The sequence below is a fragment of the Microcaecilia unicolor genome, chromosome 2 (assembly GCF_901765095.1).
Source record: "Microcaecilia unicolor chromosome 2, aMicUni1.1, whole genome shotgun sequence".
NCBI lineage: Eukaryota > Metazoa > Chordata > Amphibia > Gymnophiona > Siphonopidae > Microcaecilia > Microcaecilia unicolor.
The window spans coordinates 179,783,713-179,927,891 of NC_044032.1; positions in this window are offsets into that span (position 1 = coordinate 179,783,713).

A 144,179-nucleotide genomic window follows, 5' to 3' on the forward strand; every position below is an offset into this window, starting at 1 on the left:
ACTATACCAATTCAGATTGTTAATTCAAGCTTTGTAGTTTTCATCACTGGACTACTGCTTTATTGTTTATCTAGGTTGCTCTAATCAATCACTGAAAAAAATTAAAATCTATTCAAAATACAGCTGTTTGACTAATTTTCTCCTTGAAAAATACTATTGTATTTCTCAATTTTATGTCTGTGCACTGGCTCCCTATAGAAGCCAGAATTCAATTTAAATTCTTTCATATTTTGTATAAAATACTGTTTGGGCTAGCTCCTCTCTATCTGTATGAGCATTTCAATTCTACTGCCTCCATCAGGTCATGTAGAGAAAGTGTTTGTAACCCATTTTTGAGTGGAGGAGTGCAGTGTACTTTGATTTTGGGGAACTGAGTTCCATTCCCACTGCAGCTCCTTGTGACTCTGGGCAAGTCACTTAACCCTCCATTGCCCCTGGTACAAAATAAGTACCTGAATATATGTAAACCCCTTTGAATGTAGTTGCAAAAACCTCAGAGAGGCGGTATATCAAGTCCCATTTCCCTTTCCCTCTGTTTACTAAGCCACACTAAGGCAGCTTAGTAAACAAGGGGGTTAGTTTCCCTACTATTAAAGACAAAAACAGGCTGAAAATCTACTTGCCTTTCAAGATGCCAGACTAGAAAGAGAAACATAAGGTTTTAAGGATTTCTCACAGTTATTGTTAGGTTCTAGGAGGAAAATTAAAACTATTCTTTTTCATAGAGATGGGTTAAATAAAATTAGTGGTTATGAATATTTTTTATAATTTCTAAAATTATGCTTCAAGGAATACTGGCATAAATGTTTTTAATACTCATTAACTGTGTGATTTCCAGTAACTGTGCTGGTTTCTTTTTGATTAGTAATCTGCTTGGAACTGCAAAGGTATTAGTGGAATATAAATCTTGATATTATTTTATGTTATTAGTACAAATTGATCTGATTTCATTTCTAAGCTGTATAAGTTTAAATTTCAGTCTAACACATTAAGTCAATGGCAAATCAGGAGGTTTCTGCAAGCCATGCCAATACTATTCAAGGTGTAATAAGGCTGGTGGTCTATTAACTCATTTTTTGAAGGCCAAATACAGAGACAGTGGGATCCATGCCATTCACGAGAATTCAAAGTTGCTGTGTAATACAAAGATACCATCTTCCTTTTTGCTGTTTTCTCAATATATAGCTCTGAGTGTCATCTTTGCTTACCCTGCAGAAAACTTGTCTTGTCCATTTGATGTAGGAGAGATCATTTCTGGGGTCGCATGATAACAAATTGCTGAATGGATTCCAGGGAGGTGAGCTCCAGGTAGGTACTCCAAAATTTGCTAATAAAATATCAGATTAGTAGACCCAATGTCAGAGAACAGGGTGACAGAAACCAAATGCCATTCTTGGGTGGGTATGTCGACTTGATAGCAGAAAAGCATCAAGAGAAAAATGCAAACAAGCAGAGTGAAAGATGGACGCAAAGCCTTTGCTGCTTGTGATCACACTGCAGGTAGAAGCAGTTAGGCAGATCTGATAGAAAATCTTACTGCAGTGCTGGATGATAAGCTCTCCAAGATTCAAGCATCCAGGATCGGATTAAGGCATAGGAAAATTAGGCACGTGCCTACTCAGGTAAAGTTATTAGATTTTTGTTTGCAAATCTGGGACACCTGGGCAAGGTGGGGTAGGGACTCTCCCAGTGCATTATTCTATCATAAAAATTAATAACTTACTAAAAATGAATATGCTGATACTTTACATCTTAGAAGTACATTTTTTTAAGTTCCTTAATGGAAAATATTTAGGGTCAAGTGCTATACATTTCACTCATATCTCCAGAACTTAGACACCTGCAGTTATATGAGCTCTATTAAATGCTCGAACCTAAGTTACTGGAATATATCTTGCCTGTTATATTAGTATTCTAAAAGAAAGTAGGTGCCTACTTTCCTTTATAGAATAAGCTTTTATCAGGTGCCACCAGGTTGCTTATTTATAGGAATCTAATTATACGATCCCCCCCCCCCCACCTTCACCCTAAAGCACTGTAGGCCATCTGTTCAGGTTCTGAAACTTTGAGCTGGATCCTAAGATATTTTACATTGATAATAAAAATATTCAACCTTTGTTATGTTGTGTTATGCACTGCTTATATCCCGCAAATACCACGAATGGTTTGATGCAGATCACAATAAAAAACAATATATATATCTGGTTACAAGTCAGTATACAAAGTCTGAGATTACAATCAACTCATATTAAATTCCATAAATAAAAATGTCTTAAGAACTTTCCTAAAAGCATAATTGGTCAAGACTCGAAATCGTAGCAGTAATGAGTCCCATATGGAAGCAACTTGAAAATGAAAGAGAGGAATTAAATGTGGTAACATGTCTGACAGAAGGCAAAGCTAACAACATTAGGTTCCTAATTCTGGATCCGGTTTCTGACTTGGTTTTATTCTTCAGGTAACAAAAGAGAGGGTTCAAAAGTACACAAACATGAAGAGGAAAAGAAAAAAAGTATAACAGGGCCTTCAAGACTGGAACAATCGAGAGCCCCTTATTCATAATGGCCCAACACGGGCCGTGTTTCAGCGTAACAATGTCTGCCTCAGGGGTCCAATAATCCAGATGCTCTCAAGAGTAAAGGCAAAAAAAGAACAAACAGCTCCCTTCAGCAATTCTACATACAGACCGTCTTCAACAATGACAAGTTCAACATAAACACTAAAATTACATCATTTGTTAATAAAAGATTTTTAAGAGACCTTTCTGACTACACACTGGTCCTTAGTCATCTCCACTGTTTTGCAGCTGCAGGAGTATCCAAGCATGGATGATCATTTCCTAAGATGAGAATCCAGTCATGAAAGTGGACAGATGCAGCTGGCTTGCAGAAAAACGAAAGAGGGAGCTGGGTGTTATGGTGGCAAGAGACTATTAGGAAGTCTTTTACAATGATGCACTAGCATGCTAACCATGTAGACACCTATAATATTCCTATGGGCATCTACACGGTTAGCGTACGCTAATTTTTAGCACACTCTAAAAGTGCTAGCGCACCTTTGCAAAAGAGGTACTTAGGGGATTATTTTTGGAGGACAGGAAGAATTGATAATCAGAGGAAATTATTATCAGCAGCTTAAGGATTGCTATAAATTTAATAGGATATGCTGGCAAGCTTAAGAGCTTGAGGATCTGGACACAGCACACCTCCCAGAATGCAACCAGTGGTGTAGCTAGGTGGGGCCACACGGGAGCCTGGGCCCCCACAAATTTCATCTGGGCCCCTGGTTTTGCTGACAGGGGTCCCCAACCCCCACCAGCCGAAGTTTTCTTCAGCGCCGGTCTCCAGCGCGCCACGTTCCCTGCCCTGTGCTCTTTATTCCTCCTGATGTCCTGCACGTTCCTTTAAGTAAAGCTGAGCATGCTCAATTTCACATAAAGGAGCGTGCACAGGACATCAGCAAGAAGAAAGAGAAGGGCAGCAAACATGGCTACGCCGAAGGCTTCGGCTGGTGGGGTTTGGGGACCCCCTCCAGCAAAGGGATTTGCTTTTGCAGGGGGAGTGACGAGGCAGTGAGGGGAAGTGGCAAGGAGGTGAGGGGGAGCGATGAGGTGAGGGGGAGCGACGAGGAGGTGAGGAGGAGCGTTGAGGTGGCAGGGGGCGAGGCGGTGGGGCGGCAGACTAAAATGTGCCCCCCCCACTTCGGGCTCTGGCCCCCTTCCACCATGAGGTCTGGCCGCTAAGTCAATGGATGGCGGTAATGTCTCAGGCCGAAAATGGATGCACACATCCACAAAAAAAGGGCTTTTTTCTATTCGTGCTAAAAAATGGACCTCCAAGCGTCCAAAACAGGCACCTACACCAGCGCAAGCCATTTTTCAGCTCGCCTTAGTAAACGGGGCCCCCAGGTTCTTTACTTGAGCCACCCTACAGTAGTTCTCATCTTGTCTAGTATACAAGACTTGAGCATCCTTGTCTAGTAGCTGCCCATACTTTGGCTAGAAAGTTTATGAAAGAATGAACACACAAAAACAAAGAAGGTTTCTTCAAAGCAACTTAAAGTACATTTTTTTTTAAACAAAATTTATTAACAAACAATCCTCAAAGGATACTAAAAAATTCACATTGACATAACCCCCCCTCAAGACTTCAGTATACTCAAAATGTATATATTCAAGAACAAACAATGCTTTTTAACAAGAATGAAAGTTCCTAAGTTTGAAGCAATGTTCTAAGCTTTCTCAGCAAAAAGATTGTTGAAAAGCAGCAAGAGAATTTATCAGGCATTGGAGCTTAACAAAGTTTTTTTTTTTTGTTATCACTGTTTAAAGCCAGAACCAACAAAGGAATTCATCCAGCATTGACATTCATAGTGCCTTGACTGCTGCCACAAACATGCTACTATTAAAGCAATCAGCTGAGCACTACACTCCCCTGCCCATGGGACACGTTTCACTTGTTCTTTTTCTCGTGCTGCTTTTGAACAACGTTAAAGAATTCTGCACAAATCTTTTTGCTGAGAAAGCTTAGAATATTGCTTCAAACTTATGAACTTTCATTCTTGTTAGAAAGCATTGTTCTTGAATATATATATATATATATTGAGTATGTTACACTGAAGTCTTGGGGGGTTTATGTCAATGTGAATTTTTGAGTATCCTTTGGGAATTGTTTGTTAATAAATTGTGTTTAAAGAAACTTACTTTAAGTTACTTTGGAATGATCTTTTTGTTTTTGTGTGTTCATTTTTGTGATCTCTCCTGTTTTCCTGCTTTGCTGGTATTTCTATGACAGAATGAACCAACCCAAATAAAGATACTGATAAACTGACATCAGTCTCCTAAATAAAATAAAATCTGATAGAAAGATAGCTAAATTTGAGTGTGAACTGCAGCTTCAGCAGAGCTGCTAAGTTGCCCAGGTTCTGGAGGAAGACTTTTTGATCTGAACTGGGTTTCTGATAAACCTATCACGATGCATTATAGGACCTATAGCATGGATTTCAAAGGTTCAGAATCAGGGGCGTAGCTACGGGTGGGCCTGGATGGGCCCAGGCCCACCCAATTTAGCCTCAGGCCCACCCGCCCACCCACCCAGAGTCCGAGTCCATCCCCGTCCGTCTGTCTGTCCGTATCTTCGAATCCTCGCCCGCAGCGGTGAACTGGCGGGCAGGCGCTATGCTCAAGTAGTAAAAGCAGCAAGCCGGCAGGTTTGAGTTCGTCCTTCGCTTCCCTGCCTTCTCTGCATCCCGCCCGCCTGAAAGGAAATGACATCACAGGAAGGCGGGACGCAGAGAAGGCAGGGAAGCGAAGGACAAACTCAAACCTGCCGGCTTGCTGCTTTTACTACTTGAGCATAGCGCCTGCCCGCCAGTTCACCGCTGCAACCTCAGGAGTGGAGTGCAAGTGAGCCAGCCCACGGAAGCCATTTGGTAAATTTCTGTTTCCACTCCCCTGCGCAGCCATCGCGTCGCCGTTCATTCAAAACACAGCAAGCAAACCTGTGAGCTGCTGCATCCACATTGTTGTTCTTTGCCAAGAGATGAGAGATGCTGCGAAGGGGGAGAGAGGGGGGTGGAAAGAAACAGGATGGATGGGGGAAATTCTGGCCACAGGAGAGGGGGGCAAGACAAAAGAGAGAAGTGACAGGAAGATGTTGGAAGAGGGTGAAGGGTGGGGAGAAGAGAGGGAGCATATGCTGGGCTAGAAGGGTGGAGGGAGAGAGACATTGGGAAATGTGGAACCATGTGGGAGAGGCCAAGGGGGTGGCAAGGAAATGAACGCGTGGAGGATGGTGATTACAGGGGAAAGAAATATGGTAAGGGGGAATAGATTGAAGATGGAAGGGAATGGATGGCTGGGGAAGTAGAGAGATGGGGAATAGGAGAACTAACTAGTGGGTGAAAAGGAATCTGAGCGGTAACTGAAAAGTAAAACAAAGGAAAAGGGGTTAGACAGGATAAAATTTGGGTGGACAGAGCAGAAAAGAAAAAAAAAAAGAGAGGAAAGAGCTAAAGTGGAAAGGTCAATATGTCAGAGGCAAGTGAAGTGAAGGAATGGAACAAGAGAGGAGAAAAAGACAAATGGACAGCAGCTGCTTGAAGGAGAAATAGCAGAAAGATTGGAAAGTTCAAAAGAGAAACTGGATCAACATGATGGAAAAAGAAAATGACCAGACAACAAAGGTAGAAAAGGCATTTTATTTTGAATCTTAAATGAAATATGATAGCTTGAGAAATGTGCATAGTGGATGTCACTTTCCTCATGAGCTAAAGTGTTTCTGTTTCTATTTTGAGTTGGGAGGTGCTGGGGGAGAGGTGGAGAATAGGGGGAGGAAGGGGGCGGGGCAGAGAAAATTTTGTGCCCACCCACTTAGGGCTCTGGCCCACCCAAAATTGGCTGTCTGGCTACGCCACTGTTCAGAATCAAGGGCTATAAATGCCATACTGCTTTGGGGTATAAGGAAAAAATCAGGATTGGCCTGAGTAACTTGGCAGTTCTGCATTAGAGAGGTTCCTTCTGAAGTATTTCCAGCAGTTCTTGGTACGCCCACAGTAGGTTCTTACAGAGAAGGACCAGGAGAGCTTCATTTAATTACTCCTCAAGGGGAAAAATACATAGAGGATGAGAACAGCCCAGTTCTCTGCAAATTGAAAGAGGGCCCTCGGGTTTGCAGTGTCTTCACTTGCTCCAAAGATTCCTAAATATGGGGCCCTTTGACTAAGTTGCAAACGCCAATCTGGAGCTACCGCCAGCCCAGCGTGGGTACCAGTGATAGTTTGACTTCCAGCGCTAGCAGAAATATTCAAAAGATATTTCTGCAGGCACTAACCTGGTGAGTTAGCGTGGGTGGCGGTAAGTGCTCCCCCCCCCATATGGCCACGCACTAAGTGAAATCTTACCACATGACCATTTCTTTTTTTTTTTTTGGCCTTTTTACTTCCTGCTGTAAAAAGGGCCTCAGCGCGTGGCAAAAAGAGCCCCTGCCGTTAGCACAGTGTCCTTTTTACTACAACTTAGTAAAAGGGCCGCTATCTGGTTTAAGACACCTATTAACACCCAGTTGCAGCAGTTTTTAAAGGTTAGGCACTATTTTGAGTTCATAAAAATTAGAATTCTAAAAGATTGCAGAAAACATAGCTAGATGGTATAGAATTGGGAGGGAACTTCTTAATGGCAACTACTCAACAGCCCTTGCAGATATCTTGGCTAAAGATATGGGAAGATATTTAGTACCATTAAAAGCTAGGGATATTGTTGGATGAGGTAACACAACATAGTAACCGTGGGGCATAATCGAAAGGTGCCGGCCATCTATGTGGCCGGCGCCGCAAACAGCAGTCCCGAACCGTATTATCGAAAAAGATGGCCGGCCATCTTTCATTTCGATAATACGGTTGGGGCCGGCCAAATGTTAGAGATCGCTGGGTTTGAGATGGCCGGCATCAGTTTTCGCCGATAATGGAAGCTAATGCCGGTGATCTCAAACCCAGCCAAATCCAAGGCATTTGGTCGTGGGAGGAGCCAGCATTTGTAGTGCACTGGTTCCCCTGACATGCCAGGACACCAACCGGGCACCCTAGGGGGCACTGCAGTGGACTTCAAAAATAGCTCCCAGGTGCATAGCTCCCTTACCTTGGGTGCTGAACCCCCCAAATCCCCCCCCAAACCCACTAACAACTGTACACCACTACTATAGCCCTTAGGGATGAAGGGGGGCACCTACATGTGGGTACAGTGGGTTTTGGGGAGGTTTGGAAGGCTTAACATTTACCACCACAAGTGTAGAGGGGAGATGGGCCTGGGTCCACCTGCCTGAAGTGCACTGCACCCACTAAATACTGCTCCAGGGACCTGCATACTGCTGTCAGGGAGCTGGGTATGACATTTTAGGCTGGCATAGAGGCTGGCAAAAAATATATTTTTTTTTAGGGTGGGAGGGGGTTGGTGACCACTGGGGGAGTAAGGGGAGGTAAATCCCCGATTCCCTCCGGTGGCCATTTGGTCAGTTAGTGCACCTTTTTAAAGCTTGGTCTGAAAAAAAAGGGACAAAGTGAAGCCGGCGAAATGCTCGTCAGGGCCGGCTTTCTTTTTTCCAATATTGGACAAAGCCGGCCATCTCGTGAGCATGCCCCCGTCCTGCCTTTGCTACCCTACCGACACGCCCTCTTGAAGTTTGGCCGGCATTGCGACGGAAAGCAGTTGGCGCCAGCCAAAATCGGCTTTCAATTATACTGATTTGGCTGGGTTCACCATCTCCCGATTTGTGTTGGAAGATGGCCGGCAATCTCCTTCGAAAATAAGTTGGATAGTAACATAGTAGATGATGGCAGAGAAAGACCTGAATGGTCCCATCCAGTCTGTCCAACAAGATAAACTCATATGTGCTACTTTGTGTATACCTGACCTTGATTTGTATCTGCCATTTTCAGGGCACAGACCGTAGAAGTCTGCCCAGCACTAGCCCCACCTCCCAACCACTAGCCCTGCCTCCCACTGCCGGCTCTGCTAATCTCCGCTAAGCTTCTGAAGATTCATTCCTTCTGAACAGGATTCCTTTATGTTTATCCCACGCATTTTTGAATTCCGTTACCGTTTTCATCTCCACCAACTCCCACGGGAGGGCATTCCAAGTCAGTGTGTAGCTAGACACTGAAGGAGAAGGACATACTACAGGAGGCTCTGTGGTTGGAGGAAGGGAGGGGAGCAAGGCCTAGCTCCCTTCCCAGCCATGAGGCAGGGCTCTGGGGAGTGCTCCTCAGGGCAGGGCCCGGCTCGGGAAACGGCCGGGCCCAGCTACCAGGAGAGACGGAGAAGCAGCTCTCAGCCGAGCCTGGCCCCTGGGAGAAGAGAGCGGAGTCCCCTGGACCGTGGAGCCTCGAGGTCCAGGGGGGACAGTGGACCCAGCACCCCTCCCATGACCCAGCGGTTACCGGGTAAGGAGCACGAAGAGCATGGGAGGGGGAGGCAGAGGGTGAGAGTCCCGCAGGCCCAGAAAGTGGCAGAACAGAGGATGGAAGAGGGTCAGCAGCTTCAGCCGGTGCTGGACCCGTTGTACAGTGAGGATGAGTGGTCTGAGGAAGAGGAGGAGGAGGGGGTAGGGCAGCTGGGAAGCAGCAGCCCTGATTCTTCAGCCAGAGGTATCGTGGACAGGGTGAGGAGGATTGAAGCTCTGGGGAAGGAGGTGGAAGTGCTGGGGAAAAAACTAAACAGGGCTAGAACCCTGCAGAAGTTGGCCCCAGCAGCACAGAAGAGTCTGTATGGAAAGGAAGAAGCTCGTTTGAGAAAGCAGCTTTGCCTGAAAAGAAAGGTGTTGGACTCCCTGAAGAAGGGCTCTGATAACCCTTTAAGGGAACTCTATATTACCAGGGAAAGATTTCAACCCAGGATAGTGCCAAACCAGAATCAGCCAGAGGAAACAGGAGAGTTGGTATCTAAGGATTGTTTTACAAAACACCAGGTTGCAGTAGATAATGTGGTGGGGACAAGCAGTCAAGACACTTTACAATTTATGAAGAATCTAGCAACTCAGAACCCTGCAAACCTTACCTTAGAGGCAGCTGCCAGGGAAGAGAGGGAAGGAGTTGAAGAGACCTCAGGTGGTGCTGCAGAGACTATGGCTGAAAACACAATGGAGTTGGAACTCAGTCAGCCTACACATTCTGCTGTCTTTGAAACTGAGGACGGTGACTTGGGGTTTTGTGTTATTTCACAAAAAGTGCCTGCACTACCCAACACTGATGCAGGCAACAGTTTGACAGGGAAGGTGAACACTGGAAAGCAAGCTGGAAAGCATACTGACATTGGGAGTGTGGACACTAATGAACAGCAGGTCTTAGGGCTGCAGACACAGGTGAGCTTAGTTAGCTCCCTGATTGAGGCACCAGGTTTACAGCCACAAGTGGTGGATTCAGCAGTACAACCAGGCTCAGGGAATCCCCAGCACAGAAGGGAAGATGAGATGAACTCTGGCTCTGTAAAAACTGTAAGCAGCCTCACGCGGGACCTGCTGGTGCAGGGAGAACAGAGCTCTCCTCAGAGTGTATCAGCAGTCTCTCTGACAGAAGATATTGCTGGGGGATCTGCAACCCAGGCAGAGGGAGCTCACTCCCAGGGAAGCATTGTGAAAGCTAAGGACTGTTCAGAACTGGTTATAGATTCCAGGGGGCTCAGTTCTCTGGGCACTGACTGTGGGCAGGGGGGAGGGGGAGGGGATGATGTTCAGGATATGTTGATTTGTGATGTGAGGGAGGGGGGTAAGGGGGAAGGGGCAGAGGGTTTGGGGAACTGTTCTGTTGGTGAAAAGGTTGGTGAACGGGTTGCTGTTCCAGTTTGTGGAAGGGGGGAGGGGGTTGATGGGGAGATGGTAAGGGAAGGTAAAGGGGGTGGGCAGGATCAGCAGGTGGGGGGGAAGGGATCTTCAGGCAAGGAAGGGATAAGCTCAGGGAGGAGGGGAAGTCAGTGGAGGCAGGGTCAGCCCTCCTTTGCAGATGTGGTTAATAGGGAAGGAGGAAGAGGGAAGGGGCAGTTTTCCTTTAGTAATGACACAGATGCTGGGTTCAGGGGAGGTAGGGGTTATGGGCAACCGCCCAAGAGAAGGAATGTGGTCCAAATCAAGTGGGTGGGGGAGGGGGGTATGCCTTCACGTGATACAGTGTTGAAACTAGTTTTGGGGTTAGGGTTTGTCCCAGAAGACCTCTATGCCTGTATTCATCCAGTTAATCTCCCAGAATACGATGTCAGTTTTCTGACCCAGAGAGGCATGGAGGTCTTCTGGGAAAAGTATGAGGGGGTAAGAGGAAGGGGGGATTGGAAATATTATAGGGTAGTTCCCATCAGTCGGCCAGATCTGGTGCAGGTGACTCTGCTAGTCCGTAACGAGTCCATCTCAGGGGCAGACTTGGCCTTTTGGCTGCACAGGTATGCCGAGTTGAGGACTCCATTGACCAAGCTCCCAGATCCCAGTAGAGTCTGGGCGGGGGGGTGGGGGGCTTTGGTTAAACTTCACCAGGTAGGGCAGGTAGTACAACACATTCCTTCAGCGGCTTTTATTGGAAGGGACAGAATCCTGTGTTTTTACAAGGGACAGCCAAGACAATGTTTTCGGTGTGGGTCTTTCCGCCATTTTAGCATGTCCTGCCCAGTACAGCAATGTGCTAAGTGCGGATCGAAAGATCATCCCACCGAAGAGTGTTCTTCGATCAGGTGCAATCTTTGTGATGGTCTGGGGCATGCCTTCCGGGACTGCCCTAGGGCGTCGCATAATGAGGGGAGGGAAGAGGAGGTGCAGGAGGAGGGGGTGGGGGGAGGGGGGGTTCAGGGTCGGGATCAGGGGCAAGGGGAGCACAGAGGGAGGTTGTGGAGGTGGGGGTTCCAGAGGCAGCAGCACAGGTGAGGAAACAGGGGCAAGGGCTGGAAGGGGTAGATGAATGGGCCCAGGTCCCCAAGAAGCAGAAGGGGGTGAAGGGGAAGGGTAGAGGGATTTCAGGGGGGTCAGGAGAGGGGGCTCGGCAAGAGAGGGAGACAGGAAACCGGTTTCAGGTTTTGGCAGAGGAAGAGGAGGTGGTGGAAGAAGAAGGGGAAGGGGTCGGTGGGGTTGTGGGGGGAGGGGAGGAAGGAAAGAGGAAATTAGAGGGGGTGGAGGGAGAGGGGGTAAGCGTAAGAAGAAGGGGGGGAAGGTTAGGAGGATGGAAATTAGTGTGGAGGGTGGGGGCGGGTTGGACGGGGAGGGGGGAAGAGGGGGGGCAGGAGAGGGGGAGAAGCTTATGAGGCGATCGGATAGAATTCGAGCTCTACAGGGGAAGGATCACGGGAGTGAGAGGGGGAAGGTTCAGGGGGTGGGAGGGGATCAGAGGGGGGAGGGGGGGCAAATAGAGGAAGGAGGGCGGGGGGGTTTGTCTTTGTCTGAAGAGGAGGGGGGGGTTGGATGAGTCTAAGAAGAAGAAGGGAAGGAAGAAGGGCGGGAAGGAGGGAGGTTTTGAAGCCGGGGTTAGGGATTGGGCGGAGGAAGAAGTGGTTGAAGAAGGGGTCTGGGCTCTAGGTAGGGGTGATGTGAAGGAAGCAGTTCAGCAGGAAGAGGTTGGGAGACAGTCATCTTTCCCTACATAATGGCAGGTATTATATTATTATTTGCCACTCTGAATGTGGCGAGTGTGGCCTCCCAGAGGGCGCAATGTTTGGCCTTTGAGGGCCTCTCCACGATCCAGGCAGACTGTTTCCTAATCCAGGAGACACGCTTGCAAACTATGGAGGCAATCAGGCGTGCGAGGAGGGCCTGGAGATGGGGGCCTTCGGTTTGGGGCTTGGCAGGGGACAGGTATGGGGGGGTAGGGATATTATTTAAAACACATAAGGTACAGATTCAAAGGGTGATGGAATTAGGAGTAGGGAGGTGTTTGGTGGTGGATGTTTTGTGGCACGGGGTGGCTTCCCGGATTATTAATGTTTATGGGCCACAAAGTAAGAGGGAACGTTCACGGTTATTTGGTAAAATTAAACCTTATTTATACACGGCACGTCAGGTGGTTTGGGGGGGGGGATTTTAACACCATTTTGAGGAAACAGGATAGTGGAGGAAGGGCAACGCAGGTGAGGTATGATGGGATACGGCTAGCTGGGATAATGAAAGGGGCAGGGTTGGTAGATGTGCACCTTGAATTTTCACCAGAGGTGGAGGGTTTCACATTTGCACGAGGACAGTGTAGGAGCAGGATAGACAGATTTTTGGTCCGGGAAGGGGCATGCGTTCGGGGGCCCAGGTTGGTGGACGTGGACTTCTCGGACCATAAACTGGTGTTGGTGGAGGTGGGGGGTTGGGCGGGGCATAGGCCGGGGAGGGGGTTATGGCGGCTTAACCTTAAATGGGTTACCGATGAGAAGGTCAAGGAGGAATATCGGGCCTTTTTGAGTGACCAGCTTTCGATCCAGGGTATTTTTCCTCCATTGGAGAGTGGTGGGAGTTAGTGAAGAGGCGGACGAGGTTTTTTTTTCACCCGTCAAGCTCGGAGAGAAGGAAGGGAGAGAACTCGGCTGGGGACTGCCATTAAGAACGAAGGGACTATCTACTCTCCAATGGAGGGAGAAAGGAGGATATTCTGGATTTGCAGGAGCAACTTGAAAAGGTCCAGTATGATCGATATGCCTCCTTGGTCTATGAACGGGACTTTGGGAAATTGGTCAGCCCAGACCCATTTATGTGTTGCAAGGAGCGGAGGGAGCATAGGATTGTGGGGGGTTTAAGGGACATGGGAGGGGTAGTTCAGGTGTCGAAGGAGGGGATTCTAAAGGTGGTGGAAGAGCACTTTGCACGATTTTTTTCAGATAAGCAAGTGGATAAGGAAGTGATGGGTCACTATATTGCGGGGACACCGGGGGTGGGAAGGGGGGGCCCGTCTCTTCAGGCCCTGTTGCGCCCCTGGTCGCTGGGGGAGGTAGAAGAGGCCATTGGGGCCTTAAGGAGGAAGACAGCACCAGGGCCAGATGGACTCACAACAGAGTACTATCAGGCATTTAAGCACCTTCTGGCCCCAATCCTGCTGCAAGTCTGGGAGGCTGCACGTCAGCAGGGGGTTTTACCCCAATCCCTGACCGAGGCAGCGTTGATTCTTCTGAGTAAGGGAAAAGATCCAGAGTCCTTGGCCAACTGGCGTCCGATTGCCCTGCTCAATGGTGATCGGAAGATATTCGCGCATATGCTTCTGAATAGGATGAAGGAGGTGGTGGGGGGGGGGGGTGTTGGCAAGTTCACAGGCCTGTGGGATTAAGGGGAGGGGGGTTCTGGAGGCAGCAGCTTGGGTAAGGGAAGGGGTGGAACATAGTCGGGGGGAAGGAAGACTAATGGTGGCATTAGATCAGGATAAGGCTTTTGACAGGGTACAGTGGGCGTTTCTTTGGCAGGTTTTAGAGCACTATGGGTTTCCTAGGGAATGGGTGGCTCAATTACGTTTATTGTACACGAGGGCACGGTGTTTTCCCCTGGTGAACGGTTGGAAAGGGAATAGGTTCGGGGTGACAGCAGGGGTGCGGCAGGGATGTCCTTTAAGCCCGGTACTTTATGCTTTTGCAATTGATCCCTTTGTTAGGCGGTTAGAGCAGGGAGGGAAGGAGGGACTTCGGGGGGTGGAGGTGTGTACAGGGTCTCAATTAAGGGTGGTGGCTTACGCTGATGATGTCACGGTGTGGGTGGCGGACACAACAGAGGGGGAGAAATTGAAAGGGGTCATTTCTGGGTACTCACAGGCTACAGGGGCTTTGATAAACTTCCAGAAAAGTCAGAGTCTGTGGGTGGGTCCTCCAGGGGGCTCTTTTGATTTGGGAGGGGAGTTTCCGGAGGCCATTAGCAGACTGCGGGTATTAGGGGTATATTTTGAACAGGGGGATTATGCAACCTTTAATTGGCAGCGGTGCATACAGGGAGCTAAGGAAAAGGTTGACAGATGGAAAGGGTGGAGGATGTCCATGACTGACCGGGTTCAGCTGATTAAATCTCACCTGGTGCCTATGTTTTTGTTTATCAGTTATATTTGTTTGTTGCCAGTGCATTGTTATACCACCCTATATAGTGTTTTTTTTCAGATGTTGTGGGGGAATCGGCTGAACCCGGTCAAGCGTAACATCACATACTTGGCCCGGGAAGAGGGGGGAGTAGGGATGGTAAACCCTGTACTTTTCTTTAGCTCCCTGTTTATTCAGTTTAACCTGGGATGGGCACTGGACAGAGATCCGCCAGGATGGGCAGGTAGCGTTCTGTCTTGGTGGGAGAGATTCTGGCTCCCGTGGAAGTTGGGAAGGAGGGTGCGGGTGGTAAGGAAGGGGGCTCCGGACCAGGTTGGGTACTATAGGCCCTTAGTTCAGCTGGTACGAGTTTGGGGAATTTTGGCAGAGGAAATAAAGACAGGGAGGAGGGAGGTATGGGTGGAACGGGTGAGGTCCCAAACATTCTCATCGCCCCTGGTACTGAAGGATGCACCTGGTCCAGTGCTGAGGCAGGGCTTGCGGTTGGTGGCCTCACGGAGGATCCCGCCGAAATACAGAGATATTGCTTGGCTGTCTTTTCACGGGAAATTGTATGTCAGAGGGAATATTAACTACAGGAATGTGCAGGAACGGGATTGCCCAAGGGGGGAGTGCGTGGGGAGGGAGGAAACGATGGAACATTTTTTACGGGAATGCCCTTTTACACGAATGGTATGTGGCAGGGTAGCAGCATTATTACACATCCCGAGTTTTAACTCATATTCATATGCAGATTGGGTTTACGGGCGGCAGGGGGGAGGTGGGTGGTTAGATCCGGTGACTGAGTTCCTCATCTCGGTGATACTCCGGTTTAGCCTCTGGATGGCTCGGTGTGGGGTCTCCTTGCACCAGGACTACCGATCAGCCGACAGCGTTAGTTGGGAGGTGGTTCGGGCGGTCCAGGGGGTAGCCCAGTGGGAACGGGTGGCGGAGGGGATAGCAAGAACCAATGTTTGGTGGAGGCATGTGCACTTGAAACCTCCATAGAGGGGTTGGACAGTTTATTTTGAATTGGCTTCGAGTTTTATTTGAATTTTATGTTCATTTAATTTCATTTTAGGATGGGTGGGGGTTGACAGTGTATATAGGTAGATAGGTGGATTTAAGGTGGGGGACTTGTTTGTATATATTTGGTTTGGGGTTATATGTATCTGTATGGCTTTGCGTTTCTTTTTTAATAAAAGAGTTCTCCAAGTATCCACCACTCTCTCCGTGAAAAAATAGTTCCTGACATTTTTCTTGAGTCTGCCCCCCTTCAATCTCACTTCATGTCCTCTCGTTCTACCGCCTTCCCATCTACGGAAAAAGTTTGTTTGCAGATTAATACCTTTCAAATATTTGAACATCTGTATCATATCACCCTTGTTTCTCCTTTCCTCCAGGGTATACACGTTCAGGTCAGCAAGTCTCTCCTCATACGTCTTGTAACACAAATCCCATACCATTTTTGTAGCTTTTCTTTGCACCACTTCGATTCTTTTTACATCCTTAGCAAGATACGGCCTGCAAAACTGAACACAATACTCCAGGTGGGGCCTCACCAACAACTTATACAGGGGCATCAACACCTTTCTTCTGCTGGTCACACCTCTCTCTATATAGCCTAGCAACCTTCTACCTATGGCCACACTGTTTCATCACCTTCAGATGCTCAGATACTATCACCCCAAGATCCCTCTCCCTGTCTGTACATATCAGACTCTCACCACCTAACACATATGTCTCCTGTAGATTTCTACTTCCTGAGTGCATCACTTTGCATTTCTTCGCATTGAATTTTAATTGCCAAACCTTAGTCCATTCTTCTAGCTTCTGCAGATCCTTTTTCATGTTTTCTACTCCCTCCTGGGTGTCCACTCTGTTACAAATCTTACTATCATCCGCAAAAAGGCAAACTTTACCTTCTAACCCTTCGACAATGTCACTCACAAATATATTGAACAGAATTGGCCCCAGCACCGATCCCTGAGGCACTCCACTACTCACCTTTCCCTCATCTGAGCGAATTCCATTAACCACCACCCTCTGGCTTCTGTCCGTCAACCAGTTCCTAATCCAGTTCACCAAGTCGGGTCCTATCTTCAGCCTGTCAAGTTTATTCAAGAGCTTCCTGTGGGGAACCGTGTCAAAAGCTTTGCTGAAATCTAAGTAGACTACGTCTATAGCACGTCCCTGATTCAATTCTCCGGTCACCCAGTCAAAGAATTCAATGAGATTCATTTGGCATGATTTACCTTTGGTAAAACCATGTTGTCTCGTAGGTGGACTGCTGGAGAGGCTGGACTGCAACAGATGCAATACAAGATACTATACAGACCTGCAAGTAACTCAATTAATCTATGAAAATGTTACCCAGATTTTGACTAGGATTGACCTCCTCAAACCCTCAAGAGTTTCTATCCATTAACACTACGGGGGCTTTTTTCTATAACATGTTAAGAGCTAATGTGTGCTTAAAGGGAAAGTAAAAGGGGATGGGACTTGATATACTGCCTCTCTGTGGTTACAATCAAAGTAGTTTACATATTATATACAGGTACTTATTTTGTATCTGGGGCAAGGGATACTAACGGGCTCATTTTCAAAAGAGAAGGACGCCCATCTTTCACATAAATCGGAAGATGGACGTCCTTCTCCCAGGGTCGTCCAAATCGATATAATCGAAAGCTGATTTTGGACGTCCTAAACTGCTTTCTGTTGGAGGGATGGTCAAAGTTCAAAGGGGTGTGTCAGAGGCATAGCGAAGGCGGGACTTGAGTGTGCCTAACACTTGGACGTCCTTGACCCATAATTGAAAGAAACAAGGACGTCCCTGACGAACACTTGGACGACTTTACCTGGTTGTGTTTTTCTTATGACCAAGGAACACAAAAAGGTGCCCAAAATGACCAGATGACCACCAGAGAGAATCGGAGATGACCTCCCGTTACTCCCCCAGTGGTCACTAGCCCCCTCCCACCCTCAAAAAATATCTTTAATAATATTTTGTGCCAGCCTCAGATGTCATACTCAGGTCCATGACAGCAGTATGCAGGTCCCTAGAGCAGTTTTAGTGGGTGCAGTGCACTTCAGGCAGGACGTTAATAGTTTTGCAGGTCTTGCATATGAATGGAAAAATTTGTGCCACACCTGGTAAAAAAAAAGTCCTATTTTTAGGCCACATGATCAGTGGGCTTGGCTCACAAGAAAGCCCCGCATTAATACATGCTAAGTCCATTTCATAATGTATCTTAGTAAAATGGCTTCTAAGCTCTAAACAAGATTAAATTGTCTTTATAAATCAAAGGCAGGTGAAAGGTAATTCTATAACTAGGTGCCTGAGGTCAGGCACCCCTTTATGCACTTATATGTACCAAAAAGTAGCCCTTACATACATAAGCATCCTAAGTGCTAGTCTATAAGGGCCTAAATAAGTATGATAGTATGCAATTGCAAGGGGGAATATCTCTAGCACCAGACAAGTAGAATTCCACATGGCACCAACATTCTGAATTAGGTGCACAGGTGCCCTACTGTTTCCTGCTTCTCATGCAACTCATGCCCATCCTTCACACTTCAGTGGAAATACACAGCTATTTTTGGCACTTCTTGATCAATAGCTTCAGAACAGAGCTGCTGCTTTCCTTGCTCCATTGGACTAAGAAGTCTCTTACCATCAAATGCTGCAAATGTGCAAGTGTCTGATACTAAGAAAAGCCCTTCTCTCACTGCCTTAATTATTTTCATTCCACCATCTGTAAAATAGCCAGGAACCACAGTTCTCTCCCTCTGGCTTAGTTGCCGACCCTGCAACATGCCCCCTATTTTTGCTTAGATATGGGTCAAGGTAGGGCTATCATCCATTATCTAGTATAGACCACTTGTAACTTCTTCCTGATACACTTCCTTTATACCTAGAGACTATCACTGAAATAAATATTCAACAAGTATAAACAAAAGTCATTACACCAGTACAATACATCTATCACAATACATTTTTTATTTGCATTTTAAAGATACAGATCCATATTAATACAGAAATAGTACAGAAATGGATTTACAAGAAATAAAGGATTAAACGCTAGAAAATTAGGTAAACCAACTAGCCCACATCACGAGAGGTAGACATTACAGCTTTCCTGAAATAGATAAAGAAATGCAAATAGGCTATTAAACCTAAGTAACCTAAAAGTAAATTAACTATATAATCTCACAATCCTAATGGTTAGTGCAGTAAGCTGAGTACCTGAGGAACTGGGTTCAATTCCCACTGCAGCTCCTTGTGACTTTGGGAAAGTCACTTAACCCTCCATTATCACAGGTACAAAAACTTTAGACTGTGAGCCCACTACGGACAATGACCCTGCATATACCCTCTAATTCTATAAAAGCCATCTAAAATTGCATGCACAAATTTGGATGAATGCTCAATTTACGTATACAATTTAATGGGTTAATGAGCTAATTAGCACCAAGAATTGGCTTTTTAATAAGCAATTATTGGCACTAATTAGATTTAATTGGCATTTACTTGTATAGTTCACATACAACCTGAAAAGTGCGCACAGAAATGGGTGAGTTATGTGTATAATGGGGCATTTCTAAAATTTACGGACATTATAGAATAACGGGGTAATTAGGTGCACCTAATTTAGATGCATACATTTGTACCCCGTTTCAGTTAGTGAAAATGGCAGCATGTAAAGTAAGCATGATTCCCAGGTGTAAGTGCTATGCTATAAACCACTCCAAACTTTAAGTGTGGCTTATAGAATAGCACTTTTTTTGCTGATGATTTTTTAGGCACCATAAATATAATATCTATAATTTGTACAGTGCTGTGTATGTTGAGTAGCACTATAAAAATGATAAATAGTAGTAGTAGTACAATCTAAAGTGCTATTTCTCCTTACCCTTAAGAAACTGCTGTAAGTGCACTGGGTCCCCAAAAATATAATCTTTACCCTGAAAAGTAAGCAAACACTTAGAAAGATAAATAAGAGAAAAAGTAGCATCCAAGGCTAGTACTCTAGATTTCAAAGCTAAAAAAGCTTTTCATCTGAGTTGCATAGTCTTGGCAACATCTGGAAATACTCACTTGCTAGATGGAGCAGCTACCACTTAAATAATTCAAATAATACTATCATTACTACTAATAATATTATACCATGTAAAATCAAATGCTACATAAAATATATGAATTGTGAAAATATATGCTCAGTGAAAGCACTTACAGCGAACACAATATGATGCTAAATGCAGAGAACCATCATTGCTTCAAAAGAGGCAACACAGTGGCTCATGAGATGTTATACAGCAGAAACAAACAGGAGACAGTCTACTGCAGAAGCAGAACAGACAACCAAACAGAGCAGTGATTCAAGGAAGGACAAACACAGCAAGAGTTTATCCAAATGTCAACATTAAAGGAAACAGGACCCAACCTGGCCAAGTTTCGGAAAAACCTCCATCAGGGGTCACATAACTTTTCATAAATACATTCACAGATTCAATGCAATACCTGCATAGAAAAAGCTCTGGTTCAATTCCAAAAGTCAGTAACCACCAAGTCACCAGCCCAAATTCAAAAAGCACAGTTAAAGGTGAGTGTATTGTGGGAAACCTATTGGGCTCATTTTCGAAAGAGAAGGGCGGCCATCTTTCGACACAAATCGGGAGATGGACGTCCTTCTCACAGGGTCGCCCAAATCAGCATAATCGAAAGCCGATTTTGGGCGCCCTCAACTGCTTTCCGTCGTGGGGATGACCAAAGTTCACGGGGGCGTGTCGGAAGCATAGCGAAGGCTGGTCTGTGGCGTGCTTAACACATGGGCGTCCTCGGCCAATAATGGAAAAAAGAAGGGCGTCCCTGACAAACACTTGGCCGACTTTACTTGGTTCTTTTTTTTAACAACCAAGCCACAAATATGTGCCCTAAATGACGAGATGACCACCGGAGGGAATCGGGGATGACCTCCCCCTACTCCCCCAGTGGTCACTATCCCTCTCCCACCCTAAAAAAAATGTTAAAATATTTTTTCCAGCCTCTATTGCAGTCTCAAATATCATACCCAGCTCCATGACAGCAGTATGTAGGTCTCTGGAGCAGTTTTAGTGGGTACTGCAGTGCACTTCGGGCAGGTAGACCCAGGCTCACCCCCCCTACCTGTTAAACTTGTGGTGGTAAATGTGAGCCCTCCAAAACCCACCAGAAACCCACTGTACCCACATCTAGGTGCCCCCCTTCATCCCTAAGGGCTATGGTAGTGGTGTACAGTTGTGGGGAGTGGGTTTTAGGGGGCTCAGCACACAAGGTAAGGAAGCTATGCTCCTGGGAGCTTTTTCTGAAGTCCACTGCAGTGCCCCCTAGGGTGCCCGGTTGGTGTCCTGGCATGTCAGAGGGACCAGTGCACTACGAATGCAGGCTCCTCCCATGACCAAAGGGCTTGGATTTGGTCGTTTCTGAGATGGGCGTCCCCGGGTTCCATTATTGCCAAAAATCAGGGACGACCATCTCTAAGGTTGACCTAATTGTGGAGATTTGGGCGTCCCTGACCGTATTATCGAAACGAAAGATGGCTGCCCATCTTGTTTCGATAATACGGGTTTCCCTGCCCCTTCGCGGGGACGTCCTATGAGGACGCCCTCAGGAAAACTTGGGCACCCCATTCAATTATGCCCCTTACATGATCCCTGACCATGATTTGCTCTTTTAAAAATTTGTGGGGATAACATTGAAAGGATACACTATAATCCCAAGTTAATTTATGTTACACATATGAAATTGCTCAAAAACCCCAAGTTTGTTAAGAAATTGAAAGTGAGTAGGAGGAATATATTTCATTTAGGGCATATTTTACAAAGATGCACTAGTGATTCCTGCATGGCTAATAAGAGGAAGCCCATAGGAAGAGAATGGGCTTCCTCTCATTTGCCACGCAGGAATCGCTAGCATGGCTTTGTAAAAGAAGCTCTTAATTAGTCCCACAAAACTTCTCTTTTTGCCTTGTGGGATACTGCAAAAGTTCACATTATTTCTCTGACATCCAAGTTCAAGAAGCAAAAACAAGCTAAGGAGCAGGAGTCACTAAAAATATAACTAGGTTGGAAGAACTTCGTAAAAGGACTCAAGGAGACAGCAATCTCAAAGCACTGTTGTAGGTAAAAGGTGAATTGAAATCTCTATCAATAGAAACCGTTGCTTATTCAATGTAACTCTCTGGGCATAATTTTTATGAGAATGGAATTAAAGCCAGTAAGTTACTGTGGTGTTAACTTCAAAAACATAGGGCCCCTTTTACTAAGTCACGTGGAGGGGCATAATCGAACGGCACCGCCCATCTAGATAGCCGCTCATCTAGAAGGCCGGCGCTGTAAAAAGCGGTCCCCAACTGTATTATCGAAAAAGATGGCCGGCCATCTTTCATTTCGATAATATGGTTGGGGCCGGTCAAATGTCAAAGATGGCCAGGTTTGAGATGGCCGGCATCGGTTTTCGCCCATAATGGAAACTAATGCCGGCCATCTCAAACCCAGCCAAATTCAAAGCATTTGGTCGTGTGAGGAGCCAGCATTTGTAGTGCACTGGTTCCCCTGACATGCCAGTACACCAACCAGGCACACTAGGGGTACTTCTAAAAATTAAAAAAAAAATAGCTCCCAGGTGCATAGCTCTCTTACCTTGGGTGCTGAGCCCCCCCAAATCCCCCCCAAACCCACTCCCTACAACTCTACACCATTACCATAGCCCTTATGGGTGAAGGGGGGCACCTAGATGTAGGTACAGTGGGTTTTGGGGGGGTGTTTGGAGGGCTCCCATTTACCACCACAAGTGTAACAGGTAGGGGGGGATAGGCCTGGGTCCACCTGCCTGAAGTGCACTGCACCCACTAAAAACTGCTCCAGGGACTTGCATACTGCTGTCAGGGAGCTAGGTATGACATTTCAGGCTAGCATAGAGGCTGGCAAAAAAGTTTTATTTTTGTTTTTCTTTTGGGTGGGAGGGGGTTGGTGACCACTGGGGGAGAAAGGGGAGGTCATCCCCGATTCCCTCCGGTGGTCATCTGGTCAATTGGGGCACTTTTTTGAGACTTGGTCCTGAAAATAAATGAACCAAGTGAAGCCGGCGAAATGCTCGTCAGAGCCGACCATCTTTTTTCCATTATCAGCTGAAGCCGGCCATCTCGTAACCATGCCCCATCCCCATCCCGCCTTCGCTACCCTGTCGAAATGGCCCCTTGAAGTTTGCCGGCTCTGCAAAGGAAAGCAGTTGGAGCCGGCCAAAATCGGCTTTCCATTACACCGATTTGGCCGGCTTCAGGAGATGGCTGGCCATCTCCCGATTTGTGTTGGAAGATAGCCGACGATCTCTTTTGAAAATAAGCTGGATAGGTGCTTATGTGCACCCAATGTGCGCCTAATTAGAGTTACCGCTCTGTTATCCTGTGGCCCTTGCGGTAATTCAATTTTGGTGCATGTCCGCTATGCGCATCTGAAAAATATTTTTTTATTTTCTGGCGCACGTAGTGGACGTGCGCCCAGTGGCATCTGACGCGAGTAGGTCATTACTGTCCAAATTTATTACCACTAGGTCTATAGCTGGTGGTAAAGTCTCAGACCCAAAATGGACACGTGGCAATTTTGATTTTGCCACATGTCCATTTTCGGCAAAAAAGGGCCTTTTTTACAGGTGCACTGAAAAATGATTCTGTGCGCACTCAAAACCTGCACCTACACAACCACAGGCTATTTCTCAGCGTGCCTTTGTAAAAGGACCCCATAGAATACAAAGGAGGATAGGTCCTATAATATACAGGAATTACTACAATTAAGAATCTATGGTGCTGATTTTCAAAAAAGAAAAATATCTGAAAATGTCATAAAGTGGCAGAAGGATGTTTTTAAGTTGTGATTGTCAAAACCCTGATTTGAGTTGTTTTTCTCTGTAGTCCAATCAAATTTCAAGGAGACTTGTTGGGGGGCATGTTTTGGATGGGACTTGGGCATTCCCAAAAGGTACATTTTTCTGCCATAATGGAACCAACCCAAAATGTCTGGGGCAAAAATTGAGATGGTTTTGTCTAGACCTGTTTGAAACATGACTAAGTTACAAATAGGTGCCCTAAATGACCACTGGAATGATTAAGGCACGACTCCCCTTAATTCCCTCAGTGGTAACTGACCCCCTCCCACCCCCCAAAGATAAAACAGCTTCAGATATGATGGCCATTCTTATTAGAGCAGCAAGCAGGTCCCAGCAGTAGGCTAGTGGTCAGTACTGTGGATTACAGAGAAGGGGATCCAGTGCCGTATCCCATTCGAACTGGTACACTTGTGGTGGAAAGTCTTAGCTCTCCAAAAACTACTATATAACTCCTATACCTACATATAGGTGACAACTACAGGCTTGAGGGATATTGTAGTGCACAGTGAAGAATAACTCCCCTAGGCTGCCCCAGTGCTCTGCTGGAATGTCTATTTGGCCAGTCTATTTGGCCCCCAGACATCCGAATAACTTGTTTTTATGCATTTTTCCATAGGAAGTTTTTTTTTCCAAAAATGGTACCTAAAGAGAAAGAGAGATGTACTAAGCATAAAAAGTCTAGAAAATGGACATTTTCTAAACAAAAAATTGACATTTTGCAGGTTTGAAAATCACTCTATTCATCACTCGATTTTTTTTTACATTTTCTGCAAAACCTCCCAAACCAGACTTAGACATCATATCAAAAATGCCCCTCTATGTCTACCTGTTTTATAGAATACTATAGGCTGTTATATATGTCCAAACTTCTGAACCCCCTCCCAAAGGAGGTAAAGAGATGGATTGGCACAAGACAGTTATCAAGGCTAGACCTTCTGTCAGCAGAGGGGCTTCAGGGGCCTTTTGTAGAGCTTAAAAGTAGAGCTAAAGCCAGTATAAAAAATAATAAATCTGCAAGTGTTGCTAGTCTCTCCATATAATTTTATAAAACATTACAAGAGAAGATCATACACTTTTTGTAAGAGTTTTTATCATATCAATCCTTGCCACAATTATTAAATTCTAAGAGAAGGGAAGGATCCCTTGTGAAGAAACAGTGGGGCCCTTATACTAAGCCATGCAAGTGTCTACGCATGCCCAACGCACGCCAAAATGGACTTACTGCCTGACTACCATGTGGCTCTTGTAGTAATTTCATTTTTGGCGTGTGTCCAATACGTGCATCTGAAAAATACTTTTTATTTTCGGGCACGCGTAACAGCCATGCATCAAGTGGCATTTGATGTGCGTAAGTCATTACCACTCAGATTCTTTACCGCTAGGTCAATGGCTGGTGGTAAGGTGTTAGACCCAAAATGGACGCGTAGCAATTTTGATTTTGCCACATGTCCATTTTTGACAAAAAAGGCCTTTATTTATAGACGCATTAAAAAATTGATCGGTGTGTATCCAAAACCCGAGCCTACAGTACTGCAAGCCATTTTTCAGCACGCCTTTGTAAAAGGACCCCAGTGTGTTTTAAGCCTGTAAAATGTATTGGATATTTTCCTGTCTTAAAAATGTCTGAAGTGTATTTCTCCTGTTTGGCCAGTAGATGGTGCATGTTTATACTTAAAGCTGTTACAGAGGATTGATTTCTCTTTCTTTTATTTGGCACACAGATAATAGGAAGTGCCTGTAGTGATGTAACCAGTTTTTATTTGAAACTTGACTGTTCTGGGCTCTGATTGGTCTGGAGTTTGAAATTGCCCAGCAGATGCTGGCTGTTGCTTCAGTTTCAGCCCGGGAGGAGAGAGAGAGAGAGAGAGAGAGAGAGCTCTTTGCTGAAGCCCTGTAAAAAAGTTATATTTGACAACCAGTAAACAGCTATATATGTCCTGATCTCCCCAGATATTTTCTAGGAAGTATGCAAATGTTTAGTTAGTTTTCAAATTGATCCATTTTCAGTTACTTGTTTCTGTTTGCTAATTGCACATTTTTTTGTCCACTGTTCCAAGTTCTGAGAATAAACACATTTGTTTGCTCGTTCTGCCTGTCTGGACTGAAAGAATCCTAGTGGTTTGTGTGTTGGGTCTGTGAGTGCTTTCTGGGAACTGTGGGACCACTGGGAGTGTGGCTCCAGTAACCTAGAAATCACTGGGGATAATTTTAGAGCGAAAGAGTCACCTAGAGGCAGTTGTGACCTAGTCAGTGGGAGGAGGGTGCTAGTGTAGAGCACGAGCGGCAGGTGCAGGTGGACCTGAGCTGTGCTTGGAATAGACCTTCTAAGTGGCCGCAAGGTAATCTCAGACAGGTGGCTAGGCATTTTATGACATCCCTTATATTGTGGGAATTATAGACCTACCTATTAAATATTTATGCTAAAATTTTTATTATGTTGAGTTCACATCTTGAAATGCTGCTGCAACAGTTAATCCACCTTGACCAGACTGGATTTATTATGGGCAAATGTGAATCAGGGTATATTAGGCATCTGGTTAACACTTTACTTTCATGGGGGATGGGGGAGGGAGGGATTGGACCACCATGAGGTGCTTTCTCTTGATGCAGAGAAAGTTTTTCATTAAAAAAAAACATAAGAATAGCCATAATGGGTCAAACAATGCTCCATCTACCCCAGTACCCTGCTTCCAACACACAAGTACCTGGCAGAAATCCATTTAGTAGTAACATTCCATGCTACCAATCCCAGGGCAAGCAGTGACTTCCCCCATGTCTATCTCAATAACAGACTAAGGATTTTTCCTACAGGAAATTGTCCAAACCTTTTTTTTTTAACTCAGATATGCTAACCGCCATTACCACATCCTCTGGCAATGAATTCCAGAGTTTAACTATTCTTGGAGTGAAAAAATATTTTCTCCTATTTGTTCTAAAAGTATTTCCCCCTGATCTTTCTACATTTTGAAATAGTGAAAAATCAATTCACTTTTACCTGTTCTACACCACTCAGGATTTTGTAGATCTCAATTATACCCCCCACCCCCTTAGCCATCTCTTTTCCAAGCTGAAGAGCCCTAACCTATTTAGCCTTTCCTCATATGAAGGAGTTCCATCCCCTTTAGCATTTTGGTCGCTCTTCTTTGAAACTTTTCTAATTCCGCTTTATCTTTTTTGAGATACGGCGACCAGACCTGAACGCAATACTCAAGGTGTGGATGTACCACGGAGCATTATAAAGGCATTATAGTATTTTCGGTCTTATTTACCATCCCTTTCGTAAAAGTTCCTAGTACAATGGCCAGAAGATTTGGCATATTGTCTACAGTGACACCTAAATCTTTTTCTTGGGTGTTGACTCCATAAGGTTGACCCTAGCATCAGGTTACAATGATTCAGATTATTCTTCCCAATATGTATCACTTTGCATTTCTCCACATTAATTTTCATCTGCTATTTGGATGCCCAGGTGGAATGGTCCTGCTTGCATGCAGTGCTATGAAAATTTGGGTTTGGCTCTAGCTTCTAAGGCTGCAGAGTTACCATATGCACATCCTACAATGTTGGTGCTAGTGAACAGATATAGCTAAGCTCTTTTCCATGGCCAACAAAAACCTTAGAATTGCTATGACTTCAAACTAACTATATTATTAGCCTTCCTCTTTGAATTTCTACTATTAAAATGAGGTGAAAAACTGACAAAAAGTTCCTAAAATTATTTTCTATAAAGCAAGCACATAAACATTTATTTGTTTGTTTGTTATCACAACTTCTATACCACTCTATCTAAAATGCTAGGTGATTTACAAATTGACATACATAATGAAAAAAAAATTAAACACATTAAACAGTACAAAAATAATATCTACAGTTCTCCCGTATATTGCTGAAAATATGAACATATTAAAAACAATTTTATAAAATAAAAACAATTCCAGGCCAACCCAGATACAGTGGTGGAAATAAGTATTTGATCCCTTGCTGATTTTGTAAGTTTGCCCACTGACAAAGACATGAGCAGCCCATAATTGAAGGGTAGGTTATTGGTAACAGTGAGAGATAGCACATCACAAATTAAATCCGGAAAATCACATTGTGGAAAGTATATGAATTTATTTGCATTCTGCAGAGGGAAATAAGTATTTAATCCCTCTGGCAAACAAGACCTAATACTTGGTGGCAAAACCCTTGTTGGCAAGCACAGCGGTCAGACGTCTTCTGTAGTTGATGATGAGGTTTGCACACATGTCAGGAGGAATTTTGGTCCACTCCTCTTTGCAGATCATCTCTAAATCATTAAGAGTTCTGGGCTGTCGCTTGGCAACTCGCAGCTTCAGCTCCCTCCATAAGTTTTCAATGGGATTAAGGTCTGGTGACTGGCTAGGCCACTCCATGACCCTAATGTGCTTCTTCCTGAGCCACTCCTTTGTTGCCTTGGCTGTATGTTTTGGGTCATTGTCGTGCTGGAAGACCCAGCCACGACCCATTTTTAAGGCCCTGGCAGAGGGAAGGAGGTTGTCACTCAGAATTGTACGGTACATGGCCCCATCCATTCTCCCATTGATGCGGTGAAGTAGTCCTGTGCCCTTAGCAGAGAAACACCCCCAAAACATAACATTTCCACCTCCATGCTTGACAGTGGGGACGGTGTTCTTTGGGTCATAGGCAGCATTTCTCTTCCTCCAAACACGGCGAGTTGAGTTCATGCCAAAGAGCTCAATTTTTGTCTCATCTGACCACAGCACCTTCTCCCAATCACTCTCGGCATCATCCAGGTGTTCACTGGCAAACTTCAGACGGGCCGTCACATGTGCCTTCCGGAGCAGGGGGACCTTGCGGGCACTGCAGGATTGCAATCCGTTATGTCGTAATGTGTTACCAATGGTTTTCGTGGTGACAGTGGTCCCAGCTGCCTTGAGATCATTGACAAGTTCCCCCCTTGTAGTTGTAGGCTGATTTCTAACCTTCCTCATGATCAAGGATACCCCACGAGGTGAGATTTTGCGTGGAGCCCCAGATCTTTGTCGATTGACAGTCATTTTGTACTTCTTCCATTTTCTTACTATGGCACCAACAGTTGTCTCCTTCTCGCCCAGCGTCTTACTGATGGTTTTGTAGCCCATTCCAGCCTTGTGCAGGTGTATGATCTTGTCCCTGACATCCTTAGACAGCTCCTTGCTCTTGGCCATTTTGTAGAGGTTAGAGTCTGACTGATTCACTGAGTCTGTGGACAGGTGTCTTTCATACAGGTGACCATTGCCGACAGCTGTCTGTCATGCAGGTAACGAGTTGATTTGGAGCATCTACCTGGTCTGTAGGGGCCAGATCTCTTACTGGTTGGTGGGGGATCAAATACTTATTTCCCTCTGCAGAATGCAAATAAATTCATATACTTTCCACAATGTGATTTTCCGGATTTAATTTGTGATGTGCTATCTCTCACTGTTACCAATAACCTACCCTTCAATTATGGGCTGCTCATGTCTTTGTCAGTGGGCAAACTTACAAAATCAGCAAGGGATCAAATACTTATTTCCACCACTGTATATCTAAACCACCAAATATTAGACATATATATACTACAGATTTCAGGAAAGCTGTATAATATGTGGAAGTGCATAATCAAAAAGGGGGGCTCAAGTTTTCCTGAGGACGTCCTCGCAGGACTTCCCGGCGAAGGGGCGGGGAAACCTGTATTATCGAAATAAGATGGGCGTCCATCTTTCATTTTGATAATACAGTCGGGGACGCCTAAATCACAAAATTTAGGTTGACCTTAGAGATGGTCGTCCCCAATTTTCGGCGATAATAAAAACCGAGGATGCACATCTCAGAAACAACCAAATCCAAGCCATTTGGTCATGGGAGGAGCCAGCATTCGTAGTGCACTGGTCCCCCCTGACATGCCAGGACACCAACCGGGCACCCTAGGGGGCACTGCAGTGGACTTCAGAAATTGCTCCCAGGTGCATAGCTCCCTTACCTTGTGTGCTGAACCCCCCAACCCCACTCCCCACAACTGTACACCACTATCATAGCCCTAAGGGGAGAAGGGGCGCACCTACATGTGGGTACAGTGGGTTTCTGGTGGGTTTTGGAGGGCTCACATTTACCACCACAAGTGTAACAGGTAGGGGGGGGATGGGCCTGGGTCCGCCTGCCTGAAGTGCATTGCACCCACTAAAACTACTCCAGGGACCTGCATACTGCTGTGATAGAGCTGGGTATGACATTTGAGGCTGGCAAAAATATTTAAAAGTTTTTTTTTATGGTGGGAGGGGGTTAGTGACCACTGGGGGAGTAAGGGAAGGTCATCCCCGATTCCTTCCGGTGGTCATCTGGTCAGTTCGGACACCTTTTTGGGGCTTGGTCATAAAAAAAAATGGACCAAGTAAAGTCGCCCAAGTGCTCGTCAGGGACGCCCTTCTTTTTTCCATTATTGGTCGAGGATGCCCATATGTTAGGCATGCCTCAGTCCCACCTTCGCTATGCTTCCGACACGCCTCCGTGAACTTTGATCGTCCCCGCGATAGAAAGCAGTTGAGGATGCTCAAAATTGGCTTTCGATTATGCCGATTTGGGCGACCCTGTGAGAAGGACGCCCATCTCTCGATTTGTGTCGAAAGATGGGCGCCCTTCTCTTTCAAAAATAAGCCTGTAACCCAGACACATATATATGTAACAGAAAATGAACATGCAAATACTTTGACTTCTCAACCATTGCTGACCTCAACAAGCCACTCAAAATCCCCATGTGCAAACTACCTAACTCAGACACAAATTCAAACTCAAATTGTATCTACAAGCAGAACCAAGTGCCATCTTTATTTACAACCAGCTACCCAATACTGCATTCATCAAAGATGAGAAGGCAGTAGAACTAGAGGACATGAATGAAGGTTGAAAGGGGGCCAACTCAGGAATAATGTCAGGAAGTATTTTTTTCACCAAGAGGGTGGTAGATACCTGAAATGCCCTCCTGCAGGAGGTGGTGGAGATGCAAATGGTAATGGAATTCAAAAATGTGTGGGATAAACAGAAAGGAATCCTGTTTAGAGGGAATGGATCCAACGAAGCTTATTAAAGATTAGATAACAACATGGGTTATTGGGTAGACTTCTACAGTTTGTGCCCTGATCATGGCTGAACAGACTTTGATGGGCTGGAATGGAGCTTTTCAGGGCTTCAATGACAACATCAGAAATTTTAGAACACGGACAGTGCTGGACAGACTTCTGCGGTCTATGCTGTGAAATGGCAAGGACAAATCAAGATCAGGTATATGTATGAAGTATCACATACCATATCTAATGAGCTTATCTTGTTGGGCAGACTGGATGGACCATACAGGTCTTTATCTGCTGTCATATACTATGTTCCTGTTACTATGATCATCTAATCAAGAAATCCTACATATAATTTACCCCCTCAATTATACTACATTCATGAATAAATATCATTAACTCCTGAATGAGTCATAATTATGTTCTGGAGAACTGAAAGCAACAAAACATCTACACAGCATCCAAATACCCAAATTATATATATGAATGCATCATTTACATATCCTCAACCTTGTCACATCAAAATCATAAAAATAGACCTCTATAGCATCCCAAATGGGTCAATAAAATATGTAGGTCTTAGAGAAAATGATATTTAAAAGATTATGCTTCTAACTGCTAGGGTTGGGCAGGTTTAGGTTATGGAAAATCTCAACTGATTTTCAGCATTAGGCTCATAAATTAGGCTAGTGAAACTAGGCAAATGAATATCAGGCTTAAATTTACAATCATAAGTTTTATTCTCCTAAATTAAAATGAATTTTCACCTGGAAACTTTGAGCGGCATTAGGTTGTCCAAATCGGAATTTAGATGTCCAAGTAAAGACATCTGAAGTTCCGCTAGAATCTTAGAACAGGATCTGCTGACGTAGGGCAAGTTCTAAACTATATGATGAAATGGATGAACATCAATTTCAGAAAAGATGTTAAAATATTATCATGGCAGCAGAGGAGCTTAAATACCTCTGTACCAGCATATGAATATCTATGTTATGAAATGGCAAGATGGATGTTTATATGTTGGAACATAAATGGTTAAAATCACCATTTTAGAAACATAGATGTTTATTTCTCCTGAAGCTGACACAAATCCCAGTATCCTTTGTCATTTTCACTTGGAGCATTAACCACTGGAGGATAAAGGAAGTGACCTCCTCTCTTAATCCCTCCAATATAGCACTGCTCAATAGGAGCACTTTTCTGAATCCTGGATGTCCCAGGTAGCGAGTCTAAATCCCGATGTCCATCTTTTTGGACACAGACATTCATTCTCTTTCTGAAATACGGAATAAAGGTCTATTTTTTAGGCTTAACTTAGTTCTACATATAACAAACCCAGACCATGCTTCTTGCCATTAGGGAAGCTCTTCAGTTTTAGATGCTCATTTTCCAGTTTTGCAAAGTCAGAACTCAGATATTTATGCATGAGACACCTAAGTGCTGGTTTATGGATGTCCAAAACATGAACTGAGTTTCTAAAATAAGCACTTTAATTCCTAATGGGCCCTTTTACAAAGGCACGCCAAAAAGTGGCCTGTGGTAGTGTGGGCGCTTGTATTGGATGCTCGCTGGACCATTTCTCTACTACGTCTGGAAAAAAAGGGGGGTTTTGAGTTCCAGAAAATGGACGTGTGGCAAAATTAAAACTAGCACGCATCTAATGCCACCAATTGACTAAGCAGTAGGGGCTCACACATTACCCATCTGTTAATCATCCAGCATGCACCAACTGCTGATTACCGCCTGGAACGCCCCATGATAGAAAATAGAAAATTATTTTCTACTGTGGGTTTTCAGCATGTGCCAAATTCAGAATTACCACCAGGCGCATGCACTAGCCAGGCAGTAATTCCGATTTGACACTCGCTGCACGCACCTTTGTAAATGGGCCCCTAAGTTTGGCTGAAAATAGGCACTAGTTTAGAAACCTAACTTAGGGCCTTTTTTAAAAAGCCACGCTAGCGATTCCTGCATGGCAAACGAGTGGAAGTCCATAGGGATTGAATGGGTTTGCTATCATTTGCCGCGCAGGAATCGCTAGTGCAACTTTGTGAAAGAAGCCCTTGGAAGCCTAAATTTAGGAGCTCAGCTTTTGTTGAATATTCGGCTCATGGTTTTCAATATATGTTTTGTAAATATTTGATGCATCAAACATTTTTGTTATTAATGATTTTCTGTGATGTTACCCATGGTTTTCAGGTACGAATCAAGCTCTTAGAAAATAAAGGAATTATAACTTGCCTTTCAAATGCTCAGCAATCTACAGTGCATTATTCATGGACACCCCACAGTGTTTTCCCTTGAACTAAGGTCTATAAGTGCAGTGGCTCATAAGAACTGTGCTGACGTCCATCAATTACTGCCTGTATTTTGACAGCGAGAAAAGAGGCATGTCTGGATTTCTGAGTGGCCCTCAATCATTGTGCTTATCAGCTATGCTTTGTTCTTAAGGACAAACAAGAAGGAGAGATACTATAGCTTTTTCTTAGATGTGCCTATTGTATATAAATGTTGCTGTCAATGTTGTTATTTTAATAGATTTGAAATATTTGCATTTGTAGCAATTATTGGAAAAATCTGCCTAGCTGCAGTAGTTTCTCCATATCACTCAAGCCAGTATGTTTCATTTTGTCTTTCCTGGTTTATGAATGTGAATGAAAACAGTATTTAGTCTCTGAAATGGAAATGTTGTATTTTTTTCAGGAATGAACTAGGAGAAGATTTAATTGAACTAACTCAAAACTAATTGCCTTTGAGGCAAACATATGATTATCCTGATGTCTGTCTAATGTCAAAATATTAATAATAATAACAATTTTTGAGTCAGCCTACTTTTTTCTTAGGGCTAGTTAATGTGATTTGTGTTATGTAAAACACTGTCCCCTCGATTCTATATAGTGTGCTAAAATCAGAGTGGCTCCTATAACACTGCATGCAACTTAATTGGCTTAATAAGCTAATAAGTGCTGATAACAGAACTTAACAAAGAATAATTAGCACTAATTGGCATTGATTAGATTTAGGCGCACAACTCGCTAAGTGTATTCTATAACAATGTGTGCCACACTTCTAATGTGCACAGGGGCATAGCCAGACCTCGGCGGGAGAGGTGTCCAGAGCCCAAAGTCTGGGGGGGCACATTTTAGCCTGCCTCCCCCACCGCTTCTGACACCCCCCCCCCCACCGCCACAGATGACTTCTCCCACCGTAGCCAATTCCCCCATGCTGCCACTGCAGGTTCCCTCCCCATCGCCGCTGATTCCCCCTCCTGCTGCTGTCGCCGCCGCAAAATGCCTTTGCTGGTGGGGGTCCCCAACCCCCACTGGCTGAAGCGTTTATCTGTCCCTTGCTGGTCTCGTACTTGCTTCCTCTCCTGTTTTCAGAATTCCGTGCACTACGTGCTCATTTTAATGAACCTGAGCAAGAACATGCACAGTGAAGAGTTATGCTAGCCCTTGCTCTCAGTAAAATACAGGCCAATGGCTCATAATAAGAGCTAAGCTTCTTAAAATCAGAATCATCTCTGATACAAAAGAGAGCTAGCTTGTAAAAATCAGAGATCACCTTTGACACAGTTACATTTCACTGTGGCAAGTGCTTCTAACTTTTCAAGTAGGAAGTACTCCTGTAGCCAGGACCTGCCCACCAGGTGATGTATTATCCTTTCGCACCGAGGATATATCTCCAAATGTTGCCCGGGAGGGAAAGGTTAGGACAGCTGTTGTACTTGGTGATTCGATCATTAGGCATATAGATAGCTGGGTGGCTGGTGGACGTGAGGATCGCCTGGTGACTTGCCTGCCTGGTGCGAAGGTGGCGGACCTCACGCGTCACCTAGATAGGATTTTATATAGTGCTGGGGAGGAGACGGCTGTCTTGGTACATGTGGGTACTAATGACATAGGAAAATGTGGGAGAGAGGTTCTGGAAGCAAAATTTAGGCTCTTAGGTAGAAAGCTGAAATCCAGATCCTCCAGGGTAGCATTTTCTGAAATGCTACCTGTGCCACGCGCAGGGCCCAAGAGACAGGCAGAGCTCCAGAGTCTCAATGCGTGGATGAGACGATGGTGCAGGGAGGAGGGCTTTAGATTTGTTAGGAACTGGGCAACATTCTGGTTAAGGGGGAGCCTATTCCGAAAGGATGGGCTCCATCTTAACCAGAGTGGGACCAGGCTGCTGGCAATCGGCGTTTAAGAAGGAGATAGAGCAGCTTTTAAACTAGAAATGGGGGGAAGGCCGACAGTCGCTCAAAAGAGCATGGTTCGGGATAAGGTATCTTTCAAAGATATCACCATAACAGGGAAGATAGAGTATCCTGATAGTGAGGTTGCAAAAGAGATTGTAGTAGGTCGGGTATCTTTAAATAACAATAAAAATCAGACAAAAGATTGCCAATTAATACTGTCAAGTACTAAGCATGATGTACTTAGGAACAACGAACATAGTTTGAAATGTCTATATGCGAATGCCAGGAGCCTAAGAAATAAGATGGGGGAGTTGGAATATATTGCACTAAATGAAAATTAGATATAATAGGCATCTCTGAGACCTGGTGGAAGGAGGATAACCAGTGGGACACTGTCATACCGGGGTACAAATTATATCGTAGTGATAGGGTGAATCGGATTGGTGGAGGGGTAGCATTGTATATTAACGAGAGCCTTGAATCAAATAGATTGAAAATTCTGCAGGAAACAAAACACTCCTTGGAATCACTGTGGATTGAAATTCCATGTGCAAAGGGGAAAAGGATAGTGATAGGAGTGTACTACCGTCCGCCTGGCCAGGACGAACAGACGGATGCGGAAATGTTAAAGGAAATCAGGGACGCAAACAAACTGGGCAACACAATAATAATGGGGGATTTCAATTACCCGCATATAGACTGGGTTAATGTAACATCTGTACACGCAAGGGACATAAGATTTCTTGATGAAATCAAGGACAGCTTCATGGAACAGCTAGTTCAGGAGCCGACAAGAGAAGGAAAAATACTAGACTTAGTCCTTAGTGGTGCTCATGATCTAGTGCAGGGGGTAACGATACGAGGGCCGCTTGATAACAGTGATCATAATATGATCGGTTTTGATATTGGCATTGAAGGAAGTGAAACTAGGAAATCAAGTACGCTAGCGTTTAACTATAGAAAAGGTGATTACGACAAAATGAGAAAAATGGTGAAAAAAAGACTGAAAGGAGCAGCTCGCAGAGTAAAAAACTTGCATCAGGCGTGGATGCTGTTTAAAAACACCATCCTGGAGGTTCAGGACAAATATATTCCACGTATTAGAAAAAAGGGAAAAAAGACTAAACGTCAGCCGGCGTGGCTAAACAGTAAGATAAAGGAAATCATTAGAGTCAAAAAACAATCCTTCAGAAAGTGGAGAAGAGAACCAACTGAAAGTAACAGGATAGATCATAAGGAATGCCAAGCCAAATGCAAAGCGGAGATAAGGAGGGCAAAAAAGGACTTTGAGAAGAAATTAGCGTTGGAAGCAAAAATACATAGTAAAAATTTTTTTAGATACATTAAAAGCAGGAAACCGGCCAAAGAGTCGGTTGGGCCGCTGGACGAAAATGGTGTTAAAGGGGCGATCAAGGAGGACAAAGCCGTAGCGGAGAAATTAAATGAATTCTTTGCTTCGGTCTTCACCGAGGAGGATTTGGGGGGGACACCGGTGCCGGAAAGAATATTTGAAGCGGGGGAGTCGGAGAAACTAAACAAATTCTCTGTAACCTTGGAGGATGTAATGGGTCAGTTCAGCAAGCTGAAGAGTAGTAAATCACCGGGACCTGATGGTATTCATCCCAGAGTATTAATAGAACTAAAAAATGAACTTGCGGAACTACTGTTAGAAATATGCAATCTGTCCCTAAAATCGAGTGTAGTACCGGAAGACTGGAGGGTAGCCAATGTTACTACTCCGATTTTTAAGAAGGGTTCCAGAGGAGATCCGGGAAATTATAGACCGGTGAGTCTGACGTCGGTGCTGGGCAAGATGGTGGAGGCTATTATTAAGAATAAAATTGCAGAGCATATACAAAAACATGGACTGATGAGACAAAGTCAGCACGGATTTAGTGAAGGGAAGTCTTGCCTCACCAATCTAATGCATTTTTTGAGGGGGTAAGCAAACATGTGGACAATGGGGAGCCGGTTGATATTGTATATCTGGATTTTCAGAAGGCGTTTGACAAAGTGCCGCACGAAAGACTCCTGAAGAAATTGCAGAGTCATGGAATCGGAAGTAGGGTATTATTATGGATTAAGAACTGGTTGAAAGATAGGAAGCAGAGAGTAGGATTGCGTGGCCAGTATTCTCAGTGGAGGAGGGTAGTTAGTGGGGTCCCGCAGGGGTCTGTGCTGGGTCCGTTGCTTTTTAATGTATTTATAAATGACCTAGAAATGGGAATAACTAGTGAGGTAATTAAATTCGCCGATGACACAAAATTATTCAGGGTCGTCAAGTCGCAGGAGGAATGTGAACGATTACAGGAGGACCTTGCGAGACTGGGAGAATGGGCGTGCAAGTGGCAGATGAAGTTCAATGTTGACAAGTGCAAAGTGATGCATGTGGGTAAGAGGAACCCGAATTATAGCTACGTCTTGCAAGGTTCCGCGTTAGGAGTTACGGATCAAGAAAGGGATCTGGGTGTCGTCGTCGATGATACGCTGAAACCTTCTGCTCAGTGTGCTGCTGCGGCTAGGAAAGCGAATAGAATGTTGGGTGTTATTAGGAAGGGTATGGAGTCCAGGTGTGCGGATGTTATAATGCCGTTGTATCGCTCCATGGTGCGACCGCACCTGGAGTATTGTGTTCAGTACTGGTCTCCGTATCTCAAAAAAGATATAGTAGAATTGGAAAAGGTACAGCGAAGGGCGACGAAAATGATAGTGGGGATGGGACGACTTTCCTACGAAGAGAGGCTGAGAAGGCTAGGGCTTTTCAGCTTGGAGAAGAGACGGCTGAGGGGAGATATGATAGAAGTGTATAAAATAATGAGTGGAATGGATCGGGTGGATGTGAAGCGACTGTTCACGCTATCCAAAAATACTAGGACTAGAGGGCATGAGTTGAAGCTACAGTGTGGTAAATTTAAAACGAATCGGAGAAAATTTTTCTTCACCCAACGTGTAATTAGACTCTGGAATTCGTTGCCGGAGAACGTGGTACGGGCGGTTAGCTTGACGGAGTTTAAAAAGGGGTTAGATAGATTCCTAAAGGACAAGTCCATAGACCGCTATTAAATGGACTTGGAAAAATTCCGCATTTTTAGGTATAACTTGTCTGGAATGTTTTTACGTTTGGGGAGCGTGCCAGGTGCCCTTGACCTGGATTGGCCACTGTCGGTGACAGGATGCTGGGCTAGATGGACCTTTGGTCTTTCCCAGTATAGCACTACTTATGTACTTATGCTCATTTTAATGAACCTGAGCATGCCTGAGATGGTGTGGTCTAATATTAAGGTAAGTGTGGAGAGGGTTCATTCAAAAGTGCAGGTTTTAGACTTTAAAAAAAACTAACTTTGTTCAGATGGGGGATTACCTCAATGAATTGCGCATCTGGAAAAAGCTGGAAAGCAGTGGGAAAAACTGAAAAGAGCTATTGTAAGGGCAACAAACCTTTTTGTAAGGAAAGTAAATACAAGTAAGAGGAAAAGGAGGCTGCTTTGGTTCTCAAAAGTAGTAGCCGAAAAGGTAAGGAAAAAAGAGATTAGCCTTTATGAACTACAAGAGATCACAGAATGAGGTGACAATATCAGGAAAAGCTAAGAGAAACTGGTGGAGTAGTCAGGAAAGTAATGATGCAAATGGAAGAAAAAAAAAATAACCAATACAGTAAATTGGGGGGGGGGGGGGGGGGGGGAAGAACACATTTTTTACATATGTTAGTAGGAGGAGGAAGTGTAAAAGTGGCATTGTCAGACTCAAAGGTGAAGGGGAGGAATATGCAGAAGCTGATAAAGATAAAGAGGAATTGCTTAACAAATATTTCAGTTCTGTGTTCACAGCTGAAGGGCTAGGATCAAAAATGCAGAAGGAAAATACAAGGGTTGGTAATCCCGGAATGTTTTTCAGAGGACTGTATTCCTGAGGAGCTGGCTAAACTAAAGGTGGGCAAAGCCATGGGACTGGATGGCATACATCTCAGGGCAATGAAGGGACTTAGAGAAGTTCTAGCTCCAGTAGCTGATCTTTTCAACGCTTTTCTAGAGTTCAGAGTGGTCCTAGAGAACTGGGGAAGAGCAGACATGTTCCCTCTCCACAAAAGCATTAATAAAGAAGAGGTTGAGAACTACAGGCTGGCAAGTCTGACTTCTGTGGTAAGTAAATTAATGGAAACAATTTTAAAACAGAGAATAGCAAAGTTTTTAGAATCTAATGGATTACAGGACCCGAGGCAACATGGTTTCATTAGAGATAGGTCTTATCAGACAAATCTGATTAATTTCTTTGACTGAGTGACCAGACAGCTGGATCGAGGGAGAGAGCTAGATGTGGTATATTTAGATTTTAGCAAAGCGTTTGACACAGTTCCATATAGACAACTAATAAATAAACTGAGTGCCCTCACTATGGGCCCTAAAGTGACTGGGTTAGGAATTGGTTTATTGAAAGGCGACAGAAGGTACATAAGAACATAAGCTTGCCATAATGTGATAGACCAAAGGTCCATCAAGTCCAGTATCCTGTTTCCAACAGTGGCCAATTGAGGTCACAAGTAGCCTGGCAAGATACCAGAACAGTAAAACAAATTTTATGCTTCTTATCCTAGAAATAAGCAGTGGATTTTCCCAAGTCCATCTTAATAATGGCTTATGGACTTTTCATTAAGAAAATTATCCAAACCTTTTTTTAAACCCTGCTAATCTAACTGCTTTCACCACATTCTCTGGCTACAACACTCCAGAGTTAATTACACATTGAGTGAAGAAATATTTTCTCTGGTTTGTTTTAAATTTACTATTTAGTAACTTAATTGTGGGCCCCCTAGTCCTAGTAATTTTGAAGTTAACAAGCGATACACATGTAGCCATTCCACTCCACTCAGTATTTTATAGACTTCTTTCATATCTCTCGTCAGTCATTTTTTCTTCAAGCTGAAGAGCCCTAGCCACTTTAGCCTTTCCTTATAGGAAAGTAGTCCCATCTCCTTTATCATTTTTGTTGCCCTTCTCAGTACCTTTTCTAATTTTGCTATATCTTTTTTGAGATGCACTAACCAGAACTGCATACAGTATTCAAGGTGTGGTCACACCATGAAACAATACAAAGGCATTATAATATTCTCATTTTTGTTTAAAATTTCTTTCCTAATAGTTCCTAACATTCTATTTGCTTTCTTAGCCGCTGTTGAACACTGAGCAGAGGGTTTCAACGTATCATGATGACACCTAGATCCTTATCCTGGGTGGTGACTTCTTGCATCCGGTAGCTATAGTTTAGGTTCCTCTTTCCCACATGCATCACTTTGCACTTGCTCATATTAAATGTCATCTGCCATTGGGATGCCCAGTCTCAAAGTCTTGTTAGGGTATCTTGCAATTTTTCACAATCCTTTTGCGATTTAATAACTTTGAATAACTTTGTGTCATCAGCAAATTTGATTATCTCACTAGTTATTCCCATCTCTAGAATTTGATTATCTCACTAGTTATTCCCATCTCTAGATCATTTATAAATATGTTAAAAAGCAGTGGTCCCAGCATAGACTCCTGGGGAATCCTACTATCTACCTTTCTCTATTGAAAATACTGACCATTTGACGCTACTCTCTCTGTTGTCTATCTTTTAACCAGTTTTTAATTCACAATTGGACATTACCTCCTATCCTATGACTTTCTAATTTCCTCAGGACTCTTTCATGAGATACTTTGTCAAATGCCTTTAGAAAATCCATCTACACAATATTGACCGGCTCACCTTAATCCACAAGTTTATTCACCCTTTCAAAGAAAGTAGAAGATTGATGAGGCAAGATTTCCCTTGACTAAATCCTTCTTGCCTTTATCCCATTAATCTATGCTAATGTATATGCTCTGTAATTTTGTTCTTTATAATAGTCTCTACTATTTTGACCAGCACTGATGTCAGGCTCACTGGTCTATAATTTCCTGGATCACCTCTGGAACCCTTTTAAAAAATTGGTGTTATATTGGCCATCTTACATTCTTCTGGTACCATTCTTGATTTTAAAGATAAATGACATATTACTAACAATAGCTCTGCAAGTTCATTTTTCAGTTCTCATTATTTCCATTTCCGGAACATTTATAAAAATGTTAAAAAGCAGTGGTCCCTGCGTAGATCCTGGGGAACCTCATTATTTACCCTTCTCTAAGAATATTGACCATTCAACCCTACTCTCTCTTAACTATCTTTTAATCAGTTCTTAACCACAGTAGGACACTGCCTCTTATTTCCTGAGTAGTTGTTCATGAGACACTTTGTCAGACGCTTTCAGAAAATCCAAATATCAATCAGCCCACCTATACCCACGTGATTATTCACCCCTTCATGGAAATACTTGTAAAACAAATAGGAGGAAATATTTTTTCACTTGTTAAACTCTTGAACTCTATGCCAGAGGATGTGGTAACAGCGATTAGTGTATCTGCATGGTACTGGAATTCATTGGTGGAGGATGTGGTAATAGCGGTTAGTGTATCTGGTTTTAAAAAAGGTTTGGACAAATTCCTGGAGGAAAAGTCATGGGGAAGAAACTGCTTGCCCCAGGATTGGTAGCATGGAATGTTGTTACTAGTTGGGTTTCTTGTGACCTGGCTTGGCCACTATTTGGAAAACAGGATACTGGGCTAGATGGACCATTGGTCAGAACAAGTATGGCTACTCATATGCTCATATATGTAACCTCTCTCCCACATTTTCCTATGTCATTGGTGCCCACATGTACTAAGACAGCAGTCTCCTCCCCAGCACTGTCTAAAATCATATCTAAATGTCACGTGAGGTCCACTACCTTTGCACCAGGAAGGCAAGTCACCAAGTGAGCCTCATGTCCACCAGCCATCCAGGTATCTGCGTGCCTAATGATCAAATCTTTAAATGCAATGGCCTTCCTTTCTCTTTCCTCTTGGGCAGAAGCCCCTGGAGGCGCATGCTTGGTGCGATAGGATATTGCATCCCCTGGAGGGCAGGTCCTAGCTATAAGATCACTTCCTGCTTCTCCATTGTGATACTCTCAGGATACTTTTCTCCTCCATGACAGCACAGAGGTTGTCAAACTGGAGGTGGGACTTCTTTACTATGACCCTTTAGGCCTCCATTATAAATGTGTCTGTCTGCCTCAGCTCCTCCAATTTCTTATTCTAGCCTCTAGAGATTGGACCATTTCCCTGAGTGCTTAAAGCTCTTTGTACTGAGTACACACATATGGCTTCTCACCAACTTGGAGATAATCAAACTTGTGACAGTGCAAAAGACTGGATAGCCCCCATTTCATTGCTGGACTGCTGGTAAATGGAACTCATTCTGAGAAAAAGGATTTTACCCATGGTGTGCTGCAAGGTTCTGCTCTTGGGAAGGTTCTTAACATTTTTGTAAGCGATATTGCTGAAGGGCTGCCTGGTAAGGTTTGCCTCTTTGCGGATGATACCAAAATCTGCAATAGGGTAGACACCCCAGAGGGCAGCTACTAAAATGGTTAGTGGTCTTCATAATAAAATGTATGGGGACAGACTTAAAGATCTCAATATGTATGCTTTGGAAGAAAGGCGGGAGAGGGCAGATATGATAGAAACATTTCAATACCCATGCAGCATAAATGCACAGGAAGCAAGTCTCTTTCAATTGAATGAGGGGGCATAGGATGACGATAAAAGGGAATAGACTCAGAGGTAACCTGAGGAAATGCTTCTTCATGGAAAGGGTGGTAAATTCGTGGCATGACCTCCTGTTAGAAGTGGTAGAGATGAAATCAATATCTGAATTCAAGGGAGCTTGGGACAAGTACATAGGATCTGTAAGGGAGTGACAGGGAGAGTAAATGGCATGGATGGGCAAACTGGATAGACCATCTTGTCTTTTCTCTGCCTTCATTTTTCTCTGTTTCTATGCTAGAAAATGTTCAGCCTTGGGGAGAAATGCATCATACTGATGTTTTATCAATGAGATTTCCCATTTATTTTCTTGATTCCTTAAAGGGTAAAGAACAACCAAGCAAAGAAAATAAGAATTAATTTCCATTGGCAGTTTAGGCTGATATCATAAAACATGTAAGATGGAATTTCTGTCCTAATTTCTCAACCAGAATGATTGAGGATATATTCAATGGAATACATAGGTAGGAAAAGACATCCTAAAATATATGCAGTACAAATGATCTTTGTGATTAAGATGTATGATACTCAATACCTTGAGATCAGAGATGATCATTTATAACCTTATGAACAACATTTAAATCTATGAGTCAAATCTTGGAACAGCTTACTGTTCAGATGAGAATATAGTATACAAAAAGGAGGGTCTATAAATAAAGTTTCTCGCTTTGGTACAAACTCCACAAATACCTTTTACCTATTGGGTTGCATCAGTAACCAAAGAAAAATCATACAAGTTGTTTTGCTTTTATTATCTAATATAATAATTTGCTCCTGCAACGTTCCAATGTCTCTGCCTGCGTTTGTAACCATCTCCTGACGTCACTCTCCCACAGTAGAATCCTGCTTGCCTGACGTCTACCTGCCACCACTACCTTCGTTTGCCTGTGCTGCCCAGCGATTCTCCTCTCTCCCCTGCCCTCCCTCCAGCCACCCAGTGATTCTCCTCTCTCCCCTGCCCCCCGCTCCAGCCACCCAGTGATTCTCCTCTCTCCCCTGATTACCTCCGTTGAAGCGGCCGTGTCATTGAAAGCCTTGCCAATCTCTAGCCTTCCCTTCAAGTTTGTTCCCTCAGAGTCTTGCCTTCTGATGTCATTTCCTATTTCCGCGAGGGTGGGACTCTGAGGGAACGAACTTGAAGGGAAGGCTAGAGACGGGCAGGGCTTTCAATAACACGGCTGCTTCGACGGAGGTAATCAGGAGAGAGAGGAGAATTGCTGGGTGGCTGGGGGGCAGGGGAGAGAGGAGAATCGCTGGGTGGCTGGAGGGGGGCAGGGGAGAGAGGAGAATCACTGGGTGGCTGGAGGGGGGCAGGGGAGAGAGGAAAATCGCTGGGTGGCTGGAGGGGGCAGGGGAGAGAAGAGAATCGCTGGGTATGGGTGGCTGGAGGGGGGCAGGAGAGAGAAGAGAATCGCTGGGTATGGGTGGATGGAGGGGAGGGCAGGGCCGGGGAGAGGAGGGTTGCTGGACATGGGTGGATGGAGAAAACAATTTCCTGTGAAATTGGCTTTTGCAATGACAATTAATAAGTCACAAGGACAAGCATTTGAAAAAGTTGGCATTTTCCTACCAGAACCAGTGTTTACACATGGACAACTGGATGTTGCATTTACACGAGTTCGTAAGTCTTCTGATGCAATTGTTAAAGTTATAGATGGTCCTGAACAAGGAAAGCTTTTCCCTCATTGTGACAAAGTTTATACAAAAAATATTGTTTATAAAGAAATTTTAAAAATCTAAACCAGCATTATGTTTGCAATTAAAGTTATTTACATTCTGCTTACTCTCTATTTTTTAAAATACTATACATACAAATTTCTAAAAAACACAATATTACTCATTATATACCCTGATTTTTGGTAATGGTTCCCTTAACAACATAATTGCAATTAGATCATCATGTTCCTAGCGCCCGTTTCATTTCTTTCAGAAACTGGCCTTTTTTACTAGTTGCTAAATAAAAAGGTGCTTGCAGACATTTATATCTGAGGGTAGTTTTACAGCAAAAACAGTGCATGAAACTTTCAAAAACTAAACCTGTACATATTGAAGGGAATTTTTTAGCTGGGTGCCTCTATTTACAGTTCCCCTTCAATGTATAAATGTATAAAATACACGGTGCACAAATTGTACACTTACCTGTGAAATTATCCTCAAACACTAAGAACCATACCTGTTATCATGAAATGAAATAATTATGTCATTACCATACTCTGTAAGCCACATTGAGCCTGCAAATAGGTGGGATAATGTGGGATACAAATGCAATAAATAATAATTTGCACGTTTTTATTTTTATTTATTGTATTTGTACCCCACATTTTCCCACCTTTTTGCAGGCTCAATGTGGCTTACAGAGTATGGAAATGAGAACGTCATTACATGATTTAAGAAAACAGTCCTCACAAAAAAAGTCTCACAAAAACGTCCAAATCAGTATTTTTGAAACTTATTTTTAGTTGCTTTTCTACGAACTCTGTCAGAAGTACTTCCAAATCTCAAGGGGGCATTTCAGGGGTTTGTTCAGGGTGGGACTTGGGAGTTCCTAAGACATAGACATTTTTCAGCCATAATGGAACAAAACAAAAACGTCCAGGACTAAAACTTAGACATTTTGAGCTAGACCTGTTTTTATTATGAATAAGGCACAAAAAGGTGCCCTAAATGACCAGATGACCACTGCAGGGAATCAGGGATGACCTTCCCTTACTCCCCCAGTGGTCACTTACCCCCTCCCACTCCCAAACAATTTGATTAAAAACACTGCTGGCACTTTTTTCTCATGTGTTTGACTGTTTCCGTAGGTATGTACCAGTTCTGTCTTGCACTGTCTTTCTTCTAACATAGTAGATGATGGCAGAAAAAGACCTGCACGGTCCATCCAGTCTGCCCAAGAAGATAAATTCATATGTGCTACTTTTTTATTTGTACTGTCCTCTTCAGGGCACAGACTGTATAAGTCTGTCCAGCCCTATCCCCGCCTCCCAACTACCAACCCCGCCTCCCACCACCAGCTCTGGCACAGACCGTATAAGTCTGCCCAGCACTATCCCTTCTGTCATATTAGCCCCCCCTTTTTTTTGCCTTTTTACACACACACTTATCTTTAGCACTTGTTTGTTTATCATTTACCTCCCGTTCCTTTTGCTCTGTCACTTCACATTCATTCCCTGGGTCTCCCTTTATTCATATGGCACTTCTCACTCTCAGTCACACTCTTCTCCCCCCTTCTTTTTTTAGCAGCCTTGCTATATTGCTCCATTGTTTTCACATTTCACCACACTGCTTCCCAGCACCAGTTCTTCTGCACTGGTGTTTTTGTCAGTTTAATACCACCTTTCAGTACCAGTTTCTCGATACATCTTCCAGCTTTTTCAGCAGCCTGCCATATTATTCAGTTTTCCTATCCTCACCTTCTCTCACAGAATATTGTTTCTCAGCACCTAGTTCTCTGTACTTGTGCTATCATCACCTCAATACCTTTATTCGGCACTAGTTTCTTCATGCCTATGTCATTGTCTTCTTATCACTACTCCTTACCCCCATTTTCGTGTCCATTTTTGTATTATTTTTTTACCTTTTTATCAGTATCATACCTTTTCCCATACAACTCACAGCACTGTTGCTACATCCATTTATGTATCCTCTTATTGGCTTTTGCATTAAATGTTTATTCACCCTCTAGAATACATTCCATATAATATTCATTCTTCTTGGATGATTATATTACATTTTATCCCTTTTTTAAAATATGTTTCATATGTATGTAATCTTTTAATTTAATGATGAGCAGATGTTTGGGGGACCGGTCTACTAAAAATACTGGCTCCTTCTACATCTCAATGACTTGCTTTTGTGCGTTGAATACTTGGACCTTTTTTTCAAAAATGGACCAAAAAATAAAACGTCGAAAAAGCAAAACATCCAAATCATTTTCGAAGCAAAAAAAATAGACTTTTTCCTTTTCGAAAATGACAGTTTTTCCTATTCAGATTTTGGACGTTTTAACGTCTGACTTAGACGTCATATCGAAAATGCCCCTCATAGGCAAATGTTTACTAAGGTATGCTAAGCAGTTAGCACGGGTTTTAGCATGCCTTAATTATTAGTGCCAGTGCACGTTAAAACAGCCAGTGCAGTTAACCCCAGATTCTATATATGGAGTCCAAAATTGAGTGCCAAAATCTGATGCATCAGGCATATTCTATAAATGTACATTTAACATAACTGACCATTGAGCAGTTAATTGGCAATAATTGGGCACTAATTGTTGCTAATTGAATTTATGTGCACATCTTTGTAGTCAGTATTCTATGAAGATGTGCACGTAAATTCATACATATGGATGAAAGGGACGTGGCCATGGGAGGGGCATGGGCAGGTCAGGAGCAGGCATAGAATTTGCAGGCATCATTACAGAATAGGGCAGATCTGTGCCTAATTTAGTTATGAGGATTTACACCAGATTTCAGTTGGGATAAATTCTCGCACCCCAAATTTGGTGTGGATCCCAGCACTAAGCGCTATGTTATAAACGGCACCCGACTCAGAGCATCATTTATAGAACAGTGCTTAGTGCTTATTTTTTTGGGCACCCAAATTTGGGTGCCATTTACAGACTCTAGTCCTAAAGTCCAGTGCTAACTGCTTAATACAGGAAGGGGCAGAGACTGTAGAGTATGAGCAGAGAATGGGCGTGGACTGCACATTGCAGTCAGCATATAGTAGGTATCAGCAATAGGTGGCATTAGGTGTATCTGCACACAAATCCCCAGATTATATATATATATATATATATATATATATAGCCAAGGCTGCCGAGAGACTAGGCTGGGTCCGGGGCAAGGCCACCTCACCTCCGCCCCCCATGCTGCTACCGCCCCCCGTCGCTGCCACCCCTCGCTTCAGTCCCCGGTCTCACTTGCCTGCCTCCACGGCTCCGGGCCCCTGCATTCAAAGCGGCAGTCGCAGATCGCCTCTCTTCTGGCCTTCCCTCCCTTTGACCCACCCTTGTCTGATGTAACTTCTGGTTTCCGTGAGGGCAGGACACAGGGCGGGAAAGCCTGAAGGGAGGCGATCTGTGAGTGCCGCTTCAAACGCAGGGGGCCCGGAGCCGAGGAGGCAGGCAGGTGAGACCGGGGACTACAACGCCGGCGGCCTAGGCCCAGGCCCGGAGAATTTTGTCCCCCCTGCCCCCCTCTCGGCGCCCCTGTGTATAGCCCAGAATTCTATATAGCGTGACTTTATTTATTTATTTACTATCTTTTTGAAGGAATTCACGCAAAGCAGTGTACAGTAAGTTAAATTGTGCATTCAAATCCAGTTGTATTTTGGATTTCCACGTGCAACTTAGTTAAACCAATCAGCACTGATAATTGCCAATTAACAAGCCATTATTGACACTAATTGGCAGATTATTTAATAAGATTTGATTGTCTACATTCTTACAATTTGGTATTATACCATACCACTCAACAGAATCTGTCCTGTTTTGCTATTGTTTCTGAGATAAAATCTTTATTTTCTTATGGTAAAATCCAGCTATTTTATTACAATTTGACTTTAGTGCCGTGTTTGATACAGTTGTTTATGACATATCATTGTATAAATTGAGTTCACTGGGAATCTTTGGTAAAGTTTTATTTTGGATAGGAGAATTTCTTTCATGAGTTAAAATGGCCGATCAAGTTTCCACCAGCTGGACTCCACCTTGTGGAGTACCTCAAGGATCATCATTGTCTCTCATATTATTGAACATATATATGATGTCTTTCTGCTTTTGGGGCTAAATTCTTTTCATATGCTGATGATATGCTCCTGATGGTACCTGTTCATGTCTTAGCACAGTTGCCCTTACTGCAGGGGAAATGCTGGACATGCCCCCACCAGTTACTGCAGAGTCTTTGCACTTCAAGCATGTTGTTTTTATCTGTTAACCTGCATCAAGCAATAAAACCCTAATGCTCTTTATTAAATATGCCCCATACTGCATAAATGGACAGATCATGGGCAAGGACATAGGTTATGCATATTTATGTGGCTTCAGTTACTTCAGGTCTATTACTGACATAACTGCAGACAGGGAAATACAAGGCATGCATCAGGGCATCTAAACGGAGGCATCCACTTATAGATTTGCCTCCATAGTTACCTCCTCCCACCCCCCCATCCCCCAAAATAAAAACCAAAGAACAATTCTACATGTGAAGCTCAGCTTAAAACCAAAGAACATGGAACTCAATTCACTTATAGAAAAATTGCAAAAACAATAATCCAGTGGCATAGAAAGGGGGGTGCAGGAGGGGCGGAGCGCCCCAGGTGCACTCCGCTGGGGGGGTGTCGGCTCCGCTAGTTCCCTGCTCCCTCTGCCCCGGAACAGGTTACTTCCTGTTCCAGGCAGAGAGAGCAGGGAACCAGCAGAACCGACGCAGCTCCCAGCAGGTAAGAATGCACTCGGGGGGGGGGGGGGGTTTAATGCGTCGAGGGGGGGTGTCATGCTGCACCCAGGGGGGTATCGATGCACTGAAGGGGGGGGTGTCGTGTTGCCCCTGGGGGGGGGGTGCTCAACGATGAACCGCCCTGGGTGGCAGCCGCCTTTGCAATGCCACTGCAATAATCAGTTCTTTCTTTTTAACATTCTAATGCTGGATTTTTAAATTTATCAATATATATACTATCCGGAGGAAAAAAAGCCTCAGCAGTCACAAGCTTATGCTGTGGAAATCAGACGTTATCGAATCAGCTCCGTCACTAAGACAAGAGTACCACAGCAGCACATTGACTAAGACCAATCATCGGCAAAAACCTCCCAAAACATTTTTTATGAAATTTCAATGCTTGTAGCAAAACACTTTCAATACGTGTAACAAAATACTTGCAGCAAAAGTAACCAAAATCCTGTGCATAATCGTCAATGTACAATAGCATAATATGACAGCACTTATCTTCAAGTGTGCTCCATCTCAGACCTGATTATGCACAGGATTTTGGTTACCACTCAATACATTTTACAGTAAATCAGATTGCATAATCAAATATATTCCAAATATATATTTATATGCTCATTCAAATGTAAAATGCGTTAAGTGATGGTTAAAATATTCACCCTCTAGAATATAAGTACATGCCAATACATATATAATAATTATTAATAAACACACGAGGCCCGATATTCAGCTGGAAGTGGGCAGCGCGTTTGCTGCCCGCTGCTGGCATTAAACCCAGATATTCAATGCCAGGCAGTATCCAGCAACCAGCATTGAATATCTGGGTTTCTTTGGGCTGCTAAAAAGTTAATCAGCTATGCTGATACTCAGCGCTAACCCCCGGATTCTATACAGTGTATAGAATTTGTGTACACAATTTAGGGGTCCTTTTACAAAGGCACACTGAAAAATGGCTTGCAGTAGTGTAGGTGCGGGTTTTGGGTGCATGCCGATCATTTTTTAGTGCGCCTGTAAAAAAAGGCCTTTTTTTGCCAAAAACGGATGTGCGACAAAATCAAAATTGTCGCGCATCCATTTTGGGTCCGAGACCTTACCGCCAGACATTGACCTAGTGGTAAAGACTCTGGGCAGTAATGACCTACATGCGTCAAATGCCACTTTGCTCGTGTTTGTTATGCGCGCCCGAAAATAAAAAATGACGCGCGTCTGGAATGAAATTACCACAAGAGCCGCGTGGTAGTCGGGCAGTAACTCCATTTTGGTGCATGTTGGGTGCGCGTAGATGCTTATGAGGCTTAGTAAAAGGGCCCCTTAATTTGTTAACAAGACAATCAGTGCTGATAATTGCCAATTAACAAGCAATTATTGACAACAATTGGCATTAATTAGAATTTATGCGCAGAACTGTCTTATCGTATTCTTTAATGTGCTGCCTGTAAATTCTAAGTTGCATAGGTAAAAGGGGGCGTGGCCATGGGCACGTTATTATAGAATACTCCTGGTCCATGCGTAATTTAGGCACAGGCATTTACACAAAATTTAACTTGGCTTAACTGCCCATAACTAAATTTAGTCATGTGGATGGGCACTAGGCGTATGCTATGAACCGTGCCTAAATTTTGGCATAGGTTATAGAATATGCCTAAGAGTATTTTTTTCAGCGCCATTTTTTTAGGTGTGACATATAAAATCTAGCCCTAAGTGGTGGTGGTGGTTGTGTGTGTGTGTGTGTGTGTGTGTGTGTGTGCAGGGGGGGGGGGGGGGGGGGACAGAAACCATGTGGGGCATGGAGGGGAATAGACATAGCTATGCATGCCAATGTGCATGCCCCTGTGTTATTTGCAGAGAATATTCTGGGCACACCTTCATCAAATAGAAGTACAGCCTTTGTAGCTACATACACTAATTTTTGCTATTAAGGCTTATTAAGTGCCTAAACTTAACAGGTTTAATAAAAGACCTCAAAATCTCATTGTTTTGGAGCAATAGCCTATATTTCTTTTATGACCTAGTTAAAATGATGCAAATGAAATGAAAAAAAAAAGTTTAATTTTTGAGGAAGTCAGTAGGGACACCGGTAAGGCAGAAATTTTGCAATCTCTCATCCAGCAAGACTTCAAGTAGTAGTAAATAATTTAAAGGATTTCTTATATATATATATATATATATATATATATATATATATATATATATATATATATATATATATATAATTATGATAACACAAAGTATTTCTTGTATCAGGAATTGCAAAAAGAAATAAAAAAACCCTCTTTGATATGGACCCTTCTTCTGTTACCTTATAAATAATGCATTCGGCTGTTATGTATTAGGGACTGAAATTATTGAACTAGTGAAAATGAAATTTTACTGGTTGGTTTCTAATGCATTTACAGATATTTATTTGATATATTTTCTCATAAGATGCCTATGCATATAACAGTAGTGTAGCCAGATATTCAGTCTGGATGGGGGCCTAAGCCCAAAGTTGAGTGGCACAAAATATTGCCTACCTCCACTCTCTGCCCCCTCCTTGTTCTTCATACCCCCTCCCTATGACCCCGAAATACCTAAGCTGGCGAAGATCCTTAAGTCCTGCCAGCTGACGAGGTCCTCCTCCTGTGGCCAGAAGCTCTCCAATGCAGGAAATCAACAGCATTTTCCATGTGTGGCCATAGTGCCGCCCCTCCCCCCAACATGCTGTGTTTTCATTGGAGAGTTTTTGGCCACCAGAGGAGGACCTCTTCTGCGCCAGGGCCTGGCGATCACCGCCAATTATAGCAACTGGCAATACAAAAATTTTGAGTGAACCTGAGCCCAAAGTAGAGGGGCCCAAGTGCCCCAGATACCCCCCGTAGCTACACCACTGTATATAAAATATCAGGTTGGCAATGTCTGTGGTGGGATAATACAGCCTTTGTTAACTGAGTGGCTTAATCAGGAAGGAAAGTTTTGGTTTGTGTGCAAAGACATTTTTTCCCTCTCAAGAGGATTTTCTTCAAATTAATGGAAAGATCTTTGATGTTATGTATTCTGCTATTGATCATATATTTACTATACTATCTTGTTTAAATGTTTTTATTTTATAAGTTTTATATATCATCACTCAAACGCAAAAGTGTTGTATGTGTGCTTGATGCAAGACAGAGAAAACGAGAAGTGAAGTTTAAGGTACTTATTATAAATCACCAATAATTTGTCACATTTTAATTTTTTACTTCATATACATCCTTTCAGAAGTTACAACAGTTTGGCAAAGATCAGAGTACTGAAATATATCTATCTTATGTAATGCAAAAATTGCACATATGATAGTTTTGCATATTCACCCTGGATTCATCCATGGGGCTCCTCAACATTGCTGAGCCGCCACCTACACCCTAATGTGGGCTTTAATGTGGGAGAGGGGTGGTAACATAGTAACATAGTAACATAGTAGATGACGGCAGAAAAAGACCTGCATGGTCCATCCAGTCTGCCCAAGACAAACTCATATGTGTATACCTTACCTTGAATTTGTACCTGTCCTTTTCAGGGCACAGACCATATAAGTCTGCCCAGCAGTATTTCCCGCCTCCCAACCACCAGTCCCGCCTCCCATCAGCGGCTCTGGTACAGACCGTATAAGTCTGCCCTCCCCTATCCTCGCCTCCCAACCACCAACCCCTCTTCCCCCCACCTGCTCCGCCACCCAATTTCAGCTAAGCTTCTGAGGATCCATTCCTTCTGCACAGGATTCCTCTATGCATATCCCACGCATGTTTGAACTCCGTTACCGTTTTCATCTCCACCACCTCCTGCGGGAGGGCATTACAAGCGTCCACCACCCTCTCCGTGAAAAAATACTTCCTGACATCTTTCCTGAGTCTGCCCCCCTTCAATCTCATTTCATGTCCTCTCATTCTACCGCCTTCCCATCTCCGGTAAGCTGTGATGGCTCAGCAACAGAAAGCTGTGACAGCAGTATGAGCTCTGGACAGATTTTGGCAGGTAGTTTTTTGTGCAGCCAATCAATTCAGAGCTGAGAGCAGTCAGACAAGTGGGGAAGTGTCCTTGGAGTCATTTTTTAGAGCCCAGGCTCGAGTGAAGTGTTGATTTTGTTCCTTATCTGAGTGCTGTTGGTGGCTGATGGGGTTGGTTGTTTCAGGTGGTCAGAAGCAAGGTCGGCACCCCTGAACAGGCTTCGAGTGCTGGCTCCGATACATTTCCTTTTCCCTGGTTCCTCTCCAGGTTCAGGTGTCAGGTGTGTGTGTGGCAGCACTGCCAGTGCCCTACGACAGTGTTGTCACTGGCCCCCTGCAAGTCCTAGTGTCTGCCGGTTTTAGAGAGGAGATCTATTGTTCTGTTTAGCAGGGTTTGGAGTAGAGTTGGCTGGTAGGAAAGGGGTGGTCTGTAGATTGACTTGTGAGTGAGTGAGTGGAGTATTTTAAGGGGTTTTAGGCATTCAGACAAAGTCTTGGGGGGGGGGAGGGGGTTATCAGACTGGGTACTTTGGGTTTATTTTTTGCTAAAGGGTATGGTTCCTAAAAAGCAAGGGAAGAGTGTGAAGAGAAGGGGAGGGGCTGAGGGCAGGACAGTAGATAAGAAAGTATCAAAGAAGCCTGAGCATGATGCTGAAAGATGCGCGCAAAGGTGTTCACAGATGGGCCCACATCACAACAGTAACACAAAAAAATAGTGTCTCAATGTTTCAAACAAATTGTATTAAATTTTATACATGTTAAATCGCTGAATTCAATGGAACACTTATGGTTAATGGGGAAGGTTGGGGAGGGAATGTGCCTGACACATGCACACACTGTCCCTGAGAAGCGTCAGCGCCAGGAAGACTGTTCTCCCTCCATACAGGAGGTGACGATGCATGGGTTTGCATGCGGCCAGGAAGAGGAACCTATCTTGGCCCCAGCAGTTCAACACTCTTTCTCTGAACTGGCACCCCAGCCATTCCCGATGGCCTCTCTCGATAACCACATCTAGTCCATGCTCCCTGAGCTCTTGATAAGGTTTTTATAGCAGTGTGCATCGGCATCTGGGGTGCTTGCACCAGCAGTGCCACCTCCTGCTGACCTGCAAGGCCCTTAGCCTGTGGTGAAGTCTCCGATGCCGGTGTCATGTGCAGCATCGGTATCGACAGATGCCCATGTGGGCACCCCCTCGACATCAGTGGAGGAAGCTTCGCCAGAGTCATGGTTGGAACCCACTTCTTGACATCCTTCTCAAGGACATAGCTCCTCTGTTTCAAAGCAGACTTGGTCTCACCCTTTCCATTAGTTTTTCACCGACACCGATGAGGAGAGCTCATGGGAGTCTGATGAGGATGCACGATATTTCTCGTCAGAAGAGTCCTATGGCATCCCATATGGCCCCTCCCCTCTAGAGGAAAGGAAGAAGTCTCCATCTGAGTGCCTTTCCTTCTCAGCTTTTGTGTGGGAAATGGCAGCTGCCATTCTCATTTGTTTGGAGACATAGGATGAACCCAAGGCTGAGTTATTCAGGGTCCTGGTCTATAAATCTCCTCCTAGAGAGGCCACAACAGTCCCTCTTCATTGGATCCTGAAAGATGTTCAGGTGAAGAACTGGGAGTCCCCTCTGTCAGTCCCTGTCCTGCCCAAGAAAATAGACACCATGTATCGGATCCAGAGCTCCACAGGGTTTGAGAAGCCTCAGTTGCCTCATCATTCCCTGGTGGTGGAATCAATGCTCAAAAGAGTTCTACAGACTTTGCTTCAGCACCCCCAGGCAGAAAAGCTAGAACTCTGGATTCTTTGGGCGAAAAATGTATCAGGCTTCTATGCTCTTCTCCCATATTTAATCTTATTAGCCCTACATGAGACTGTACTTGCGGAACTGGTGCGCAGTATGTCTGATATGGTGGATTCTCTCCCACAGAAGCAGGACGAATCACTTCGCCAGTTGGTCAAGCAGCAGAAGACATGTAGAAAGTTATTGGCCAGGGGTGCATATGACACCTTTGATGTAGCATCCAGGATCTCTGCCCAGATTATAGCAATGTGCAAACTCTCATGACTGTGTATCTCTGACTTGGACCCTGCTGTGCAGCAGAGATTGGTGGATGCCAAGGGCTAGAAAGATAAGAGACAAAGAGGGGCATAATTGAATGAAAACGTCTATCTCCATGGGCGTTTATCTCCGAGAATGGGTCCGTGAAGGGGCGGACCGAACCGTATTTTCGAAAAAAATAAATGTCCATGTTTTAGTCGACAATTTGTGAGCTGGGCGTTTTTGTTTTTCAGTGATAATGGAAAATGAAAGCGCCCAGCTCAAAAACGAATAAATCCAAGGCATTTGTTCGTGGGAGGGGCCAGGAGTCGTAGTGCACTGGTCCCCCTCACATGCCAGGACACCAACCGGGCACCCTAGGGGGCACTTTTATAAAAACAAAAAAAGGTAAAAGAGCTCCCAGGTGCATAGCACCCTTCCCTTGTGTGTTGAGCCCCCCAAATCCCCCTCAAAACCCACTGCCCACAAGTCTACACCATTACTATAGCCCTAAGGGGTGAAGGGGGGCACCTACATTTGGGTACAGTGGGTTTGGGGGGGTTGGACGACTAAGCATTAAGCAGCACAATTGTAACAGGTAGGGGGAGATGGGCCTGGGTCCACCTGCCTGAAGTCCACTGCACCCCCTAACAACTGCTCCAGGGACCTGCATACTGCTGCCAGGGAGGTGGGTATGACATTTGAGTGTGAAAATAAAAAGTTGTGAAACATCATTTTTTGTGGTGGGAGGGGCTTAGTGACCACTGGGGGAGTCAGGGGAGGTCATCCCCGATTCCCTCTGGTGGTAATCTGGTCATTTAGGGCACTTTTTGGGGCCTTATTCGTGAAAAAACAGGGTCCAGGAAAAGTGCCCTAAATTCTAGTTACAAACGCATACTTTTTTCCATTATTGGCGAAAGGCGCCCATCTCTCCTCGGCCGATAACCATGCCCCAGTTCCACCTTCGCCACGCCTCCGACACGCCCCCGTCAACTTTGTACGCTTCCGCGATGGAGTGCAGTTGAAAACGTCCAAAATCGGCTTTCCATTATACCGATTTATTCGTTTTTGTGAGATAAACGCCTATCTCCCGATTTGGGTCGAAATCTAGGCATTTTTCTCTTTCAATTATAAGGTGGAAAGTGGAGGAGGTCACGGACCTCATCAAGAAACACACTGACACCATTGACACTCTCTCCCACCAGATGTCTTCTGCACCTTCCTCCTCATCCAGGACGCTTTTGGGCAAGTTGAAGAAGGGTCCCTACTGCTCTCAGGATACAGGTATGCTCCTTCTTCTTGCCAGCCTCAGCAGGCTCAGTCCTAGTGTGCTCATTACCAACAGTGTGCACCCAAGGCCCAGCCAGCTCCCCATTCAAAGATGGGGATGAGCTTTTGACTGGCTCCAGCAAACCATAGCTGCAGTAAAGGTAATCATCCTGGACGACCTGTTGGTTGAGGGGAGACTGAATATTTTCCAAGAAAGGTGGCCTATTTTAACCTCCAACCTGTGGGTTCTCCAAATTGTCCATCTCGGTTATGCCCTGCATTGGCATCAATGTCCACCAAATTGCCCAACAAGTGCATCCCACTTCAGCTCTCAGCACAAGCAGGTACTTGCAGAGGAACTCTCCGCCCTTCTAAAGGCCAATCATCGCACAGATCAAGGGGTCTCTTCTACATCCCAGCCTCCGGTCTCTAGCCCTCACAGCCTGGATATTGATAGCTTAGAATTTGCTTCCTTGCATCTTCCTGAGGATGTCTCCAGAGTCTTGCTGGCTTCTAGGTAAGATTCCACTAAGCGGTGTTACTCTTTCAAATGGGTGAAGTTTGCCATCGGTATTTCCAAATAGTCTGTTGAATCTTGGTCAATTCCATATTAAATTGTATGGTATTGTTTTGACACCTATTTAAAAAAGTTTTTTAAACTGGACCCAAGTCTGCCTTCCAATTATCGACTAGTGGCCACCTTTCCTCTATTAATTAAACTGTCAGATGTGATAGTAACCCATCTTCTTTTTTTTTTTTTTAATTCTTTATTTATAAATTTTCACATTTACATCTCATGACATAAACCAGGAAATATCAGAAATACAACTTAACAAGCAAAACGAAATTACTTATTACCAAATTTGGTTCCAAGTAAAGAATATCAGATTATTATTAGTCCCCAATAAATTGAGACAAGATACTAGGAAATTGAAAGGAAAAACCATGCCTATAAAAATAAGCCAATTATTTATAACGGTAGGGACATAGCTGATTTCTACAGCCAACGTAACAACGCTTTAATTAGGGAGGCAACACATTAGGTACTTGAACATTTTCCTTAGATGAAATGAATTGTAATAGTTTTTGAGGGGTAAAAATGTGTAATTATTTAAACCAAACATTATATGACATTTGCATGGGAACTTCAGCAAAAAAGTAGAACCCAATTTTAAAGCTCTAGGTTTGTAAAGTAAAAATTCCTTTCTTTTCTTTTGCGTGTTCCTTGCTAAGTCGGGGAAAATCTGTATTTTTTGCCCCAAAAATAAATCATTTAAATGGCGAAAATATAGTCTTAGAATCAGTGGCGTAGCCAGACAGCCAATTTTGGGTGGGCCTGAACCCAAAGTGGGCGGGCACAAAATTTTCTCTCTAACCCCCTCCCCCAGCATTTCCCAACTCAAAAGATAAATACTTTAGCTGATGAAGATCCCCAAGCTCTGTCACCTGAAAACTTCCACCAAAAATGGCCAGAATTTACTTTTACCAAGCTTGGTCGGAAGCAACAACTCCTTGAGCCAACGATAGTGGCACCCCATGCATGCTTAGTAGTCAGTGGCTCAAGGATGCTGCCCCCATCTGCCAAGCTCAGCAGAAGGGATTTCTGGCCACCTTCAGTGGAGGTCCTCAGCTAGCAGGGCTTGGGGATCCCCACCAGCTACAGCAAGGGTCAGGGCTGCTGTTAGCCATGCTGGGGCCCAGGGCAGAAAATAAAGAAGCCCTCTCCTCTTTAATCTCCCCATCTGCCCTTACAGTCTCACACTGACAGACCATCACCAAATACAGAACAAGGGATTACAAATTAGAAATAAAAATATGTAGACAAAAATTGAACTGAGAACCTCAACATTTAGTGCAACACTGGAGAAATAAAAACAAAAATGCATTTCCTTTTCTACTGAACACAATAAAACTGAACATATTCCATTTAAAACATTCAAAATAAAATTATTTTTCTACCTTTTGTTGTCTGGACATTTTATTTTTCTATCATGTTGGTTTCAGTTTCTCCTTCCCACTTTCCCATCGTCTTCTGCTAATTCTTCAAGCAACTGTTGTCCATTTGTCTTTTCTCTCCTTTCGTTCCATTTCCTCACTACAACTGCTTCTGAAATATTGATCTTTCCATTTTAGCTCTTTCCTTTCTGTTTTTTTCTGCCTCTCTCCACTCAAAATTAACCCTCTTTCTAAACTTTTTCCTCCTTTTTACTTTTCAGATATCTATCAAATTTTCATCTCCTTTCACCCACTAGCTCACCCATATCCAAACTCATTCCTTCCCAGCCTTCCCTTCCCTTCCATCTTCAATCTACGCACCATTACTATTTCTACCACCTGTAATCACTATCCTCTCATTCATTTCATTACCATCTCCCCTCTCTCTTTATTCTCTCTTCACTCTCATAGCCTGACATCTCCCTTTTACCCCCTCCCTCCATTGTCCTGCATTTATATATCTTACCCATTGTCCAGCATATCTCCCTTCTGCCCCTGGATCCAATATCTCCCTCTTCCCCCTCTCTTGTGCAGCATCTCTCCTTCCCTTTGCTCCACCTCTATGTCCAACATCTCTCCCATATTGTCCACTATCTCTTTCTTTCTCTCTCTCTCTCTCTCTCTCTCTCTCTCTCTCTCTCTCTCCCTGCCTTGAGCCCCTGGTCTAACATCTTTTTCTCTCCCCTCCAGCCATGTTCAATATTTCCATCTCTCATCTCTCACTCCCTTCCCTCCACTGTCATGTCCAACACTTTTTTCCTCTATCGTCCTTTGCCACTCCTCTGCAGCCTTTCCTTTCCTCTCTCCACCATAGCCATATCAAACAATTCTCCCTCTCTTTTCCTCCTGCATCTCTCCCTCCCCCATGTCAAACAATTATTTCTCCACCCCACCGTTTCACTCACTCACTCGCTCTCTCCACCCCACCCCGGCCCAGGGCAAGGACACTGATGTCCAACCACTAGTTTCTCCTCCTGGTCACTGCTGTAGTGTGGCGGCCATGAGGAATTGCTGTAAGGCAGCTTTCATGCCCTTCCCTACCTCTCTCTCCACCCCTGCGTCCCACCGTGCCTGCAACGAAAATGGTTGTCCTCCCCGCCGGCGCTGCCTCGGCCCCTGCACGCTACCCTGCCTCTGTCCCTGCCTGCATTCTTTTTTTCGATCGTCGCATCGCCGGCAGCGCTGCCATTCGCTCAGGCAGCTCCGCTCCCCTCTGCCTCGTCCATCTGGCCCTACGTAAACAGGAAGTGCATCAGAAAGAGCCGGATGGACGCGGCAGAGGGGAGCGGAGCTGCCTGAGTGAATGGCAGCGCTGCCGGCGACGCGAAGATTGAAGAAGAGAATGCAGGCAGGGACAGAGGCAGGGTAGCATGCAGGGGCCGAGGCAGCACCGGCGGGGAGGACAACCATTTTCGTTGCAGCGCGCCACATGGGAGGGATGTTGGGTGGGCCTGGAGGGAAAGTGGGTGGACCTGGGCCCGTCCAGGCCCACCCGTGGCTACGCCCCTGCTTAGAATATTATGTCTATCTAGTTCAAGAACAAAAGTCACAAGCAATGTTGTTCTCTCTGTAATACATTCCAGAGAGTTTTCAAGAAATTCAGTCAAGTTCAAACTTGAAGTGGCCTGGGATTGTTCCTTCGATGGTTTCACAGTTCCAGTAATATACTGGAGCCGTGTTATAGGGGGAAACCCCTCCTTCGGAATCCCCCAATACCTCACCAAGATATTTTTTAAGCATTTCACCTGCTGGTATTAAAGGAGATTTGGGGAAATTCAACAGCCTCAGGTTATTCTTTCAAATGTTATTTTCCAAATATTCTAACTTTCTTTCCTGAATTTCTTTTTCCTTAACCAAAGTTACAGTTAAATTCTTTAGTTGTTTAACCTCATTTTCCATCTCAGAAATCTTTTCCTTATGTTCTTGAACATTTAAAGATAGATCTTGAGTAGTCTGTTTCAGTTCAACTATTTCGCCCTTGATAGAAGCATTCATCTGCAGTAAGATTCCATTTACCTCCTGTATTGCATCCCACAAACTATTCATAGTCACCGATACTGGTCTTTTTCTTCCTCCACTGCTCTCGGAAGTCGGACCTCGGGTAACAGGGGCGAAGACCTGCATTTGCCCCTGCTTTGCTGTTTCCAAACTTGAGGTTAATCCAGCGGTGGGTCCTCCTACCAAAGGCAACAGAGCACACGCTTCCAGCTGCAGTGACCCCACCGCTAGCAATTCACTTCCGGGTTGTGGAGGTGCGGTGAGAACGGGAGGACTCAACGTCACTCCCTCAGCGCTGCACTCATCTCCCGGGGGGGTTGAGACCGTCGAAGTAGAAGTCAGCTCGCCAAGGATCCCGATACCAAAGTTGCCACGGAGGTAGGTACGAGCGTTTTTGCCTTTCTTTTCCCCATCTAGGCAGTCGGGGAAAGAAATTCTTGAGGTCGTACAGAGAAGATTCTGAGGAACTCCGGGATCACACAACCGTTATCGCCGCCATCTTGTCCCTCCCATTAATCGTAACCCATCTTCTAACTGAATATTTAGATCAATGTAATTGTCTCAGCACCTTTCAGTTTGGATTTAGAGCTTATCATAACACTGAAGCTGTACTACTTTTGGTGGTCTTAGATGCTACATTGGCCCTATCCAATGTTGTCTTTACTGCTGCAACAATTTTATCTTATATCAGCCTTTGACATAGTAGACCATGGTATTCATTTGTTTAAGCTGAGCTTTCTTGGTATTAAGGGTATTGTATTGTCTTGGTTTAGTGATGAATGTTGTGTTATCAGATAGCTGGTTGCCCCCTATGTGGGACTCCACAGGGTTCTCCACTTTCACCTATTTTATTTAAAGTGTGTTTCTTTGATATTGGTTTTTCTTCCTTGGATGTAAATTTTAATTAATATGCTGATGATATGCTTCTTTTAATACCTGTATGTAAGGACCTATTAACTACCTCAGCTAGAGTTTCATCTTGCATTTCTATTATTTATTTATTGAGAATTATAGTACGATCCATGGTTTTAAGCTGAACAAGAATAAAACTAAATTGCTATGGCTAGATGTGGAGTTGAACGGGTAGATGTGAAGCGTCTGTTTACGCTTTCCAAAAATACTAGGACTAGGGGGCAATTTACAATGTAGTAAATTTAAAACGAATCTGAGAAAAATTTTCTTCACTCAACGTGCAATTAAACTCTGGAATTCATTGCCAGAGAATGTGGTAAAGGCGGTTAACTTAGCGGAGTTTAAAAAAAGGTTTGGACTGCTTCCTAACGGAAAAGTCTATAGACCATTATTAAATGTGACTTGGGGAAAATCCACTATTTCTGGGATAAGCAGTATAAAATGTTTTGTTCTTTTTTTTGGATCTTGCCAGTTATTTGTGACCTGGATTGGCCACTGTTGGAAACAGGATGCTGGGCTTGATGGACCTTTGGTCTTTTCCAGTATGGCAATACTTATGTAGAATGATCCATTACTACTATTCCCTGAGAAGATTTTGTTACCAGATGGGTTGTCATTGAAAGTAGAACATTCATCCAAGGTTCTAGATTTTATTTTGGATACTACTTTATCCCTGGAACTTCAAGTTAATCAGGTTTTTTCAGACTTTCTTTTTTAAGCTTTGCCAGCTTTGTGCCATTCATCATTTGCTTGAGAAGAAACATTTCTCAGTCTTAGTTCTGCAATAGCCTGTTCAGTTCTCTCATAGCCAAACTAAATTATAAGCATCAGAAGCTCCAAAATATGGCTGTTAAACTGATTTTTTGATTGAAGAAGTGATAGAGCTTTACCATCTTTGATTACATATCAGTGGCTGCCTGTACATATGCATATTGGGCTACATTCTATATATGGTGCCAAAAACATCAGCGCTGAAAAAAAAACGCTATTCTATAAGCTGCACTTAAAGTTAGGCACGGTTTATAGAATAGTGCCTAGAAATCACACCTAACTTTAGGCGTGGCGATTTGCACCAACTGAAACTTGGTACAAATATGTATGCCTACATTAGTCACATATCCACATTATTCTATAACAACAAGCGTAATTTTAGAATGCTCCCTTTCTGTCCATGACCATCTCATTTCCATGCTCCCTTTTTCTGATCATGCATAAAGTTCAATTAAATTTAATTAGTGCCAATAATTGTCTGTTAAAAAGCCAATTATTGGTGCTAATTAGTTTGTTATTTAAATCGTGTGCACAAATTGGGTGCATGCCCAAATTGGCATTCACAGTTTTTGGCGACTTTTGCAGAGTTAGGGGGATTTTGTTTAAATTAGCTTGTTTAATATTTAAACTTTTTCATGGATCCAGTCCAGAGTGTTTATTTGGTCTTGGTCTTTACACCTTCCCGCCTAACTCTATAAATTCCAGACCATTAAAGTCACATTTGCTTTATTTCCCTTCTTTTTCTGGGATTCAGTATAAGGAACTATTAGAAAGCTCAGTATGTTATCAAGCTGTTCAACTTTGGCATGCTTTGCCAGAAGACTTAAGAAGTACAGGTTCTTAGTTTCCTTTCCAGAAAAAGTTGAAGACTTATCTATTTAGGAAGCTTTTGTTATGATCTTTCTTCCTACTTTTGTTATCCGCTTTGAACTTTTTATTGGGAGTTGGCAGAATACAAGAACTATATTACATAGCATTACATCTTGGTTTGGCACCTCTGAATGTGGAGATTCAATGGTATGGTTTCCATGCTATGTTGTGGGAACAATTGCTGCCATTGTTCCTTCAAACAAGTTGATTTTCAACCCCTGCTATTATTATGATCCATTTGGAAGGAAATTACATTTGTTATATTAAAGGTGTGATTCTTACTTGACAAATGAAGAGATCTTTTTTGGTGGTTAGGTTTTATTTTCGTGAGGCTTATCTAATTTGGTCCCAGATTATAAAGAGGAAGTTTTCTTCCTGTATAACACTGTATGGTAACCTGACTGGGGGAAGATTGGGCCGATGTGGATCATGGCCTCAAGGATGGTTCAGTGCTAGATTTGGCATTACTGCAATACATGCAGGTTTGAATTACACTTAAGGGGACTTTGGCTTCATCACCTTGGTTAATAATTTTATTTGTGACATTTGTACCCCACATTATCCCAAGCAAGCTCCAGTTCAATGTGGCTCACAGTAAAGTAGAAAAATTGCCAACAAGTCCAAGTTACATTAGATATACTGTCAGAAACTTATGAGAACGCAATAATTAACAAGGATAGAATGCATTAGAATCAACAAGAATAGTACATCTTACAGTGAATCAGTTGCTTTCTTCAGTGTCTCATTGAAGGTGTCGAGGGATGAATGAATGTTATTGAAACTGTACTTGCCAAAGAAGGGATGGTAATATGTCAGTTTCTGGTTAAACGTTTTCAGTCCTGTTAATAAAGTTGCAGCCAGTTTTATGCCACACATTTCTTTGTCTTGGTGCCTAATTTCTGGGTTTGTGAACAACGAACTGCATGCAAGTACCAATGTTATGCTTTCAGGTAACAATTATAAGAACAAAGACACACATAATACTAGCATACTGAACAGGACTTTTTATATAATATGTATAGTGGCATGAAAAATACAATTATTAGGTGGTATACACAGCAGGAGCAGCCATTTTACAAAAAAATCAAGTTAACAGAGCACAGTGGCATAGCCAAGGGTGGGCCTGGGTGGGCCAGGCCCATCCACTTGGGCTCAGGCCCACCCAGTAGCAGCACACCTATGCTGATTCCCTAGCCCTACCAGCTGAAAACTCCCAACTACTGTCCCTCCTGCATACCTTGTAAATAGCAGATGGCATGCAGGTGAGACAAGGAGAGACCAAATCACCTGTGGGACAGGGAGGGGTTCTTCTGCCCACCCATCTTGAGTCCAGGCCCACCCAAAGTTGGGTATCTGGCTACACCCCTGACAGAGCAGCATCATTTAGGGGCCCTTTCGCGTATGTGCCTATGAGCATACCATGTGTACCATGTGTGTCAAATTAGAACTATCACCTGGCTACCGCATGCCCCGGGAAGTAATTCTAATTTTTACGCATGTCCGATATGCGCAGAAGAAAATCTTTTTATTTTCTACTGCGTGGCGCTAACAAGGTGGTAATCGGCAGTGTACACAGGCTGACAATTACCGGCCAGTTAACGTGTGAGACCTTACCGCTAAGTCAATGGGTGGCAGTAAGGGCTCAGGCCCAAAATGGACATGTGCCAATTTTTTATTTTGCCACACGTCTATTTTCAGTCCCCATAAAAGGGCCTTTTTTGTAGGCACGCTGAAAAGTGGACCTGCACGCACCAATTACATGCACCTACAACAGCGCAGGCCATTTTTCGGTGCACCTTAGTAATAGGATCCCTTAGAAACTTACAGATTCATGTAATGCTACATATACATCTAAGTGGCTGAGAGACATCAATGTGAAATGTCCAATAAGGCACCTGGTTTAAGTCTATTTGTGTCTTTAACCAGCCTCAGTAATCCTCACACTCAAATTTAAATCTCCCCCAAAGATAGCATAAATATGAGCGTGTTTTCTATGCATATACACATGTATTTTTATAACATATATCACCACTCTGGTCCCACTCACCTATTTGTATACAGAACAGTGATCCAGATGTTAGGTGGTCACAAACACAAATGGGTGGCAGCAGTGGCATACCAAGGGGGGGGGGGCGGTCCGCCCCGGGTGCACGCCGCTGGGGGGGGGGTGCCGCGCGCCGGTCAGCTTCGTTCGTTTTCATGCTCCCTCTGCCCCGGAACAGGAAGTAACCTGTTCCGGGGCAGAGGGAGCATGGAAACGAACGAAGCTGACTGGTGCGCGGCACCCCCCCCCCAACGGTGTGCACCTGGGGGGGTTCTTTTGCCGGGGTTGGGGGTGTCCTTTTGCCGGGGGTGTCGCGCTGCCCCAGGAGAGGCGCTGCACCCGGGGGGTGGGGCAAATCGGCGATCTGCCCCAGGTGTCAGCCCCCCTAGGAACGCCACTGGGTGGCAGCCCAGCATGGCCAGCAAAGGTCGGCTTGGGGGGAGATGGAGGAGTGTGACTTATGCATGTTAAGTGCACTATGCGCCATTCTCTAAGGATGCACGTAAGTGCTATGCCCCTAGATTCTATATAGCGTGCCTAGAGATTTGTTCCAGAATCCAGGTGTATTCTATAACAGCGCATGTAACTTAATTGGGTTAACGAAATGATCTGCATTGATAACATCACTTAACAAGCAATTATAAGCACTAATTGGTAATAATTAGAATTTATGTGCACAACTTACTAAGCATATTCTGTAATGAACTGTGACTAAATTACAATGCGTGTAGTTCAAAAGGGGCGTAATGTTTACCACACAGATTTTTAAGCGCCTTATATAGAATCTGGCCATAGCGCTTAACTACAAGGGGTGTAAAAATGTAGTTGAGCATGAGGAGGGAGGCATGGGAGAGGCTACCACTTACATGTGCAACTTGCAGAATACTATAAGTTAAGTGCACCCATTTAAGCCTGCTATTGGTTTGGTGTAAATGGGTGAAGGCGCGTCATTGCGGGTTTACACTTGTACTGTATAACGGAATCCAGGAGCCCAGGTGGCATTATAGAATAAATGCTCCTTGTGCAGCATCACCATGCAGTTATATAATTACCCCAAGGAGTGTACATATTTGACTACAAAGAAGCATTAAAAAGCAGGGAAAGAAATGTGACCTTTCATCTAACTCTTTTGGTATTAGATATTTTTTTTCACAGAGTACCAATGCTAGTTTTCTTAAAAAAAAAAAAAAAAAGAGGCACCACATTGGCAACCTGGCAGAAAATCACAACTGTAAAAGAACCCAAATTCTTGGACACAACTCAATTTTCCTTCTCTTTTACTATACTGATTTTCATTTTCCATTTGCCCACATACATAGCATCACAGCTGTGACTTATTATTTAACTGGTAGGAATAAGATATTTGACTGACTGCCAACATTCTGCTGCTATCCACACTTAACAAATGCCTAGATGCACCTGTGGACTGTTTGTTTTGTAAATCTCACCAAAGAGAGAAACTTTATATGCCATGTTCCAAACTGGTTCCCCTAAGATGTAAATCAAGTGCATCATTAAAGATCTCTGCTGAATGGGTCACATACTTCACTAACACTTCTGGTTCTCTATTGCCAGATGTGAAAGATTTTCTTGGGAAGTAATACTACAGAATAACTGGTAAGGTCTTACAGGATAATTGATCTCTGAGACAATCTGACATCCTCCTGGGTGTTCATCTAACCTAGAATTAATCTGGCATGTCATCTATCACCTCGTTCCCGGAAAGGTTGTCAATCCCCCTAAGACTGCATTTAAATTTTAATGTTCTGCTTGTTTGTTTTCTATTTATCGGTCCACAGGTGATTTTCATCCATGTCCAATTTTATTTACTTATGTATTTATTTGTTTTGGTCCATTAGCTTTCTTCTGCTCCTTTGGGATTCTAGTTCAGTCAGAGCTAGCCCCAGCAATGTCTGTCTGGCCATGAGCTTTTTTTCAGTGATTTGGAGATAATAATGGGTCCCACATTATTATCCTCTCACCCTTCTCTTTCAATAATCCAATCACTGTAGCAATAGCCCTTGATAGAGGGTCACAGGTTGCCTCTCTCTCTTTACACTCTAATACATGTGCTTCCTAACACCCATCCATAGGAGTTGACATTATATAAGTCATAGGGGTCCTGGTTTTGCCCTTTGTTGTTCTGATTTCCCCAGATCATACTAATACATATCAGATCTACATGTCCATGTATGTAATGGGAACAAATCCAGGACCTGATCAACCATCTGGTAAACATAAGGAATTGAAACTGCAGCTAAGAAGATAGCAGTACGCCATTTTTCAGCTGGGTCTGGGGATGGGTAAACATATTACTGCAAATAAAATATTGATCTAATCTACCAAGCAAATGGTAATGGCTAATATAAGGAGCAAGACTCACATGTTTTGTACCTGAACTCAAAGCAAGTTGTAAGTTACCTTCAGTAGTATTGAGAAGGTGGACTGAAAATAATAATTTAAAACATGTTGGCTTGGGGTGAGGGCATGATCTGTTTTTTGATTTTTCTGATTTTTGATTATTGCCCACAGGTAAAAACATATGCAATCGATCATAATGCACGGAGTTATTCGAGGGGTTTAAGAGGTGTTAGAGAGTGGATTAGGTTTGAGGTGGCAACTATGTAATATAGTAATGAATAATGAAAACTAGGAATGGGCTGTCATTTAAATCGAATGCTGTCTGCTGATAAGAGTTCATATTCCACCTAATTCTATATATGGCACCTTGAGTTACATGTGCAAATCAGCACCCATTGACAATTTGCGCATGTAAGTTAATTTAATAATGACCCAATCAGTGCCAATAATTGGATGGTAACAAGCAGCTATCATTACTAATTGTCTATAATTAGAATTTATGTACACACTCACTAAGCATCCTATATAATAAAAAGCGCCTCCAACATTCTGAAGCCAGCAGCCTTGCAGTGAAGCCTGAAGCCTGAGGTGTTCGTAGGCATCATAATAGCTCCACCCACATTCTCAGCTGATTCCATAAAAAGCACCTCAAACGTTCTGAAGCCAGCAGCCTTGCAGTGAAGCCTGAGGTGTTCGTAGGCATCATAATAGCTCCGCCCACATTCTCAGCTGATTCCAAGGCAAGGGGAGGAGTAGGGAAACACGCGTGTTTCCCTACTCATCCCCCTGCCTGGGAAACAGCTGTCACTGCGCCGCTCCCTGCCACTTCAGAGCAAGTGGCAGGGAGTGGTGCAACAACCTCCCCCCCCCCCCCTCTCGGCGCATCAACAAAGCCGTCGCGTACCTCTGCTGAGCTGACGGATCCGAAGTTCTGTTCTCGGCTGAGGGGCGTGGCTTCATGATTGAGCATCAGTGGAATTTTCTGTGCGTGCGTCTGATGTACCTGAATTCTAGTTGTGTGGACAGATTTAGGCCTAACTTTAGACTCGGTTTACAGAATATGCCTAAGCATGTTTTCCTTTGGTGCCAATTTTTTAAAGGAACATATGTAGAATCTGGCCCATTGTGTGCATGTAGGACTAATTCTATAAATGGCGCTCAAATTTGGGCACTGATAAAAATTAGCATTGTGTTATTCTATAAATGGTACTTAGAGTTGGGCACCATTTATAGAACAGTGTTTGGTGCTGGGATCTGTGCCCAATTTTTGGCACTAGGATTTACACCAAATGAAACCTGGTGTAAATTGTCACGCCTAAATTAGGCACGGCTCTCCCTTATTCTGTGCAAATTCCAGGAATGACGCTGATCCACCCATACCCCTCCCATGGCCATGCACCTTATTCTGATTTGCATATAAGTTTTGCATGCAGATTCTTGTGCCTAAAGATGCACATGTAAATTTAAATTAATGCCAATTAGTGCCAATAGTCAATTAACATCTAATTATCTACACTAATTGGTTTATTTGTCAATTAAATTGTGCACACAAATTGAATGCATGCTCAAACTTGCATGTGCAAATTGAGCACCATATTTAGAATTAGGATGATAGTGTGAGCTGTCCTTAAGAGAGTATGCTATTTGCATAAAGTGCACTATCTTTCTTGCTAGCTCACACTCAAGGAGAGCATGCATTACACACCTAATTCTATAAACTTGCATGCATAATTTTACACTTAGGAGGAGATTCTATATATGGTGCCTAAAAAAAATTGGTGCTAAAATCAGTGCCGACTAATTGTATTCTATAATCGGTGCGATTATAGAATATGCTTAGTTCATATTTCTGCGCCTAAATCTACGTGTATCCATTTACACCAATAAAAACTGTGTAAATCCCTGCACATAGATTTAGGCACACTAAGTCATATTCTATAACCAGGTGTATAAATTTTAGAATGCCAATGAAATGCCCATTTCCCTGCCCATAACCACACCCCTTTTTGCCTGCGTCCATTAGAAGTTCAGCACACTTCATTACAGAATACACTTAGTGAGTTGTGTGCCTGAATTCTAATGTGCCAATTAGTGCTCATTATTACGTGTTAAGTGCTGTTATCAGTGCTCATTAGCTTGTTAAGCTTGTTAAATTATGCACATTGTTAAAGAATCTGCACTGATTTCAGCGCCGATCTTTAGGCATACTATTTAGAATCCAGGGATTAGTGTGCAAAGTTGCATGCAGAAGTTGGACAATCGCGGCAACATTCCATGCTATGAATCCCAAGGCAAGCAGTGACTTCCCCATGTCTGTCTCAATAGACTATGGACTTTTCCTCCAGGAATTTGTCCAAACCTTTTTAAAACCCAGATACACTAACCACTGTTACCATATCTTCCAGCGAAGAGTTCCAGAGCTTGACTATTCATTGAGTGAAAAAATATTTCCTCGTATTTGTTTTAAATGTATTTCCACGTAACTTCCTCGAGTGCCCCCTCTTTAGAATAAGGGGATACGTGCCCAATTTAACTTTAAGCATAGCATATAGAATAGCGCTTTTTTCAGTGCCATATAAAGTATTCACCCCTAAGTGCTTCCACACATTAACCGGAATCAGGTGCTGCATGGTAATCTGAATGTTAATGCACAGCCCGCAGTAGAATATAATGGGAATGCCCCCAAATAGCTGACTCATTAAGAGATGCAGCTACTGCACAGTCAAATCCTGCATTAATCCAAGGTAGTTTACCAGGCTTAAAAGGGTCCCAAAGTGTTTTGAGGCTAACACAGCATTAATGTACGCTAAAGCTTGAATTATTGCATGTTATTCCTGATTATATGCATTAATGTTGCATTAGCTTATAGTTACAATGATTATTTTTAAATGTGTTCTTAACCACTTTTGTCATGAAACAAAGTAATAAAAAATAAATCTAAGCATAAAAAATAAAATAAGAAGATACCTTTTTTATTAGACTAGATACATATTTTGATTAGCTTTCAGAGATAACCCTTCTTCTTCAGATCGGAAATGAGCAAATCTTGACAAATATCAGAATATATAAGTGAAACACAAAAGCATTCCAATGACAGTTTCACAGGAAGAGGGAGGGGTAGGTTAAGTTAGGTGAGAAACAAAGGGAGCTGGGTGGATGAGAGTCAGGGAGAGATGGATGGCTGATAAGAAGGTGACAAAGCAGTAGAATTTTATGGTTTATAATGGGGTGGGAACAACACACATTTAAGGCAAGGTATCCTATATAATAATTCTCACCACCAACATTCTAATGTCTTGCCTGTGTCCCTGTGGTTCCTTCGGCGTTGCTGAGCTAGGCTCCGTAGCCAGGCTGACATTACTCACAGCTGATCCCCCCCACACACACACACACACACACTGCCACACACAAATCTGGCATCAAACAACACAGCAAAAATAAAAAACAGCCTTGCAATGATCAGCTGTCGCACTCCCTAACTGTCAGAGATTTGCGCGCTACAAAACGAAGACCCAGAGAGCAGGATGAGCTGGCGCTGATCCTCCACCACTGCCGGATCGCTGTTCAAAATGTCTGCCAACACTTACAAGGGCGGCCTCAAAGACTATAGCAGAAGTCTCGTGAGTCCGCTATTGGAAGTCTCGCCGGCCATTTTGAACAGCGATCCGGCAGCGGGGGAGGGACAGCGCCAGCAGCGGGCAGGCAGGACCAGGGATCTTTCCTGCCTACCCTGAAGAATTCGCTACACAACCTGGATGGCTGGAAGGGAGGCAGGTGAGAGAGCAGGGTCGTTGGACATGGGTGGCTTGAGGGTGGGCAGGGGGAGAGCAGGGTCGTTGGACATGGGTGGCTGCAGGGGGGGGCAGGGGAGAAAGGAGGGTCACTGGACATGGGTGGCTGCAGGGGGAGAGGAGGGTCGCTGGACATGGGTGGCTGGAGGGGGGGCAGGGGAGAGGGAGGGGGTGAGGGTGGTCCTGAGACCAGAGAGGTGGGGGTGGAAGGGGGTCCTCAGACCATAAAGGGGGGGAGGGGGCTCCTGAGAGAGGGGGGTGGGGGCACACACTCACTCTGTCTCTCACATACACTCTCTCTGACACACTCTGTCACACTCTGTCTCTCTGTCACACACACACAGTCTCACACACACAGACACTCTGTCTCTCACACACACACACACACACACACACACACACACACACACACTCACATACTCTGTCTCTCTCTCTTTCTCTCTCTGACACACACATAGGGTTACCATACGTCCGGATTTCCCCGGACATGTCCTCTTTTTGAGGGCATGTCCGGGGCGTCCGGCGGATTTTGCCCCCGCCCACGTTTGTCCGGATTTCTGGACAAACGTGGGCGCGGGTGCGGGCAGGCGCGTGCGTGCGGTGGGCGTGTGGGCGGGCGATCGGCGCGTGGTCTCCCGTCCCCTCCCCTCCCCTTCCTTACCATGTTCCCTGGTGGTCTAGTGACGTCTTCGGGGCAGGAAAGAGCCCCCTCTTTCCTGCCCGGAGCGCTGCCTCCCCTGTCTATCATCCTTCTCGGTCTGGCTGGGGATTCAAAATGGCCGCCGAGAGTTGAACTCTCGCGAGGCCGCTTCAACTCTCGGTGGCCATTTTGAATCCCCAGCCATACCGAGGAGGATGCAGCAGGCAAGGGCAGGCAGCGCTCCGGGCAGGAAAGAGGGGGCTCTTTCCTGCCCCGAAGAGAAGACGCTACTAGACCACCAGGGCTAGACAGTAAGTGAGGGGGGGGTATGTGATGGGGGGGAGGGGACTATGTGACGGGGGGGGGGGATAGGGGCGGAACCCGGACCTGAAGGGGGCGTGGCAGGGGCGTGGCATGAGGCGGGGCGGGGGCGGGGTAGGGGGGCGTGACATGTGTCCTCTTTTTCAGAGGACACAAAATGGTAACCCTACACACACACTCCATCTCTCATACACACTCTCTCTCAAATATGCACTCCGAGGAAAACCTTGCTAGCTCCCGTTTCATTTCTGACAGAAACGGGCCTTTTTTACTAGTTTTATAATAAAATGATTCATCAAGCAAAATCCTCCTCCAGCCTATGCACATCTCAGTCTTTTGTTGTCCCTTGTATCTAAAATGTGTAAATTAAGATTGTCTACTTTGCCTAGGGGAAGTGCACAATTTGAGCCCATTGATTCACATTTTCACTGAAGGGTTATGTTCTTACACAGTAGAAAACATACTAATTGCTGACACATTTATGAATATGCAACAAATGAACCAGGGGCAATGCAAACTTATATATAAATCCAGGCTCCTCAATATTTAAATACACTGAGATCTTATCAATGTGAAAAAGGCAAAAGCCCATATTAACTCAGACAGCACTGTCATATATTATGCATTATTTTGACTGAGTAAAGTGAAAAACAATTTATCACTGAATTCCCCTACGGAAGAGGCTTGCAGTGGGAAATTGGCATTGAATAGGAATAAACTAGTCACAAAGCAGTTTGGCCCTGGACCAGCAGTAAATTCAGGCCAAAAACATTATTTTTTTGATATTGTGCTTGCTGATTGCACTATAAATGTTGACAAGTGTCTGAACTTAAATTTGATAATCTGTTCTTTTGCTTTCACAGTCAATCAAAACCATTTAAGACATAAATTAAAGTAGCAGGTATTCAAAGCATCACTAACAAAACCTTGTCTATACAAATGGAAGTTAAAACAAGAAAATCATTGGCATCTGAGAGGTCCATGTTAAGCAAAATGACAGACGGCACATTTATCCAGATAAAGGTACCCAGATAACTTTATCCAGATATTCACAAAAATTACCCAGATATGGGGGTCTTTTTACTAAGGTGCACTAAAAATGTCCTGCAATAATGTAGGTGCAGGTTTTGGGCGCACAGAGAATCATTGTTCAGCGTACCTGTAAAAAAGGCCTTTTAAAATTTTTTGCCAAAATAGACGTGCAGCAAAATGAAAATTGTCTGGCGTCCATTTTGGGTCTGAGACCTTACCACCAGCCATTAACCTAGCAGTAAAGTCTCACGCGGTAACCGGGCGGTAATGACCTACATGCACCAAATGCCACTTGGCGCGCGTCCAATACGAGCGGCAGAAAATAAAAATGATTTTTCGGATGTGCAGCAAAAATGAAATTACTGCAAGAGCCACATGATAGCGTGTGGTAACTCCATTTTGGTGCGTGTTGGGTGCGCATAGACACATGGCTTAGTAAAAGGGTCCCTAAGTTTTCTTCTGAATATACCCAAATACTGTTATCCACATAACTTTAGCCTGCTATTTGCATAGCTTGTCTTATCCAGGTAACTTTGTCCAGGCAGAGCTGAATGCCAGTGCAACCCAGTAAAATCACAACCCAGGAATGTCCCTAGTGCCGTGTTTTGTTATCCGGCTACATTTTTGTGTGAGCAATGAGTTGGTGGGGAATTGGAGGAAATATTCAGACCCTTTGAGTATTGTCCCCTAGTGCTTGATTGTTATTTCCATGTCAAGATTTTTTAAGTTTTCTTTTTGGCCCCTCTCCTGTTATGAGGTCAAATCATTTGGGACAGAAAACAATGCAAATATCATAAGGAAAGTAGATGTATGAAAATGTTACCACAGTCCACTTTGACACATTACCTGTGCACCCTATCAGATCCAGAAGGATGCACTCTTTGATGGCTAGCACTAATTTGTGTTTTGTGTTGGTTTTTTTAAATTTATAAACATATACATAAATTCACAGCCAACTTAATGAAGACAATGACGTATACAATTGAAATCCATAAGGGAACACTTATCCCTTATCTTATAGTCCAATAATAAGATAAGGCTCTCGCAGTCTCTCTGATGCTCAGCGAGTGAAAAATTGCAAATGATTGAGTAATATGTGGATGCTTGACTAGATCCACTAGATTTGTTCAGGAAATCAAGAAACAAGGAGTTTTAAATTTTGGATAAAAAACCTTTTGATAAATAGTATAAAAGAAAAAGAAAAAAAGTTTATATATCTGATACGGAGGTTTTTTGGAGCCAATGATGAATGCAGCTGAGCTAAGAACGCTTAATCAGGCAGTTCTTATGAACATTGTTTTGGTTTCAGCAACAACTGAGGCTCTTTTTCCTTCCATTACTGGATATGAACAGCTAAATATGATGAATAATTAAGAATTGTTTATATAGATTCCCTGAACAGACTAGTAAGCTAGGATTGATCACTATCTGTTGATTTTGAGTGGAAACCTTTTGGCAGTGATCATTTTCTTCATTTGATATTATTATCAGTGAGCATCAGGGCTTGTATTCTCTGTAGGCCAACAACAAAAGAAGGCATGAGGGGAGTGGGACCATCCAGGAACTAGCATAAGTGGCTGAAAATGCACCTGTATTCAAGGTACAAGTACTTACACAAGACCACGTGCGGATTATAAGATTTTATAATCAACACATATAAATATATGCCCGGCCCTTGCTCTACTCAACTCCACCCATGTAAATGCCCTCTTACAAAGTACACATTATTCCATCTAGCCATGTAGTTACAGAATCTGCTAATTCAGAAACTGCTAATTCACACGTGTATGTTCACATTTATGGATATATTTGCTACCCATAACTAGGTGGCCCCTTATAGAATTACCCCTTAAGGACTAGATTCTATATATCACGCCCAAAAATTCAGCGCCAAAATTAAATTCACCTAAGCGCATTCTATAAAGTATGCCTTAATTTAGGCATGCTTTATTGAATAAGCCTACATTTCCATGTGGTATATAGATTACACTGAGAGGTCATTTATGCAAAGTTAAACTTGGTGGAAATACTGGCACCAAAGCTAGGCACAGAACAGGTGTATTCTATAACCCTGCGCATATTTTTCCAGAATGCCCATGACGTGCCTATTCCACACCCATAGCCACGCCCCCTTTTTGTCAGTTCACATTAGGTTTTATGAGCACCGATTTGCAGAATACATCTAGTGGGTTGTGTGTGTAAATTCTAATTAATACCAATTAGTGCTGATAATTGCTTATTAACATCCAAAGTAGATATGAACAAAAACTTCCACACATTTGTGGTAAACGCCATCAGTTTGGAAACCGCCAAATCGACGGCATTTACCACGAATGTGGGAAAGTTTTACATAGCAAGGAGCCTGTTTTCACAGCATTCCTTCTTCTGAGCAAATTTGACCCCTGAGGCAGGCATTTCCATGCCGAAACACCGCCCGTGTCGGATCTTTTTCAGAAATAATGGACTTCTGTTGTCTCAGTCTTGAAGGCTGTGCTTTTTTCTTTGGTTACTTTTTTTTATTGGGGCAGGAAAAGGGCATGCGATAAAACTGAAACTGGCATGTCCAAAACCTGCCTGAGCCCTTAATGCCACCCATTGATCTAGCGGTAAGGGCTCATATGGTGCACATGCAGTGACCAGTCGGTGCGCACCAACTGCCAGTTACTGCCAGAAACAAAGCGCATGGGAGGACATAAATAAATAAATCATCCAGGTGTTATGGGCATGCGCCAAATCTAAAATTACTGCCGGGGGGCATGGTAGCCTGATGGTAGTCCCATTTAGGTGCGTGCTGCACATCCGTAGCACCTAAAGTACCTTTTTAAAAGGGCTTCTAAGTGCCTTAGAATATCAGCCCCAGTGTAACTAATTTATTATTGTTACATTTGTACCCCGTGCTTTCCCACACATGGCAGGCTCAATGTGGCTTACATGGGGCAATGGAGGGTTAAGTGACTTGCCCAGAGTCACAAGGAGCTGCCTGTGCCAGGAATTGAACTCAGTTCCTCAGGACCAAAGTCCACCACCCTAACCACTAGGCCACTCCTCCACTCCACTCCACTTTTACTTTGATCACATTTTTTTTTTGCTCCTTGTTGTTTGAGCATCTTGCATCTCTTTTGTTTTTTTGCGGAAAAGCAGGTTAAAGTATGTGCTGATAGAAACATGGTTATTTGAGTTTGTTTTGTTCTGACTGCAGCTGCTACCCTCTAAGAATCTGTTGCCCTAGGCAGCTGACCAGTCTTGCCTAATGGTTGGGGCAGCCCTGGCCCCACTGATATTTTGGATGCTGAGGGGGGGGGGGGGGGCAGGGATGCCAGCTCATTCCTTGCCCCAGGCAGCAGATTGCCTTGAGCCTTCCCTGGCGAACACATTTGCCTGTTAATTCTTTCAGAAGAAAAACTACTCATCCTTCCCAATTTGAGATGAGCGCTGCAATATAATTATTGTAATGTACATTGATTAAAGAGATATGCATCATTTGCTTCTTGGAATAACTCTGAATTATGGTCAGTCAGATAACCAATGTATAGTTGGGTCCATTATTTGCAGCAAGAAACATGTCCGCACCTCATTCCGAAGTCTCTATGAAACATCATTTCAATTTGCATGAGGAATTAGTCTGAGTTTCGCTATCTTTGCATGTGCAATAACACTTCTTAGTATCAGTTCTCAAAACTTTATGTGGACATTTATCTCAATATCTGTCTTTGTGCTAGAACACAGAGTCCTTACAAAGTGTACTGTACTTTGAGATCCTCAAATGTTTTTCAGGCCATTTTTTTTCTCTAATAATGGTCAATAAAACATTGGTCAAAGCAATCTTCTTTTTACAGTATGGAATTTAATTTAAGCACTTGTTAGGTTTCAGAAAATAAACCAGCAGGTCAATGTTATAAACAATATGACAGTGGTGGCCTGGTGGCTAAAGCACTGGTCTTGCAATCCAGAGGTGGCCGGTTCAAATCCCACTGCTGCTCCTTGTGATCTTGGGCAAATCACTTAACCTTCCATTGCCTCAGGTACAAATTTAGATTATGAGCCCTCCTGGGACAGAGAAATATCCAGTGTACTCAAAGCAACTACTGAAAAAGGTGTGAGCAAAATGGAAATAAATAAATCAGATTTTCAGTGACACATAACTAGACAGTACTGCTGAAAATCCAAGTAGACTACTATGGCATTATGAAGGAAAATTAAACAACAAAAAAAAAAGGTTTGAAATACCCACTCAAAAACCCCTACACATACTTTATGCACAAAGTCCAAACTATATCATTATGTATTAGGGGGCCCTTCTACTAAGCTGCGTATGCATCTACGTATGCCCAACGTGCGCCAAAATGGAGTTACCGCCTGACTACCGTGTGGCTCTTGCAGTAATGTCATTTTTGGCACGCAAACAATTCGCACACCTGAAAAATATTGTTTGTTTTCGGGAGCATGTGACGGACGCGCCAAGTGGCATTTAGCACGTGTAGGTCATTGCCACCCAGATTCTTTACTGCTAGGTCAATGGCTGGCTGTCAAGGTCTCAGACTCAAAATGGACGTGCGGCAATTTTCATTTTCCACTTGTCCGTTTTTGGCAAAAAAAAAAATGACATTTTTTGTAGGTGTGCTGAAAAATAATTCTGCGTGCGCCCATAAACACACGTCTACACTACCGCAGGCCATTTTTCAGTGCATCTTAGTAAAAGGACCCCTATGTGTTTTAATATATATATTATTTTCTTTTTAAATTTGAAAAGAATGGAGGCAAAAAGGCCTCAGCAGTCAAGGTTTAAAGCCAAGTGGGAAGATATTTGGGGGGCATTTATGAATCACTGCTCGTTTTGAGGGGTTATTTGTTTTTTTTTGGGGGGGGGACAGAAGGGGGGTGTTTTCAGACAAAAAAAACCCCATAAAATATAAAATAAGAAGTGATTTCATAATGCCATGAGATGTATTTTATCTAGTTTTGTTTATTCTTGCTATATTGTATCTTAGTATGATGGATTATCTGTTATTTTTGTTTCTCAATAAACACTTCTTTGAAATTAAAAAAAAAAAAACTGCATGCAATTGTTTCACCATTCATTCGGAATACTGCAGTACATTGAAACTCAGACCAATCGTCGGCCAAAAACCTCCCAATTTTTAAACAGTGTATTTTCAAAACTGCCTCTTTCCAAAATAGCCACTTATATTTTCAAAATGGTCCTTTATCACAATAGCTACTTGTAAATGCCTTCTTTAAAATTTTCACGAAGCGAGGAAACACAAGCATTTGATTTCACTTAGCTTTACAAAAGATCCCGAGGGGGATCAGTTTCACCATACTGAAGGCTTCATCAGGAGAATGACTTACAATCCAATATGTCTGCTTCTTAGAGTAACTCACATCACTGTTCTTTTTAGTTTATAAGCATTGAACATTATGGAGGAAAATCAATAAACAGTGCTGAATTGTATGCACTGAAAAATTCAGTTCTAAGCGCTATTCTATAATGGGTGGGCAGCTTATATAGAACAGCATTTAATGGAGATCCCACGCCTAACTTTTGGGTGCCGGACTCACACCTGCTAAAACCTGGTATAAATGCTGGTGCACAAGTTAGACACGATTAGGCAGTATCCTGTAATTCTGTACACAGCTTTTTGGAATGCCCCCAACATGCCTATGGCCTGATCCCCTTTTAAGATACATGCCATTAGTGCCATATATATATAGCCAGATCCCCTGGATTATATATATATATATATATATATATATATATATATATATATATATATATATATATATGCCTTTTAGAACCTTGGTCTTCATTTCTAGTCCTTGAGGGCCGTCACTGAGATCAGATAAACATATGACTCTACAGTTGAGTAAAGAAAGACAATTTAACAAAAAAAACATAAAGCATGATGGAGTGAATTCTATAAATAGTAATGAAAAAATTGGCACCAAAAAAAAGCACTATTCTATAAGCTGTGTGTAAGGGAGTGAGTAGTGTAGGGGCAGGAAACGCTCCCTCACTGATGCAGTTCAGCCCCCTTCGGCAGATGGCGCTAGTCTGCCAAGGCAGAAGCTGAGGCTGGCTCAGTTCAGCCACCTAACAGCAGGTGACAAGGCAGAAGCTGAGGCTGACTCAGGCCCAGATGCACTGAACCTTAACGACCCTTTAACGAAGAAATTTTCAACCTTAGCATGCATTAAAGGCCATTTTCTGATGATGCTAGCAGCTAACGAAAACGGAATGCAAACGAGTAACTACCATTGAAATGTGGACAATTCGGGATGCACTAACCATACCGACGATTGCAACGAATCATTTACAGTGATAAATTTAACGTGAGGTCAGACCTGTCGTTAAGGCCTGAGCTGTCATCTCCCCGCTTCCCCCTGCAGCATAAAAATCCAAGCTGGCATGTTTAAAAACAAAAGTGAGATAAACACGAACACGCTTTCCCCTGCATAAAATTGAAAATCAAAACAAACATCAAAAAAGGATCAGGAGGGGGCAAAAGTGCTCATCAGGAGTGTCCTGTATGGACGGCTTTGCCCCCCCCCCGCCCCCACTCCCACCCAAGGTCACCTCTGCACCCCACTTCTCCCTGTATTAAATAAAACCACAAAATAAAAATCAAAACTTTTGCAGGCCGGGTCCCCCTCCCTTCCTGTCTCTCTCTTTCTCCTTCTCCCACCACTGCTCCGCCTCCCGCCATCCTCCGCCCTGTGCCCTGCCCCCCTGAGTTCGTCATCGCCGCTCCCCCCTCCACCGGGCCCCCCCTCCACCTTACCGGGCACGCGCAGTGCCTCTCACCTCTGTGTGAAGGCGCTGCACAGGCAAGAAGAACAACAGCTGATCGACGCGAGTCTTCAGGACGTCTCTCCTTCCCTGACCTGGGCACGCCCCTGTCTGATGTAAGGCGGAGGGGGGGGCGGTGGAGGGGGAAGCGGTGGCGACGACCTCAGGGGGGCGGGGCAGTGGTGGGAGAAGGAGAAAGAGAGAGACAGGAAGGGAGGGGGGCCCGGCCCTGCAAAAGTTTTGATTTTTATTTTGAGTTTTTATGTAATACAAGGAGAAGCGGGGAGCAGCGGCGACCTCGGGTGGGGGGGGGGCAAGTCCATCCATACAGGACGCTCCTGATGAGTGCCTTTGCCCCCTCCCGATCCTTTTTTGATGTTTGTTTAGATTTTATATTTTATGCAGGGGAAAGCGGGGAGCAACGTGTTTGTGTTGGGGTTTTTTTTGTTTGTTTTGACGTTTGTTTTGACGTTTGTTTTGACGTTTGTGGCATGCTCTGCATATGCTTTAGGGGCTGATTACCAACGGGGATTACACCAATTTAACGAATCTTTAATGCATTGTACTTTACAATACCATAGCAAACATTAAAGACTTGTTTTTTTTTGGTGCATTCTTCATTTTAAAAAATTTAAGGACTTTTACGTTTTACATTTTTTTTTACATTTGGTTGATGCATCTGGGCCTCAGTTCAGCCACCTAACAGCAGGTGGTCATAGAGGCTGATCCTGAGTCAGAGGGGTGGGGCTCAGGTCAGGAGGGAGCTAAAAGCTCTCCACCAATACAGATCATGGAGACTCCAAGGAGAGAGAGCAAGCAGGAGGCCCTGAAACAGAGGCCCAGGGAAGAGGTTATGAAGGCCCTGATACAGAGGCCCACAGAGAAGAAGGAGCTGATGCCCCAGGATATGCTTAAGAATTGTGACCTGGGTGAGGTAAGTCGCTTTTGTTTCTTGTTTGGAACTGACAAGCCTTGCTCTGAGATCTGACTGGAGCCAGATCCTAGTGGTTGGAGAAGAATTAAGAAAGACTGCTTATTGAACTGCAAGATGTGTTTTTACTGTGTTCCGGGCCCTGTTAACAGGCCTCAGGATTCAAGTAAATAAACACTTGTTTCAGTTATATCCCCTTTTTTGGCTGTATTTTATGAGGGCCTCCTGCCCAACTTGGTACACATTATCACACCACATTTAAAGTTAGGCGCAGTTTATAGAATAGCGCTTATACCTGGGACTTAAACTTAACTTTAGGCATTGCCATTTGAAACAGCTGAAACATGGTTTAAATGTACATGCCTAAATTGAGTGTGTATCCCCCATATTCTATAACTATGTGTGTAAACACTAGGAATTCCCCCATTCCATCCATGACCCTCCCATTTCTGTGCCCCTTTTTATTACTCATGTGTTATATTTAGACACAGATCCCACACTTAAATTTACACATGTAAAATCCAATTAAATCTAATTAGTGCCAATAATTGCTTCTAAAAATCCAATTATCACTTTATTCCTCATGTTGAAATGAACTTTCTATAGTTGATTATCCAATTATGTTATAACTCACAATATCACTCAGGAACCTCTTTGCAATACCATAATGTACTCTATTGTACCATGTATGTATGTGCCTTAATATAATACCATCTGTAATCCTCAACCCGGAAATGGCGATCGCTATTACGGCATAATGTAAGCCACATTGAGCCTGCAAATTGGTGGGGAAATGTGGGATACAAATGCTACAAATAAATAAATTATTGGCACTAATCAGCTCATTATTCAATTGCAAACACACATTCTACATGCACCCAAATTTGCATGCAAAATGTTTGGTGATTTTCATAAATATGGGTTATCAATAGAAATCAAACAAAATAAAACATGGAAAAGAAAATAAGATGATACCTTTTTTATTGGACATAACTTAATACATTTCTTGATTAGCTTTCGAAGGTTGCCCTTCTTCGTCAGATCGGAAATAAGCAAATGTGCTAGCTGACAGTGTATATAAGTGAAAACATTCAAGCATTACTATGACAGTCTGACAGGGTGGGAGGATGGGGGTGGGTAGGAGGTATGCATGGGGACATCAAAGCATATCATTGATATTCTAACAGGATAGGTGTGGATAGGTGAGGGGAGGGTGATCAACAGAGAAATACAGCTTTATGGTTTATAATGGGCTAGGAACCCCAGATCCTTGTTATGATATGCTTTGATGTCCCCCATGCATACCTCCTACCCACCCCCATCCTCCCACCGTGTCAGACTGTCATAGTAATGCTTGAATGTTTTCACTTATATACACTGTCAACTAGCACATTTGCTTATTTCCAATCTGACGAAGAAGGGCAACCTTCGAAAGCTAATCAAGAAATGTATTAAGTTATGTCCAATAAAAAAGGTATCATCTTATTTTCTTTTCCATGTTTTATTTTGTTTGATTTCTATTGATAACCTTAAGAGTGGACTAACACGGCTACCTCACTCCTCTACATAAATATGGGGAAATAGGGTTAATTCAACAAATAGATAACATTGTGGGGTAGAGGTGGCTAGGGTTCACATTGGTCATGCTGTGCAGAGTTACTATTACTATTAAAGTTCTTATTATTACTATAGTTACTAGCATTATTACTGATATTACTGAATACTACTGAATTATCATTGAGTTAGTGTTGAGTTTTATTATTCATTTGTTTTCCATTCCTTTCCCGTAATTTGGATGACATTCCTTTCTGTTCACTTTATTGATATAATTTGGAAAGACAGCACATCAAACAAAATAGCCATAAAGCAGATGCAATTCTATAATCGGGCACCTCTAATTAATTGAAGTAGGAGCCTATTCTATAACAAAACATGGCCACCTAGTTTTCATTATAGAATACTAGAGTACCCAGGTATTGACGTGCCTAACATAGAAACAGAGAAAAATGAAGACAGATATAGACCATATGTCTGTCCAATCATGCCATTGACTATCCCTTCCTCTACCTTAGAAATCCTATGTAGTTGTCCCAAGTGGAGTGGAGGAGTAGGCCAATGGTTATTGCAGCAGCCAGGAAACTGGGTTTGATTCCCACTGCAGCTCCTTGTGACTCCACTGCCCCAGGTACAAAATCAGTACCTGTATATAATATGTAAACTGCATTGATTGTAACCACAGAAAAGTGGTATATCAAAACCCATCCTCTTTTCCAAGCTTTCTAGAATTCAGATACAGTTTTTTTCTCCATTGGGAGGCTGTTCCATGAATTCACCACCCTTTCCATGAAGAAGTATTTCCTCAAGTTAATTCTGAGTCTAACCCCATTCATCTTCATCCTATGCCACTTTTCAATGGAAAGACACACCCCCTGTATATTTAAATGTCTCTCTCCCATCTCCTGCCTTTCTTCCAAAGTATACATTTTAAAATCTTGAAGTCTGTTACCAAACGCATTATGATGAAGCCCATTGACCATTTTATTAGCCACCGTCTTGACCAACTCCATCCTATTTATATCTTTTAGAAGGTACAGTCTCCAGAATTGTACACAATATTCTAAGTGAGGTGTCACCAGTGTCTTATATAGGTGCATCATCACCTCTTTTCTTACTGGTCATTTCTCTCCGTATGCATTCAAACATATGTCTAGCTTTCTTCATTGACTTTTCTACCTGTTTGTCCACCTTAAGATCATCACATATGATCACCTCAAGTCCCTACTCTTTGATGCACAAATGTTTTTCACCCCTTAAACTGAACCGTTTCCTCTGGTTTTTGCAGCCCAAACACATGACCCTGTACTTTTTTGGCATTAAATCTTAGCTGCCAAATTCTGAACCATTCTTTAAGGTTTTCTAGGTCCTTTCTTATGTTATTTATGCCATTAGGGGTGTCTACCCTACTGCAGATTTTGACATCATTCGCAAAGAAGCAAACCTGACCATCTGGCCCATTTTGAGATATAAGTGAATGGTAGTGCATATATATCTATGCAAGAAAGAGAGACAGAGAGAGAATGCATATGTAAGTATGTATGTATGCATGTATGTATGTATGTATGTATGTGTGAGTGACATATGGGCTTATTTTCAAAAGAAAAGAACGTCTATCTTTCGACATAAATCAGAAGATGGACGTCCTTCTCCCAGAGAAGTCCAAATCGGTATAATTGAAGCTCGATTTAGGACGTCTCCAACTGCACTCCATCGCAAGGATGGCCAAAGTTCAAGGGGGCGTGTCGGAAGTGTAGCAAAGGTGGGAATTGGGCATGCCTAACACTTGGACGTCCTTGACCCATAATCTAAAAAAACAAGGATGTCCCTGACGAACACTTGGACGTTTTCAACCGGACCTGTTTTTCTTACGACTAAGGCACAAAAAGGTGCCTGAAATGACCAGATGACCACAGGAGGGAATCGGGGATGACCTCCCGTTACTCCCCCAGTGGTCACTAACCCCCTCCCACCCTCAAAAAACACCTTTCAAAATATGTCGTGCCAGCCTCTATGCCAGCCTCAGATGTCATACTCAGGTCCATGACAGAGCATGCAGGTCCCTGGAGCAGTTTTAGTGGGTACTGCAGTGCAATTCAGATAGGCGGACCCAGGCCCATAACCCCCATACCTGTTACATTTGTGGAGGGAACAGCGAGCTCTCCAAAACCCACCACATACCCAATGTACCCACATCTAGGTGCCCCCCCTTTACCCGAAAGGGCTATGGTGGTGGTGTAGAGTTGTGGGTAGTGGGTTTTGGGGTGCTCAGCACACAAGGTAAGGGAGCTATGTACCTGGGAGAAATTTATGAAGTCCACTGCAGTGCCCCTTAGGGTGCCAGTCGGTGTCCTGGCAGTACAAATGCTGGCTCCTCCCACGACCAAATGGCTTGCATTTGGCCATTTTTGACATGATGTCTTTGGTTTCGAAACTCGCCGAAAGTCAGAAACGTCCATGTCTAGGGACGTTCAAATCTAGGGACAGCGAAATTTAAGGATTTGGACATCCCCGACGGTATTTTCAAAATGAAAGATGGACGCCCATCTAGTTTCGAAAATACAGGTTTCCCCGCCCCTGGATTGGGACATTTTGCAAGGACGTCCAAATCGCTACTTGGACATCCCTTTTGAAAATGCCCCTCTTTGTAAGTATGGAGACAGTGGATTTGAAAGTGTTTTTAGTTCCAACACTAACCAGTTGCTTCAATTATTTTCCCTGTCCCTATTTACTTGTGTTGCCAGGGGTGCTTTAAGAATGGATGGTAGGGAACTTTCTACAGCTTCTAATAGTTTCCCATTAAAGGGAGTTCTTTTTGGAGATCCAGTTCACAGAAAATATTGATGCAATATTTCTGTTTTTGGAACATAGATATGCACATTTTCTTCCTAAATGCCAAATTTGGAGAACTTCTATCCCAGATTTTTCTACAGTTATTGTGCCTATGAACCCACAGATGGACTGATGGTCAGCCAATTCCAAATTAGTCCTATTTGCATACAATAATTCTATCCAACATTCCATTTATTATAAAGCATGAAAAATAATCAGACTGCCTGTCTGTAGGCAAAATAATTATCCATAAAAAGATGGAAGCTCACCATATTTGGTGTACAAGAAGAAAATGTGAATATCTTGGATGGATTCAAAAACAGAAACTTTAGATCATTAACTTCAGAGAACCAAGCCTTCAAAAAAAAAAAAAGTCACCACAGCTTTTTTTTTTATGGAAAACTGTTTGACGCTGTTAGAAAGCTGACAAAAACTCCCATCTTAAACTGGTTCCTATCATCACTCTTCTATCATTTTGGCACCAGAGTGAAACAGGCAGACAGGCAAGAAAATAAAAACTGTACCGAATGGCAAAGGAGGGCAACTAATAACACCTTCAAAGTCACAATTCCAATGTATACCACCTCTCATGCTCCACATACACCCACACCCATGTAGTCTTCATACATGCAACCACTATCGTACCCCCCCACACACACTTACACCCACACTTTCCACATATTCACTACGCCTATTTCCTCCTCACCTCTCACACAGCACATTGACTACATCTACCCATACCTTCACACATAAGTACACCCCACCCACACACTTACACCCACACTTTCCACATATTCACTACGCCTATTTCCTCCTCACCTCTCACACAGCATATTGACTACATCTACCTATACCTTCACACATAAGTACACCCCATATCCCCCCCACATATGTACTTCCTGACACACAGACCATTATCACACTACTACACCCTTTCTTAACCTCCATCCCACAGGCACACATCTTCCCATTACACAACCACACAAACACATACCTCCTATAGAAACAGGAAGTATAACTGATACAGCTTATTAATTCTCACACCTCAGACTCACAGCCTCATATACATACATACCCCACACATACCTGTTCTAACCTAATCTCTATGCCTCAGCTACACTGCCTACCTGCACCACAGGCATACCGCAAAACACACACACACCCCACAACTTCCGTTATACACATAAATCTGCCATAAATTACTCCCCACAGCGAACCCCCATCCATAACTCAGCAACCTAATCTCATCCATCCCTCCCTCCAATATACACACCTATGCCTACACACTCCCATTTAATGCAGAATTTGCACAGAATTCTGAAATGGTTGTGTAGAAATTTGCACAGAGAGCAGGAAGTAGAAGCAGCAGTGTTAGAAATGGTGGCACCCCTGGATTCCCTTCCCCACCCCCAATATCTGCACATCCTTCTCTTCTGCAATCCTAGGAATGACTGCTGATTTGAACTATCCAAGACTTTACAGCTGTGTGATTCAAATCAGCAGTAAGAAGTTATGTCTTATAGCATTGTTGTTAAAACAAATGTGAAAAGACAAACTAAAAATGTCTGAAAACTGGAAAAAAGGGGCCAAACTGAAAATGAACTAAACTTTTTTGCCCCTAATCAAGATATAAAAGGGAATGCTGATAACCATTCTGGTTAAAGGTGTGCAGAAAGCTGGGTTGCACAATACTTATCAGATTACTTAGAAAAGCATAGAGCGCATTTTCAAAAAAAGTGTCCAAGTCAGCACTGGGACATTTAGCTCATTACATCCAAAGAAAACTCCATCCATCTTAGAGCCATTGTCAAAAAGAAAAATGTATGTGTTTTCCTTTTGAAAAATGTCTCTAATGATGGACATATTTACACAGAAGATGTCTACAAACAAGAGCCATTTTCTAAAGTGACATGCCCAAATTATAAACGCAAAAAAAACCAAACAAACAAACAAAAGCAAAAACAAAACCAGGCACTAGAACATCTATGTGGCATCATTATGAGAGAAATGTCCACACAGACCTGCAGATCAGAGGTGCAGTCTAATGGTCAGTGCAGTGGACTTTAAACAATGGCACCCAGGTACAATTTTGACCATAATTCCTTTATTGTGTGTTGTAAGCAGAGCCGTAGCGAGGGGAGCTGACACCAGGGGCGGGTCGCCGCTGCGCACCCCCCCACCCAGGGTGCAGCACGGCGCACCCTCCTCCCGCTGGAGCGCACCCCCCCCCCCCCAGAGTGCATACCTCCCCCCCCACTGGAGCGCATACCTGCGGCGAGGGACGGGCGGGAGGGCCGATCCGCCCCGACTGCATGTTGCTGGGGTGTGTCGTCTCCGCGCTGGTTCACTGCTCTCTCTGTCCCGGAACAGGAAGTAACCTGTTCCGGGGCAGAGAGGGCAGTACACCAGCGCGGAGCCAACACCCCCCAGTGGCATGCATCCGGGGTGGACCGCCCCCCCACCCCCCTTCCTACGCCACTGGATGTAAGCCCTCCAGGAACAGAATAAAGCCTACTGTACCTAACTGTACACCATGACAATCACCTTCCACCCTGCAGGTGTTTCCTACATTTAGGTGCAGTAGGTAATTTGGTAGGCTCACAATTTCTATCAGTGGCATAGCCAAGGGTGGGCCCAGGCCCATCCAGTAGCAGCACACCTATGATGTGGCTGGCAGGGATCCCCAAGCCCCACCAACCAAAAACTCCCAACAACTGTCCCTCCTGCATACCTTGTAAATAGCAGATCTTCGCCTGCAGCAAGCAGTGACCGATACATACTTCTCGCACCTAGGGCTACCATATTTTGTCCTATTGTAACCCTTAAGGGGTTAAAGATTTTACCTGGGGTGCGCGGGAGCATTGGATCCCAGCTGCTCGTCGGGTCTGCAGATGCAGGGGCAAATATTTTTGGCGCGCCGGCGCTATAGCGCGATCGCGTCGGGAAACGAAGAAGGGGAAAGCTTGGGGAGTATTCTGGGCTCTGATTGGCCCTGCGTCGGCGTCTGACGTCGACGTAATGACGTCAGATGCACGTTTTTGACGCAGGGCCAGAGATTCTATAGGCTTAAAGGGAACCGGCTCTTTTAAAAGTGCAGAGCCGGTTCCGAAGAGAATAATGAGCCAGCGTGGGTCCGGAGGAGGTGAGGAGAAGTGCTCCGGTGCACTCCCTCAGCAGTTTTATTTGTTTTTTAAAAAAAAATAATAATCGGTCAGCCGTGATGTTAGCGCTGCACGCGCTGAATAGGAAGGAGAGACGGGTGCAGAGGTTGGCACGAGCTGAATGCTGGCTCGTGGACGGAGCTGAGCAGGAGGCTCGTGCCAGAAGAGAAAAAGGAGATTTGGGGCTTTCAGGGACAATCAGGTACCAATATTTTCATTTATTTGTACCACTACTCATATGTACATGTGTAGAGTTGTTAATTTAATTTAAAAAAAAAAACTGTATTTGCATGCTGGGGAGTTTGGAATGTGGTAGGCTCGTGCCAGTGGTGTGAGCTGGGGAGAAGATTCTAAACGGGGCAGTTGGCAGTTGGGAGGTAGGTGCAAAGCTGACCAGACCTGTAGTATAGGTCTCTGGTCAGTGGATAGTGAAAACATTATAAAACCTGACAAATTAGAGTTTTGGGAAACATGTGTGTCTAGAGAGTGATTTAATATGATTGATTAATTTGTCTAAAGCCTGCCGCGTCTTTAAAGGCTTTTTAAAGTTGTGGTTGGGAACTGTGTGAGCTGGCTGAAGTGTTTAGGATAACATAAATTAATACAGTCAGCAAGACTTAACTGTTTAATAAGCTGGTAAAGCTTGTTCAATGAACTACTTGTCTTGTGAAATGTACAGGACTAAGGTGACAGTTTAAATGTTCATTTCTTACTGTCAGATTAAGCAGGGGTTTTGTGGATAATTTATAAGGAGGAAAGAAAATCCCTGCAGATTTCAAAATTAATTGCTTTTATGGTTTTAACATTTTAAAGTTAAAGTGCATACAGTGCTACTATGTGAGACTTTCTGACTCAGAAGAGTTCAAACTCTCCGTTTTCCTTTGATGATCTCAGTGAGTCTGGTCATAAAGGATTAATTATTCTGAGAAACATTATTTGAAGGGTGGGATTAGATTAGGGTCAAACAATTATATATTTCTTTTATGGGGGAAGCTAGTTAGGGAAATATTTTTAAGTTCATCTAAAAAAAAGGCTATTTCTTTACAGAAGGAGGTAGGGTCTAGGGTTTTTCTTTATTGCTTTTTAAAGCTCAGGTTAGTAGGTACCCCGAACCACGTTCCTGCCTCTAGCTGACTGTAAAGATACGGTACCCAACGTTAAAGAAAGAAGAAGAACAGAAGATATACAAGAAAGCGGGAAGAAAGATAAGTGACTGAGGTTAACATACAAACAGCACAAAGACTGTATAAGAAAAGGCTAACCTAAGAACAGGAAAAGAAAGAAAAAACCACAAACTATACTTACCTGCTTGTTGAATGAGAAACCTGAAAAAGAGAAAAAAATCAAAGAATCAATTCTTATAGAATAGGGGAATGTTTAGACAAAATTTTAAGATTAGATACATAGTTAGTTTATGAATTTTGCTAAAGTCAAATGATACTTATCTGATGAAATGTTGAAGTTGATCTGTTGAGTTGATATTGTACTGAAAAAAAATATATATTGAATTTGTTAAAACGAATCGGAACTTGACACATATCCTTAACATAAATAAAAAGAATAATTTATTGAATTATCTATGTAAAAGTCATTTGTTCTCCTGGGTTATAACGAAATATAATAACAAATTTAGTTTTATTTCCTCTTCCCATTTTAGAAATGGGAAGACGGGGCTAGTTTTAATGTCTGTACTTCAACCCTGTCCGATACATGATATTTTGCCCGAGGTATTCTAAGGGTATTGTAGGGTAAAATATCGTGCCCAGGGTGAGGTCACAGGTACACTATTAAAAAGAGGACACATGTCACGCCCCTGTCCTGCCCACACCCCGCCCCTTTTGCATCATCGCCCTGCCCCCTGTCAGATATCCCCTTCCCCCGGGGTCACATATTCTCCTCCCCTGCCCCGTCACCTCCCCTCCCCCTTGTCACATATTCACCTCCCCTCCCCTTACTTACTATCTACTGCCCTGGTGGTCTAGTGACCTCTTCGGGGCAGGAAATAGCCCCCCTCTTTCCTGCCCGGAGCGCTGCCTTGCCCTGCATCCTTCTCGGTCTCGGCTCAGGATTCAAAATTGCTGCCGAGAGTTGAAGTCTCGCAAGGCCGCTTCAACTCTCGGCGGCCATTTTGAATCCAGTGAGACTGAGAAGTATGCAGGGCAAGGGCAGGCAGTGCTCCGGGCAGGAAAGAGGGGGCTCTTTCCTGCCCCAAAGAGGTCACTAGAAAACCAGGGCAGATAGTAAGACCCACGGCGCCGCTCACCTGCCCGCCAGCCCGTTTGTCCAGAGATCCAGACAAACAGGCGGGTGAGCAAAACCCTCCCAGACGCCCCAAACATGTCCTCAAAAAGAGGACATTCCGGGGAAATCCAGACATATGGTAACCCTACTCGCTCCGGCCCTACAGCCTTCCCTCTGACGTGTTCCAGCCTATGCAAAAACAGGAAGTTGCATATGGGAAGGCTGTGTGGCCAACATGAGCAGCGTATATAAGTTTCTGCTCACTACTGGCGGAAATCTGCTATTGAAAAGGTATGCAGGAGAGGGGGGATGTTTAAGAGACCGTATAGCATGCAGGTGAGAGAAGGAGAGACCAAATTACCTGTAGGACAGGGTGGGGCTCTTCTGCCCATCCATCTTGGGCCCAGGCCCACCTAAAATTGTGTGTCTGGCTACGCCCCTGATATCTACTACAAATGTACTAGGGGGAGTGAGATTTGGACCCGGATCCCCTTGTTCACAGTCCACTGCGCTGACCACTAGAATACTCAGGGGAACTGCTTGCTTCTTTATTGGGTATACCCATAATACCTGATGCTGTCATAGAGCCTAGTATCCCTTTTCAGTTTCAGTTCTGGGGGGGGGGGGGGAGAGGACATCATCAACTGAAGGTTCAAGGAGAGGTCAAGTCCTTAATCCATCCGGTGGTCAACTGGTCATTCAGAGAACCTTTTAAAAACTTGAACAAGATTGAAACAGGTCTAGATAAAAGCATACACTGTTTTAGACTTGGAGACATGTCTTCCTGTTCCATTATTGCTGAAAGATGTCCTAATTTTGGGACCACCCTAGTTCCACCCAAAACATGCCCACAACACACCCCCTTACTATTTGGACAAACTCAGTAGAAAACGTCCAAATTCTGCCTGTTTGAAAATTGCAATTTAGATGTTTTCAGCAGATGGGTGTGTTTTTGGCCATTTTGAAACATCTATCTGCTTTGAAAATGAGTGCCACAGAGGGGCATTTTTGATGTGACATCAAAGTTGGACTTTGGACGTTTTGCGCTAAATGTCCAAAATCTGAATAGAGACCATGACAATTTTTGAAACCACCATTTTCGTTAATTCACTAACAACAGTCAGACTAACTGGGATTGTAGTTCCCAACCTCCTTCTTCCAGTTTTGTGGAGAGGGACCATATTCACCATTGTTCAGTCTTCTGGAACCACTCCCAATTCGAGAGAAGCATTAAAAAAAGCCAGATTGTGGAGCCGCCAGAACTTCCCTAACTTTCTTCAGTACCCTGTGACATATGCCCCATCACTTTATCTACCTTTAGTTTAGCTAGCTCCTCATGAACACAGTCCTCTAAAAATTATTCAAGGTCTACCAAATTTGTGTTTGTCTTCTGCAGTAATACTCCTGGCCCTTCATCTGTGAACACAAACAGAAGTATTTGTTAAGCAATTCCATGTTATCCTTATTCTGTGTTATCCTTATTAGCTACATATTCCTCCCCTTCAAACTTGAGTCTCACAATGCCACTTTTATACTTCCTCGCCTCCCTAATTTATCTAAAAAATGTCTTGTCCCCTCCATTTTACTGTATTGGCTATTTTTTCTTCCATTTGCATCTTTGCTTTCCTGACTACTCTACCATCTTTTTTTTTTTTTTTAGCTTTTCCAGATATTGTTGCCCATATTTCTATTTCTGTAGTCTCTTATATTTTATGAAGGCTAACCTCTTTTCCTAACCTTTTCAGCTACTACTTTTGAGAACCAAAGCAGCCTTCTTTTTCTCTTTTTTTTATTCACTTTCCTTGAGAAAAGGTTTGTTGCCCTTACAATAACTCCTTTCAGTTTTGCCCACTGCTCTCCTACTTCTCCCAGATTTTCCCATCCTGACAACAATTCTTTAAGGTAATCCCCCATCCGAAAAAAAAAATTACGTCTACATCCTTCAATTGTGAATGAATCCTCTCTATGCCTATCCTAATACTGAGACAAAGTAGGGGTGGGCCCAGTGGCGTAGCAAGGGGGGGGCGGTCCGCCCCGGGTGTCAGCTCGGGGGGGGGGGGTGCTCCCTGCCAGCCCCCCCCCTCGGCGAATCGACACCCCCCACCTTTAAAAAGAATATCGGGAGTCGCGCCTGCCCATGCACGTACAAAAAATGTGGACCATTGGGTCTTCCCTCGCTCTGTCTGTCCCGTCCTCTGCTGATGCAACTTCCTATTTCCGCAAGGGCGGGACAGACAGAGCGAGAGAAGACCCGGTCCACATTTCTTGTATGTGCAGGGCAGGCGCGACTCCCGATATTCTTTTTAAAGGTAGGGTGCGGGAGCTGGTCGTCGGGGGGGGGGGGGGGGTGTCATCGTGCTGCACCCGGGGGGGTGCAACGGCGAACCGCCCCGCCCTGGGTGGCAGCCCCCCCTGCTATGCCACTGGGTGGGCCAAGGGACTTCCAGCACAACAGGTATAAAAATACACTTTTATTGACAAAGCACCAACAGTAAAAAGGCCCAACATGGGGCCTTGTTTCGGAGGAGAGCTGCCTGCCTTAATCTTTGATGCCAGCAGTGATCATTTATTTTGTGCTTTATTGCTGATGCTGGATTTGGACATAATTCAATAACATCTTCATTCCTGAAAATACATTTGACAGAACACTTGTGACCCCTGAGGCAGGCGCCTCTTTGCTGAAACACGGCCCCATGTCAGGTCTTTTAATGTCAGTGCTTTGTAAATAAAAAGAGTGTTTTTATACCTGTTGTGCTGGATGTTCCTTGGCCCACCGGTACTTTGTCTTTTGTTTTTGACATTTTTTACATGGGGGTTTCTTCTCTCCTTTTTTGGTTGACTTTTGTCTTAATATTAAGCCACACCATCCAGTGATCACTGGATGCCAGATGATCACCCACTATAAACACTCTCTTCATACATAAGCACTAAGTCCAGTGTGGCCTCATCCCATATGGGTTCCATTACCAATTACTGACATAATCCTCTCGATAAAGAATCAAGGATCTCCCTACTTCTAGATGACCCAGCAAAATGGATGCCCCAATCAACATTAAGCATATTAAAATCACCTATTAGTAGTACTTCTTTTATAGCTATAATGGTGGATTTGTATCCAATACATAGTCCCTTCTATCTGGAATATACAACTTACTTAGTAACATAGTAAATGACGGCAGATATAGGCCTGAACCGTCCACCCAGTCTTCCCAACAGTCACACATTATCAAGTCATGATTAAATCAACAAAGAATACGATATAAAATACTTGATCATTGCCTTTCTTTGGTATTTTTGGGACATAGACTGTAGAAGTCCACCTGACCCTGTCCTTAGGTTCCAACTACTGAAGTTGCCGTTGAAACCCAACAGCCTATCCAAATCCGTCTTGTCATTTGCGGGACACAGACTAAAAATGTACCTAGCTCTGCCCTCACATTCCAAATTACTGGAGTTTCCTTGAAGCCCTTTCCAGCCCAACCTAAACAGGATTGTCATATATAGGACTCAGACCGCACAAGGTTGTCCAGCATTGGTTTTAGTTCTTCACAGATGGAGTCACCATCTAAGTGCCACTCAACATGCAAACACAAATGCAACCATTTAAGTTTTGTTTTTTATATCATTCATTTTCTAATTAGAGATCATCTGTCGTCATCCCATGCCTTTTTGAATTCCATCACTATTTTTTTCTCTACCACTTCCCTCAGGAGGGCATTCCAGGCATCAACCACCCTCTCCATGAAAAACTAATTTCCTGACACTACTCCTATGTCCACTACCCTGCAACCTCAATTCATGCTCTCTACTTTTACCGTTTTCCCTTCTCTGGAAAATATTAATTTCTATTTTAATACCTTTCAAGCATTTAAACATCTGCATTATATCTCCCCTGTCTCTTTTCTCCTCTAGGGTATAAATATTCATGTCTTCCAGTCTCCTCTCATATGTCTTTTGTCACAAGCCCCATACCATTGTTGTTGCCTTCCTCTGGACCTCTTCAACTCGTTTTACATCCTTAGCAAGATACAGCCTCCAAAACTGAACACAATACTCCAAATGGGGCCTCACCAACGACTTGTACAGGGGCATCAACACCACCTTTCTTCTGCTGGTTACACCTCTCTCTATACAGCCCCTTCTGGCTATGGCCACTGCCTTGTCACACTGTTTTGTTGCCTTCATATCCTCAGATACTATCACCCCAAGGTCCCTCTCCTTGTCTGTGCACATCAGACTCTCACCGCCTAGTACTTATGACTCCCATGGATTTCTAGTCCCTAATTGCATCACTCTGCATTGAATTTCAATTTCCAAATATTAGACCATTCTTCTAACGTTTGCAGATCCTTTTTCATGTTCTCCACTCTCTCAGGGGTGTCCGCTCTGTTACAGATTTTGGTATCATCAACAAAAAGGCAAACCATACCATATAACCTTTGGCAATGTTGCTCACAAATATATTGAACAGAATCGGCCCCAACACCGATCCTTGAGGATCTCCAATACTCACCTTTCCTTCCTCTGAGTGGTTTCCATTAATCACCACCCTCTGGTGTTTATCTGTCAACCAGTTCCTAATCCAGTTCACCACTTTGGGTCCTAACGTCAACCTATCAAGTTTATTCAAGAGCCTCCTTTGAGGAACCGTGTCAAAGGCTTTACTAAAATCTAAGTAGATTAGGGGTTTAATGGGATAGAGTCAGCATAGGTTCAGCCAAGGGAAGTCTTGCCTCACCAATTTGTTTCATTTCTTTGAAGGCGTGAATAAACATGTGGATAAAGGTGAGTCAGTTAATGTAGTGTATCTAGATTTTCAGAAAGCTTTTGACAAAGATCCTCATGAGAGACTCCTGAGAAAATTTAAAAGTCATGGGATAGGAGGCAATATTCTTCTGTGGATTAGGAGGAAAAAGAGGGGGAGATGCTGGACACATTGATGGATAGGGATACAAAGGGGAGGTAATCGGCATGGGTGAACATAGGAGAGATTTTGGGCATGGGGAGCATAGAGACACGGGGGGTACTGGAAATGGGGGCGAATAAGGTGAGGGGGGATGAAGAATGAATATGGAGAGATGAAGAATATCAAAAGGACCGGAGACAAATGCAGAAAAAGTAATTTGTTTTTCTATGTTGTGATTAGTATATGTCAGTTTTTGGAATGTACATCTGCCAGAGCTGGTGTTAGAGTAAAATATAATCGATCATGCCAATTGTGATGATTTCTAGATTTTCTAAGCACAGAATGCTAAAAGAGGTAACAGTCCACACTCTGAAGCAGCTGTGCTCTTATTCTTTGTACATTTTGAAGACAGTTTCTTCTATGTTTTGTATTTTTTTTTATTTTTTTTATTTATTTTTTTTAATTTATTTATTTATTAGTATATTTCATTATTTCAACACAAATTGTGAATATACAATCGGCATTACAATCAGGAAATCCATATAAGAATAATCTTAAAGCCTATTTGTCCACAAATCAAGAAACATTTAGTTCCAAGAATCCAGAAATGTAAATAACATAAGGTATTTAACAAAAAGAGAAAAAATAATCTATCAGTTGCTACCTCGGGTTAACAACCCTAGCCTGCTTTTATGGAGGGCATACAACATTTATATCTACTCTAGCATCAAGAAATTCTTTTAACTGTTTAGGGTCCACGAATTGAAACTGTTTACCCTCCAGCAGTAAATTACATATACATGGAAATCGTAATACAAAGTTTATTCCCAATGCCAACGCTCTAGGACGCTGTTCCAAAAAGGCCCTGCGTCTAGTTTGTGTAGGCTTTGAGAGATCTGGAAAAATGCGAAACTTTGATCCCATAAACAGATTTTCTAAATGTCTTAAGGAAAGTCTTAATACAGCATTGCGATCAGGCTCCAAAACAAAAGTGACCAGCATTGTAGACCTCTGAGTAATAATTTCCAGTGAGCTCTCGAGGAATGAAGTCAGATTCATTCCATCCCCCACCACTGGGGGATTTCCATCACCCCCCTTTGGATTCCAGATGTAATAGGCCCGTGTTATGGGGGGTAACGAATCCTTGTCCATTCCAAGAATGTCCACCATATATTTTTTGACCATTTCAACAGGTGGAATTAAAGGAGACTTAGGGAAATTAAGAAACCTGAGGTTAAGTCTCCTAGCCTGATTCTCCAAGTACTCCATTCGTTTATGGAGAAAATTGTTATCCTTAACCAATACAGTCTCTAAAGTTCCCATTTCTTGCAATTTAGTGTTCATATTTTCCAATTTCGAGGACTGCTGTGCAGACACCTGTGCTTGGAGTAACGCAGCTTCAGAAAGAGTTTTTATGTTATCAGTATTTTCTTTTAATGTAGTTTGCATAGAGATTTGAATGTTGTAGACCATATCCCATAGTGACTCTAGTGTCACAGTTGCTGGTCTAACCACGCCACTAACTCCAGGAGGGGATTGAGTTTGAGCACCAACTTGAGACAGTTTAGTAACAATGTCCTGAGGAAATACCTGTAATGCTGATTGAATTAGTTCTTCTCTTGGTTGGTGTTCGTTCTCTATCGCTGCAGTCCTTTCCTCGGGCAGTTTAGGCTGAACTCCTTCGTTCTCCGTCTCTGCTTGGGCTGTCAGCAACTCCCTTCCGGGTTGAGGCGGAGCAATGCGCTCCACAGGGCTCAGGGAAGCCCCGTTGGCGCTCTCAATCGACGCCGACGCGTCGAGAGCTGCAGAAGGGGTCGAAGTTCCCCGAGGTCCCGGTTGTTGCCTCAGGAACTGCAGGGTCGTCTGCCGCCACGCCAAAGGTGCCTCAGGAGCCGAGGAATGCTCCTTGACTTTCCCCCTCCGTTTCCCCATCGTAAGGGACGAGGTTACAGAGGCAGCGAGATCTCCAAACAACAGAGTCACCTCAGCAGCAAACACAGGTGCGTCCGATCAGAGTGCCATCTTGGCCTAAATTCTCTATGTTTTGTATTTTTTAAATTTCATTTGGAATGCGCATAAAAAGAGGTTGTGAGTTGCCCATAATGAAAACCAAGTTTTACTCTCTTGGAAAATGAAACAAGGAATCTAATTTGTCACTGTGGGCAAGTTCTCTTCTTATGTGGAGAACTTTTTTTTGTCCTGTTTTTATAAATAGGCTTGGTCTGCAAGTCCCATTGTTCATTGTTATTCAGTTTGTAAGATCAACACACTACCTGTCTTGCTCTGTATGCCAGTTGCAATGGCCTGCATTTTTTATGTATGTTGCCATTGCTAGTAAACTGTTTAATAATAAAATGTTGATTTCAAAATCTCTGCTGAACAGAGCTCAGGGGTACTCAGCTGAAATTTGTTTGACTTGGAGGGTACTTGACTTAAAGAAATTGAGAAACACTGCCTTAGATTTCTCTTTGGAAATTGGTTGTACTATGTAGAGCCTTGAAAACTACAGCTGCATTATACATTACACAGTTAGGAAGAAAAATCACATGGCATGTTTATGTGCAGCTTCTTGATATGTATGAGGTATTCTAATTCAATTAAGGCCCCATTTACATGAGGAAGATATTTGTAAAACACACAGCATGGAAAATCTGCAGTTAATAGATCATTAGCTCCAGAACAAAGAATATTCAAGAAGCATTTCTTAGTATTTTTGTGGCTTAAAGAAAGAATGAGACTCGAAGAAACTTGTAATCCTCATGTATTTTGACACTGACTCTTAAGAAAGTCTATGATTATAAAGATTTATTTCTAAAATAAATGTGACTCACTGAGTAAAAAGGTACCAAAAGTGGGGTTCCAGATATCAGATATAAAGGCTATAAAATTTTGGAGGGGTACATTTGGCCAATTTTCATTTTTTGAAAAATTTATGTACTATAGGATCAGTAGAATTAAACCATGCAATTTTTTTTTCACAACTCTGATTTCTGATATTAACTACTTTTTTTTATTATTGATAAATGTTTCTCATTTTTTAAAGATGTGCTTAGTCAATACCTGAGGCTGAAATTTGGCAGGATTATGCAGTTAATATCCCTCTATCTTGTAATATAAATAAGTCACATACTCCACTTTTAGTAAATTTTCACCCAGCAGGTCACAAATATATTTGAAATGTTTGTGTCAATTGCCCAGAAAAAATAATGTTCCTTATCTCTGGAATGCCCTGGTTAAGGTGGTCTAGGCCAGTGTTGTCTAACTATCCCAGGCATAGTGTAGGCATCTGCATAGACTGGTATTTCTCAAGTCCAGTCCTGGAGTACCCCTTGCCAGTCAGGTTTTCAGGATATCCACAATGGATATGCATGAAAGAGATGTCCATATAATGGAGACCGTGTATGCAAATCAAGTTCATGCATATTCATTGTGGATATCCTGAAAACCTGACTGGCAAGGGGTACTCTAGGACTGGACTTGAGAAATACCAGTCTATACAGATGCCTACACTATGCCTGGGATAGTTAGACAAGAGAGGGTGCACACTATTATTTATTGGTTGGGACCAGAGTGGGACCAGGTTTTCCTGGGAGGCCATATGATCACTACATCAGACTGCATAGTTTATACAAAAATGGAGACCACTGCATTTCTTTTGCTGAAACCAGAACTTCTACTCTCCCGCTCCCCCCCGTTTTCTATTTCTGTTGATGGCTCTCTCATTCTCCCTGTCTCCTCAGCTCGAAACCTTGGGGTTATCTTTGACTCTTCTCTCTCCTTCTCTGCTCATATCCAGCAGATCGCCAAGACCTGTCGTTTCTTTCTTTACAACATCCGTAAAATCCGCCCCTTTCTTTCTGAGCACTCTACCAAAACCCTCATCCACACCCTTGTCACCTCTCATTTGGACTACTGCAATCTGCTTCTTGCTGGCCTCCCACTTAGTCACCTCTCCCCTCTCCAGTCGGTTCAAAACTCTGCTGCCCGTCTCATCTTCCGCCAGGGTCGCTTTACTCATACTACCCCTCTCCTTAAGTCGCTTCACTGGCTCCCTATCCATTTTCGCATCCTGTTCAAACTTCTTCTACTAACCTATAAATGTACTCACTCTGCTGCTCCCCAGCATCTCTCCACACTCGTCCTTCCCTACACCCCTTCCTGTGCACTCCGCTCCCTGGATAAATCCTTCTTATCTGTTCCCTTCTCCGCTACTGCCAACTCCAGACTTTGATCCTTCTGTCTTGCTGCGCCCTATGCCTGGAATAGACTTCCTGAGCCCCTACATCTTGCCCCATCCTTGACCATCTTTAAATCTAGATTGAAAGCCCACCTCTTTAACATTGCTTTTGACTCGTAACCACTTGTATCCACTTGCCTCCACCTACTCTCCTCTCTCCTCTACACATTAATTGATTTGTTTGCTTTATTTTTTGTCTACTAGATTGTAAGCTCTTTGAGCAGGGACTGTCTTTCTTCTATGTTTGTGCAGCGCTGCGTACGCTTTGTAGCGCTATAGAAATGCTAAATAGTAGTAGTAGTAGTAGTAGAGGGTATAGATTCAACCTTTTCAAACAGATGACCAACTATATAGAATAGCTTTTCTCCTCTCCTCCAGTAATACACTAAAACATATATGGGGGGGGGGGGGGGGGAATTCTATAAATAGTGCTCAAAAATTGGCGCTAAATGCTATTCTATAATAGACATTGAGTGCTGATTTTTGTGCCAAAATGTTAGTGCCAGAGCTTAAACCAGCTGAAACCTGATGTAATTCTCCATGCCCAATTTGGACGCACATCCCCGGTATTCTAGAACACTGTGTGCAAATTTTAAGAACACCCTGGACCCGCCCATGATCCTCCTATGGTCATGCCCCTTTTGGGTTGCACGCTATGGGATTTGGGTGTACATTGTTATAGAATAGCGCGTAGGAAGAAGTATAAAAATTCAAATTGGAGCCAATTAGTGTTGATTAGCATCCAATTATTGGCACTAATTGGCTCATTAGCCAATTTAGTCAGGTGCACAACTTGAATTGGTGCCCAAACATTAGCGCTCAATTTTAGCCGCCATTTTTAGAATTCTCCTTGTTACTTAAGCCTGCTCACTAGATGGGTGAGGACATGGCATACACAGTTCTTTACAGTTGCTGTTATTGTTAAGCAGATGTTAGCTGTTATCAAGATGTATTCAGTTGGTAAACACTTATAGGCTCCTTGGTATCGAGAAGATAGACACAGTGGCTCTGTAGTTCTGAAGTTATCAGATTTACAAACAGTTCTTTATTCCACCTGCATGGGCTAACTGAAATAGCAGGATGCCTGGATGACACAACCCACACTCTGAATGAATCCTCTCTCCTTTCCCAGGACTAGACAGGCTAGGAGGTACATTCTACCTTAGATTCCCCTGTAAATGTATAGTATGTTATAATGCACAAAAGTATGTTTTCATGGATCCATCCCATTTAACAACGTTTGTAGCCTCAAAAAGAACTGAAGGAGTGAAATAGTATTAATCTTGTTTATTCTCTCCTAGATGCTAAATTATTTTGAAGATTTCTTTTTCCTTTATCCTCCTGTGTTATGGATATCCCTAATATAATGTGGACTTGAGTGTTGAAGATATGTGAAATGTACATTTTTTCCTTTGTTAATCTGAGAATTTAACACTTTCTAATCAAGTGTAATTCCTTGAAATAATTGTATATGTGTAAAAAAAAAAAAAGAAAGAAAGACTGGGAGACTAGGCACCCAAATGAAAGATGACGTTTAATGTGAGCAAGTGCAAAGTGATGCATGTGGGAAAGAGGAACCCGAACTATAGTTACGTGATGCAAGGTTCCACAATAGGAGTCCCGACTAGGAAAGGGATCTAGGTATCATCATTGATGATACATTGAAACCCTCTGCTCAGTGTGTGGCTGCGGCGGCTAAAAAAACAAATAGAACATTAGATATTATTAGGAAGGAATGGAAAACAAAAATGAGGACATTATAATGCCTTTGTATCTCTCCATAGTGTGACTGTACCTCAAATACTGTGTGCAGTTCTGATCACCGCATCTCAAAAAAGATATAGTGGAATTAGAAAATGTACAGAGAAGGATGACACAAATGATAAAGGGGATGGGATGACTTCCCTATGAAGAAAGGCTAAAGCAGCTAGGGCTCTTCAGCTGGGAGAAAAGATGACTTGGGGAAATTTGATAGAGGTCTATAAAATAATGAGTGGAGTGGAAAAGGTAGACGTGAATCACTTGTTTACTCTTTCCAAAAATACTAGGATTAGGAGGCAGGCAATGAAGCTACAAAGTAGAAAATTTAAAACAAATCTGAGAAAATATTTCTTCACTCAACATGTAGTCAACTGGGGCATTCGGCACAGCCTATTCATCCACTCTCTTGCTACTACCAAGAAGAAAAAGGACTCAGCAGCCACTTCTTTGACGAATTTGGAATTTATTAAGGCTGCAGCCAAGCATTTTAACATTACATCTCATAAATCGCATTTACATCTGTTGCAAACTGTATAACTTCAATAACATCACAAATCATAGCCATCCCCTGGGTACACAGCTTTTCATTCCCCTTGTGTTTTAACACGCTTCCAGTTGTGCCATCTAAGCACACCCCCCTCCTATGCGGGCTGTTATTTATAGCACCCGCTGATTCAGGTGCCGCCCATTTAAGGACGCACCCCGCCTAAGCTCTTGGCCTCCCGGACGTTCAAGCCAGGAGACAATGTAATCAAAGTAAATGAACTGCAACCTGCCCCCCTGCAGGCATAAAATTTAAAAATCATCTTGAACGTAATATGCTGTGTACCCTCCATTTTGCAGCTCAGTTGTTTTTCAGACCTTTTCCTTTCATTTTCAGCTCTTCTGCCTGCCGCTGCCTGCTCGTAGTGACCCCTCCTTACCTGTTGGGCTCCCCTTTATGCTTTCGCTTCCCCTCCTCCCCCCCTCCCCCTTGCCTTTCCTTAACCCTTTCCTTACCTCTGGCCTACAGCCCAGTTGTGTCCAGCCTCCCTAGTCGGATTGGCCTCTTTCTTAAACTCTGGAATTTGTTGCCATAGAATGTGGTAAAAGTAGTTAGCTTAGAGGGGGTTTAAAAGAGGTTTGAATAGCTTTCTAAAAGAAAAGTCCATAAGCCCATTATTAAAACGGACTTCGGGAAAATCCACTGCTGATTTCTAGGATAAGCAGTATAAAATTTATTGTACGGTTTTGGGATCTTGCCAGGTACTTGTAACCTGGATTGGTCAGAGTTGGAAACAGAATGCTAGGCTTTATGAACCTTCGGTCTGTCCCAGTATGGTAACACTTATGTACTTATGACATGTTTACTGGAAACACACTTAAAAAAGAGGACACCAAAAGACTTTCTGCTGATTGGATAAAACATTCTTTTTTTTTTCTTCAGCTATCAAAAAAATAGGCAGTGTTTCAATCTTATTTAGGGAAACACCTAACTTGGAAATTCTAACCCAGAATGCGGATGACAATGGCAGAATACTAAAAATTGATGTTAAAATAGATAGTTCCCATCATTATCATTGCTTAACATATATGCTCCACCCTCAGGTGACAAGCATTTCTATGCAACTCTCTACATCTTACTTATAGAGAATGCTGATATGCCAAGTATAGTTGTAGGTGATTTTAATCAGCTATTGATCCTGTACTAGACAAATCTCCCTCACCAAAACATATTAACCTCACTAACCCAGTTAGAGAAATTATATCTGAATTTTGTCTGACTGGAGAATTTTCAACCCCAAAGCTAGGGACTTCACTTTTACTCACAAGTTCATAAATCTTTTTCAAGAATTGACTTTTTTCTATTTCCAAATCTCTGACTGGGTCTATTACTAATATCCTGATAGAACCCATCATAATATCAGATCATGCAGGTATATCCCTAGAGCTAAACATCAATCTCTAAATCCCTGCATTGAAACCATGGAGATTTAATAATGGATAGTTCCTAGATGGCAAATTCACTAATTTTTTAACATAAGCCATGGCTGAATATTATGAATTTAATGATGACCCTGAGATTACCTGGCACACAAAATTGGATGCCTTTAAGGCTACTATCAGATGTCATATTATAGGATATGCAAAAAAATTACATAAAATTCAAAGCCAAGATGTATTGAGAGACACTCAATGTAGACATAAGCAGTTTCTATTATTGAAACCTGGTGTTCTTCAAATAGGTGGAACTTTTTTTCTAAGGTATCCACGTAAATGTATTATTAGATATAATTTTGTTAAATATGCTTTCTTCAAACCTCACCTGTCAGCCTCTCCACTACTCAAGTTGCAAAGGACTTAAATACAAATTGACTTATGCATCCAGTTTCTCCTTTATAAGCACACAACTGTGGAACACAGTACTGAAAGCCGTGAAAACAACACACAGCCATTTAAACTTCCGGAAATCACTAAAAACTAACCTGTTCCAAAAGGCATACCCTACCGATCCAACTTAAATGCTCAAACTCTGCAACACATCAAAACCAAAGAAAGTAATGGTCACAACACAATCCTCCCGCATTATGACACCCTAACGAGACTGTTCCACGAGAACCTATCTTACCACAACATCAATTTGTATTTCACACTGGAGTCTGCGAACACCTCTCCAGTACTATGTAAGCCATATTGAGCCTGCAAATAGGTGGGAAAATGTGGGATACAAATGCAACAAATAAAATAAATAAATAAGTAATTAAACTCTGGAATTCATTGCCAGAGAATGTGGTAAGGGCGGTTAGCTTAGTGGAATTCAAAAAAGGTTTGGACGGCTTCTACTACTACTACTACTACTTATTTCTATAGCGCTACTAGACGTACACAGCGCTGTACACTTGAACATGAAGAGACAGTCCCTGTTCGACAGAGCTTACAATCTAATTAGGACAGACAAACAAGAGATAAGGGAATATTAAAGTGAGGATGATAAAATAAGGGTTCTCAACAAGTGAATAAGGGTTAGGAGTAAAAGCAGAATCAAAAAGGTGGGCTTTTAGCTTAGATTTGAAGACGGCCAGATATGGAGCTTGACGTACCGGCTCAGGAAATCTATTCCAGGCATATGGTGCAGTAAGATAAAAGGAATGGAGTCTGGAGTTAGCAGTGGAGGAGAAGGGTGCAGATAAGAGAGATTTACCCAGTGAACAGAGTTCCCGGGGAGGAATGTAGGGAGAGATGAGAGTGGAGAGGTACTGAGGAGCTGCAGAGTGAATGCACTTATAGGTCAATAAGAGGAGTTTGAACTGTATGTGGAAATGGATAGGAAGCCAGTGAAGTGACAGAAAAAGTCCATAGACCATTATTAAATGGACTTGGGGAGAATCTACTATTTCAGGGATAAGCAATATAGAATGTTTTATACTTTTTTGGAATCTTGCCAGGTATTTGTGACCTGGATTGGCCACTGTTGGAGACAGGATGCTGGGCTTGATGGACCTTTGGTCTTTCCCAGTATGGCAATACTTATGTAACTTATGGAATTCATTGTCAGGGAATGTGGTAAAAGCAGTTAGCTTAGCGGGGTTTCAAAAAAGGCTTGGATAGCTCCCTAAAAGAAAAGTCCATAAGCCATTATTAAAAATGGACTTGAGGAAAATCCACTGCTTATTTCTGGGATAAGCAGCATAAAACGTATTGTACTGTTTTGGGAATTTGCCATGTACTAATGAGCTGGATTGGCCACTGTTGGAAACAGGATACTGGGCTTGATGGAGCTTCAGTCTGTCCCAGTATGGCAACACTTATATACTAATGTGATGACTCACTCTATCACTCTAAATTACAGGCATGGTCCTATCTTGAGAAATATGTATCTGACCAAGAGTCAATAGGGATATAATCCCATTGGTACTGCCTAGTGATATGAGTCGTTAACAGCAAAACTTTACTTGATTACGTGAAAGGTACCTTTTTCAATATGCTCCTTCTTCTTGCTTCTCGTGTTTAATATTTGTATACATTGTACTCATTGATTATTCATCTTATCCGCATGGTTACCTCACTTTTGTTTTTATTTATTATTGTTGTTATTGTTGTTCTTATTTGTATTTGTACTTAATATTCATACAATAAAAAAAAGATATGTGTGCATCTGCATCATATATAGAATCCACTGGATAGTGGCTACATCCAAAGGAAGCCCAAAAATACTCATTTAGAGGACCGAAATATATCACAATAGGGCTGTATTCTTCACTTTCCATGTGATATTCTAGAACAGCGATTCCCAATCTGTGGATTCCAACCACAAATGCAGTCACAGAATCCTCATTAGAGATCACAATCATATCTACCCAAGAAATTAAAAAAAAAAAAGCAGGACAACAATTTAATTGGTCCTCCTAGGCCAATAGGATAAAGTAATTTAGCCTGCATGGGCTGAGTTGAAGATGGTGATTAAAGCAGTATCAGCAACTGTTACTCCTCTGCGTCAAACTACATGGCTCAGCAGGGGACAGAAATGACCTGCATCAGTCGCAATGCAGGAAGGAAGCATGGTACTAAAACCTGAGGTAAAGACAGGGGTTGTGTGAAATTTTAGACTGCTAGAACGGGGTCAAGCAAAGAAAAGTGTGGGAAGCACTATACTGGGGAAAAAAAACCTTCCATGCTGTGTGATCTGTCACCCCCAGTCTGAACAGTGATATCCAAAATCATCCAAACAACAAAGTGTGATATCTATCATTTCAGGTTAACAGGAAGAGATGTAACCCCCGATATGATTTATCTGCATGCAGATGTTAATAAAAATGCAGAGGTCCTTTAAAGAATTCACTAAAGTTTGCATAAACTTCTAGGTGTATCTTTCTAATGAGTTCAGGGATATGAAATACTGCAGTAAGGGGCCCTTTTACAAAGCAGCGATGAGCCCATGCGGGCTTACCACATGCTAATCTGAAAGTACCGTGGCTGAACACGGGTGCCAATGGTAGTTCCAGCCCTGGTGTGCACCATTTGCTGCACTAAGAAAATTAGCTAGATCTTTTCCAGCGTGATGCTAACCTGGCAGTACTCGGCTCAAGCAGTATATGGCTGCACGTCAATTTGTTTTATTATACATGGCCATTTATGACCTCCATTTAAAAAAATAGGCTTTTCCCGCTGTGGTAAAAAGTGGCTTGGCACACTGAAATTCCACATGCACCTCATTTCTGCAGGCCACATTTTACCACAGCTTGATAAAAGGGTGCCATAGTTTGAGAAAAAGAATTGTGGCTAGTCATGGAATATAAATAATTTAAATACATTAAATAATAATATAAAAAGGAACCCTAATTCTTTATTTTTCATGCAAAACGTAAGCAATATATCATTGCAGCCTGCTATAACTTGTTGGATTAACAGAAAATGTTAATTAATAAATTAGCCAATATACAGTCACTGCGACTGGTTTGTTTTGTTTCTATTAATGCTGGATATGACAGTCCTATAAATCCAGATAGTCAGCACCAGTGTCTGGATTGCAATCACTGCTGAATATCCAGAGAGATTGATGAGTGGGAGCTCTGTTCAGATAGGCCCCAATGATCAAAACTCTACGCGCCACAACAATGCCAAAAAATAACTTCCTAATGCTCGATGCTAATAGTATGCCCTTAGAAGCCCTTTTACAAAACGGTTGCCACATGGCAACAGGCTTACGGTGTTGGCAACCCAGAACTACCACTAGCGGTAGTTCCAGCTTGAGCACTCGCCATTTCCAGTGTGCTGTAAAATATTTTTGGATTTTTTTACTGTGGCGCTAACCCGGTGGTAATTGGGCAGTGCTGCATGCTACCCGGTTACCACTAGGTTACCACAGAATCCTTGCTGCCACATGACTACACGGTAAGAGTAATCTTACTCCATGACCATTTTTTTTGGGGGGGGGGGGGGGCTTTTTACCCACTGCAGTAAAAAGGGCCCTAGTGTGTGGGAAAAATGGCTCCTGCTGCTACCGCAGGACCCTTTTTACTGCAGCTTGGTAAAGGGACTCTTTAGAGCACGTAGACAACACAACTCACAGGACACTTTAGCACATCCTGCATTAGGCTGTTAGGGGTCCTTTTGCAAAGGTGCACTGAGAAATGGCTTGCGGTAGTGTAAGCGCGGGTTTTGGGTGCGCGCAGATCCATTTTTCAGCGCGCCTGCAAAAAATGTCTCTCTCTTATTTTGCTGAAAATGGACATGCGGCAAAATCAAAATTGCCACGCATCCATTTTTAGTCTGAGAGCTTACTGCCAGCCATAGACCTAGCAGTAAAGAATTTGGGCGGTAATGACTTATGCGCATCAGATGCCACTTGGCACGTGTCCGCTACACGCGCCAGGAAATAAAAAATAATTTTCAGACGCCCATAGTGGACGCACGCCAAAATTGAAATTACCGCAAAGGCCACGCGGTAACCGGGCGTTAACTCCAATTTGGTGCACGTTCGGCACACGTAGGCACCTACGTAGCTTAGTAAAAGGAGACCTCAATGCTGTGTTAAGCACACATTTGTGCCTAATACATTTTAGAAAAGGGCAACCCTCACCACTCACTATAGGCCTCCCGCAGGCCTACCTAAAGTCCCTGAAGGTCTATAGTGAGGGCGATGGAGTAATGAGCGAATCCCTCTCACTCTTACCCCTAGCGGCTGCCTCACAAAAATGGCTGCTGCTAGAGGCTGCCACTAGAGTTCATGGCAGCCATTTTTGTGAGGGGCAGAGTAAGGGTGAAATCATCACTTATGCATGAATTTCATAAAATACACGCATAAGCACTGATTTTTACACCTACTGATTCATATACATGCAAAGTTACTCCTGTCTTGGGACAGCTGAAGCTTTATGCTGCTGCTTTCAGGGAGGTAGTTTTACATAGGCATAAAGGTATGCACGTCACCTTTATAAAATAGATACAGAATAAGTACCTAGGTTCCCTAACAGCCCCTAGGCACCATTATAAGATTACATCCACATGCATTGCGTTCTTGAAGTATTTCATAGATTTGGGGACTTACTATTTAGTAGAAATGACCAGTGTTTCTCTATTGAGAGAACACCACATGGTAGTATACTATGCCATACTTTGTATTGTTATTTGAATATTTTTACTGCTTTAATTGTCTATCACTTATGTTTAATTTATTCTTACTGTACACCACCTTGAGTGAATTGCTTCAAAAAGGCAATAAAGAAATCCTAAGAAAGAAAGAAATAGAATATTAAGCACTAAGTCCTGCTATGACTAGGGAAGTGGTTTTCCTTTCTTTTCACTCATGCTCTGGAAAAGGAAAGGGGATGCTAACAAATAAAACAGCTTATATTCAGGTATATTTTGTGCTTGAGGGCAATGGAGGGTTAAGTGATTTACTCAGAGTCACAAGGAGCTGCAGTGGGAATTGAACACAGGTCCCCTAGTTTGTAGTCTACTACAGTACCCCTTATGCTACTCCTCCACAAGATAGGTAAGCAGTGTGCCTATACAGTATGCAAGGGAGTTGGGGCCCACAAAAAAAGTACTCCCTGTTCATCAACTCTAATGTGGTGGATGTGGTGCAATGGGTGGGACAGGAACACTAGGAAGCACATCATTCCAATACCATTTTGTACATAGAAGGCAAATTGGATTTTGAACTCTTTACTTTCTGAGGGGGTCTTTTACTAAAGCTTAGCTTGAGTTATCTGCAGCAGGGTCCATAGGAATAAAATGGGCCCTGCTGCAGATAACTTGACCTAGCTTTAGTAAAAGACCCCCCCTGAGCCACTGTAAAGACTATCCCTTTCCTGCATTGCTTGATATTAACCAGTTCTTACTATACTGCGCAGGGGCGTAGCCAGACACCCAATTTTGGGTGGGCCTGGACTTAAGATGGGTAGGCAGAAGAACCCCGCCCCATCCCATTTGGTCTCTCCTTCTCTTGCCTGCATGCCATATGGTCTCTCAAACATTCCCCCTCTCCCGCATACCTTTTAAATAGCAGGTTTAAGCTCTTTGAGCAGGGACTGTCTTTCTTCTATGTTTGTGCAGCGCTGCGTATGCCTTGTAGCGCTATAGAAATGCTAAATAGTAGTAGTAGTAGTAGGTTTTCACCGGCAGCGAGCAGCATCTAAAACACACTGCTCATGTTGGCCCCACAGCCTTCCCACTGATGCAACTTCCTGTTTCTGCGTAAGCGGGAATAAGGCTATGGGGCCGGAATGAGCGATATGTATCAGTCGCTGCTTGCTGCAGGCGAAGATCTGCTATTTACAAGGTATGCAAAAGGGACAGATGTTGGGAGTTTTCAGCTGGTGGGGTTTTCCCTGCCAGCCCATATCATAGGTGTGCTGCTACTGGGTGGGCCTGAGCCCAAAGTGGGTGGGTCTGGGCCCACCCTTGGCTACGCCACTGCTGCTCAGAACTGGGGAGAGGGAAGAGAGAATTGTTTCATGAGACACAACAAGCATGCAGTTCACTAGTGCCTCCTCCTGTTTTGACCAATGTTTTAATATTTATTTAGATCAAGATGGTCTATTTGAGTCACTTATTTGGACAGTATTTCTAAAACTGTGCCCACCCCCTTCGGCCAAACAGAAGTCTCCAGTTAAAATGATGCCATTATGCCAATTTCTACTAAGTATGACAAACTGCTCCAATTAACTGGTTAAAACAACATTTTTATAGTAAACATATGTGAAGCCAAATGTGTTTTCAAATTAAATTTCCATTGCTTTTTGTGTGTAAATGAGATAGTCTCAATCAATGTAAATGCAATTTCAGAAAATTAGAATTAGTCAAAAGATGAAGCTGCATTTACATTAGTAAGATAAATTGCATGCTTACTGAAATCTCAACCAGAGATACATTCTGCACAGGACATATGCATTTTTAAAAAGATATAAATATTTTACCTGGTTTATAAACATTTTGACCAAAAGAAAAGCATTAACCTGTACCTTAAAAAATATTTTTAATCCTAATGAAATCCAATATTTATAGTCTGCTAGTTCTAGATCCTCAAAACTGTATAAACAAAGAAAATGCTCGACTACTGCTGTGCACAGGAAAATGGTTATTTGAGAATTAATTCATAGAAATTACATTTTCCTAATGAAAAAAATAAAACAATAATGATGCTTTGGAAAGAAGATGAAACTCTTGTGCTGAGCTCACTACTCAGGAAGGTAGGTGCCTATTGAAGAGAAATGGGTGAAAGGTCATGGAAAGCATCCTTCTTGTAGGTGAGGAGGATCAGGAGGTGTGTTAACGCCATGGGGGCTTCTGAAATTGTTCTGAGGGATGAAGGGAATGGCTTTGTATGGGATATTTGAGATCTGCACAGGAAGAAAGTTGAACACAATACTTATCCATGCAGGCAATGCAGACAGCACCAGAACCTGGGAATTACTACTACTACTATTTGACATTTCTAAAGCGCTACTAGGGTTACGCAGCACTGTACAATTTAACATAGAAGGACAGTCCCTGCTCAAAGAGCTTACAATCTAATGGACAAATGTACAAACAGTCAAGTAGGGGTCGTCAGATTGGGGCAGTCAGGATTTCCTGAAAGGTATAAAGGTTAGGTGCCAAAAGCAACATTGAAGAGGTGGGCTTTGAGTAAGGATTTGAAGATGGGTAGGGAGGGGGCTTGGCGTAAGGGCTCAGGAAGTTTATTCCAAGCATAGGGTGAGGCGAGGCAGAATGGGCGGAGCCTGGAGTTGGCGGTGGTGGAGAAGGGGACTGAGAGGAGGGATTTGTCCTGTGAGCGGAGGTTTCGGGCAGGAACGTAAGGGGAGATGAGGGTAGAGAGGTAATGAGGGGCTGCAGACTGAGCGCATTTGTAGGTAAGAAGGAGAAGCTTGAACTGTATGCGGTATCTGATCGGAAGCCAGTGAAGTGACCTGAGGAGAGGGGTGATATGAGTATAACTGTTGAGGCGGAATATAAGACGTGCAGCAGAGTTCTGAATGGGTTGAAGGGGGGATAGATGGTTAAGTGGGAGGCCAGTGAGGAGTAGGTTGCAGTAGTCAAGGCGAGAGGTAATGAGAGCATGGATGAGAGTTCGGGTGGTGTGCTCAGAGAGGAAAGGGTGAATTTTGCTGATGTTGAAGGAATTGTTCTTATTAACTTCTTTGTACCATACACTGTCATTTTATTGTATTGTGGTTGCTATTACTCTCTAGTTATTTACTTGTTTTATCTTTTTTTTTTTTTTTTTTAATTTTAGCAACATGTGCAAAATTATTGTGCCAATAGTATTACCCAAATATGAATATTAATCTATCTGTGTACTTGGGGTAGGGGAAGGAGGAGAGAAGAAATCCTGCCTGTACACTTTGGACTGATTTGCACTGGAGGAATTTAGATTAGTGATTTGGCGTTAGTGAGTCCCGTAAAAGTTATGCTAATCTCTGTTGCATTGTCACCGTAGTCTCAGCAATGAAGAAAGTTATAGTGTAGAAGTAATGTGACCTGTCATCACCCCTCACCCTTATTTACCATCTTGCCATCAATTCAGCAGTTCACGTCCTAAAGAAGTCCCTCTACCTCTCCAAAAATGTTATACTACTTGATCCATTGGATATAGGGATAGGGTATAGGACATGGGAGAGAGAAGATCATGTGGGAGCAGATGCCCAAGATTTTAAACATCTCACTGTTTGCTTTTTCATGATTCTTTGCAGTTCATTGTTTGCCTTTTCTGCATATCTGGATCCCTGGGTTTGCCTTTCTGTATAGTTATATAGGCTCCTTTTACAAATCAGTGCTACAGATTAGAGTGTGCTAAATGCAAAGAAGCCCATTCAATTCCCATTCAGCGCACGCTAATCGGTAGCCCCATTTTGTAAAAGGAGTCCGTAGTAATTGACATCAGATAAAAATCAGAGCAGTTTTTCCTCAAATTATTACTTTAAAAGGAGTGAAGCCTTTGAAAACTGGGATTACTTTAATCAGTGGGATTTGAATTAGAGACTTAAGTATATGTATTGTTAAATAACATCTGGTTTTTAAAAGAGAAAGAATGTAACCAGATGCATTATTTCTAACTAATATTGGACAATAAGTATGTTTTCAATTAAATGATTTGACTATACACCTTATTGGCCTTGAAGAAGCCAACCAGATGATCAATGTGGAATAATGAATTAGTCAAGTAATATCAGGGGATAATCAGGTTAATACTACGTTTTTTTTTCTGTTTACTGTTTAATTGATCTCCTTATCTTGTTTCACTCTCCCTATTTAGTGGTCTAAGGAAGAGAATAGAATTACCTGACTGAAATAATTCCTACAATTACTTTCTCTGTATTTCTAGCAAGTTGTTTTATCGCTTGTAAAAATTTAAATGGTTATAAATTAAAAAAATTAAAAAAAAATCAGAGCAGTCCATTTATTGTTCCTGCTCCATGCAGGTTACATCCCATGCCTTCATTCAAGGTTTAGCTGCATTTTCTTAAGGGTTTTGAATGTCATTCCAAGTACGTTACTTCCCCATGTTTTCTTAGAAGTGCAAAAAGCCATTTCACTTCAGTTTTCTGCTGAGAACTGAATACTTGGTTTCCACTCCCTTGCAATTTGGGGATCTTCTGTGTATAGCCCATTCCCTTTTTAATTCCTTCAATGCTTTTGTCTCTACCTCCTCCAGAAGGCATTCCAAGCATCCACCATCCAACTTAGTGAAAAAATATTGCTTCTGAGTTTACCTATTTCTAGCTTCACATCATGCTTCCTAGTTCTATAGTGTCCCTTCTTTGGAAGCAGTTTGTTAACTAGATTTAAACAGCAGTATCATATTTCACCTGTTTTGTCTTCTAAACATGTAAGTCCCTAAATCACTTTTCAATTGTCTTCTGGTGCAGACGTAACAGCATTTTCGTTCTTTTCCTCTGAACTGCCTCCATCTTCTTTACATTTTTATTGAGATATAGCCTCCAAAACTGAACACAGTATTCCAAATGAGACCTCACCAATGACCTGTGTGAGTAGGGCTGGCCTATTCAATAGGTGGACTAGGCAGCCAGCTACTGTAGCAGAATTTGGAGAGGGTATGCACAAGAGCTTTATCTTGCTTCCCATCTCACCTACTGAAGTGCCTCTTTGTCTCACTCCCACCCAATAGGAAATCAAATTTTTTTTTTTTTTTGGGGGGGGGGGGGGGGGAACACCACAATGCTTCAGCATGGGCCTGTATTTATAGGGTTCGCACAGCACCAATGTTTCTTTAATCTTCCATCAGGCCTGGAAGGAGTGAGAGGGCAGCAGAAGGTTGGTACAAAGGATATGCACACGGTTTTGCTTTTAAAACCCAAAGGTGAATCCTAAGGGTGGTTGAACAATGAACTGTGTTGTTTCTGACTTTACTTATTTTGGAGTCCTTTGGGTCCTCCTACTGCTCTGTACATCTGCTGTCTGGAATTTTGGAAGATAGAAATAAGGAAATAAAAATTAAGTTTTGGACATACTCTGTAGAAGTTGTTGTTTTCTTTTGCAATGTGATGGATGCCTGTTCTGGTGTATGCATGTGATAATCTTTGAATAACTGCCTAAACTAAATGACTATGGATTTCTGAACATATGGCATCATTAAAGGACAAACTTTTAAATGCTCAGTTGGGTATATATGCTAATCTCAACTTTGTTAAATGTTTCAGACATATCCATCTATTTGTTCCCATGATATAACTGAATTCTGTTATTCTATCTCACTGTATTTTCAAATTTAAGCCACATTGAACCCGACTTTGCTTGGGATAATGTGTGGTAAATGTAAAAAAAAAAAAAAAATCCTTTATCCTCCATTTTTTAAGACACTGCCTACCTGCTGGATAGTGATGGCACAAGGAAAGCAAATTTGGTCCAGTGAAGACTAACTCAAAATAACCTGGTTGTTCCTTAGCTGGGCCATAGTATTACCATATTTTTTATTTGTTGCATTTGTATCCCACATTTTCCCACCAATTTGCAGGCGGGAGAATGAAAATATGACCATACTGTGCCTCTGTGGTTATGCTCCACTAATAAGTTAAAAGATTAACTGGATTTCTTGAAAGGATTATATAAATTTAGGATGCATGACTAGGGACACACACATACACTTATTTATTCAACATCACAATTCTTCATTTGCAGCCACAAAACAACCTTTTAGGGTGGATAGTGTTCACAATGAACTCCTTTTATTATCGACCAGATAGAGATAAGAGTTTTCGGTTTGGGCACAGAATAAGATATCACAAGAACAAAATATAAGAAAACCAATGGGCAACATTAGAGGCTTATAGCCCATTTATGTTTAAACAAAAGAAATCTGAATGAAACAAAATATTTATTTTTATTTTGACTAATGCCCCTGAAACATGTTCAAAACAGAATTGTGTATCTAAAAGGTAAACTTCTACAAAGCAGATGAAGATGTGATTCCATGTGCCCCAATGAAAGGGGAGTTTAATTCTACTTCCAATTAATTTCAATATATTCCATTATCTTTATAACACCAGGCTTCCCAAAGCAGATTACAACAACAGTTAAGATGAACCCATCAGGAAACAGGATATCCTCACTGAAATTTGGCCATCTGTATTGTATACAGTGTATTTATTATTTTTTTTACTGTAGGAAAATGAGCACAATATACGGAGTTTAAATTGCTGTTTCTACCAGCTATAATAATTTTTTAACTGTTTTAGTGATATTCAATTGTTATTTATTTATATGATATATATATATATATATATATTGTACTTGCAGGACGTCAGACTCAGAAACTGAACGAAGCCTTGCACTGGAAGAAGAGGACCTCGGCTGGTGGGGGTTACAGTCCCCTGCCAACAAAGGTAGGCGATGGCGGCGGGGGTCAAGAGGGTTGTCAGCAGGGGGGTCCAGGGCCAAATCTATGGGGACCCAGGCCCCCGTGGCCCCATGTAGCTACGCCACTGGTCTGACGTAACTTGCGCAAGGGCGGGACACAGGGAAAGAAGGCCCGAAGGGAGGCGATCTGCAGACTGCCGCTGCTGCGCTTCTTTCACATGGAGTGAGGTCCAGGTGAGGCACTAAGATTTGAATTCAGAGGGGCCCAGTCCAGTGGTGGACGGAGGGGGGCGGTGACGATGATGACCTCGGGGGGGGGGGGGGGGGAGTGGCAGGGCGGCTTTGCCCCGGGCCCGGCCCAGTCTCTCGGCGACCCTGCCTAGGTGGCACACATGAGCAGGAGATGACAGACCCAGAAGAAGCAGGCAGGAAGAAGCTTGCCAGTGCCGGACCAAGGGAATTTTGCCCCCCCCCCCAATCCCCCTTTCGGCAGCCTTGGCTGTTTCTGTGACCTGCTTTGTATTCTCATGTCTAGTTAATTGTAGCTACATTAAGGGATAATCTCCTTTGTGCATTTCACCTTAAAAACCTTTCCCTAATCACCAGAGGGACACTAGGTAAGCTCATGGTTGTAGGGCATCTGGAAATGGGGCCCTTCATGAGCTGATTCCAGAAGCCAGATATTTACCTGCCAGGTCCTGGGGCAGGTTGGCCCCTCAGTTGTTGAGGAGCTGGCCCAGGAATCTATCAGAGAGACATGTGCATGCACCAGCCACATTCCCTGCACATGTCTGTCCTACATTTGTCTTGGTAACAATATTCAATCGGGGAACTCCCGCTTGAATCAATCACATGAACAACAAAAATACAAGCACGTTTACAAAATAGATTCACTGCTTGAATAAGAAATGGTGAGAAGGACCTCAGATAAGTGACATACAGCGAACATTTTGAAAACCTTGTGCTCATATGAGCGTCACTACATATCAATCATCGGTCACATACCCACCTTCCTCTACTGTGCCAATTATTTAAAAAAAAATGTTAATTTATAAACATCAAACGTGATATGCCCACAAAAGTGAAGCTCAATGCCACTTAGCTTTGATGTGGTTGCAATCGGGCTGCCCTGCCCAACGGTCCCGTTTCACCCACAACCGGGGCTTCTTCAGGGGAAACAAACGGGGGGACCCTCAGCATATCCCGCTAAAGCCACTGGACAATCCTACCTATAATACAAAAGCACAGAATGCCATACAAACTTTCAAGCAAGAACTCTCCCAAACTAGAAGATCATATACTCACAAATCATAGCCCCCACAGCTCACTCCACATGCAGGGACAAAACGGCACACACCGGGGAAGGGCTCGCACTACTTAAATACCATACTGCCCCACCCGGAACAATCTACACAATCACCCTTACAAACATCTGAACCTGCACGCCCCACGCCCACTCAGCCGAATAATCAGCCTACAGAGAGCGACGAGGGGCAAACTACTAAACAGTCGCAACTCGTCCACCTGACCAGCTAAACTACCACTCAGTCCAAACAAACAGAGACACAACAAACCACATACAGAATCCACCCAATCGATCAACTAAAATGTCACTCCCATGTTATCACTCCAATCACACAAAGTGGAGACTAACAACAGAATAAACACACAAACACAAGAACACTCTTATCAGAAAAACACAGCCCACTCCAATTTGGTATTTAAACCCTGTGGTTCCAAAGAGCCAAGGCGGAAAATCCATTTTTGCTGTAATTGTAGGAGACATTTATTCACATCACCTCCTCGCACACTGGGAGCTATTCGATCAATCACTCTCACACTCAGATCATTGAATACATGCAAAAAAGAAAGACAATGAGAAACGAGAGGTGCCCCTGTTTTCATAAGGGCAATACTCGATCTGTGTTCATTCATACGAATGTGCAAGGATCTGGTTGTTTTCCCTACATATATCTTCTTACAAGGGCATTGCAGCACGTATATAACATGTGTAGAATGACAATCAGTATGCCACCTAGAGATGTACTGCTTTTGATCTATAGGATTAACAAAAACATCTCCAGGAGCTGTTATATCACATGTCATACATCGGCCACAACTAAAGTGGCCCAGTGAAGCATGGCCCTGCCTATTCCCCTCTCTATGGGGTAGTTGCGAGGGACTAACCAGTTCTTTGATATTTTTACCACGGGAAAAAGCAATCAATAAGTTCATGTCCTGGAAAGCAGAATGAGAGCGTAACACATCCCAATGTTGGTGCAAAATATATGCCATTTGTTCTTCTCTTGAGGTGTGTCTCATGACACACACTATGTTGTTCATTTCCTCATTCTTGGATCTGGGAGCGAACAAATGCTCTCTGTTAAAATATTGCACCCTCTTATATGCAGTCTTTAATACTTTGAATGGATAGCCTCTCTCTAATAGCTCCTGAAATAACACCTTGGAGTGAATTTTAAAATCCTCCGACGTGCAAATTCTGCGAAATCTCAGGAACTGTGAGAAGGGTAAACTCCACTTGAGAGTCAAAGGATGACAACTGTTGTACTGTAGGATGGTGTTTCGATCCGTAGGCTTTTTAAAAACTTCCGTTACAAAAATACCATCATGTTGATGGATCAAAACATCCAAAAAATGTATTTCAATATCAGAACAGGTCATCGTAAAGTGAATCGCAGAGTTACATTTGTTAAGCCACTCCATAAAGGAATTCAAATCCTCCATCGTACCTGTCTTCAAAACAAAGATGTCATCTATATAACGGCGCCACAGTTTGATGTTATATTTAAATGGGGTCACTGATAACCAGGTCTGCTCAAAATCGTCCATAAAGAGGTTGGCGATGGAGGGAGCAAATGTGGCACCCATCGCCACTCCAGAGCGCTGCAGATAGAAGGTATCCAAAAACATGAAAAAATTTTCCGTCAAAGCTAATCTGGTGCAGCTGCCTTTCAGGAGGCAGGGATATCGATGACTGGGGGCAGTTGTTACCTGGGGAACATGTCTGAGGTATAGCACCAATGAGATGACAGAGGCAATGATATCCAATTGTCCCCTGAGAGGGCAGTCTGGCTGTGGGCACACAGGATGGATTCTGGCCCTGCTAGAGGGCCCTGGGTGAGCAGACACTGACTGGGAGGTACTATGGTACTGCTCTTGCACAGACACTATTTTTGCCAGAGATGTGGGTGTGTGTGCATCCCCATGTCTATGTGTCTTACAGCTGCCAGGGAGATATCAGGGGACCCTATCAGAGCATCTTATCCTTCTGGCCACCTCTGCTGTGACCCCCCCCCCCACCCCCCAGGAGAAAGGCAGTTTCCAGACATCAAAGTAGGAAACCTAGGTTTGGGGGCATCTATCTGTGGGGTACTGATGCTAGCTGTTTTATGGTCCTCACTGAAGTCAGTGACTGCACATCATCCCATGACTCATGCCCATACATTGTAGGTGCCCAGGGGAAGGGAAGTGTGCACATAGGTGGGAGTTTCCAATGGGGGGGGGGGGGGGGGTTATAGACCCACTATAATGTGGAGATTTGAGGGCCCCCTAACATATCAACCTTTGGAGCTGGCAATGGTACATCCAATGTGTGGGTTAGGGAGCATGAGAGACCATCCATTTGGGGGGATAACTGATGCTGTGATGGCCCTCTGTGATCAGTGTACTATCATCCTTGAAACCGTTTGCATCAGATATGTATTTGGTGTAGGGGCTAGGGATGCGTTCCCTGCATATAGGGGACATGGGTTTGATTCCCACTGTGGGTGTTTGGGGTTACTGTTTTATTTCCCCTGCCATAGAGACTGCATTGTGCAAGGTAGGTGTGTGTGACATGCTGTGCACTTTTCCATTGGTCATTAGAGGATGCTGTCCAAAGGGCTTCACCCTTCTCCCCTTCCATTCCATGTATATTATAGGTTGAGGATTGGCTGCAACAGATTATAGTAGATATGGGGGTTGTAGGCACACTGCAACAAGGGTAGGTGCATATTCAGACCTCGGTTAGGGCAGGGTCTTCTTGACGAACTCGCCTGTACCGGCGTCGGAGCAATTCAAGGTCTGGGTGTATCTTGAAGCACTTGCAAAACACAAGTTGGTGGAGGCAGGGTTCAGGTGGTGGACCATTTTGGTGTCACATACATTACTATTTTTGACAACATGCTGTGCAATGCTCCTCCCATGCCCCGTGACAGATGGCAATAGTCAGATTGGGGTGGGAGGCTGAGAGGGTAGGTATGCATTACACAGGCACAGGTGCTATGTGAGTTGAGGTGGCCATGGAGATAAAGGGTGAATGATGGCCTTTATGCGGAGCATGTGCAATGTTACTGGGAGGTGCAGATTGGGCAGTGGAGTAAAGCAGGTGTGTGTTTGTGTGGCACAATGTACTTTAGTGAGCTACTGCTAATGCTCCCATCAGTGTTTATAGGCATGGGCCAGGATGCGGGGAGGGGGGGGGGGAGGTTGATGGGGTCCAGATATGTGCAGCCCATCATCATAGCATTGTATGCTTAGTAAAGGGGGCCCCATTATTAGTTGTCATTGGATATTCTGTACATTCTGATTTAAGCAATGTTTTTTTTATTTCCTTCTTATGAAAAAGCAATAACGTATTGCAATACAAAAGTACTTCACTGACTGTGCCTATGTATGGTGCTTGCACATGAGTGGTGCTGTGATCCTGGGGGCAATGCTGCACACTCACCTTGCCAGGGTGTCTCTGATGGTTCTCTATGCCCTCATGGAGACGTTGTGTGGGGGCAGGTGTTGGTGATGTTTAAATATTTGTCTTCTATGCCTGAGGTACAGTAGAACCAGGAGCTCTGGGACTGTGAAATTGGGCTCCCAGCACAGAGACATAACTGTGCCCACTGAGGAATATTCCTCCATGTGTAGAGGTATATATACATATTTTGCATGTGGAGGGAACATCCTGCTTTTGCCGCGGACATTTTCTCAATGCGGAAAACAGTACTGCTGTTGGATGTTTTACGTAGTGCATTTTCGATTGGCGGAAATGTTTATCACTGAACGTCTATGTTTTTGATGTGTCTTCTTTCAAACATCCTTTTTGTGTGTATTTTCAAATATCGGAAAATGTTTTTTTTTTTTTTTCTTCTACTATGGATTTAAGTTTTTTAACGTTTTTTGATAAATGTTTATTTTGCCATTTGAACATCATATCAAAAATGTCCCTCAACATGAATTAAGGCTGCAATCTCTTCTTAGCTAAAAACAGCTTACTATGCCATAAACAGCTTAATATATGATACCTTAATTTTTTTTACAAACTGTTTTTTTCTCCTTTTTTATATGCAAGACTTTAAAATAAGCCTGTATTGGCAACAGTGTTTCCGGAGTAATGACAGGCTATCAGGCTCATTTTCAAAAGAGAAGGACGCCCATCTTTCGACACAAATCGGAAGATGGGCGTCCTTCTCACAGGGTCGCCCAAATTGGTATAATCGAAAGCCAATTTTGGGCATCCCCAACTGCTTTCCGTCGAGGGGATGACTAAAGTTTACAGGGGTGTGTTGGAGGTGTAGCGAAGGTGGGACTTAGGCATGCCTAACACATAGACATCCTTGACCCATAATGGAAAAAAAAGGGCGTCCTTGACGAACACTTGGACAACTTTACCTGGTCCTGTTTTTTTTTATGACCAAGGCACAAAAAGGTGCCTGAACTGACCAGATGATCTCCGAAGAGAATAGGGGATGACCTCCCCTTACTCCCCAAGTGGTCACTTACCCCCTCCCACCCTAAAAAAAATCTTTAAAAATATTTTTTTGCCAGCCTCAAATGTCATAGTCAGGCCCATCATGGCAGTATGCAGGTCCCTGAAGCAATTTTAGTGGGTGCAATGCACTTCAGGCAGGCGGACCCAGGCCTATCCCCCCTACCTGTTACACTTGTGGTGGTAAATGTGAGCCCTCCAAAACCCACTGTACCCACATCTAGGTGCCCCCTTCACCCGTAAGGGCTATGGTAGTGGTGTACAGTTGTGGATAGTGTGTTTTGGGGGGGCTTTGGGGGGGCTCAGCACACAAGGTAAGGGAGCTATGTTCTTGGGAGCAATTTCTGAAGTCTACTGTAGTGTCCCCTTTGGTGACCGGTTGGTGTCCTGGCATGTCAGGGGGACCAGTGCACTACAAATGCTGGCTTCTCCCAAGGCCAAAGGGCTTGCATTTGGTCGTTACTGAGATGGGCGTCCTTGGTTTCCATTATCGCCAAAAATCAGAAACGACCAAGTCTAGGGACGACCATCTCTAAGGACGACCTAAATTTCAAGGATTTTTGCATCCACAACTGTATTATCGAAATGAAAGATGGACGTCCATCTTGTTTCGATAATACGGGTTTCCCCACCCCTCCACCGGGACGTTTTGTGAGGACATCCTCAGCAAAACTTGGGCGTCCCTTTTGATTATGCCCCTCTGTTTTTTGCTTTTGACATATATTTGTAGAATCCTCATTTTCTTCTTTTTGTAATTCTGTGATAATTCAAAGGTTCAAAGGTTCAATCTTTCCCACCTGAAATATAGTGCAAAAGTTAATAGTCAGCCAATGCAATTCAATCAAATACTGTCATAGGTGCCGACTCTGTGGGTGCTCGAGCACCCCCAATATTTTAGGCCTGACATAGGTGGCAGTGGCACAACAAGTGCAACGCTCCACCAGAGGACTCCCGATTCAGTTTCCCACTGCCGGCAGCCCTCCAGCTCCCCGCAGTTCACTGGTACTATTAACTACCTCAATTGCTGCCAATAGAGGCACCGCGGTGATTAAAAGGCGCTGCCTTGGGATCTTGTTCTTCGCTATGACGTGTCCTGTCTCTCTGATGCAACTTCCTGTTCTGCATGGGCAGGACGCGTCACAGGAAAGATCGAGGCCCAGAGGCAGCACCATTAGCGTTGCCTCTACCATTAGCAGTGATCAAGCTAGTTAGCACTTAGCAGCACCAGTGAACAGGGGGGGGGGGGGGGGGAGAGAAATGATGGACCTGCGGGGACTAGAGGAAGGGAGAGCTGCTACAAAAATAAGTACCTGAATATATGTAAACCGCTTTGAATGTAGTTGCAAAAACCTCAGAAAGGCGGTATATCGTCTCATTTCCCTTTCCTATATTAGCAAACAGTACCTAGCTAATATATGAACCATAAGTGTTACCATACTGGGATAAACCAAAGGTCCATAAAGCCTAGTATTCAGTTTCCATCAGTGCCCAATCCAGGTCACAAGTACCTGGCAAGATCCCAAAACAGTAAAACTGATTTTATGCTGTCTATCCTAGAAATAAGCAGTGGATTTTCCTAAGTTCATCTTAATAAAAGCTTATGGACTTTTCTTTTAGGAAATTATCCAAACCTTTTTTAAACCCTGCAAATCTAACTGCTTTTACCACAGTCTCTGGCAATGAATTCCTGAGTTTAATTATACATTGAGTGAAGAAATATTTTCTCTGGTTTGTTTTAAATTTACTACTTAATTGCTTCATTGCGTGCTCCTTAGTTCTAGAATTTTTAGAAAAAGTAAACATGTGATTCACATCTATCCATCTGCTCCACTCAATATTGTATAGATCGCTATCATAGCTCCCCTCAGCTGGCTCTTCTTCAAGTTGAAGAGCCCTAGCTGCTTTAGCCCTTCCTTATAGGGAAGTCATTCCATCCCCTTTATCATTTTTGTTGCCCTTCTCTGTACCTTTTCAGATTCTGATATTTCTTTTTTGAGATGCAGTGATCAGAATTGATCACAGTATTCAAGGTTCGGTGGCACTATAGAGTGCTAAAAAGGCAAAGGCATTATAACATTCTCATTTTTGTTTTCCATTCCTTTCCTAATAATTCCTAACATTTTTTTGCTTGCTTAGACGCCGATGCACAATGAGCAAAGGGTTTCAACGTATCTTCACTGATGACTCCTAGAACCTTTTCCTGGGCGGTGTCTCTTAATGTGGAACCTTGCATCACGTAGCTATAGATTGGGTTCCTCTTTCCCACATGTATCACTTTGCACTTGTTCTCATTAAACATCATCTGACAACTGGATGCCCAGTCTTCCAGTCTCATAAGGTCCTCACAATCATTTTTTTTGCTATATAACTGAATAACTTTGTGTTATCAACAAATTTAATTACCTTATTAGTTATTACCATCACTAGAGCATTTATAAATATGTTAAAAAGCAGAAGTCCCAGAACAGACCCCTGGGAAACCCCATTAGCTACCCTTCTTCATAGAGAATACTGATCATTTAACCCTACTCTCTGTTTTCTAGCTTTTAACCAGTTCTTAGTCAACAAAAGGACATTACCTCCTATCCCATGACTTTCTAATTTCCTCAGGAGTCATACATGAGAAGATTTGTCAAATGCCTTTTGAAATTCCAGATCTGCAATATTGACCAGCTCACCTTTATCCACATGTTTATTCATCCTTTCAAAAAAAATGTGAGGCATTTTCAAAGATTGTTGAGGCATATTTCCCTTGACAAAATCCGTGTTAGCTTTGTCTCATTAATCCATGCCTTTGTATATGCTCTGTAATTTTGTTCTTTATAACCATTTTGCCCGACACTGACATCATGCTCACCAGTCTATAATTTCCAGGACTACCTGTGAAACCCATTTAAAAAAAATGACGTTACATTGGCGACCCTCCAATTTTCTGGTACCATGCTGGATTTTAAGACAATTTACATATTAATAGCAGTAAGTCTGCATGTTTATTTTAAAATTTTATCAATACTCTGGGATATGTACTATCTGGTCCAGGTGATTTGCTACTCTTTAATTTATCAAATTGCCCCATTACCTTTTCCAGGTTTCCAGAGATTTGTTTCAGTTTCTCTGACTCTTCAACATTGAATACCATTACTATAACCCAGAGTAACTGATAAATGGACATACGATACCATCTGCACATATGTGATAGTAAGACACCAAAGCTATGGAAAAAGAACAACTGCAGATATAAATTAATAATGCCAAAAAACAGATCCTCTAAGAGAGCTCTTACTTATCACCATCAATACACACCTTTGGGTTGATATTCAAAGCATTTTATCTGTCCAGAAATGGCTCCTGGCTGGTTAAATCACTTGTTCAGGGCTAACCAGTCATTTTCAGTGACCCTTAAACACATAGTACAGCATTCATCTTTATGTGGTGCCCAAGAGCCAGTTAAGTGCTGAATATCAGGTGCCATTTTACGAAAGCACACCTAAAAGTGGCCTGTGCTGGTGTAGGTGCATGTTTTGGATGCACGCAGGTCATTTTTTCAGTGCGCCTGGAAAAAAGGCATTTTTTTGTGGCCGAAAATGGATGTGTGGTAAAATTAAAACCAGTGCGTGTCCATTTTCGCCCTGAGACCTTACCACCACCCACTGACTTAGTGGTAAGGTCTCACACACTAATCGGACAGTAAGCAGCCAGTGCGCATAAACTGACTATTTCCTCTGGCTAAGCGTCGCGTGGTAGAAAATAGAAAATATTTTCTACCACTTGCTTTGGATGCACATCAAAAATGGAACTGCCACCCATGGCATGTGGTAGCCGGGCAGTAGTTCCAATTTGGCACACGTTTAACATACGTAGGTACATGCGTGCCTTAGTAAAAGGGACCTTTAACCGGGTTATCTTTTTAACTGGCTCTGCAAACCTAGAAATTCAATGTGGAAGCCCAGACATGGCCTGGAATTGAATTTCTGGGCATAATGCTGGCTGCTGCCAGTTTAATATTGACCCCCTTATGATGGGCTCGTGCTTGTTTCATTTGATTAGCTAAGTGGGACTGGAACCAGGCCAGAGCAGTGGGTCCTATGCCAAGAAGCTGCAGCTGCTGAAGATTATCATGATTATCTGAGTCAAAAGCAGTTGAAAAATTTACAAAATAGATGTTCTTGCTTTATCAAGACCCTGAAAGTGTCTGTCCATTAAAATTGCCAGCAACATCTCAGCTCTAAAGCCTTTCTGAAACTCGTGTCACTGAGAGACCAAGAATGGTCATCTACAAAATTCTAAGGCCAGTACAAAATGGTACACTCAATGATCTTTGCTAGGAAGGATAAACTACATATAGTTATAAGAACTATAAACTGGGCATGTGCAACATTTTTAAAATCAGAGCATACACCAGGCTATAATAAACTCATATATATACACACACACACACATATATATATATACACAATGCACTCCATTTAAGTGCACATCGGATAAGCACATGCTCTGTTTAACTGCATGCCATACTTCGGTCCCATTTTTGGCGCCATACTTCGGTTTAGCACACCACTGATAAGTGCAGGATTCACTTATATGCATGATTTAAGACTGCTCCTCTGCAGGAAAGACTCCGCAAAAGTGCATGCATGGAATATGGAAGCCGATTGGCACGTGACAAAGGGGTGATAAATTTGAAATCTCATTCGTTAACTACCACAGGCAGAATCAGCGAAAGAATGTTGTTAGAGTGTACACTGGCAGCGGCATCACACAACTGTAAGACTTTAACACTAGCTGAAAGAATAGAAGTTCTTAAAAAATTAGAAAATAAAGTCAGGCATCTATTGCTAATGAATATGTTGTCAATCCCAGTCAAATTTCACATATCTTGAAGCAGAAAGATCAGTTTCTGGAAGACTGGCAAAACAATACAAATCCACACCGGAAATGTAAACGGGCGGGAAAAGCTGAGGATGTAGAAGATGCTCTTCTTCGGTGGTTTTCTCAAGTCAGGAGCAGTTTCCTGTCAGTGGTCCACTGCTTATGGAGAAAGCTAATCAGGTAGCTGAGTCTTGGGACTAGCTGAATTCAAAGCCACTGTTGGATGGTTGGAAAGATGGAAGGAGAGGAACAACATAAAATTCAAGAAACAGCATGGTGAAAAACAAGACGCTAATGACTTTGGTGCTGAAAATTGGATTGTTTCAGTTCTTCCTACCATCTTGAATGAGTTTGCACCTCGTGACATTTTCAATGCTGATGAAAACGGTCTCTACTGGCGAGCGATTCCTGATGGAACACTTGCATTCAAACAAGCCGAAACTACAGGAAGTAAAACGCTGAAGGACCGACTGACGATTCTCCTTTGCTGCAATATGGATGGGAGTGAGAAGTTGGAACCACTCGTCATTGAAAAGAGCAAACAGCCCTGTTGCTTCAAGATAGCTAAGCGACTTCCTGTGTTATACGAGGCTAATGCAAATTCATGGATGACTGGGGAAATTTGGAAGCAGTGGCTAAAGAAGTTAGACACTAGAATGCGGGCATAAAAGCGTCAGATTTTGTTGCTTTGTGATAAATGTGCTGCACACAGGGATGATGTCAGGCTGTCTAATGTCAAGGTGGTCTTCCTGCCACCAAACACTACCTCTCTGATCCAACCTACGGATCAGGGCATAATAGCCAATTTCAAAAAACATTATCGGGCTCTTCTGCTACGTTGTCTGATGAGCGTTATGGATAACCAGACTGGCAAGGATAAACGTGCTGTTGAACTGGCTCGTAATCTATCACTGTTAGATTCCCTACATGTGCAGAAAGAAGCACGGAATCATGTTACACAGGCAAGTATTGTGAACTGTTACAAGCGGGCAAGCTTTGTTAAGGATGTGGAGAGGGACGAAACAGATACAGCTGTTGCAAACGCGTCAGATGAACAGGTTATTGACATCCCAGCCGGTGTTACTGAAGAGAAGTATCATCACTATGTAGCTGTTGATTACAATCTACAAACAGCTGATGACAGCACGTATGTCGATATGCGCCTACACGCAGGCAACGGCTGATGATGAAACAGATGATGAAATGAGCAGCGAGGCACATGCTGATGAAATTCAACAACCTCCTGGACTTTTGCAAGAGCACTGGAGAGTCTGAACACCGTGCGGGCCTATCTGGAGGCCACTGGATGTCAGTGCTATGACAGTTTTTACCGACTGGCAGACATAGTCTATGGAACTCACAGACACAATAGTGTACAGAGGACTATGACTGATTACTTCAAGTAAGCCTAATGTCAGTTAACAGAGACTGTATACTGTACGTATAATAAACAGTATTGTACATATGTTTATCAGATGCCAAGCTTCTTTTGGTCAGAACGGTTAAGTGCACGCTCCGGTTAACTGCATGTATTTCTTTGGTCCCAGACCCTTGCACTTAATACATACATACATATATATATATATATATATATATATATATATATATACACATACATACATACATACATACATACACACACATACATACATACATACACACACATACATATATTGCAGAAACTCAGGTTTTAAAACTATGGGGGAAAAGGGTATGGAGATTAGCTAATAAAGTTTGCTTGCCTTTTTTTATTTTAAAATTCTGTTTGTCAATATCCTACTCCTTGATACGCTGTCCTCACTTGGATTTCATGACTTTGTTTTTCCTTGGTTTTCTTATCTCTCCCATTGCACTTTCAGTGTTTGTTTTGGTGGATCCTCCTCCACTTCTATCCCACTATCAGTTGGTGTACCTCAGGGCTCTGTCAGACATATGTATGGAAGCACCTTAGGTAAAATCAACATAATCCAACTAGTAGAACATGGAACTAATGCAGATGTAGTAGTTCACAGGTCCTTAATTTTAAAAAGTATAATTCATATATTGATATTCAAATCATATCACTGGTACCACGTTACTACAAATATCAGAGATACATATGTCATCTTTTAACTATGAATGCAAATCAGCTTTCTCAATAAAATAAGATCCAGTCACCAACGGATCCAAAAAGATTCATGTAGGTAACAGGAGTATAGGCACAATCTTTAAACAGATCAAATAATCCATGATGGTGATTAAGAGCTGTTTGTAACTACTGGGCATAAAAATACCTCAGCCTCTCAGCCTGATATAATTTTCACTTCTTATTGTGTAACTCCTCATTAAACCATGAGGCAGAATAAACTCTTTGATGAGATTTTATCATGCAAGAAGAGAACTACCTTTTTAATAGCCAGTAACTGAAAGTTATACTAGGGATCAACCAAGTCGCCAAAATCAAAATTATCTTGAAAACTCTTTACACAAACATTTCTATCAAGTTTACCCAAAACTGTTAATATTATGAAAATATCTCCTCGAAATAGCAAGATGCTTACAAATAGGCAAAATAAAAGATAACACAAAATGATCCATCCAAGGAAAAAGGTATTATAGTTAAAGATGAGATAAATATACCAGAGGTTAACTTACAAGAAAGAAAACCCAAATCCAAAAGTTGTCCCTTTTATGAGTGTGGAGAGTTAAAATTTGCTAAACACCAATGGAGGAAGTTGTCGACATGGCCTACCATTTAGAAAGTTTATTTTACCACTAACTCATGCTATTTTAGCACAGGTCTCATTTTATATAATGAGATCTAGTTACTAATAACCTGGGTAAAACAGTAAACCCCTCAATGACAGCCCACATTGATAGCTATGCTCCCCAGAGACTCCATGGTGGTTAAAAGAAATTCAATATTGACATCTAAAGAAAATTAAATACTGTTAAAATCCACAAGCACAATCAGTTTACTAAAATCAGTTCCTGAATTTATCATTCAATCAATGAGATCTGATAATTGAACCTCATTGACACTAGGTGAGTATGTTTTTGTTATCTACCAGAAGGGCCTCAACAGTAATATCTCAAAATTCCTCTACACTAATGCTTTTGACTAGGAAAAATGAAACAAAACAATTAATCATTGATGGACATATCTGATGCAATAAAATGTTATCTACCGTCATCTGTTGCCAATGTTACTCAGAAATGCCCCTAGTTTTACCCAAACAATTAACATAAAATGAAGAGGCCCCTTGATCTAAATGTATAAATGGGATTCAAATACCCATCATAACCACTGACGATTATTACTGGAATCATAATAAAGAGGGCCTTGATTGTTATTACAAACCTCAGGTCATAATGGCTAAATAAGAAACATAGTCAACATACATAGATCTTCTATAAATACATATATCAAAAAATTAAAATATATACAAAGTATAACATACAAAGGGACCTTTGACATACCATTTTGTAAGGGTCCACTGGCAAGAAGACCCACATTTGGCCTGCCTCTTGTAAATATAGCATAGGCTTACTGTGACGATGTCCCCTGCCAAAAAGTTGGGGGCTCAAGGAAACCCTCAACTAGGTTTTATTTTTCTTTATAGCTTGGGTAGCACTGCACTGCATATACCTATTATTGTGTATCTCATGGATTAACTACTACAATTCTGACAATTACTAAAATCGTATTTCTTCACAATTCATTTCAGAATTCATTACATTAGTTAATATAACAATAACCTGTTGATAATATTCTCTCTTTTCTGTATTTCAAATCTATCAATATGCATACTGTAATTTATTTGCTAACCTGTTACTCTCAACCACTTCATCATATTACTTCACTATTGTTGAAATTCAAACTCTGTAGTTTTTAATCTAAACTGTAAGCCACATTGAACTCAAGCTTGTTGTCGGGATATTATGGGATATACATGTCATAAATAAACAAACTCAAATGCTCCCATCAAACAAATTTCTATCTTGGATAGACTTATTCTTCAGAATGTATCCCTTTTATTATAAGAATTAAAAATATATATAGTACCTATGATGTAATTAACTCCAGGAATAACATGTAGGTCTCCCTCCTGCTCACATACACACAGTGAGATCATTATTTTATTTCAACTGTCTTTCTCAATAAAACATACTTTCAGGCTAGGATATGTAAAATCAGCACTGCCAAAAATGCTAACAAGTTATGTGGGATTGAAACAGCTGCTATTTATCTGCAACCTAGTAAATACTGCATTTGCAACAAAAAAAATATTTGTCATGTTAGTCTTGTTTTGAAGTAATGATATATTCAATAGCTTCAACTTGTCTTTATTTATAAAAGCATTGCAAATATTGTTTTTGTGTTGTCCATAGGCATTTTGGGCCGTGGACAACAAAAAAGCAGGGAGCAAGGGGGAAGTGACATCAGCCTCAGAAGAATACAGTTCAAGGGTCCTAACCTAGTGAAATGCCTTCCAGGATTCTTTGCTACCAGAAGTACCAACCAAATACTGAACGTGGTCAAAGAAAAGAGTAAGGATTATAATACTGATATTGTAATCCACCTGGGGTACAAATTATCTGAGCAGCAATAGTAAGTCTGGAGCACAGAGAGCATTCCAGAAGCTTGAGGGACACAAGTCTTTGGTTTGGACTGTAGTTTTTTCTGAAGTTATTCCTATATATATGGAAAGGAGAGGAAAGACAACGTAAAACAAAGGAGTTCAACAAGTGGCTTGAAGCCGAATGTAAATAAGGTTTTAGATATATGGAAGGATGGGGTAGTACATGAGAAAATAACAGGCTGTACTGTAATGATAGACTACATTTTTCTGTGACAGGAAAAAGGAACATTGGAGAGAAATTTAGTATGTTCAGTGCCGTAGCGAGGGCTAATGACACCCGGGGCGGGTTGCCGCTGCGCACCCCCCCCCGGGTGCAGCACGGCACGACCCCCCTTCTGCGGCACACCCCCCCTCCGGAGCAAACCCCCCCGGAGCGCAAAACCCCCCCCCCCCCCCCCGGAGCGCATTCTTACTTGCGGGAGGACCGATCCACCCCGAGTGCACGTCACTCAGAGCTGCGTCGGCCCCGCTGGTTCCCTGCTCTCTCCTGTTCCGGGGCAGAGGGAGCAGGGAACCAGCGGGGCCAGCACTCCCCGAGCGTGTGCACCCGGGGCGGACCGCCCCTCCTGCCCCCCCCCCTTCCTACGCCACTGAGTATGTTTCTAAACATTTAAACTAGAGGGTGACTAAAGGATGCAAGGGAATGCTTTGAGATAAGAGGGTATATGAAGTTTTTAAAATAAATAATAAAGTGACCCCCAGAATAAAAATGACAGCAGTGGGGAAGGTACTGTTGACATAGAAAACCATCTAACACATGGAAAGCAATGAGCACAAATGCTCGTCATCTAAGTAAAAAGGTTCAGGATTTGCCAGCCCTGATGTTTGTGGCAGACTTGGATATTGTTGCTATTACAGAGACATGATTCAATGATTCCCATGAATGGGATGCAACCATACCAGGCTATAATCTTTTTAGGAAGGATAGGGAGGGCTGAAGAGGTGGAGGAGTGACACTGTATGTGAAAAATAGTATCAGAATGGCTGAAGTGCAGGGAACTTGGGGAAAAGAAGAAGCCAGTGGTGTACCAAGGTGGGGAGGTGGGGCAGTCTGCCCCGGGTGCACGCCGCTGGGGGGTGCCGCGGCACGCGCCTGGCTCAGAGTTCGCTATCTTCACTCATTCGCTGCAGCTCCCTCTGCCCCGGAATAGGAAGTAACCTGTTCCGGGGCAAAGGGAGCTGCAGCGAACGAGTGAAGATAGCGAACTTTTTGGAGCTGACAGGTGCACGCCGTGGCACTCCCCCCCCCCAGCGGCATGCACCCGGGGGGGTGTCATTTCGCCAGGGGGGGCGCATCGGCGATCCGCCCCAGGTGCCATCCTGGCTAGGAACGCCACTGGAAGAAGCAATATGGATCATTCTGGAAAGAGAAGGCGGAGCCTATATCTACAGATGTCTGGCACAAGTGAAGAAGTTGGACAAAGATCTGATCAAAGATGTTCATAAGCTGGGAATGAAAGGGGAGGTGCTGTTGCTAGGAGATTTCAATTTGCCTGTTGTGGATTGGAATGTCCCATCAGCAGAATCTGAAAGAAGCAGAGAGATCATAGATGTCTGTCAAAGTGCTTTGCTCAGATAAATGGTAACAGAACCCATGAGGGAAGGGGTGACGTTGGATCTAGAGTTCACAAATGAAGGAAGTGTTGTCAATGTCTGGGTGAGTGCCCACTCAGGCAATAGTGATCATCACATGGTATGGTTTGATATAAGAGCAAAAGCAGAGTGCAGACAAAGAAAATTAAAGTACTGGATTTCAGACATGCTGATTTTGGTAAAATGGGGGAATTTCTGAAGAATGAGGTGACAGCATTGGTAGGCATAGAAGAAGTGGAAGGGCAGTGGTTCAAGCTGAAAGCTGCTATAAATATGGCAACAGATCTCTATAGAGGGAAAGTAAACAACAACAAAAGAAACAGGAAGCCTATATGGTTCTCCAAACAAGTGGCTGAAAAAATAAGGGCAAAAGAAATACAGAAGAATGCAAAAAAAGGATGACAGAAAAGGACAAAATTACATAGCATATTCAAAAGCATGGATTAATGAGACAAAGCCAACATGGTTTTAGTGAAGGGAAATCTTGCCTCACCAATCTATTAAATTTCTTTGAAGGAGTAAACAAACATGTGGATAAAGGTGAGCTAGTCGATATTGTGTATCTGGATTTTCAAAGGGCATTTGACAAAATACCTCATGAAAGACTCCAGAGGAAACTGGAGAGTTGTAGGATAGGAGGTAGTGTTCTATTGTGGATTAAAAACTGGTTAAAAAGATAGAAAACAGAGATTAGGGTTAAATGGTCAGTATTCTCAATAGAGAAGGGTAGATAGTGGGATTCCCCAGGGGTCTGTGCTGGGATCTAGAGATGGGAGTAACTAGTGAGGTAATTAAATTTGCTGAACACACAAGTTATTCAAAATTGTTAAATTGCAAGAAGATTGTGAAAAATTACAAGAGGATCTTAAGAGACTGGGCATCTAAATGGCAGATGACGTTTAATGTAAGCAAGTGCAAAGTGATGCATGTGAGAAAGAGGAACCCAAGCTATAGCTGGATAATGCAAGGTTTCACATTAGGAGTCACTGACCAGGAAAGGGATCTAGGTGTCATCGTTGATGATACGTTGAAACCTTCTGCTCAGTGTGCAGAGGTGGCTAAGAAAGCAAATAGAATGTTAGGTATTATTAGGAAAGGAATGGAAAACAAAAATGAGGTTGTTATAATGCCTTTGTATCGTTCCATAGTGTGACCACACCTTGAATATTGTGTGCAATTCTGTTCACCGCATCTCAAAAAAGATATGGTGGAATTAGAAAGGGTACAGAGAAGGGCAATGAAAATGATAAAGGGGATGGGACGACTTCCCTATGAGGAAAGGCTAAAGTACCTAGGGCTCTTCAGCTTGGAGAAAAGAAGGCTGAGGGGAGATATAATAGAGGTCTATAAAATAATGAATGGATTGGAATGGGTAGACGTGAATCGCTTGTTTAATCTTTCCAAAAATACTAGGACTAGGGGGGCATGCAATGAAGCTACAAAGTAGCAAATTTAAAATGAATCTGAGAAAATATTTCTTCACTCAACATGTAATTAAACTCTGGAATTCGTTGCCAGAGAATGTAATAAAAGCAGTTAGCTTAGCGGGGTTTAAAAAAGGATTGGAAAGTTTCCTAAAAGCTAAGTCCATAAGCCATTATTAAAATGGACTTGGGGGAAATCCACTGCTTATTTCTAGGATGAGCAGCATAAAATGTATTGTACTGTTTTAGGATCTTGTCAGGTACTTATGAGCTGGATTGGCCACTGTTGGAAACAGGATGGACCTTTGGTCTGTCCCAGTATGGCAATACTTATGTACTTATGGGATACATCCCAGATACTGAGGGATCTCAGAGAAATCCTGGTGAGACCTCTTAAGGATTTATACAATAGATCTTTATAGAAAAGAGAGGTTCGAGGAGAAAAGCGGATGTGGTCCTTCTTCACAAAAGCTGGGACAGGGAAGAAGTGGGAAACTACAGGTCAGTAAGCCTCATATCAGTGGTAGGAAAAATAATGGAGTTACTGAGGCAACATTGTTTTACCAAAGGAAAATCCTGCCAAATAAATCTGATTGATTACTTTGACTGGATGACCACAGAACTGAATAAAGGCAATGCACTAGATGTAATCTACTTGGATTTCAGCAAAACCTTTGATATGGTTTTGTCACAGAAGACTCATGAATAACCTGAGGAGGCTGAAGTTAGGACCTAAAGTGGTGAACTGGATTGGAAACTGGTTGATTGACAGGTGAAAGAGGGTAGTAGTAAATGGAATTTGCTCAGAGTAGTGGAGTGCCTCAGGGGTTGGTAAAGGGGCTGATTCTTTTTAATATATATATATATATATATATATATATATATGAGAGACATTGCTGAAGGGTTAGAAGGAAAAAATTACCTTTTTGTGGATGACACAAAGATCACAAACTCCAAAGGGAGTAGAAACCTTAAGAAGAGATCTCTAAAAATTAGAAGAAAGTCAAAGGTCTGGCAGTTAAAATTTAATGTGAAGAAGTGCAGAGTGATGCAGTTGGGGTGCAGAAATCCAAAGGAGATGTACCAGATAAGAGGTGAGAGATTAATAAACACTGCTCTGGAGAGAGACCTTAGGATGAAGGTATCTGAGGATCTTAAGGTGACAAATCAATGTGACAAGGCTATGGCCACAACCACAAAGATGTTAGGCTGCAAAAAGAAGGGTATAACCAGCAAAATAAAGGAGGTGTTGATACCCCTGTACAAGTCATTGCATAGGTCCCACTTGGAGTATTATGTTCAGTTTTGGAGGCCCTATCTTGCAAAGGAGTAAAAAGACTTGAAGCGGTTCAGAGAAAAGAGATGAAAATGGTAGGGGTTTTGTACCACAAGACATATGAGGAGAGACTTGATGACCTGAAGATGTATACCCTTGAGGTAAGGAGAGACAGGGGTGATATGATATAGACATTCAAATTTTTGAAAGGTATTAATCTACAAACCAACCTTTTCCAGAGACGGGAAAGAGGTAAAGCAAAAGAAATCGTAGGCTGCCTCAGACTCACTCACACACACCCATACACATGCAAAAAAAAAAAAAAAAGATGTATATATGTATATCAACTGGCTCACCTTTATCCATATGTTTATTCACATCACCAAAGAAATGAAGCAAATTGGTGAGGTAAGACTTCCCTTGGCTGAAACCATTCTGACTCTGTCCTATTAAACTATGTTTATTTATGTGGCTGAGTGGAGCTCTGGCTCTAAACTGTCATTTTCTAACATAGTAGATGATGGAGGATAAAGACTCATACAGTCCATCCAGTCTGCCCAACAAGATAAACTGATAGTGTAAGGTATGATGTGAACATATGCTTGACCTTGATGTGTCCTTGCCATTATCAGGGCACAGACCATAGGGCTGTGTCAGCATTAGCGCACAGCAGCCGCTAGCATGGCTTAGTAAACAGGGGGGTTAATGTTTTATCAGTATGATTCACCAAAAGCTTAGGGATGGAACCCTTAATGTAAGAGGACTTAATTCACCCCAAAAACAGTCTGTTCTACAGAGAATTATCAAGATTCCCCCTCAATTATGTCTTTATGCAGGAGGCCCACTTAAAAAAAAAAGCATGGAAAAGATGCTGCATCATCCTCAATACTTGCATATCTATTTTATTTCAAATATAGATAGAAAAAAAAAAGAAAGAAATGTGTAGCCATTATGATGCACAAACAACTTGTCTTTTCAGGTTCTTGTTTTGAAATGTGATAAATAGGGAACATATTACCTAAGTTAATGTTTATGCCCCTAACAAACATCAAAAAACATTTTGGGTAAAAATCTCAGAGATTTTGCAGAAAGAACAGAGAGCCATATTCTTCTGGAGAGAGATCTATGTTTCCCTAAATACTAAAATGGATAGGTTTACAGGGATCTCAGTCCAAGGGCAAGGCCCATATAAGACCTATACTAAGCTCCATGACCTCTGGAGAGTACAGAACCCTAAGGTGAGAGAATATGGGGTTCATTTTAAAAAGAAAAGAATTGATCAAAAGGTGGTACAAGGGGCAGATGGACATGTTTCTAACACAAAAACTGTTAAACCATATAATCAAGCAAAAATAAAATGTTTAAGTCTGATATTATTTATTTGTAGCATTTATACCCCGCTCTTTCCCACTCAATAGCAGGTTCAGTGCGGCTTACAATGTATGGGTACATAGGTATAGGAAAGATTACATAGTTGTATAGAGTAGAAAAGAGGAAGAGGTATGGGGGAGGGGTTGAAGTATGGGTAGTGTTAATGGTGTGTATTAGGTGCTTAAAATTAAGTTGGGTCATTTGGATAGGCTTGTTTGAAGAGGTAAGTTTTCAGCAGCTTTCGGAAGGGTAGGTGTTCGTTGGTAGATCGGATGTATCTTGGTAGTTGAAAGAAAAACATTTTGAGAGTGGGCATTTAGGGAGCATGTTGTGGGCATTGTTACGTGATGTACATTTTTTTTTTGCCATAACAGATAGCAAAATGATTTCCTTGTGCTAAAAAGAAAAACATTGTGAATAAGGACCGAAATTAAGAAAATAAGAAGCAACATAAGCACTGGCAAGTTAGATGCAAAGAACACTAAATGAGAATATGAAGAGAAACTTGCAACAGAGGCAAAAACTCACAGCAACAACTTTTTCAGGTACAGAAAGCCTGTGAAGGAATCTGTGGGACCTTTAGATCATGAATGAGCAAAAGAGGCACTCAGGGAGGACAAGATCACAGCAGAGAAAATTAATGAATTCTTTGCGTTAGTCTTTACGGAAGAAGAGATAAGAGATCTACCTGTACCAGAAATGGTTTTCAAGGATGATGATGCAGAGGAACAGAAAGAAATCTTGGTGAACCTGGAAGACGTATTGAACCAAATCAAAATAAAGAGTAGTAAATCACCTGAACCGGATGGCATGCATCCAAGAGTACTGAAAGAACTCAAAAATGAAATTTCTGATCTGCTGTTAGTAATCTGTAACCTGTCATTAAAGTTGTCTGTAGTACCTGAAAATTGGAGGTTTTCAGGGGTGATCTGGGAAATTACAGACTGGTAAACCTGATGTCAGTACCGGGTAAAACAGTGGAAATCCTGGTGTGTAACAGTTTTTTTTTAATATGGTTGTTCTTGTGTAGATGTGTGTCCTATCTGAAACTAATGTTCTTTTCTGATTTTATGTACTAATTTTATTGTAAACCTCTTAGATCCTTTTTATTGGTATTTTGTGGTATAACAGGTTTTTAATTAACATAAACATAAGCCAGAGCCTGGGTCCATGACCACCTTTTCTAAGGTCCTCTCAGCTGCAGGCTGGTCCAGGGCAGGCTGTGTGTCAGCTGGAGGGTGACCTGTGTGTTTAAAAGGTTTGCAGCAAATGTAGCTGCGCTAACCAATTAGCACTGGGCATGCTTACTCTCTGCCCCCAAACATGCCCCTAGCACTACAAAATACAAAGTAGTTTTTAGTGCCATGGAAGTTATGCGCAGATGCCTGATCTACTGCAGGGTGCCTGAGTGCGCCCCGCTCTAGTGCATTTTGGCAGAGCTGCCGAGAGGGAGGAGGCTGGGGGGCAAAATTCCCCATGGCCTGGCATTCAAGGTGGGCCTGCCCGGCACTAGCATTGCTCTCCTGTTCCTATGTGCGGCAGCCCTGAAGAGCAGAGTACTTCCCTCCTGCCATGTCCAAACAGCATCTTTGGATGTGGCAGGAAGGAAGGAAGGACTCTGCTCTGTGGTGCTGCTGCGCACAGGAACAGGAGAGCAGTGCTAGCACTGGGCCCTAAGGAATTTTGCCATGCACGACAGAAGCAGGACAAGTAAACGGGGCAGTACCGAAGAGGGGGGGGGGGGGGCAGGCCCGGGGGATGTTTGCCCTGGGTCCTGCGGCCTTGCATTTTGGTGTGTGGGAAGCACATGGTAGTGCTTATGGCCACTTAGTAAAAAAGATCTCAAAAATATATTCCTCATTATTTATTTCCTATCAAACCCTTTTAGTAAAGTGCACTAAAATTTGCAGTTAGCACATTTTCATATAGAATTTTACCACACACTGGAGCCCTTTTGTTAAGCAGGAGCTGCGTGTGCTTTCCATGCATTAAAATAGTTTTTAATTTTTTAGTGCTGGGGGTGTGTTTGAGGGGCAGAGAGTAGGTGTGCCTGGTGCTAATCAGTTAGGGCAGCTACAGTGCCATGCACCAACCAATTATTTATATTTTGCTCACACCTTTTTCAGTAGTAGCTCAAGGTGAGTTACATTTAGGTACACTGGGTATTTCTCTACCCCTGAAGGGCTCACAATCTAATTTTGTACCTGAGGCAACTGAGGGTTAAGTGACTTGCCCAAGATCACAAGGAGCAGCAGTGGGATTTGAACTGACCACCTCTGGATTGCAAGACTGGTGTTCTAACCACTAGGCCACTCCTCCATTAGTATATGGTTAGCATGTGAATCCTTACCGCCTACAAAATGGGTTGTAAGGACTCAGCCCACCACCTGCAAATTTTATGCATCACTTTTTAACACTCTCTGCCCCCGACATGCCCCCTCAAAAAAAAAAGTTTTTAGCATGTGTTTAGCACACGCAGAGTGTAATGTTATCAAAGGACATCTGAAAGTGTCCTACTGTACTCCATTTTTCATTTTGTTAGGCACATGCTAGCACCTTAATGGGAGGGAAGGGAAGTTTAGATGTTACATAAAAAGTACAAAAGTCAATGAGGGAGTGTTATTTCCATGGCTAAATTTGTGCTTATATTTTTGGGTATTACAGTGATACTTTGGTGGTTATTTGTTCACCATGTTGGACATGTTCTCTTTGTATTTATGTTTTAAGTGGCCCCCAAATTCTTTAATCAATTATATTATCATAGGGAGAAATTCACTAAAAGTTGTATGGAAAATTAAAGTGCAAGATTGCAATTGCCAATGTTTCTATAGCAATAGCAAAAAGAATAGATAGTGGGCTTGATTGCCGCAGACCTTGATGTAATAAATAGTACTGAGAGTGCCAACCATTTACTAGAAACGAAGCCCTAGCAGTTGTATATATTGCTCTGATCCAACATAGAAACATTTTCACTAAAAAACGGATTTGGTCAGGGCTGCCATCAAAAGAGCCACTCAATTTTTCAAAATCTTCCTCAGTATCTAAAGATAACACCATTGTAGAGGTAGAAGTGTGTTGCATATAATGAACTACATTAATCGGTATTCTGACATTATCAGATCTATATTGGCCTTTCATTTTGATCAGGGTGAATGAGAGTGGGTATGTACTTCTCAATACAAGCACATAGAATTTTTGTACAAAATTTATAATCAGTTTTTAATAAAGATATGGGTCAATAGTTAACACCTGTTAAAGCCTCTCTCTCTCTCTCTTTCTTCAGAATTAGAGTTATGGAAGCTTCATAGAAAGATTCTGGAAGTGTACCTTCTCTAAAATACTATTAAATACTGTACCTTCACAAGCTTCACTAGCAGTGGCACGAACTGAGATGGCATGGTTTGATAAAGCTCTGCCAATGGAGAATCTGGGCCTTCTGCTTTATTCCATTTTAGTACTTCCAATAAAGTAAAAGGCCTATCTATAAATTCACTAATACACTCAGAGAGTTTAGGTAGTTGAAGAGATTCCAGCCATTGTGAAAGTACGTAGCCACTAATATCAACACTGGAGGAATATAAAGAAAATTAAAAGTAAACGATTATGCCATTTGATCTGAGGGGTGAACAGAATATTACCCTCTTCGTTTTTAAACTTATCTCTGTTTTATTTAACTGCCACATCTAGGGTTTAGTCACATAGGTTTCAAACTCATAAAAGTGTCAGTGGGCCAAATTAAGGTAATATGCTGTCCTACAACTTTCTAAGGCATTAAGTGGTCCTTTTACTAAGCTGTGTTAGGGACCAATGTGTGCCAAACACAGGAAACAATGGAGTACCGTGGGGCAGTCTGAAATCTGCATGCGCTAACCGTACATGAAAAAAATGTCAAGTTTTGGGGGACGGAGCAAGATGGCGGCAGCAACACCACCCTGCGAGTAACATCGAGGAGTCAGCAGGGGCTCAAACCTTTTCTCTATTACCTCAAAAAACTGTTTTACCTGCTCGGAAAGATGCTGCATACAAAGAGAAAGGCGTTTGTTAGAGCCACGGCCCAGGCAGCTCTAACTTCTACATCTACCCAGCAGACGCTCGATAGTTTTCTCGCGGGAACCGCGATGACGGCGTTTGGAGGTCCCGCTGAGCTATCAGCGCCAGGAGAGGCTGAGCTCTTGGGAGAGGATATCTCGTTGTCCCCTCCAACGCGCTCTCAACCGCCGCAACCGACTGGGGCAGATTATGGAGGTGATCCGCAAAACCGCGATGACGGCGAAGCGGTGAGTCAACTGGGCCCCATAGCGATATCCCTAGCCAACGCCTGTGTTTCATCCTTTATTTTTTTCTATGGAAAATTACCTGTAACCTGTTAAACTGCTTTACCTGTTCAAGATATATTCTTGTAAATTAATGAAATGATAAATAAAGAATTTAAAAAAAAATGTCAAGTTTTATGGAAGGGTGTGTCTCAGAGGGTGGGCATTCCTGCACTAACTAGTTTGTGCATCTACTTTACTATGTGCTAACCCCCTGATTCTATAAAGGTCGCCAAACGTTGTGTGTGCAAATTTAGACATGGTCCCAATTTGTGTGAGCAATTTAATTGAACAAGCCAATTATTGGCACTAATTAGTTTTAAGTTAGGCATTTATAAGTTGCTTAACCATCAAGTTCAAGGCAGAGAACAAGCACATACTTTCTCTGTACTTAGAGGGCTTACAATCTAAGTTTTGTATCTGAAGCAGTGGACAGTTAAATGACTTGCCCAAGGTCACACAGAGATGCAGTGGGAATCAACCCCAGGAAGCTAGGATCAAAGCCTGCTGCACTAACCATTAGGTCACTCCTAAATACAATTAGGACTTACACCTAAAATTTGTGCATGGTCTAAAAAGGGGGTGTGGAAATGGGAGGGTCATGGGTGTTTCAGGGCAAAATGGGGGCACAGTTTCAAGTTTCATGTATAATTACAGAATAATGGTGCTCCATGAGTAAATTTAGGTGCAGGCATTTGCACCACATTTCCATTGGTGCAAATGGCCGCACCTAAATTTACATGTGACTCTCCACTTAAGCGTGTGCTCTATAAACTGCGTCAAACTTTAGGAGCAGCTTATAGAATACCACTTAAGCAGATATTTTTCATTGATGATTTTTTAGGTGCCGAATCTAGTCCTAACAGGAGCCCTCAGGTGACAGTAAGGTCTCACACAGTATTTAAAAAATGGCCGCTCATTGAACCCCACACGGAAGCAGAGATGCAACACAATGAGTCCCACATCTTGACCAAGTGTACCATCTAGCGTACTTTCGGGATACAGAAGAGCTTGCATCTTTCCAGAGAATCACTGCAATATTCCCCCAACAAAGTGGCAGACATTGTGATTGTGTCGTGCATGCTGCATAACATTGCACTGAAGCATTGATTGAGGTCAATGTTGTAATGCCACCAGAGCTGAACATCACTCCCCCCCCCCCCCCCCCAGCTAGAGACTCTGACATCAGCAGGGGAAATGCAGTGCGAGGGAAACCAATTCAAGAGTACTTTGCCAGAGCGGCACTGCCTATGTAGTTTGATACCACTAGTAAACTGTCTTACTAAAATCTCTTCCTTGTTTTAATATATGGTTTTTATGGGTCTATAATTTCATTTGAGGTGTGTGTGGAGGGGGGGGGGGGGGAATGTTACAGAGGAGACTGCAGTAAGACTCAAGAGTGGCTCTATATATAACAGAAACAACTTGAGTCTTTGCCCAGGAGTATTTAAATCAGTTCAACTATTGTGACTGGCCACAGGTAGGCTCTATTTAACTTACTATCAGCCTTGATAGGTGATTTTTGGAAATGGAGCCTACTTGGGTCTGCTAAGACAGACGTTGTGAAGATTTATGCCGTCTAGGCCTTTTAGGGGCCCTTTTACAAAAGTGCAGTAGGGCTACCACGTGGGTAGCATGTGCCAAATCGGCCTACCGGCAGGGTAGCACATGAGCTTGGCGGTAGTTCCAAAGTTGGCGCTTGATGTTTTCTGTGGTAGAAAATAACATTTCTTTTTTCTTCTATGTGGGGGAGGGGGGTGCGTTCCTGGTGGTAATCGCCAGTGCAGCCACATTGCTGCATGCTACCTGATTACAATGAGAGTTAGCACGAGAGCCTTTACCCCCTCCTAAACAGGTGGCAGTAAGGGCTCAGGCAGTACATAGCCGTGCATTAATTTTAATATTACCACTCAGCCATTTACTGCCCTCATTTTAAAAAAGGCCTTTCTCCCACTGCAGTAAAATGTGGCCCAGTGCGCGCCAATTTCACGTGCCAAAACTAGCATGGACACTTTTTACCGTGGCTTAGTAAAAGGGCCCCTTAGTTTCTTATTCTTAATTAGTCTTTGAATATTTCTGCAATTCCGTTTTCATATTGAAAGTGCACAGTATGCTGTGTAGGTCACTGCAACACAATTTAAATCATGAACTACATTTTTTTTTAGACCTCAGCATGTGAAAGTGTACAGAAGTATAAAGACTTTTTTCCCTTTTGCTGTTATTTGCTAATGAAGCTGATTTGCAATTTCAGGAGATGGGAGAAGGATTCCACATACCATGGTCAAAGCACTCATGATAGGGCAGAAGGTCATGATTCAGCATGTTATTACTGCATTGCATTTTAGCTCGGATTTTTTTCCAAGGCTAAATGTAGCAACATTGAAAGAAGCATAATTTCAGTCCTGCTTCTCTCCCAACACTTCTTTCCTTGACATTTATTATTGCTATTGTTTCCGTCTGTCTGGCTTTTCTCTAAACACACTCAACACAGAATATGTAAAACAAACGTTGATGGCACTTTCTATTGTAGTAAAGGTTGCCCTCTCACTTTGACAAAATTTGAATTATGTGCCAACTACTATTTTCAGGGCCCTTTTTACTAAACAGCATGAAGCACTAATGTGAAAAAAAAAGGTTTACTGCAACATGAGTGAAAACATTTTGTGGTAATTTGCCTGTCAGCGCACATTAATTGTGCACTGTTTATTTTGTTTTAACTTTTTAGGGGAGAGGGTGTGTCATGGGTGGCAAATGGGCATGGAGGCTTTATCTAGCTAGTGCATTTGCATTAGTACATGCTAATTGGAAAAAGCAGACTTAACAACAGAGATAGTAAATGCTCCCACATTAATATTTTTGCAGCTCTTATTTCATTGACATGTTAGAAATGGGCTTAGTATGTGAGAAAGTCTCATGTTAAAACGTGCTAAACCCACTTCATAGAGCATCTTACTAAAAGGGCCCCTTATTCTCTTGAATTGGGAAAAGCACAAAGGGTCACAAAAAAAAAGTAAGTTACGGTGGTGGGCTTAATCTGGAAGGGCAGAGTTTCACCTTTTCCTTGGAAATAAAAGATGGGGAGCATAATTTTGTACAGGTCCAGCTACTCTTGGAAAAAATCAGTCCCTAAATATTGCACCTGTGAAAAGTATGCAGTATAAATTTTCCCCTCACATTTTATTTCAGATGTATGCTGATATGAAGACGTGATGACATCTGCTAAATGGCAATTCAGGCTGCCCGCATACTGGCCCAACTATTCCCTAGCTATTTCCTCAGGATCTTAATTTCCCAGGCCAGAGAAGACACAAAGCAGTCTTGTCTTAGTCCTTGGGCACGCCTGGTCCTCCTGATTTAATCAATGTACATTTTATCCCAGAGAGGCTTCTCCATTGTAGGTCCACTCACTGACATTGTAGCTATGTCTAACTCAAGGCCACAAGCTAGGGATGTGGGTTAGCAAAATAATTTTTAAGAAATGTTAAGTTTTCATTTTTCCCAAATTCTTTCATGGTTTGGGGATGTTTTTCTGTTTCACACATTTGTTTTAATAGCATTTTTTAACACTCAGAAGCATTTTAATGCATACTAATAGACTTAATGCATTGTAATCCACAGGATACAGGGAGAGCTGGAATCCACAATGCCCTTTAATTCTTCCCCCAAATCCCCCTGTACCTTGCAGTTTTCTCCCTAGGCAAGACCAGTGGGTTAAATATGCCTCCTCTCCTTCCTGGTCTTTAGCCTCTCTTAAATGCCCAGCTCCAACCTAGGCAACTACTACTACTACTATTTAGCATTTCTATAGCGCTACAAGGCATACGCAGCGCTGCACAAACATAGAAGAAAGACAGTCCCTGCTCAAAGAGCTTACAATCTAATAGACAAAAAATAAATAAAGTAAGCAAATCAAATCAATTAATGTGAACGGGAAGGAAGAGAGGAGGGTAGGTGGAGGCGAGTGGTTACAA